The sequence below is a fragment of the Anomalospiza imberbis genome, chromosome 2 (genome assembly GCF_031753505.1).
Source record: "Anomalospiza imberbis isolate Cuckoo-Finch-1a 21T00152 chromosome 2, ASM3175350v1, whole genome shotgun sequence".
Taxonomy (NCBI): domain Eukaryota; kingdom Metazoa; phylum Chordata; class Aves; order Passeriformes; family Viduidae; genus Anomalospiza; species Anomalospiza imberbis.
In genome coordinates this window covers 50450325-50594503 of record NC_089682.1, presented here as the reverse complement: position 1 = coordinate 50594503, position 144179 = coordinate 50450325, and the positions used below count along the sequence as shown (strand labels likewise).

Genomic DNA, 144179 nt, shown 5'->3' with positions numbered 1-144179 from the left:
TTCCACTGTCTTGGTTTTAATTTTGGCTCTTCCTGTTAGATGCCTCTGCTCCCAGAGGTGGTGGCAGAAGCTCAGCCATCACTGGGCTGTAGCCCTCTAACTCCTAGTACCAAAAATGTCCTGCAGAACAAATATTTTCCTGCTCTTCTTTATAACCCATTGCAACTCCACAGTAGATGTGTTCCTCTGCCAAAGTCACTCAAGTCTATAAGAATTTCTGGGAAATGGTACCATCTGCTACTCTAAGCATGTTCTAGGAGGCCTTAACCAGTAATTAAGATTATTTTTGCAGCTGGCTCAATGCAGTGTTGTACTGTGTGTTGCAGTCACTAAACCATTTCCAAAATGTTTACCAAATTTTCCTCTGTGCAGGGCTGTTTCTTGACAGGAGTGCTCCCCTTGCCCTCATGATCTGGCTCTGTGTCTTATTGGCCTGAAGAGCAGCAGGCTGAAGTGGCTGTTCAATAAGTGCTAGGCACTGCTCAGCTTTTACTGTGCTGAATCTCTGTAAGTACTATGTGTCCACCCCCATCCCCATGCCTTTTCTTCTCCCTAAAACAATGGGGCACCACACAATGTTCATCCAGCTGGGCAGTTTGTTCTCAAAAGCCCCCTGGCATCCCTCTCACCCTAGTGTTTGGCCAGCAGCAGTGGCAACCCAAGTGCCCTGTCCACACAGCAGAGCTGGTCTCTGTCACAATGGAAACCCAGGTGGTGCCTCCTCTCAGCAGCTCCTGATGCTGGCCTGTGCTGCTGCACAGGCACACACCTCCCATGGGCCTGCAGTGGGGTCATCATGTGCTTCTCCTTAATCCACTTCCAGAGTGGATGAAACCTGGCTTCCTACAGCTCTGTGTTTAGTGGTTTGCTGTGCTGGGGCTGGGACAGGGCAGGTGCCAGCCAAGATGGCTCCTGTGCCAGAGAGGTCAAGGGTTTAGAGAATAAGTCGGGTGAGGAGTGGCTGAGAGAGCTGGGGGTGTTTAGCCTGGAGAAAGGAATGCTCGGGGGAGACCTTACTGGTCTCTGCAATCACCTGAAAGGAGGTTGTGGCCAGTTGGGGGTCAATCTCTTCTTGGCAACTAGTGGCAAGATGAGAGGACAAGCAGACCAGGAGAGGTTTGGGTTGGACATCAGGAAGAATTTCTTCATGGACAGGGTTGTCATGCATTGGAATGTGCCACCTAGGGAGGTGGTGGAGTTACCATCCTTGGAGGTGTTAAAGAAATGACTGGACATGGCCTCCACCTGGGTTTCAGAGAGGGGAGATGAGGCAACCTCATGGGTTGGCTTCCCTCTATGCTGCAGAAAGTGCCAGCATCCAACATCATGGCTACCTGAGTGTCAGGTGGATGGAGAGGGTTGAAACTCCTGGTGACCAGCTAGATACAGATACTGGCCTTGGGCAAACACAAACCTTGCTCCACCACTTCACAAAGTGCCCAGAAGCTCTTAGGTAGGCAAGCATTTGAAGTTTCCTTGCTGCCCAGCCCTCAGTATGCTTGTCAAAGTGACCATGTCACTTTTTGTATATATGGGGTGGTGCTTAGCCTGAAAGTGTTTTGATAGCAAAGTACCAGATGTTGGATGGAAAAGATGGCACGTAAAAGTCATCAGGGTGTCCCCATGCTGCTGGGAAGAGGCAGGGATGCAGAAGAGGCCAGGCTTAGAGGGAGAGGTGGTTGCTCTAGGCAGCTTGGGTTTTGCTTGTCTGTGTGTTCAGCAAGCTGTCCTTCATTCAGACAAATGCCTGAATCTGTATGTGGTTTCAAGCATTTATTTCCATGGTCATTGTGCTGTTATTTATTGATCATTATTCATACTTTTCTTGGCATTACAAAACAATTTTAACAATTTGTAAACTGTTGAACAAAAATATTTTCAAACAACTGTAGGGCTCCAAGCTGTTTCAACATCCCTGTGGCAGAACAAACTGAATGACTGACACATTCTTGGAAATCAGGACTGCCCCACAAATGAACTACAGACAGCAAAATATTTGCAAAACAGTCCCTTTCAGTCTTTTCAATAATTAATTTCAAAAGTGTGTAGTGCATTGCTTTATACAACTGAACAGAACTGTGAACTGAACTCCATTAGAACTTTTAAAGGATTTTCTTAAGGATGCCAGTGGTTTGGGAGCCTGTCATATTAATTTTAGCAAAAGAACCAGAAGGTGTATTTCATGTGTCTTGGTCACTCAACATGGGTGTCATGCAATGGGGCCTTTACCACCACACCAGCTGCAGTTTAACCATATTAGTAAAGCAACAGTACTCTGACAGCAGTACCCACACCATAGGTTCTGCAGCACCACATGAATTTTGCTGCTGGATGCAGGGAAATAGCTCAGTAAAATGCTTTCAGCAAGGAAATGAAACTTTGCCTCTTCATTTCCTTGTTTCCAGAAAATATCCACAGGGCTACTCTCACTTCTTTGTTAGGAGACAGAAAGTTTAGTTTTTGATTAAAAAAAACCCAAAACTTTTTTTGTACTCCAGGTTCACTCATCCTTTTGAGCATGTTGCTGAGGGAGACAACTCACATGCTTTAACTCAAAGTTTTTGCTGAATGACCAGGGGTGTATGCAATGTTATGTTAACAGGCTTTTCCCTGGTGTCAATGCCTCTGGAAATCCTGCCTACCACCATGTTCCAGCTACCAAAGCATCACCTGGGCTCAGAGTGCTGTCACCAGTTGTGGTCCAGCTGTGATGGGTATGAAATATGTAAATTTTATGTATCAAGAGTTACAAGTTATTTTACAGCATCATCTAATTGCAAACCTTTCCTGCCTTTTCCCTCAGGAAGGTGGCTGTCCTGGTTGTTGGGATGCATATCAAAGGCCACCTTGTCCAGCAGTCCCTCCTTAATTAATGGAACTAGGACTGGTGTGGGGTGAAACAGAACAGGACTGAACAAGGATAGTCGTTTGCTCTAAATACAATTGTTTTTCTTGTAAAATAGAAAAGGTTGAGGGAGCTGGGATCACTAGCATTGCCTATCAGATTTGATTCCTTTGATGTACACAGAATAGGACTAATCTAGTCAAGGATCAGACAAAGGGTCTTTCCCCAGAGGAACAATAACCCCATTAATTAACTCTGCTAATGCCAAGGTTGAGGGCTTATCTAATCTGTGAGATACCCAGTTCTATGAATAATTTAATTGTGGTTCTTTTCCCCTACCTCATTACCTTTTAACAGAGGATGATGACATAGGTCATAGATACTTTTGTACAGGATTGCCAGTATGCACCATTAAGTTTGTATACTGGTTGGTTTGGTGTTTTTAGATTTGAATAATTCACATATATTTTATTTTCCTCATATGAAAGCTCAAGTGGGTATTGGCAGCAGCACAGCAAGAAAAAATATTTGGGTATTACTTAGGAAAATGAATGACATTGCAAAGCTCCAGCAATTATAGCTGGAATTAAATATTTTCATTTTTCATACTTCTGTCCCCTTTTAGAAAAAACTCTGGGGTTTTTTTGTATTGTGGAAAACTGATGAATGAACTCCTCAGCATAAAACCACAAATGTTTTCCATGAAGAGGAGTAAAATCAGATGGCTTTAGGGAAAGCAGCTGGAAAAGCCTCTCAGACCAACTTTTTCCTTCCTTCCGACGAGAATCCAGGCCATAAGCCAAAAGTACTGTTTGTTCTCAGGCTAAATATAAGTCCCAAGAGGGCAAGTGCTTTTGGACCTTATAACCATACACTCCTCTTGGGTAGCCTGGAGGAGAATTTCTGCTTGGGGCTGAGGGCAGGAGATGTGCTGCTCTGGGCACTGCAGTGCCTCCATCACTGCAGGAGGAGCAGGCATGCTGGAAAGGCTCAGCCAAGCCCTGTGCTTTCCTTGCTCCTCTCAGCAGAAAGAAAGGCTTCTCAGTGTGTAGAACAAACAAGGTCCTGTGGGCTGAATTCCACTGGCTTGTTAAGAAAGAGGAAACAGGGGGGAAGTGAGGGTCTATTATAAATGTGCATTTATTAAATTTATCCCTATGTGTGCTAACTTAGTCGTTTTTCCTAGGGAAACACATGGGAAAGGGAGAGAGAGAATGCAGCATGAGGTCCTGTCTGGTGATATAATGGCAGGAGCACTGGCTGCTGGCTCTGGCACTTCCTTGGCCCCTACCTGGGGAGCTGAGAGAAGAGGACTGGTTCAGCCACGGCCACGTCTCTTTTGAGAGGGAAAGCCAGGCTGGGAAATGGAGAGTGAAAGGAGAGTGGGGCTGGCAGGGGGAGCTGTGTCTCTGGAGCCAAGGAGCTCACAGCACCACTCCCAGCAGCTCATGTGGGCATTGCCTCTGGTGCCCAACCTTGCCAGCTCTGAAGTCCCTTTTTGTCCCTGCTCTGCAATTAGTGCTCAGCATTGACACTGCTTTGGGTCCTGCTCTCCTTTCACAACAGCTGCTAATGTGGAGGGACAAGCTGAAGAAAGAGTCTATCGTAAAAGTGACCCCCAATGCCTGGGAAGAATGAGCTCTGAACTCCAATGATTTTAGAAGGTTAATTAATTACTTTATTCAACTATATTATACTATAACTATATTACACTAACAAGAACTATCGCTAACTAACTATATCACTAACTAACTAACTAACCAAAAAACCTGTGACTCTTTCCTGAGAGTCCTGACACAGCTGTTGGATCCAACTGGTCCATGAATCCAAACAACCATCACCAGAATCCAATCAAGCAATCACCTTGGGTAAACAATCTCCATACCACATTCCACATGGGCACAAACACAGGCCCAGATAAGAATTTTCTCTTCTTCTCTCTGTGCTTCTCCAGGAAAAAACTCTGAGAGGATTATGTCTCTCTGTACAGAGAATGTGAGTGCCACAAGACGCTTGGGTTTGTGGATCAGTGAGAGGATGCCATAACAACCACTGTGTCTTTTTTTTTCCTACTGAGCAACAATGATAAATTTGATTAGCAGGTGAAGGTTTTTTTCTCAATACAGTCAGGGAAGTATTGGTACATTTATACTGGCATTCTTCAGTGAATTATTTTTATAACTTTTGTTATCTATGGTCCAGAAGGATTAACTAATTAAATGGTTCCTGGGAGAAGAATGTCATATCTTCCTTTACAAGAACCATGAAAAAAGCTGGCTTCTGAAACCGGAGATGTTAATGATGTCTCCTTATAAATATGTTTTTGGGAACAGGGAGAGAGGGGAAAATCACAGAGGGAAAATAAGCATTTGTGTTAAATGATACTACTGGCTCCAACCCAACTAGCTGGAAATTGGTCATGAGGGAGTTCAGGCTTGAAATTAGTTAAACCGTTCAAAGATCAGTCTCTCAAGCAGTGTAATCAGTCTCTCTGGATCAGTCTCTCAAGCAGTGTAATGGGGGCAAGGACCTAGATAATTTTAAAAATGGAATGTAACAAATTACTGAAGTGATTGTGCAGCAGAGGAAGAAAATTCTTAATAATTAACCAGACATGTCCCAGCTGACCCTGAAATAGCATGTCCAAAGGGATTGGAAAGGAGATTGGGTCACCATTCACATTTCCCTTATTACTAAACCCATGCTTGGGTGCAACAGGGATGTAGGAGCCATGGAGGAAGCCCTTTCTTCTCCCCATGACAGATGGATAGATAGTGGCAGGATGTATGATGAAGTAAGAAACTGTCCAGTGCTCCGGTGGAGGGATGGTGCACCCTGTTTGTGTCCTCAGGTTTAACCTCTGGATTTAGAGGTGAACAGGAATTTTCCTACAAGCCTTGGGAGCAGTGCTTCCTTCCTGCATTCGGCCCATGGAGTAAGGCATGGTCCAGTTCCAAGGTCAGTGTGGAAGCTCACAGTGGTAGCCTCCTTCTACCATCAGCAGAGAGAAACATGCATTTGAGGAGGGGGGGTGTGTAACTCATCTGACCTTATATTACATGTTTACTTTAGGCTGAGACAAAGACTGCTCCACAAATGAATATCCCTTCTTGCTGGCCACACTGGGAATTGAGATGGGTAGTTACATGCCAGAGGAATCCTTTTGTCCTGAGGACAGAGTATGGCAAGGAGAAAAAAGGAGTTTTTTCTCAGAACAGCTGCTCTGATGAGTTCCCAGAGAAACAAGCATTTGTTTAAGATGGGAGGAATTAAGTTCTTCGAATCATTGGCTTCCTTGGCTGTTCAAAACTTTCATCAGCTCTCAACTCATCAGTCCCTCTCTTTGATGGATGTCAGGGAGAGCTTTACCACCAAGCTTTGTGGAAGGAGAACTGAGCTAACATGAAAGTAGTTTGTTGTGTGTGTCTGCATGTGGTTAGCACAGCAAAACAAGACTACAAGGCCTGCAGCTTTTCTGAGATATGCTCATTTACATTGAGATGTGCTATCCAATTACTACAGGGTCCTTTTATGGCACCTTCCTTTTTATATTGTGGTGGATCTTACACATGTGAACGTTTATGTGTGTGTACGTGATGTGCATGTGTAAGCCTTTACTGTGGTATGGGAAGAGGAAATGTGTTGTTTGCCCACTTAAAGAGAAGAGTCTTGGGGTTTTTTTCCTCATAGAAAGTAATCATGCTTTGTAAGCATATTTCTTGTAAGTAGGTATGCTTGAAATGTTTATACTTCACTTTCAAAAAGTAAACTACTCTGAATATAATATCAGTTATACAACACCTGCATGACTGCATTATCATATGAGCTGATGTGGAAACTATTTTTAAAATCATCCTTGCTTTCTGGTGCAATAACTTTCTTTCTGAAGTACCTGAGAGATACAAGACTCTGTTCTCACGTTGGAGAGGTTGAAAGTAACTGTAAATGGAAACAAGGAGATTATTTATATCTCAATTGCAGTACTGAGACAGAATTATGAATGACTTCAATCTGGAAGCCTCCAGAGGATATTTCACTGCCTCTTAGTTTCCTTTCTCTTCTGGAATAGCAGTAAAACTGTATTGTGAGGAAGCTGGCAGGAAATAGCCTCAGTCAACCATTAGGTTAGATGTGAATTTGTGAATCAGAGGCACAGACTGGAATTTTGCTCACTTCTGTTTGGAGATAAGGCTGTAAATGTAGAATAAACTCCTGAGTGACACTGTATTGGCCTATATGGTCAATTGTGAGTGACTGTGCTTCTGTCCAGCTGTAGATGTGTCATCTACCAGAAAGCATTTCCTTATTTTGGTATGTTTCTTCTGCTCTGTGTAATACAGCCTGCTGAGGTAGGAAGGAGTAACCTGCCTTTATAATCTATCTACATCTGTGAATGAACTCTATCCTGAAGCTGTTGAGGTGCCAGTCATTTCCCCAGAGAAATTACTCTCTTGGTAAGAGAGACAGCTGACAGCTCCATTCACAGTGTCTACATGCATTTGAACTGGATCATGGAGGGGTTCAGCCTGGAGAAGGGTGGGTGGAAGGGGAGAAAAGCAAAGTTTTCACCCCAGTTCAACTGGTATATTAAAACAAATACACAGCCTTGATTTATAGCCACAGTCACCACTGGTTACAACTGTTGTTAGCAGAAGAATTACATTCAGCCCTTACAATTTGAAGTTAGAACCAGATCCATTTCTTCATCTGATTTTTGAGTGGAAATAAGGTGGAAAACCATAGATGTCTCCAAGAAGCAGCTCTTTGGGTGAGCATGGCTGAGCCATCCCACCTGGAGCACACATCAACAACTCTCAAACTGTGTACTTTTCACCTGTCAGGAAGTTGTGGTCTCCTGTGGGAGCTTCACTTTTAGCCACCCTGGGTGGCAGTGGCACACCTTTCCCAGGCCTGATTCTTAGGATATTTTCCCCCATGACTGAGGGAGAACTGAGCACCTGTTCAGCGCTCTGTCAGAAAGGAGGGAATCGAGGTTTAAAACAGAGTGTCTGTAGAGTTTTGCAGCCTGAAGAAACAAATCCTGAACGCCTGCTGAAGTTGGATATTGCTGCTTTTCTGAAGCATGACTTTGCCTGGTGCCCTTCTACACCCATATGGAAGTTCTGCCTGGGGTGAACTTCTCATGTCAGTTTGCCTTCAAAAACCCCCTCCATCTTCCTTGAATAAGGATTCAGGATGAGAAAACATGTTCCTTTCCTCCAGAGAGATATTTTCTAAGAAATTATTCTTTTTGTTATCTCAGTCTGTCTGGCCTTTCTTGTAGTTGGCTTGGCCTGTGTTCCACCACTTTCGTTCTGACAATAAAATGCAGTTTCTAGGTTTATGTTGCTTTATGCCTTTACTGGGGTTTTACATTCTGATCTGGAAGTAAAATCACCAACATTGCAGAGAAGGTTACAATAACACGCTGGGGATTTCAGTTTGACACAGACCTATTCTAATCTCACAATGTCCACCTATAATCACATCAAATGGATTTCACTGTTTTGATTGCTTTTGAAACAACATAGCTGTTGTGTAACAATCTGGGTGTGTGTGAACTGACACTTCTTGAGCACTTGAAGCAGGGAGCAGAAAAAGAGAAGGCATCAGAAACTAGCTTGGTGAAGCCTTCTGTGGTGTAACCAGCAGAGCTGCCTGTGGAGAACAATGAGGTACACTGTGAGTGCTGGGAAGCTCAGTGAAATAATGTTCAGCGAAGTATTGTCACTGTCACTTCACGACCCATTAGCTCCTGTCCTGCTGGTTCAAGAGGGAATAAAATCCAAAGGTCTGCTCCCACCTGGGATATTTTTGGGCTGTGAGGGTGGGTGCAGGTTTGGTCCATGTGTGGGCTGCTCCTGAAGCCTGGGCCAAGGGCTGCTCCAGGAGATGGAACTGCAGTGTGCCCTCCCCTGCAAGCCCTGCACTTACAGGCTGCATTTCCCCTGAGTCAGCCTGGCTGCCTGTGTACCCTCAGTGACTTGGGGCCACTGACCAGAGAAGGGCAAATGAGAGAGCAACCACCCTCTGCTGCTCTCAGAGGGGACCTTGGTACTAATCTGGCAGAGCTGATCTGGTCAGGTTGTGACCTACTGGCTCTCCATTTCAGCTGATTCCAACTCCTGTAAAACGTGCAGCCTTCATTTTTCTTCCCACTGTTAACAGGTGAAGCAAGTTCCTATTTATAACAGTTTTCGTGGACTTCCCAAGGGTTTTCTACTTTTGTGGCAAACACAGACTGACAGTGAGTATTAAAGTTATCCTTTTTTTGCAGTGGCTTCTCACCATTTTTGGTAGAGATATTGTGCAATGCACCTTTTGGACTAAAGTACACATAGGGTGAGGTATTAATCACTGTTGTCTCTGCTATCTGACAGAATGTTTTGGGTTGGAACAGACCTTAAAGATCATCTAATTACAACCCCCTGCCATGGGCAGGGACACCTTCCACTAGAGCAGGTTGCTCAAAACCCCATCCAGCCTGGCTTTGAATATTTCCAGGAATGGTGTATCCACAACACCTCTGAGTAACCAGTTCTAGTGTCTCATTACCTACACAGAAGGTGTAGGTAATATCTAATATCTAATCTAAATCTACCCTCTTTTGGTTTGCAACCATTCACCCTTGCATGCCTCTGTAAAAGTCCCTTTCCATCTCTCTTCTAGTCCCCCTCAGGTACAGAAAGGCTGCATTAAGGTCGCTCTGCAGTCTTCTCTTCTTCAGGCTGAACAACCCCAACTTTCTCAGTCTTCCAATCCCAATTCCCAGCCTTTATGTGCCAGGTAAATGGCAATCTAGTTCAGTCAGAGAGATCTGCTTTTAAACCCAAATCCAAGTTTACCACAAATTCATCTGGAGCACGTTGGTAGCATGGGGTTAGGAGCTGACTCCATGGATTTATGTATTGGCAGGGTGGAGGAGACACACTCTGCTCCCAGCTCAGTAGCAGCTGCAGCAGTCTCTCCTACTTTTCTATCAGGCTTGACAGCTGGCCTGCAGCAAACCCTGCATGACATATGCTGAGGTAAGAGAGAGGGAAAGCTTGGATCAAAGCTGTGTTTTAATGTACTGGTAGGCTCTGATTGTATCTGGTTGTCTGACAAGTCACTTTTACACTCCTTGGGTATGTTTCAGAGGGAAAAGGGAGAGCTATGCTTTGTCACAGGCGTGTTCAGTGATAAACCTGCCAGCAGTGTGAAAGGTGGTGAGATGAAACAATGTGTTTTGTTAAGGAAAACCCACCTGGCAATGTGCCACAGACTCCTGGAGGCACCATGTTCCCAGTGCCACTGGGGAGGATTGGACCCTGCCTTCCCAAACCCACAAATGCCCTGTCTCCTGGTATGGCGCCTCTGCCAGTGCTCCCACGCTGCTCTGCGTGAGCCTTGCCCTCCAAATGTGTCACATTTGGGGCTGACATCACCACCAGCTCCCGTGAGAGGGTGAACAATGGCCACGTGCTGGCAAGTAGTAGCCGTGGTGCAGCTTGGAAACCCTGCTGTGTCAGAGCCCTAGATGACTTCAGGCACTTCCCCCCTGGCCTTCCCGCTTGCAGGGGTATAATCTCCTAAGGGAGCAGCAGTTTCCTTCAACACCTGGTAGTGACTGAAATGCATGAACTGGGGCTTTCACAGTGGGGGGAGTGGGTATTTTCCAGGTGATGGTATCACTTTTCTTCTTCCTCAGCCTAGCACTGCCATGAGGTGAGAGAGCTGTGGGCAGGTACTCGCACGTGCCCTCAGAGATCTGTGTCATTGTCCTACAGGTTTTGGTGCGTCTGCAAAACTGGGTCATCTCCCAGGTCTGTGCCTGAGCTCCAGCTCTGGAAACACCACCATGTGTTTTCACTTAGAACAGGCAGGCTGCTACAGATTCCCAGTTTGGGATAGGTGCTGGGGATGGCAACAGAGTCCAGTTCCCCTATGGTCTCCTAAATGGGACCTCCTGTTCCAGTTCAGGGGTTAGGGGGGCTGTTACAGTGGGCAGGATTGCTTTGGTTGGTTTGTTGGTTTCTGTGATACTTCCTTTTGCAAAGCTGTAGTTTCCCCCTTTGTCATGGTTCAGTGGATAGCACTTATGGTTCAACCAATAACAAAAAAATGTTATTGCACTCAGGTATAAATAACAAAGAGCATAACTAGGATATGATCAGGCCTGTGACTCTGAACAATGCAAGCTAGAGTGTTATAGATACAGCTTAGAGTGATACACAACGGAAACTAAAGACAACTAAAGGATCTGACAAAATAAATAAAGAGAAGGTCTCAGCAAGAATCTAGAGAGCATTGCTGAGTCCCAGAGTGTGCCTTTGGTTCCACATGTTTTTTTGCTTTTCTACTTTAGCTGCCAATGTGATCACCTAGTTCTGGAGGCAGAGGGAAGGAAGGGAGGAAGTCCTGTGCCCCCCTCCCTTCATAGAGTCTGAGCCACAGGAAGATGACTGCTTCCGTCTCCCATCCCCTGCAGGGAACAGTGGCAGAAGCAAGGAGGTGATTTGGGGCAGGACAGGGTGAGGAAGCAGGACAGCTGCACAACCCTGTTGTCTGGTGTTAGGACCATCTCTTGGGGGCTGGAGGTGAAGAGGGGAGGGGAGCTAACACCTGTTGGGTCCCTGCTGGGTTTTGTGGAGGGTGTGGGGTGGGGGCTGGGGTGCCCCTCCTCTTGCAAGCACAGCTGCATGACAATGCACATCTCTAGCACAGCCCTGTTCGTAAGATTTTGCAGCAGAATCTTACAAACCCCATCAGCCTATGATCTACTTGGGTGCCTGGTAGGCAAGCACTGTGGTGTCCTCATCCCAGTGCCCGTCCATGGCTGCTTTTTTTCCCCTTAAACTCTTCTCACCTGTCCTGTGGGAGGTGCATACATGTTTTGCACATCTGTTTCTCCTGGTCGCTTCAGGATTTTGTGCAATTTGTCTGCTTTGCAAAGAATTTTGAAAGATTGTGGGTGTGCAAATATCTCTTTTTGTCTCTCAACTAGAGCCTCTGTGGGCAGCAATTGTGTACAGTACAGCACAGATGCAGTCTTTAAAAAATAAACTGGCTACCTGCAGGCAAACAGTTATGCTGGCATGTAGAAAATATCACTGAGATCCTGATATACTAAAGGATCATCTGCCTTGCCCTGTTGTAAAAATATCTCCTTGTTTGTGCATGGCTGGGTGTCCTGTACCCTGGTGGTGCCTCACAGCATGTTTATTAGCACCTCTCATTCATGTGAGTGGCATTCCATCAGGAAACAGGAGCAATACTGGGAAATTAAGATAATCAGCTCACAATGGGAAATGTCACAGCACCATTAAATAATGTATAAACAGTTCACAGGCTGTAAATATTTTTCACATTGATTAATTTTAATTTGTGCTTCTGACTCATTATGCAGTAAGAATAAGATGAGAATTAGAACACAAGTCAGTAAGATCAGCATAAGGAAAATGGAAGAATGTGCAAAATTTCCTCATAATGGATCATACAAACAAGTCTCAGTCTACTATGCAGTGATTAGCATTGGCACATACAATAAATATCAGAAGGTGGTCTGTGGCATGACCATACAATTTGGCAAATCCAGGACAAACTCAGGTTAATCCACACTGCCCAGTTTTGAGGAGGGAGACCAGGAAACAGAAAATGGGAAACAAGGGACCATTAAACTTAAACCCAAATGTCATTTGGCTTTAGATAATAGTGCTGGTATCAAATGTGCAAGATGATTTACTCAGACTTTTGGTTTCACGAGATCTAGATATACCTTTAATTTTGAAGGTGTTGGTAGATTGTCAGCATACTGCTCCACCCACAGTGAAAACCACCGTTCAAATGGCTCTACCATGAAATAAAGAGAGGCTCAAGATCTGTCTGGATGACTGGTTGATCTTCACAAAAGTGATCCAGACCTCAGTGTGATGATAATGTGACATAGATATTTATAAAATAACTGTTGTTGTGCTTGTCTCTGTAGCTCCTTCTTTCTCTGATTTAGCACTCATTAAAATGTAAGCAACTATTTACTAACTCCTGTGAATTTATGCAGTGTTTGGCTTAAAATATTGTTTCTTTAAATTTACCAAACCAGTGTGAATTTATGGTCAGTACAGCAAGGATGAATGGTATTGGCTGTGTATTTCTCAGCCTCAGCCTGTGGATTTTAATCCATGAGGTGTAAAGGAAACACTGTACCACAGAGAAACTGCAAGTGGAGTTTATTCATTACAGAGTGAGGGGGTGGAGGCTGGAAAATGTGACTGAGTCATAAAATCCCAAGCTTTCCCAAAATTTGGGTGTGTTCAGAAGCAGAGTTTTCATCCCTGTGACTGTTCATGAGACAGCTAACATGGTCTCATTTAATTCTGGAGAGACGCTTGAAAAACATCAATATTTTGAACCCAGTTTCTCACAAGGCAAGATAATAAAATCTTTTTATAAACCCTGTCTTACACAGTCCCTCTCCTTGGGCATTATGCCTTTTACTACTGAGGCCCATGGAGGCAATAATTGCCCCACACCTCTCTTAGCCTAGGATTTACCAGGGTGGGATTTGTCAGGCTGGGTAATTAAGGCTGCTCTTCACTGCTGAAGTTCGCTTCCAGCTCATCCTGCACAAAACACAGCTGGTGCTCTCGCTGAATGGAAAAGTTCTGGCTGGGCATGGTCTTGTTCACGCCTGAGGACTCTCACCCTAAATCCAGCTAAGACCAGCTGGCAGTGCCAAGCTGTTCATTTCTGTGGATAAAGAAGGCACTGGCAGCACCCAGAGCAGGGCTGGGGATTGCAGGTGCTTCTGGCCCTCGGTTGCACAAAGAGCTGCTTCCCTGTGCCAGGCCAGGGACTGGGGGTAGCTGAGCCCATTGGGAGGAGGTGTGGGTGCTGGATGCCACTTCCCATCTGTGCCTGTCCAAGGAGGATGCTCAGTGCTGTTGCCTCAAAGAAGTCATTCCCGAGGAGGCTCAGCTAGAGGCTTGGAAAACACACTCCCATTTTGGCATGTTTTGTCTCTATGCTGGGACTTCTCAGCATTATGGGGAAATGAAATGAACACAAACAACACAAATGCTGAACCTTGGCTGCTGCTATCCAAAATAAACAAAACGTGGGCATAGTGATCCTACTTGGCTTTGTTCTGCATCTTCCACTCGTGGCTGGGAGGGATGAATTAACCCCACTCCTGCTAAGCTGCCCTGCCAACCCTTCCAGGCAGGAGATGGGTGCGTTGCTGCTGGCACTGCTGCTGGTGTTCCTTCCAGCCATGGGCCCAAGGAAGGGAGCTGTCCCCTGAGGTTGGGTTCCCAGTGGCATGCTGCCACTGCGCTGTGCGAGGTCCTGCTGGCACTAACTGCACCCTACGGGGCTGAGCTCTCTGTACTGTCTCTGAAGAGTGGGGAAGCTGCACACTAAATCCTGCTCTGATCCTGACAGAGATGTGCAGGGTCCTCTTCTCCCTCTGTTTTGTACTAACTGCAGGTGCTGTGGCTCCTGCATGCCCCATCTCTCCCTTCAGCCCTCCCCTGTGTCACTGGCATTGTTGTTTTGTGATAAGAAGGTGGTAACAGAGCCTATCAGTCTTTTCAGGTAGGTGTGTAACTCTCACCCTGTGTCTTTGCTGCAGTCATCCCAAGGAGTGACATCTGTCTTTGAGTGAGTTGGGTGGCAGATCCAAGCTGTCACCCTAAAACACTTCACATCTGCAGTCTTCTGGAGCAAGGACAGGGCATATTGCTGTTGGATCTCCAAAATGTTCTAAGTTTGTGTGCATCTGCTGTTGAGTTTCCTGGTCTCTGACAGTGCAGCAAGGGGAGGAGTTGCAGCTGCTCTGCCAGAGCCTCTGGGTGTCCCAAAAATCCCAGAGGTGTGCACCCGGCCTGCACAGAGTCCCTGGACTGAGATGTCCAGGCTGACCAGAACTATTGCTGATGCTCTCCCACAGCTGAGATCTCCCAGGCAGAAGTATGACTGTGTTCTGTATCCCCCCCTTTTTTGGTTTTGCCAAGGTAGCTTACTATTCTAAACAAAATGGGTTTAGGAGCTTCATCATCTATTTTTCTAAACTATCTGAGTTATTGTATTCCCACAAGTCCTGATCATGAAAAGCTGCTGATGGCAACAGCTCTGTGCATTGACAAGAAAGAGAAATGTGTTTAGGAGCCTAGAAGATTACATAAAAAAGACAGGTAACCCTCACCTCAGTACCCCAAATAACAAAGTTATAATTTAGGAAAGTGTTTATTGAAGACAGCCTGGAGGGCAAAGTCCTGGGGGAAGAGGTCCATTTTGTCAGGATTTTCACAAAAGACTGGACAAATGACTAGAGAAAGTATTAAGAATGCCAGTCTGGCATTATGTGTTGATTGATTGATTCTCATTGATTCCTTTTTAAGAAATTAATAAATAAAAAGTGTAAATAAATTATAAATACAACAGCTGTTAGATGGGCTATGTTGTCCTTCTCTGAGCTGGCTTCCAGGACAGTGAACAAGATGACCCAAGAGGGAGTTTCTATTTCTGTGCTTTTAATGGCCGTATCAGTGTTTGAGCTAAACTGAAGAAATCCATACTGGAAGAAAAACTAGACCCCTTGGCTTTTTGCCAGCCACCTCTCTGGCTGTCTGCTTCTCTGTTCCCAGAACTTCCCTGTATTTAAGGGTTTCAAGCCCAGGCAGTGTGAGGGGAATTGTGCCAGGAGCCTGGTGGTGAGGAGTCGATGAGGGGACAGAGACCTGCCCACCCAGCACACGGGGCATGACACAGCTGTCTGGCAGTGGCCAGGGAGCCCTTGGCTGCCACACCACCAGTGACTCACACTGCTGAGAGCAAAGGGCCAGCGTGGGCAGATGTCCTGCTTTGGCAAACTGCGTGGCTGAGGTTTTAAAAAAGTGAATGGGCCGTCTGTGACAAGGAATACTGGAAAATGCTTGTGCACAATGGCTTCTTCCAATGAATATTGGAGCTTTTTGGTATTGGGCAAGAATGAGCGCTCTGTAGCACCAAACCTAAGATCAGAGTGGATTTAGCTGTCCTGTCTTAGGGCTTATGCTTCTACACATATACTGATTAGCAGCAATTTTCATGCTGGCTGACTGACAGCTCCTACGCAATCAGGTTGTAGGCTTGTTATTTTTTCCAATATTCCTTTGCCCATGCCTAGGATGTCTAACCAGTAGTATGGGAGCACATCTGGACTCTGACTATAATTGCTTTCTTGCAATTGGCAATTATTATGGGCTAGAAAAACAATCTCTGTAATGATTTAGGCCTTGGTGTTTGGCAGGGTTTTTTACCATGAGGGTTGTGAGGCACTGGAACAGGTTGTCCTGAGAATGGGTGGATGCCCCACACCTGGAAACATTCCAGGGCTCTGAACAACCTGTCCAGTGGATGGTGTCCCTGCTTATTGCAGGGGAGTGGATGAGATGACACAGTGTCTTCCAAACCAAACTCTTCTGTGATTCTACATCCACTTTCTCATTCATGTCTATTTTTAGCTCTGAGCTTTATCAGTGGTGTGTATCCCACAATGCTTCCATAACCTAGTATTTCTAACACCAACACACACACACACACACACAAATTAGCAGTTGAACTTCTAAAACTGATCTGAACATACATGTTTTTACAAACTCAGGTTTCACTTGCCTTTGGTTTTGATTCTTAAAAGATACCTGCTTTGAAGCACTTCTGAGCTCTGGAAACTTAATTTTGTTTTAATGAGAGTCCAGATTGTCTTAATTGCATGATACTTGGCACTGCTAAGAAAAACAGTAACAATCATAAGACCTTTGCCAGAGGTGTACTAGAACCTGTGGGTTATTTTTTCTGTGTCTTATTCTCCAGCCCAGTTTTCAGGAGTGGCTATTACTGCTTTCCAGTTAGTGGACACGAACTTTAGTCACGAGTAACTTTGTTTTCTACATCTGATATGACACACAGTACCTGGAAATTCTGTTTATTTTTTAAGGATAACATGAAAAACTGCTTTGTCATAGCTGACTCATAGCCTCAGTATTTATCATCATGGTGATAAGCCCCATCAGTTCATTTAATGTGCGTGAGCACGTGTGTTTGTGGGTACACATCACTGCTAGCAGATTTCTCCTTCCCAACCCATGCTAATTACTCTGTCCATTAGCTCAAAGTTTGAGATTGGGAAGGCAGACATCATAATTAATCATGGACTGGAAAGCTTGTGCTGTTTGAATTATAATAGTATGTATCAAGAAACAGGCTAATTTTTGGTTATACTCCATTGGAGCTGGATTCAGTGCCCACTGGAGTCAAAGGATTGGTGTTGTTGACTCCAGCAGCACTGGATACAGATTGTGGAGGCTGGCCCATCTCCAGCTCAGACAAATGACCCCATCTTTATTGCCATGAGATTTTTCTGCAGGGCTGAGTCTTTCCAGGCTCTCTTTCCCACTATTCCAGTGTAATTCCCCTTTCCTGGTAAGTCACTAGCACTTCTTTAAAGGAACTGGGGTGAATGACATCAAGTGACCCACCTGGGCTTCGTTGGGAGGGAGAGGGAGCAGTAGGGCTGAGGAAATTGGAAGAGGCTGAGGATTGTTACATCAATGTGTTGCAGAAGGGAGAATCACCTTTGAAGAAGAGTTAAAGTAGTTTAAGGTGCCTCTTTTGGGTTATAAAAGGCCTGGAAATGTATTATCACATTTTTATTTTCTCATCTAGAGGGATGGAATAGAGGCAGAAAGATTTGATGGGACCTGCCTCCTAAGGCTGTGGCCAAGAGAGTGCTTGTATAATTCTCTTATTGGCTAAGAGAGCAGGTGGTGACAAAAACCTAACCCAAAAGGTATGATTTTTCCTTATTTCTGTGTGTGTTCTCCAGGCAGCAAATACCTTTTCTTTTGCTGATGCTATGCAAAATTTTAGTGATGCCTTATTTGTTTTTTCCTGATTTTTTGTGAATCATTTGACTCAGCTGCAGCCTCTTTAAGGCCCTTGTTTTTTTTCTAATCCACCCATGAAGAGGTAAATAATTTATATCACTGTGACTTCTAAAGGAATATTTCTTAATTAATTCAAGCTACCTCTATTATTTGCCTGTGTCCATTGAACTGGTAGTAGCTATGGACAGACATAATGGCCCTCTCTGAGCAATTATAGTTTTATTTCCTTCTGACAAAAACCAGCCCAGTTTAGTAAGTGTTTAAGCCCGGGCCTCGGTTTTGTTACAAAAGAGAGGTACTCTTAATATGCCTTACTTAGTATTTGGTGGGAGCCTAGGGAAGACAAAGCATTTTTGTAGCTGTGACTCTGGGTAGTGAGCTGGGTTAGTCAGCCTGTTAATTATGGACAGTAGCATGAATGGGATTGACCCTCAAAACCACTTTGATTTTGCAGATTTTTTAGGTCCACAGATCTGCAAATAAATCTTTCAGGTCTAGACACCACATACAGGTGTGAAATATTTTTTTGTGTGCTGCTTGGCTGCAGTTACAAGGAAGCTCTGTCCCTCTAAGTGTGAGCAGAATGGAACTGGTTTGGCTTTCCATTGCCCGGTGCCTTATTAAATGTATGTAGCCCTGGCATGTGGGACTTGCCATACATAGCTTAAGAGAACATTTTTTCAGTGCCTGTGCTTACAAAGGTGTCCATTCCTTCTCGTTTCCAAGGTACTCTTCCTCCCTTTTTCAGTGTAATCTCTCCGGTTGCTGCCTAAGGCTTTCATTATCCTAGGAATATGATCTCAGTCTGAAATCCAAACCAAGATGTAAACAAAAGAACAAGTGGCGGAGCTTTTGGTTTGGGGTTGTTTTTGTTTTGTTTTTCCTTAGCCTGTGTTGTCTGTTTCAAGAAGTCACCCTTGTGTTTAGCATCTCGTCTCAATTGCTGAGGCGTTCCATGCCTTTGAAGGGTTACCCTGCACTTGCTTGTGGTGTGCTGTTCCTAATCACCCCCGTTTGTAGCGGACACAAACTTGGCTCGCTCTCTCTGTTTGTGATCTGGAGATGGGGGCAGGAGGAGGAACCGTGGTGCGTTCTTAGCTGCCATGGCAGGTAGCAGTGCGGAGCCCTCACACGACCTGGCAGGGTGAGCCAAGGCTGTGAAAGAGGGGGAGAGCGTGTTCACCAACTACAGCTCTCCTTTAAAGCCACTCCGGCGAGTGGGGAGAATAGTCTGGCTACACTTGTGTGTCTCTGGCCAGCCGTGGGCACAGGGTGCCTCCTGCCAGCCCTGGAAGGGAGGTGTTCCCCCTGTGCCAGAGGGACATTGCTGCCAACATGGGCGCGGTGTCTGGGAGCTCCTGATTCCCTCTCGCTCCTCTTCTCCCGCCTATCCGTGGAGCCCAGCCTGGAAGCTGGTTGCACCAGCCCTGCCCGATACTGGAGTCGCTGCGGTGTGCTCGGGAGCTGCTTGGGAGCGAGGCAAGTCCGGGGCACTGAAACGCTTGTTGTTGCAACACCTCCTGCGTGCTGCGCCGGTTCCAGCTCTCGCACTCCTCCCCGCCTCGCTGACAAACACTACAGGAATGCGCCAAGCCAAAGGCGCTGGGTTTCTGTTTAAATTTTCACTTTTATTTTGGATTCTTGAATAAAATAAGCTAAAGAGATGCACAATTTTCTGGGCTTCTAAATAAGACAGTGCTGGTGTATCTTCAAAAACTAGCCACAGAATTTTAGGTCTTCCTATTTCTCCAGTTAGAAGAGAGCTCTCTTCTCAGAGAGCAGGTACTCAGCTCCTACAACTTGTGTCCTGCTAAGATACATTAAGAAGAGTAGTAAAATCATTAGCTGCTCCCAAAAGCTTGGTCTGAGTATTTAAAATACGGTGTCCAAGAGGATATGAAGGTTTGAAAGACAACTATATTGTGGCTCCTAGTGTGGTTTTCTAGGTAGCACACAAATGCAAGCAACATATGTTATGAAACTCTCTTGAAAAAGCAAGTGCAATTCATATGCTGTGCTCATGTTTCTGGTGAGATACTCCGTAATTATTTCTATGTTAGCCTGATCAGTTTCATGAATTGCTACTGGGGAGTTTCTTTCTGCTTTACAACTGGCTGGTCAGTGATTCAAAGTCAAGTGAAGGCTGGGATTTCAAAGTCTGAAAGACATTTTGCACTTGGGAATGTTTGCATCCATCGCTTCTAACTTGCATACTTGTCTTCTGTAACCTGGATTAATGTTTTTTTTCTTCAGTCAAACCATCATTGAAGTAATGATGTTAAATTAGTCATGATCCAGTAACTTACAGCATGGGATGTTTTGTCAGCACAGAACATTGTATGTTTTAGATTGTAGGGTAGAAGTCCACTCACTCTGTTTTTAATTTTTAAAAATAAATAGCACAAGTTGGGATGCTTTCAAAAACTAACAAAAATAGAGAAAACAAACATGATTATTTTCAGGGTTCTAGCTCAAGGGGGCAAAGGTCAAAGGCCTGCAATGGATTGAAGTTATTAATTAACAACTACTTATTGGATTTTTCCTAATTTATGGCTTCATGTATTATAACTCTTTCGGTAAAACATCATAAACATGCCTAGTGAGCAATCATACAGTGTGAATTGACAAAAAAAAGGCTTAGAACACCGCAGCTGCAAATTAGCAGGGCCTCTTCTTGACTGGAGCAGGTTAGAATTTACTCAACAAAGCCCTTTGTTGAAAGAATGACTTCTCAGTTGTTTTAATAAAATAGAGGAATCGCCCTGGCTGCTGGACAGGAGTTGGCTCTGCCAGGGTGTGCTGCCCATGCCTGGAGCAGGGCACAGCTGTAGTGCTGGGGGCTGAAGGACAGCCCCACAACTGGGCCAGAAATCAGCTGCATCCTTATTAGGGACACTTTGTGTGGCTCCCTCTGTGACTGTACTCCAGGTGTGGGTGAGAGCTCTGGTGCCATGGCTATGCTGAACTGACTAGGACACACTTTGGAGGTCCAAGGAATTGCTGGGCAAGGTGGAGACCCCCAAGAGGCTTGTGATGATGGACATTTGTCTGAACTTTTATTTAAACAGGCCTGTGCAATTTGAACAGAATATTAAATCTCAAAATGACTGAGAGCACCTGCTTCTCTACTAGTCAGCAGAATTTAATATTTACTCACCCTTTATAACCAGGGCATCATGAATGTTTGTATCCCCTCTAGTAGGAGGAAATGGAGAGGAAGAGAGGCAAGTCTGAAAAGTGAGTGTGGAGTTGGGAATGTGAAGACCAAAGGACTCAATGAGGCTTTTTCTCTCCCTGGCAGCTGGTGAACTTTTTTTGTGCAGGGGGGGGACCCACAGTCCCTCTTATTCTGATTTAGCCATGTTTCAATAATAAATGCAATTTCAGTGTGAGAGGCTGAAATATACCTGGAAATCAATGTTAATTAGACAGTGGCCATTTTACCTGTGGGAGGTTTGATCTTGGACCAAATCGCCAAGGGATCAGGATCCTGCCGGAGGTGGATTTCCATATCTGTCTGATTGCCTCTCTGCCTCCCATCATCATGGCTATTTGCAGTCACTAATAACCTCATAACTTGCCTGTAAGGCATTGTCTTTGCCTTATGGATTAGAAGCTGAAGTACTGTACAGACAAATGACTTGCCCAAGGTCATGCAGGAAATCTCTGTGTGAGCCAAGAACTTCAAAACCAGCATTCTGAATCATGGCTTTAACATCTCTGTACAAGCTTTAGCTTGGTTAAGGCTGAGTCCCTGCGCAGAAGGAAAGAGCAGAAAAACCCCCAAAACACAGAACACGCCAAACCCCATGTTCACACTCTTTAGTGAGAAACAGTGCCTGTAACTCAAACTTTTTTTTTATGCTCTGACCCTTCATATTTCCCCCACTGTCAGTTACTCTGAAGAGCCTTTCCCACTGTGTTTACTTGGTCATTGAGTGAGCCTTCAGGGTCACAAAGCCTTCTTGCCCACTGCCTCTTGGATTTTTCTTTGTTTTCTTTTCCTTTTGGTGGTGTTGGAGGGCAGGCAAGGGAGGGCCCTCAGAGGCAGGCAGCCAAGGGTGTGAGCAGTGCCAGGTTACATAATGGCTTTGCTGACATGGATTCTTGTAACTGCTGCCTATTCCTGCCCTGCCAGGAACAGCCCGTCAGGCGGCAAGTTTTGAAAGTCTAATCAGTCCAGACCAATAATCTGTTGACCCATACAGGGCTGCAGGAGAAACCCTGCTCAGATGTGTGTCTTTTCTGAGGGAACTTATTAATTAAATGTAATAATATTTAATTATCTTGGTAATAGGTGGCTGGGAGCTACACGAGTCTGATGAAGCACATGTGAGAGGCTAGGGAGGTTGGTGTGATCACAGTGCAGGAGGGAGGGCACAGGTTGAGCTCAGGGGGGATGCATGGGAGCTGCTCCCAGGAGTGCCTGACCCCAGGGGCAGGATGCTGGTGATGCAGGTAAGCAGTGCCTCACTCTGCTCACATCTGCTCAGCAAAAGGGTATGATTCCCTCTCACTTTTTTGTCTATTTTTTGTCTACCTCCTCTTTTGTTTATTCCAGGTCTGTTGGAGATGGTCTGCAGGGGTGGAGTGGCAGGCATTTTGAAATGCCCAAGCAGATCCTCTGTGTTGGTTCAAGCTTTTAAAGCCATCTGATCAAGCTGGATGCACCACTTTCTGATGTCCGCAGGGTCGGAAACTTTATCTTATTTTCAGTAATTGCTTTAAACATGATACTATCCTAAATTTTCTTCATTAAGCAGTCTAGCTCTTTAATTAACTGATGAAGCAAACCCGGATATGTCACTTCTGCATTTTTCCTGCCCACTTTGAGTTCATTAATTTATCCATGCCTCCTCCTTGTAACAATGTCAGAGAAGCAGCTCAAAGCCTAGTGCTCTGAAGGTAACTGTTCAAACGAACAGCTTGATGGACATTGAAGTTTGGATAGATTTTGAAGTCTTCTACCAAAAAAGACATTAAATTCTGAAAGCCAAAATATCATTATGAAAATATTTTGGAGAAAGCGAAGTTTGTTCATGAAATTTTTTAAAAATTATCATAGTTGTTGTGATTTGTAGTGGTCTATATCTGTGATAGAGTTGCAAATTATTTCCCTGACTGGGATTCTTTCACAGGCTTTAGCACTGAGCATGTCTGTGCACTTTTTCACATCATTCCTTGGTTTTAAGAAATTTATGCTTTCATGATTTTGGCCATTAAATGTGGCCACTACCATCAGGGTGATGTGAAGAGCAGGTGAATTGTTTGGAAATGCTCTTGACTCAAGCTTTGCTGGGGCACAGGCCTTTGCACAGAATCCAAAGTGGGGCTGGAAGAAACCGGAGGGCAGTGGGGAAGGTGCTCAGTGGGACTCTGCTGGGGCAGACCTCAGCTGCTGTGTCACTGGGAAGAAAGAGGAGGATTCATCTGGGCCTTTTGTGTTGACTCAGAGGAGCTTTGCATTGCTTAACTGCCTTATTTGAGGCAATACTTCACCTAGTGGCAAATGTCTCTGACGTGACACCATGATTTGAAACATCTGTTTTGCCATTGTGGGCTGCATGCATAGGGATGTTCTCCATTCCTCTTTGGTGTGAAAGGGTGTGCAAGCTTGCCAGAATCCAGCCTTCTACAGACACCAAACACAGTTGCTGAGCAGCACTTGTGGAGAGCATCGCAAATCTTAAATTTTTGCAGACTGATGTCAACCAGCTCATACCCATAAAACCAGCAAGAATAGATTGTTATTTAGAATTTCCATTTAATCAATTAGAAAAACCCTAAATATCTGTTGTAATGAAGATTTTTATATTTCTCACATAATGTGAAGGGTAAATACTTGTGACAGCAGGGATGAATTATACTCTAAACACCAGCTGAAATTTGCTTTCAATGTAGTTTGTAGAAGGAGCTCCATTCACTGGCAGAGCAAATTTCTAGGCTGCTATTTGTGATGACTCAATCCTAAACTAAAAAAATGTCAATTGGAGCAACTACACCAAGAGAAAATGTGACTACCCTACTGGGAAATTCTGTATTCAGTGCAGAACAACTTGTTTCATGACTTATTAAAATCAAAAATATTTAATGGTTTACTAATCTCATGCATAGAAGCTGGTATATATATTAGTTTAGAGAAAGTGTATTTATGGATGTGAAGGAGTAAGACTGGAAGGTCTTTGGAAGAATTTGCTGTTTGGCTCACTACATGTATGGCTGATGCATGCAGCACACTTTGGTTTCACTATGACTTAAAAAAAATTCCATCTTTGATCAAGAAGTGACCAATATCAGGGTTTTTTTTTTTGGTTTTTTTTTGTTTTTTTTTTTTTTTCTGATCAAGTCAGCACTTCCACTTCCTCCTTTGCTTTCCACAATGAGCAAATGCCATAGAATCATAGAATATCTTGGGTTAAAAAGGGGCCTTAAAGATCATCTTGTCCCAATCCCCTCTGATATAGCTAGGGACACCTTCCACTAGATCAGGTTGCTCAAAGCCTTGCCCAGCCTGGCCCTGAACACTTCCAGGGTTGGGGCATCCATAATTTCTCTGGACAACCAGTTCCAGTTATCCATAATTTCTCTGGGCAAATCAGCTCTTGGCACCTTCACAGTAAAGAATTTACCGAAACTCTGTTTTTCAATTCAAAATTGTTACTCTCCATCCTATCACTACACTACCTGATAAAGTCCTTTCCAGTCTTCTCTTTAGGCCCCCTTTCAGTCCTGGAAGGTTGCTATAAAGTCTTCCTGGAACATTCTCTTCCCTAAAAGCTAAATAACCCCAATTCTCTCATATGGGAGATATTCCAGCACTTTCATCCTCTCTGGGCCTGTCTTATGTTGGGGACCCCAGAGCTGGATGCAGCACTGCAGAGGGAGTCTCATGAGAGTGGACTAGAGGCGCAGAGCCACCTACTTCATCCTGTTGGGCACACTTTTCATGAAGCCCAGGACATGGCTGACTTTCTAGGCTGCAAGGCTGCATTTGCAGGTCGTGCCTGGATTTATGTTCACCTGGTGCTGTGCAGCTGGCTGTGTGCTGGTGGGGCTCTGGGGGATTTGCTGTTCCAACAGGCACCAACTGCCTCCTTAACAAAATGTTCACCAGTGATGGTCTGGAGACACTCCAAATTAAATATGGTAGGCTTACCTGTGACCATCCCCTTCGGAAAGAGGTCATAGTTCATGAATTACTGTGTCATATATCTAATGCAGGACAGAGCCTGCCTAGTTACAGGCCTGATGAGACTGTGTGTGCAGAGATGCCTTGGCTGGCTTTGCAGGAGCTGGTGCTGGCCCTGGAGGCTCTGCTGTTTCAGCGAGGCACTGGAGGGGCTGGTTCTACACTCTGGATGGTTTTCAGATCCCAGCCAGGCAGGAGCCACATGGATGCCTGAGACTCTCTTGGCTCAGGGGTCTCTTTTGGCTGCTCCAAACCAAGTAGACACAGAGCTGTTTCTAGAAACAAGAAATGCTTTGCACCCACATAAAATATTTACAGTGTCATCCTTCTTACTTTACCTGGACTACTCCACTTCTGCTGACTGTGAACAAGTCCTTCTGGCTGCCTCAGTCTGAGACTGTCCAGCTTGCCTGCTGCATGGCTGGTGGGTAGGAGGGTGTATGAGCAAGTGGTGTGCCTGTATGATGCTGTGGTAGTATCTGGCCCCAGGGTGTCTTGTTCTTCTTGGGGGCTCCTGGGCCAGCAACTCTGGCTACATGGCCATACCAGCAAGCACATGCTGGAGATATAAATTATAGAAACAAATTCTTTCTGAGCTTGAAATAACTATGTCATGCTTCACGGTATCCAAGTCACAGTTTGAATCTGATTGGATTTACTGCCAGTCACGAGAATTGATTCTGGCAGGAATAATCAATACTGCCTCTTAATTCTCTTGAACAATGTCAACACATTAGTGCCTAAGAGACACATTCCTTGTGTGAAAGCATGGCAATCAAACCAGTTCAGTGCTGGATGAACATACTGAGGGACTTAAATACACAGATCTGTGTGCTTGCTCAAACATGATGAGAATATGATCTGATTGTAGTTCTGGAGTGAAAACACACCCTTCTCCAGTGGCAGATGATCTTGTCAGTCCAGGTACCTCTTGGCAGAGCAGATGTACTGTGTGTGTGCTTGTGTTACCTAGCACGTGGTGGCAGGGAGAAACTGTGCTGGTACCTTGTGGCCTGGATATATCTGGAAGAGATGGAGCCCTTTTAAACCTGGAGCCTCATGTAGCCATATTGTTTAAACCTGCCTTGTCCATGTGTTTTGTGCATGTTGGTCATAAGGAGCTCACTTGAAGATCAGGATTGGAGACTCTTCTGGGCAAGTATGTCCAGCAGTGCCATGGTGAGCACACCTGAAGAGCTGCACCAGTTTGTCTGGACCCTGTCCTCTCTCCAGGAGTCGCCAGGTAAACAGGTACTGTGGTGGAAGGCAGAGCAAGGCAGGTGTACATGTTACTGCTCCCCTCGTGAGGGGGTGTTCACAGTAACTTCCTGAAAATCACCCAAGAATTTCTGTCGTGCACTTGGTCAGGGTTTTTACAATATTATGTGATCATGTGGTTTTACAGTCTTCTCTGCCTTCATGGGGAACTCCCTGTGAGTCAAGGTCTTAAACAGCAAATAACCTCTATGAACAATACAATGTTTTCCACTTCCCCCTCACTTTGTGTCCCTGACCCTCAGAGCTGCATGGGCAGTGACAGGAGCCTCAGCTCCTGGATCTGATGCAGGCTGGCCAGGGTCTGCACAAGTGGTTCAGTCAAGCCGAACGCTGCAGATGATGCAGTGTCTTCAGGTGGGCTTTGGGACAGACAAAGAGGAGACCTCTGCTCTTAGCTGTTGCTGCTGCTCTGCACTATGGGTCTGGGACCTCACTGTGCTAAGTGACTCACAAACAAATGTCCCATCTCCTGGCACGCTGTAAGCTAAAGGAATTCTGCCATGAACTCGGGAATCCAAACAGACACATCTACATTCTCTGGCTTTGCTAGCAAAGATTTGCCAAGTCACTTAAGGAAGCGAAGTAGTTTCCAGAGACCCTGCAATGCTGCTCTGGCAGATATTTTATTAGGCATCTTTGCCAGGAAACTGAAGCAATGCCATGATATGGTAAGGACACTTAACTGTCTTCCAGTATCAACATAGTGTGAACAAATAGCCAACTGACACAGAGCTGTATGAAAAGATACACATCAAATATATGCTTATGTGTAACAGATGACAGATATTTGTCATAACCTTAAACATAACATATATGTTGCTATCTGGACCAGAATAATTGTTAGAAAAACTCTTCAACAGCATTCTGAGTATTCTCCATTTCAGTGCTGTTGAAAGCCATATTATAGCCAAGATATGAATATTTTAAATGATTTAGCTTTACAGATAAGAAAAAGATCTCAGTAGTAAAATGAAATTCTTGTTATTTTCCCTGTCTCTTCTTGAAGAGTGGACCCCTTAGTACTGATCAGCATTTTGTCAGCTTATAAGTTTTATATAGCATTCAGTGAAGACTTGAAATTCTACTAGAAATTCCTTTTTTAAAGGAACAGATTGGCAAATTAAAAGGAAAACAGAGGTGCAAACCTTTATCTGCTTCAACAATTGATGATAGTAAGTGGGAACAAAAAGTCACCTGAAATTTCTTGTACGACTTAATTTGCATTTCTGGGATTTTTAGAATAACCAAATATGCATCTTGTAAGGTGTAACTGAATTCAGTTAATGCATAGAACGTGTTAGATTTTTTTTTTTGTTTTGCGACTTTCAAATTTGCTGTCTTTCTGACAGAAGCATATAACTTTTCACATTAAGATAGGATCTCTGCTCTCTTCATTGTCTGAATAAAAGGCAGAAGCTGACACTTGTGTATTATGATATTTATACTGATGCACCTTTTGATGAAAAACCATTTTCTTTCCCTACTTAACAGGCAGCTTCCTTTATGTGGTACTGAGAGCTAGACAATGAACCCCAAGTGATTGTAATACTCTCCAGACACTTCAATTATGTCACTTTTTTAGATTTCTGATGTGGAACAGGATCATCCAGCCTGCTTGAGCAGCCATCCTCCTCCTTTTCACAACATTTAAAAAGTTTTCTTGAAAGGTGAAGTTGTTTCAAATGCTCTAAATGTTGAACCAAGAATGTCTGGGTAAATCAAATAGCAGAGACGCCTTATTTATCAGGAAGTGAATGAAGTTGTGATGGATTCTTGTATCATGAACAAACTGGTTGTCTTCCCATCATCCTGGAAGTGTCCAAGTTTCATAGCATATACCTCTGGGGCAGAAGGAATTCAGCATGTGAAAGCTGAATGTGTTGAAAGTTCATTTGTGTTTTTAACTTAAAAAAAAAAATATTTGTGGAAGAGCTGTTGTGCATACTCTGATATGAAGGAATGATGAACAGTGGCCAAGAATACAAAGGTCCTTTGGCTTTGTTGCCTGGCTCTGGCATAATTGTATGCTGAGGCTCTCCAGGACAGCTCATTTATTGGAAAGTACACCTGCCTGTTGCAGAACTGTGGAAATTAGGCATGCTAGCTTGTTTTTTTTTTTTTGAGAAATGGTGGGGCTGCAGGGAAATGATGAGGCTTTGCAAAACACTGTGTAAAGTTTAAATCAATGGGTAGTCTGGCACTGTGGCACCCAGAGCCTCCAAGGACTGTGATTCAGTCCCAGCTGCAAGCTGGCACCTATGGCGTGGTGGTCAGGACATGGACATCACTCCTGTTCTCATCAGTCTGGCTGGAAGAGATGAGAGCAGCTGTGCTGGTATGCCTCACCAGTACTGCTGGGATATCTAGGGGTGGGTCCTGACACTGAGCAGTACCCAGGCTTGGCCCTCTCCTGCCTCATGTCACTTAACCCACCTCTTCCACCTCATTGTTTGCTCAACTTGTGGAGTAGACTCTGCACAAAGAGCTCTATCTGAATTCATATTGATCATCTTCTAATGTGGGCTTATCCCACTGTGTAGAAAGAATAGAGGTTTTTAATTGAAGAAGTAGAAAAGAATGTGGTGATTGCATTTTCAAAGCTATAGGAAATGTAGATGTGGTACTAGGACAAAGTGTGTTGCAACTGGTCATTGTTGGTGGCAACACTGAATGAGATCCAGGTGGGTTAAAGCTCTGGCTTTTCCACCAAAGCAGGTGCCTTTTGCCCTTGCATGGTAGGCTAACAGGCTGGAGTGCTGGAGGTTGCTGTTGGCCAGCTCTCTTTAGCATCTTCCTTCTTGAAAGCATCTCTTTTGTTAAGGCACTGGGGAATAGAATGAGGAAATGAAACAGGTAAATATATCTTTACTCATCCTCCTGTTGCTGTGAAGGGAATTTTAATGCACCTTTGAAATCTGCATTGACACAATTCCACAGAGTCTGAGGTAACAGGTATCAATTTCTGTTGTGCTAGGATGTGACTCTTGAGATCAGCATGGCTGTGAGCCATTGGAAATATTTTACTTGGTATGAGGAGAGATAAATACCAGGGTTGTATGGCAGGTCTAGCTGAAAAATTACTCCAGTTAATCTCTGCTGAGGATTTTCAAAGGGAAGTGTTTGTTCTTGTGCCAAATATCTGTACCTGATATGTCTGACCTTGAGTGTTGTGTATTTCTCCTCTAAAATGTGAGATTTGAAATGCTGCTGGTTTTTTTTTTTTTTTTTTTTTTGGTTTGGTTTTTTTTTTTTTTTTTTTTTTTTTTTTTTTTTTTTTGCCTGAGAAGAGCAGGGCTGCACTTCTACTCTGTTTCAGTGCACCACAGTAAGAAGTGAGTGAAGGCAAGCAAAGAAAGGCCCTGTTCAGGGGTGAGAGAGGGGAGACAAGTGTGGTTCTGCTTTGAGTTCAAGTTACAGCTTCCATCCCTGGAGTGGCTTTATTTGGGTAGGTCAAGGTGTGTGCAACTGGCCTGCCAATCAGTACTTCTCAAATGCATTAAAAAATGTAAGATAGAACATCTCCACCTAGAAATTATTCTTATAAAAGTGTGGACATGTACACAGAGGAATAAAAAGCTTTGTGGGGAAAGTCTCTATCTGCTGGATATCACTGTAAAAACAGAAATGCTCAGTCTCTTTAATTTTTATATAAAAAAAAAGCCTCTCTTTAACAGTGTAACAATGTCTTCAGAATCCTTTAGGTTGTGGTCTCAGAGAAGAGGGACCAAATTATTGAAACATTTAGCTTTGCTAGAAGCAGAGAGTGTGGCTCAACCAGTGGACTACTGCAGACCTTATCTCTCACTACAGCAACCTGAAAGGAGGCTGTAGCGACGTGGAGGTTTGCCTCTTCTCCCAAGTCAGCAATGATAGGATGACAGAGAATGGCCAGAATTTGCACCAGGGGATGTTTAGATTGGATATTAGGAAACATTTCTTGATGAAGAGTGTTGTCAACCACTGGAACAGGCTGCCTAGGGAAGTGGTTGAGTCATCATTCCTGGAGGTATTTAAAAGATGTGTAGATATGGCACTAAGGAACATGGTTTAGCGGTGGACTTGGCAGTGCTGGGGTAATGGTTGGACTTGATGATGTTTAAAGGTCTTTTTCAACCTAAATGATTCTATGATTCTAGTTCTATGCTCTTTCTGAAGCTCTTCAACATTTAAGGAAACATGATGAAAATGTGTGTACATCACAAAGCTGAAAGCAAGGTCTTATGGATGGGAGCGAGGATATACTTTGGATGTTCTCTCAAGACAATTTTGAACTGAGAAACAGAGGTGGGAAGGAGGATTCTGTTTTGGAGGAAAAAAAAAAATCCTTATTTTTTTATTTCCTGTAATCCAGATCAAAATTTGTAATGACCTGAATGTTCAATCAGACTTAAGCTAAAATCAAACCCAAGTAGTGAGGTGGAAATGCATCATTCTATGGGGTTTCCTTTTATGTAGAAACAGAAAGTTTGAGCTGATGCTTGGCATGCAGAGCAGAAAGCAGAAACAAGCTGTGAAGTGGGTGAAAGTCACGAGATGGCTGAGCATAGGTTTACTGAAACTCTGTAGTACTGGGAGAATAAAAAGTGGGGGGCTTCACGCTCTGCATGGGGTGATCCTGTAAAGAGTCTTGAAGAAAAAGTTGCAGCAGAATGAGATGTGAAAGGGTGGATGCATGCACGCTAAAGAAAACTTTAAAAACCGGTTAGAATGAAAAAGAAATGAATCCACATACTTTGATTAGGAATGGGATTTTCTGCCGTTTCCCAGACAATGCTGGCATCATGTGGCCACTTTACTTAGCTTCCCTAGTACTAAAATATTTCTGAAAAATCGTTGCTTTCTCAGCATCTTTCTGATTGGGATTCCTAAAAAATAAAGCTCATGAACACACAAAATTAAATGCTCATGGACTCCTGGGGATGTCCTGTGCAGGCCTAAGAGCTGGACTCAATGATCCTTCCAACTCAGAATATTCTGTGACTGCTAAACTCAGCTGCTTGCCTTGCCTGGATGTCCTGTGACACTATCTCCATTTTCTAGAAGACTTGAGGAGTCTTCAATTGGTCACTTGGGGTCTTTTATTTTCTGACCACTGTTCATGTTTTTGAAGTGATCAGTCAGCCTCTTTTAACACACAGAACAGTTTTTAGTTGCACTTGACTTTTGAATCTAAATGAGAGGAAGAAATTTCCATGTGCATGGCAGGCTGTGGTGGGAGTGTTTTTCTACTGTGAGGACGTTTGTAAGGAGGGGAACAATGTTAAAGGACAGTAGGCTTGCAGGGAGGGAAAGAAACTGAAACAGCAATACTTCCCAAACAGGAAGAATGTGGGGTACAAGAGGAGAAGTGAAGCTCGTTTTTGAAAGACCAGGAGCAGGAGAGATGATGCAGGGTCCAGGGCATTCTGACACAAGAAAAAAGAGGAAAGAGAGCTGCTGTGATGCTTTTCATGTGCTCTCTGCAAAGGAGCAACATCTTGTTTAAGGATCTCAGAGGAGTCTTCTGTGACTGCTGGGAGAGAAAAACTGTGCATGTAATTCTGAGTTGAGCTGATTAGTTTAAAAATCAGGCTACATGGGAGTGTTTTGAAGAACGGAAACCTGAGTAGAATAGCATCTAATACTACTTGGAGTAGAATCCTCTTACACTGCCCAGGTTCAAAAAACTTTGCAGAAGTGCTCCTGGAGCTCAAGTAAATAATGCTTGGGTAGAGTAGCTTTAATCAATGATACCAGCAGCTTATTAACATGCATCTCAAGAAACCTGGCAGGAATAGAATCTGTTTGGAGGAGTTCCTCTTTGAAGTTCTGTACATCCAGATAAAATGGAAAACTTGGCAAAAAAATAAACAGTTGGAAAAGTATTTCTCCCAATTGTGTTTCAGATTGTGTAAGAGACAATGCAGCAATATTAAATTTATTATATGATAGAGCAAATGAATAATTGCATACAAGTACAAATGTACGGGGTAGTGGTGCATGCTTGTATATATTTCTGTATTTATAAACACTTGTGTATATATATATATATGCACAGAGACATTCTCAGGAAGTTTTTTAAAAAAACCTCATACAGGTAAAAAAAGAAATGGAAGTGTAAAATATAAAATGACTGATAGAGCTGTTCAACCTTGTAAAACCAAGCAAGTCACAAATAAGTGCATTGTGTCTGGATGCCTGATAGCAGCAAGTGGAAAGTCAGTTACTAGGAAACATGTGCCTCACTCCAAAGTACACAGTGCTTGCTCTATAAATGCAGACATTTGTTTAAATAAATATTGACTATAATTATGGCGCTGTCTTAATGGCTTTTATGAACTTTTTACTATGTGTTTAGGTGACATGAAATCTTTAATCTGAATTGATTGAGATTTAATGTTTAATCCTCTTCAGATTTGTTGCTCTTTGTTAAGATATTTGCTTGGATTCTGACAAAACTTCATCTGGGAGTAGGATACAAAATTCCATAATTCATGATAATAGAGTTACTTGGACATCTGCCTTTCATAGTATAAAACAGATAGTTAAATGTTTTTGCATCTAGGTGACAATTCAAAGCAGATAACTAAATTTCTTCTCCTTTATCACTTGAAATATAACTGCAGTTTCCTGGGAAAGCTTTCTTTATCTAGAGTAGACCCAGGAAAATCAGACTGATTGAATTCAGTACTGCAGATCCATGAATGCAGGCTCTGCCTTTCTATGGTAGATACTTTTCTGCAGCTTCTATTCAAAAGGGAAGACACTTTTATTTCTTTGGCTATACGTGGTTAAATATAAGGAGTAATATATGCACATATCTATTCTGTGTGAGGTTTGCTAGACCATTTGTTCATAAAGACTGCTCTTTCAGCTCTTATTCTTAGAAGTTTTGATAAAAAGACAGTAAAGATGTGTGCTGTTTTATGTGCTCTTTCAGTGCAATTTTAATCAGGAGACTGTCTGCATTGTTAAAAGTTGTTGGGCTGGGTACAAATTGAACTCACCAGTATGTGGAGGTTTTACTGTCAGGAGGATGACTTACTGGAAGCTATTAAAAACATTTTCCTGAGTGTTTTGAAAGGGTGTAAATGGCTGAAAAAGGAAAATTAGAAAATAAGTGTGGCTGGGGAGAAGAGAACACGCTCTTCTGCTTAAATGTGGAGTTAGGGAAAAGGTGAGCTTTTTGGTGGATTATGCTTTCTCTAACTGTAGCTTTGCCTTCTCAGTTCTCCTGGTTTGAAGAATTAGATATTCATTCCTTAATGTTTTAGAGGCTTTTGCATAGCTCTGTGGGTGAAAGTGGGATGTGTCATTTACAATGACCTTAATAATTTTGGGCCACAGTATTTCTGATGTCTGTGTAGCTTTACCAGAGCCATAGAGAGCACCCCCTGGCATATGGAAGTGAGATGCATGTTTGCAAGGCAAACAGGCTTGCACCTCTTTCTGCCACAGAATGAAACTTCCTTTGGTTGTGAAAGAAAAATAATGAGCTGGTTGAGGGTTTTTCTAAACTGTTACTTCCCCGTTTCACTCTGGTTCCTCAGTGGAGGCAGAGCAAGTAACAGCTTAAGATGTCATCAAACATGCTAGCAAGGCATACTTTATGTTCTCCAGAATGTTGTCTATGAGTATGCCTTGCAGGAAGGACTGACATATCACATACACTGTAAAAATATGTGCCAGAAATGGACAGTATTAAAATGTTTGTTGTTGCTGATTTCAAATCTAAATCTATTTTCCAGGAAAGAAGAAAACATGCTATATATTTTAAAATGTTTTTTTTTCCTTTTCATGGGGAGGAAGGAGGATACCTTCCCAGCTAATTCAGATCATGGTTTGCTACCTAGTTTGTTAAAAATTTAAAGCCTTAGGGGGTATGCCTCCAAGTATCTTTGGTGACAGAGCTCAATAGGGAGGTTTCAGCCCTAATTTTTGAATGAGAAACATCACAAGTAGAGTACATACTGAGTAATCAGCTCAAATGCCCCACAGAAAAGTTGACTGAGCTGAAAATGATGTGAGATTCCCCCATGAACTAAACCACTCTTTCCTTAAACTTCTAAAGAGGTCAGCACCCTGGCAATGGTAGGGGACTAAAGTTGCTCTTTAAAAAAAAAAAAAAAAAAAAAAAAGCAAACCAAAAAATCCCCAAGCCCCAGAGGAATCAGGATTTGTAAGACTGCATTGCTGCAGGAATTGTGGGTTTTACTTTTTGGGGAAGAGTGGATGGAAGTGGCAGAAATTCAAGATCAAAGCATTCTTTAAGGATAACTTTGTGTCTGCATTCAGGCTGAATACCCTACTTTCCTGGGTTGTATCTGTTACTACTCAATGTGAGGACAGGCAGGGAGGAAGGTGGTGCTTAGTTAAGTTCATGAGAATTTAAAAGTCCTGATTCAATACATGTGAGGATCAGCAGGAAAGAGAACTGCACTTGACTCAGGTTGGCACTATGCTGGCAGAATGCCTGCTCAGAAGGAGACAATGAATAGTGAGATACTACCTCAGCTCTGGAATGTGGGGAAGAAAGGAGTGTTGAGGGAACTGTGGGACCTTAAGCAGCCATTTAGACAGGCTCAAGGTTTTAGATCTCATGTGGAAGGTACAGACTGGCAGAAACACGATGCCTGTCCGTTTGTTGCACTGCTCTGCAGCAGAAGAGCAAGCAGGTGTTAGGGCTTGGGCCAGCTGCTTTCTGGTAGCCCTTCTGGTTGCCTTGCTACAGGTGAGGCCTTGCCTGGCCCTCACCAGGTGGATTTGGTCTGTGGGACTGGAGGCTGATGGAAAAGCTTGCAGGGCTGCTCTGTAAAATGCAAAATATAGACCAACCTGAGGGAAAGAGTGTGGGATCTATGCCTCAGTGGTGAGGCTTGGGAATAAAAACAGGTAATTCCACAAAGGGTAGCAGGTGTCTTATGGATCCTGGCTGTGGATTGACTTAGTGCTGTTGAAAAGTAATTGGAGGGAGAGTTTAGTATCAAAAAAAAAAAAAACCAAAAAAACAAAAAAACCCACAAAAAAAACCAAACCCACCCTGGATTTTCTGGTAGAGGCATGTAGGATTTTTTCTGCTAAATACATCCTTTCTCTTTTCTCTTCTCTATCTGTGTTTCTACCTCATTCCCACCTTGTAATATATTTAATATTTTTAAACTTTTCTTTTGTGTCCTTGCCATGGCATGTGCTCTTTTGAGCAAGTCACTGTGAGCTTTGTAAGCAGTGTTCCTTGTTCCCCACACAATTGCTCTGCTGCAGTGAGGTTTGTGAAACTGAATTTTTTTGCTGCTGCTGTTCTCTTTCCTCAAATATTTATCATAAGATATATCAAGGCTGTAATGAGATTTTTAAATTTAAGAGGTGGAGTGGGTAATGGAACATGTGAGACATGGAGCTCTTTTAACATCCCTGAAAGAAATCTGGATATTTGGTGTCTCTAATGTTTTTTCCTTGGTATGCTTGAGCTGTCTGTAATTTATAATCAATTCAACCCTTCCAATATTTTTAATGAGAAAAATACCCCTAATCGATAGCAATATTTTCAATCTAGTGTATCTTACCCTGGTAATAAAAACATTCTACAATATTTTAATCTAGTATTATGGAATACTCTCATGTATTTTTTAAAATGAACATAAAGGCTGAATGCTGGAAGATGCTCCATGAAAACAAATTGTATTATTAATCAAACCAAAACACAGAATTCCTCACTAGGAATAGTGATTTTAAAATGCCCAAGACAGTCTTTATTTGAAATGTTACAGAAAATAACAGACTGAGAAACTGTGTACTTGGTGTTTAATTAACTTGACAATGTAAGTTCAGAAGCTTGTTAGATGGATCAAAATGTAACTATAGGATGTAAGAGTATGTTGGCAACATAAGTTCATTTATGTGTTGTCCAATAATAAATTTCAACATAGATTAATAAGCACCTTCTTAATTAAAGTCTTCCCTTGTTGCATGCTGAAATGGCGGATGCTAAGTGCCATTTCCATTCATTGTCTCCCATTAACTCCAGCACTTGCTCTTCCTTATGAGCATTATCTGTCACACAAAGAAACCAGGTTTTAACCATGAACCATGATTTTTCTCTTAGCACCTGTCATGGAGTTGATTTTTTTTTTTCTTTTATTCTCTTATCTAAATCCAGGCTGTATTTTAGCCTTCTGTGGCTGTGAAAAGGGTGCAGGAGATTTAAAGAACTCACTGAAAGTAGGCACCAGAATGGCCTTGTCCACTTTGTGGTTTTGCTCTGCATCCATTTCAAAAAAGCTACTTTGTCAAAAGGTCCAGCTTGTGGTCTTGCAGTAATGATGGATAGTGGATGACTGGAGAGGAATACAAGGACAGGAAAAACCTATGATGATGCACTCCTGTTATGTTGTGTCCAAATCACATTGCTGTGACTTTGTTCAAGCTGTGGATCCCCACGCTACTGAAAGCTACTTCCATAATTGTCCTCTTGGATTAGCAGATGTGCTCTCCCCTTCTGACATCACAGCAGCTCCAACTCAGCAGAGGCCCAGCTCTGCCCTGACACTGCTGTTTTGGTGATGTCCTCACCACTTTAGCACTGGCTATGTCTAGTGTGGTGGGGCCACAGGCTAAGTCAAATATATGTAGTTTCTTTGCACCTGACAAAAGAATCTTCCCTCTTTTTTAACTTTATAGCAAGTTGTGTGGGATGGATTGTAGTACAGTTCTGGCACCCCTCTAACACCAAAGTAATGTAGCATGGCCTGGCTTAGATGGGACCTTAAAGTTCATCTTGTTCCAACCCCCCTGCCATGGGCAGGGAAACCTTCCACTGGACCAGGTTTTCAAGCCCCCATCCAACCTGCCATTGAACACTTCTAGGGTTGGAGGGTCTACAGCTTCTCTGAGTAACCTGTTCCAGTGCCTCAGCACCCTCATTGCAAATAATTTCTTCCTCAACTCTAATCTAAACCTACTTGGTTTCAGTTTAAAGCCACTGTCCTATCACTGCATGCCCTTGTAAGAAGTTCCTTTCCAGGTGTCTTGTGGGTCCCCTCAGGTACTGAAAGGCTACGATGAGGTCACCTCAGAGCATGTGCTGGGCTTCATCATAGGACTAGGGGTGGCAGTTTTAAACAAAGGACGATTGATTTGGAATAGATGTAAGGAAGAAGTTTTTTAAATGAGGGTGGTAAACCACTGGAATGGGTTGCTCAGAGAGGTGGTAGATGGCATTCCTGGAAACATCAAAGGTCAGGTTGGACAGGGCTCTGAGCACCCTGATCTAGTTGAACAAGTCCCTTCTTCTTACTTCAGGTGGGTTGGATTAGATAGTCTTTAAAGGCCCTTTTCAACTCAAACTATTCTATGATACAACCCAAAAAAGCAAGGGAGGATAGTGAGCAGTAATCTTGCTCCTATTCAAGTACCATTTAATACCTGAAGCAAATGTTTAGGACCGCTTCCATGCTGCTTTATTCTAGTAGGGCCCCTCTCTAAAAGAAAGTGTCTTACCTACACTCACCTGAAGAATTCAGGTCAGGGCTGTCCCAGAATCCCTGTTCTGGGCAGTGGGCTGCCATGGGGGATGATGACAGGATACCTGTGGGGTTTGCTGGGCTAGGGGAAGGGAGGTGCCCTCAGGACACAGGGGTGGGTTGATAACAGTGAGGGCAAGCAAAGGTTTTCCTGTTGCTCAGATCTCAGCCACCTGACCCAGGTGCATATCAGTGTTATCTTGCAATATCCAGAGCTGCCTCTGCTTTGTATCTTCTACTAGTCATTAAGCCCTGTTTTTAATGGGAATGGTCCTGTCTCTGTTGGTACAAGGGTACCAAGTGAGCTGAGTGTGGCCCCTAGTGGTCTCTTAATATCAGATACTGAGATCCAGGGCTTTCTGGGCTGCTGATCTGCTGGGGCGTCGGTGCTTTGTGTAAATTAGGGTCTGCAAATCTGTGAAAGAAAACGACCACCAGAGAGCTGGGATAAAGAAGTTGCTTGCTATCATGCACCTGCTCAGGTGAAGTCCAGCAGCACTGAGGGCATCAGTACTGCACCAAAAGAGCTGCTACTATGAGATGTGCTGACTTCTCAGACTGGTGCCAGAACTGGATCTCACTGCCATAGCATTGGTACTTTTGTTAAATATACAGTAGAAGCTTTCAGTAACCTAAAAGTTACAATAGATGAGAATGTTTAGACAAGGACAAAGTAAATATTAAACCACAGAAGTTGTAATTTATTAATATTTACTTCTCTAATTTGCTGAGCTCTGTTGTAAGGTCTTTGGCCCTCTGAAGTTTCTTAGCAGCAGACATCTGGTTTGGGTGTCAGAAGATGTAGTCTCAAAATCTCCAGCCCATCTCACTTGGTCTATAGCATGTTCTACTGTCCTCTACAAGAGAACTGCAGAAGCAAAACTGCTCACTCTGAGTGTACAAGGAATTAAAGGAAGCCCTAGCCCAACAGGATGCATTCCCTGAAGGACAGATTTAAATGATGAGCAATAACCATGGTACCAATCAGCTTATTTGTTTATCTGTGGTCTTTCATTTTAATCCCAAGCAGTACAAGCAACTAGCAGATAAGGCAAATCAAGTGGCATTTCTGTTTTGCTTTTAGTTTCTGGGGGCTTTGTGCTTGGGGAATATGTTTCCCACCTTTCATAGATCCTGCAACAGATGTGTTCACACCTGTGCTTGCCCACAGCTTTGATGTCTTGACATTGAAGAAAGTTATTCCTCGTGCCTGTTAAGTACAAAACTTTCTTTGCAGTAAGAAACTTGCACAATTCTGTACTTTCTGGTCTGTGGTCCTTATTCACAAATATGAGCAAACTGTAAAATTGTGCTGGTGAAAAGTGAACCTTCCCTGGACATCCATCATGCCCCTGACTCAGATGTTATTTCCCTCTGAGGTATCTGGCCCTGCTTCAGCTATGACTCAACTGTTTGTGCCACTGTACAGCACAAATAACAGCCTGGCCTACTGAGAAAAGCTGAAACTGCCACTGATTATATATTAGTATGCTGCAGCTAGGCAGCTACTTTGTGAGAAGCTGAGTCATGACTGCAGCTGGCCCAGAAAAGTCTGAGGTCATTGGGAATCAGGCATGCTGCAACTCACACTCCTCCTTTCTCCAACCAGGGCTCTTTGTCATTTGAGTTCTTTAGCAGCTAGGGAGAGCCTTCCACACCCTGCAAGAGACAGAAACCTGGGAAACAAAAAGGAGCTTAATTCCCCTTCCATCTGCTGCAACTTAACCTGCTTGCAGTGGTCTCTGTCCTGTGATTTGTGCTGAGCACTGTAAGCATCATGAGGGTACATTTGAGTTTTCAGAAGTGTGTAACACAGAACCCATAACAGTGTTTCTAAAAACCGGCTCGAGTATCTGTCTATCAAGGCTTTCTAAGAGTGTCAGTTGACTTTTTTTCTTCATATAAAAAAGGTTTGATTTTTTTTTAATCACTTTTTTGTACTTGTCTAACAGGGACATGGATGATCTCACTGGTGAGGTTAGGCACCCTTGGAGAAAGGCGATGTGACGATGCTCTGAAAAAAGTATACCTTTTGCCTTTTTTGTTTTTTCTTCCTGTTTGAGAACACAGTAAAAGCTTCAGCTGCTTTATCTTTAGACAGAATCTGCCTCATCTCTGCTTTTTAAAGCTGTGCCAAGAAAAATAACTTCTTGAAGTTTGCCTGAAAAATACAGTAGAAACCATCTTAATGTTAATATCTGCAGACTTTTATTTTTCTTTGCAATGAGACTGGGAAATGGTGATGTCTCAGATAACCCTGAAAAGATATGGCTGGCAAAAGCTGGCTCGAGTGAAATTGCTAAACTGTATTTTAGCCACAAAAATCTTCCCTGATTCCTACAGAGCTTGTGAGGTTGACTGTGAAGAATCATGTTTTCTTCATATGTGTAAACAGCACTAGGAATAAAAAAAATGGCTGACTAAAAAGTGTCAGTAACTGGCAAACTGGAAAAACTGCCTCCCTGTCTGGCCTTCCTGGGGGAGCTGCTTTTCCTGGTGAATAGGCTGTGCTCTCACCACCTTCTGTGAGCAAATGCACGCTCAGGAGAGGCAGGGTGGAGTTCACTTTAACCTGCATATGCAGGATGACACAGATCCGTCTGGGGCTGGGAAAGGGATCTGTGCAAGGGAAAGGATAGAGAAATAGGATACAAGACAGGAAAGCAGACCTTTGAGCAGTGTTTTCTAGTCTATCTGTTCCTCACAGGCATAAACTTAATATGCAACTTATTTTATAACAAGAAGCTATAGTACCTTTGAAGTCCCTTAACTGAAGAAACTTTTGTTACATTTGCCTCTTCTCTGCTAGCTCAGATCTTGGTTGTTCTCATCTGGTATTCTAATTTCTATATGAGTGGATGCTTCAGGGAAAGGCAAGAAATAAAATGAACACCTTAAAATGTAGTACAAGTGTATAAAGTGTGGAGAGCTATGTGTGAGAAATGCTTCCTTCTCTGCAAGGGTGATCTGCCCGTTCAGTGAAGCATGAAATTTGGTTATCATCTTATTCCAAACTTTCTTATAGGCTGTGGAGCTGAAAGCATTATTAATGTAAATAAAATGATTCAGCCTTTCCTAGGTAACATAGTACTCTTTAATTTTCAGAGGCAGAGAGACCTGCAGATTGGTTCTGTGCATCCAAGCTGGCAATTGTTTTTTGCCGCACAACTTGCTTTCACAGTAGTTAAGGGATAAGGGACCCACAGAAGGTCTCATGTTCTGACCCAGTGCATATAAAACTGAATGCTTTCAGAGACAGTGTTTTTGGTGGGTTTTTTATTTCTTTTTTTTTTTTTTTTCTTTTGTTGTCGTTGTGTGCTGGTCTCTTTAAAAACAAAATCCCTTGCGTGTCTGGTCCGAAGCATCCCTTTTATCGTGGCAGATCAGATACACATGGTGTGACTGTCAGAATATTTGTCAAATGCCTCAAGCCCAGGCTAGTCTGTACCCTGGGCTGGCTCTGCTGAGTGCTGGGCGAATGAGCAGGATCAGAGCTGCAGCCGAGCCAGGCCCTGCAGATGGCAGCAGAAGAGCACTGAAGGCAAAACCCTGTCTGCTCGGTGCAGCACCATCCCTAGCTTTGCCTCAGATGGAAAACTTCAGGTATTCTCCATTGAATCCTTCTGCGAGGGTAAAAAGTGAGGGCAGTGAATTCAGATATTCAAACCATGCGCAAAGGTGTTGGAGTTCAATTCTTTGCTGACAAAAAAATAACACTTTGGAAGAAAGCGAACTGTAAAGAGACAAAAATCCTTAAACACAAAGTGCATGTTAATAATGTATTATAAGGTGATGTCCTCTCAGTGTGTCCTGTTATTGTCCTGAGTAAATACTGACAAAGGAAGCTGTTGTTTCCCATCATGGGGTTCCTAACTGTGGTTATGATGAATGCTCTTGTTCCCATTCTGAGCTCAGGGACGCCTTTGGCCATACAGACTGGGAGACACCTACTTCCAGAGTAGCTCTAACTTAATATTTAACAATTTCTCCCTTAAGGCATGAGATCAGAAGCCCTCAGACAGAAAAAGTAGTGAAGTAACATAATGAATGGCTCTTTGACTGTTGAGTATCAGGGGCTGTTGCTGCTGCAGCTGAAGGTGAATTGCAAAAGCTGTAGGACTCTCAAAATACCTTGTCCTCATTGCTGTTCTCCCGTATGTGTTACAAAGTGAGAGGCAGGCTTCAGCTCTGAATTTCCATCACTTCCAGGGTGAAGCTTATTCTAGGAAATCTTCAGCCAGCTGCTGAAGCTAGTTATGAGCCTGTTTTGCATGGCTAGCTTATGTGCCACGATCTAGCTCTGGGTGTCTGTTATGATTATTTATATTGTGGGTGAATGTAATAATTCTAGCAGGCTGAAGAGGCCATTTACTGTATATAATAATGGTTGATTTTATTTGTTGGTATGTTTTACTGTTATTAAAAGCTCTCCCAGCAATGGATCTAGTGTTCTGGTATCAATCAAAATAAGATGGCTATGAGAAAAGGTTATTGCCCATGCAACACAGCTCTTCTTCAGCAGTATTTTTATTATGTATTTTTATACACATGCAGATGGTAGTACATAACCTCTGGGAAATGAAGACAAAACAGAGTACTTGCACTCTTTTCAGAAATCATACTAATATGCCAATTTTGTCTGCAGTCATGTTTCTGGTAGTAGTTTCTTACAATAACCATAATAATTGAAAAAAAAGGGCAGTGTTCTATATAATGGGGTTTATTGGGCATATTGAGCAATAATACACAGCTCAGTGAACCTGTGTGTAGCCAAATAACTCTAAGGTGTGGATGTAGTACTTGCTGTCTTGAAAACGAGCTTAAAAAGGAGCCTGTTTTAAGCATAAAGGGTAGCAGGATGGGTGCTTTGCTTCATGTCTATCACCTTCCCTGTTGATCTCTAAAGCACCAGACAGGCAGCTGGAAGGTATATTCCCCCCCCTCTCCCCCATATATTTGCTTTAAATAACAGAAAGCTTCATCTGGCTCCTGATAGTTCACAGCACTGTCAAGTCAAAATAGTCAAGTACTTCTAGCCAAATGAAATGTGGTGAGTCTCAGTAGTGCCATTGTGTTGCTGGTTGCCTGATCCAAATTGGTTTGATATTTAAGGCTGTCACAGTACCAGTGTGTAGGAGCAAACAGAGTGGATCCCAATACAAAAGTTCACCTATGGTATGAGAAATGTAGAGTTTAATCATGTAGGTTTGGCTTGGATAGAGAGTGGACAAAAGAACTGTCTCGGAATAATACCTGTTTCTTAAAGGATGTTGCCAGATGTCCTAAAGTATTTTATGGTTGATCTTGATCTGTGTTGCTTAAAATACTTACAATTTTGAGAGAATGACATCTGTAGTGGTGACAGCACTTCTTGGCCCAAGAAATATCTGGATTCGGAATTTAGTTCTGATAAAGGATTCCAAAATTTTGTGTTAGGGTAGCAGATCAGCAGAAAGGACAGAAGGTAGGTCCCACTGTACATTAGCTGGAAGTTAGACACTTCTCTTGGAAGTTGATCTAGTCACAAGGATCCATACATCCAGAGATGCTTGGCTGTGTTTTGTGCTCAGTAGCTGTTCCAAGCACTGGACCACCCTAGGCTATGCAAGTGCAATCACACTGAAACCATTGCTTTGTCACAAAAATCTTAAGATTTTAATTCTTTGAGCTCAGCTTTTTGCCTCTGTTTAAAGTAGCCATCAGCTGGTGAGGAGAAGGAAGTGGCTGACTTGCCGTGGATTGAATGGAGTATTAAGGGAGTGACCTTTGCAAGATTGTTTTCAGAAATATTTCTGAAGTAATGTTCCCATCTTTGTTCCTCTCATTTTAGACCCTGGCCTTGAAATATGCTCCTTGAACGCTCTCAGAAGCTCAGTTAGTTTTCATGTTGCAGGTCATGGAAACTGGAGTCTGCCCATGTGGTCAGATATGATTATTCATTATTGTGGGTGAATGTAATCATTGTAGCAGTGACAGCTGTGTGCCTGTGTTGCTCATGTGCTGCCCTACTTCAACTTGAGTTACTTCTCATCCAAAATCCGTTTTCCATGTTACCTTAGCTTGGGACAACAAGCTGATATGGCACCTTGCAGAGATGTCAGTGTGCCACAGTATGTAACAATGATGATGTCTGTCCCTGTAGCCTGGCATTCAATCCAAGAACTCTGTCTTAGGTGGGATTTTGTTTGTGAGGTGTGTCTGTAAATTCAGGCACTGTTGACTGGAAAAAACAATACTGGCAATTTCTAGCAGAGTACAGAGGTTGGCACTGAGGCAAGGAGCATTGGAGTTACTTGCGATAAAGTTTTTAAAACAATGGGACTTCCCTGAGTATCCACTATTTCCAGAAGACCTTGGGGTGACTCCTTTGTTCTACCTCTCCCTGCACAGCATCTTTGTACAGGACCATTGTAGGAGTGGAGGTTACAAAAGGTGGAGAATACCTTGAAATCACGTGGGCCATCTTGTGAAGACAAAATGAACTCTCTGAGCCAGAGAAGTGTGTTTTAGATGAAGACAGCAATACAACAGGTACAGACATGAATGGAAATGAAATTCACAGCATTTACAGTGGCTTGCCACCAAAATGGGAGAACTAAGTGGGCCTGGAAAGTGTGTTCTGGAGTCTATACTGCTGAGAAGTTACAGAAGATAGTCATTGAGTGTACTGCTGCTGGATGTTAAATTTACTGGGCTCAAAAGAACTGCAGGGAGCTAGGAAATGAAAAATAGCTTGAGAAACCAGGAACGTCACGTGTGATAGAGAGAAATAGCATGGAATAGAAGGGAAGAAGAAAAATATAACTCAGCAGAACAAGTATGAGATACTTTGCTTAAGCAGGAACAATGAATTGCACAGAAGCAGGATGCAGGAGTAACTCAGTGGGTATAATTCGGGGAGGGGAGTAAATCTGGTCTCCCTTACAAAAGAAGAAGTGGGGAATGGTAATTTATCACAAGTAGCATATGCCTCAGTAGTGTTATGACACTAAGAAAAGAGGTATATATGTTACTAAAGTGTGTAGTAGACAGGACTACAGTCAATCAGATGTGCTGAGCAGATATACTGCTTCACATTGCTGTCCTGGCACTGCTGGAGTTCTGTGAGCTATTCTGTGTTGAGGGTTCAGGAAAGATGTGATCTCCTGGGGAGGCCCCAGCAGAGAGCACCATCAGAGAGCTCAGCCGTCTGGCAAACATAGCCTGTGACGGGTTGGAGCAAAGCAATGGTGTTTGGCTCAGAAAATGGCATTCCTCTGTAGAGTGTTGTAGAGAAGGGCAATGACGTATTCCCTATCTCTGTGGTGGGTACAATGAGACCTGATGGACCTGAATTGCTGCCTTCAGTTTAGGCAGTGAACCTGTGTTCACTGCCTAAACAGTGAACAGAAAGAAGAAGTACAGAGTACTTCTAGAACTTCTTCTCTGTACTAGAAGTACAGAGAAGAAGTTCTTCTCTGTAGAGTAGAGTACTTCTTCTCTGTACTAGAAGAAGTACAGAGTACTTCTAGTACAAGAACAGAGTAAGCACCTGTCAACAGTGACACCAGAAACCCACAATCTCCCTGTTATTTGGGGGCCTCTATAATTTTTTATTGGAGTGCTGTCTCCATCTTTCATAATTTTTAAGACGTGTTGGATATCCCCCCGGTTTGGAAATACACCTCCACACTGTGCAAGCCCAGCGGGGCTCGGCCGCTCTTCCTTGCCCCTCTGAGACCCTGGCAGGGTGCAGGGACCAGGGGTCGCTCCCGGGAGTGGGGCGGGCGCCAGGGGCCGCTGCCGGACCGGGAACGCGGGCCGGGAGCCGCGGCGCTGCCGATCCCCGGGGCGAGGCCGGGCCGGGCCTGGAGCGCCGGGAAGAGGCAGCGGGGCCGGTGTGAGGGTCACGGGGAGGAAACCAGGGCTGCTGCCCAACAGGGAAGCCCGGAAGAAGCTTCCCGAGGCAGGGATGTGCTGAGCTCTGTGTTGACAGGCATGTTCAGTTAGTAAGAGAAGTGTGAAAAATGCAGATTAAATGATTGGCTCTTTGCAAATATTAAATTGAATACTATATGTGTTATGGAGGGTTATTTTGTAATAGTGTATTCATGCTTTTTAAATAGTGTGTTAAATATAGTTTTAGGTTATAACAAAGTTAAAATAGAAACTATGCGATGTAAGGTATTTTTTTTACTGGCTCAAGAAAGGGATAAGATAATCAAGAAACTCTTCGCACAGAGATAACAGCAACAGGACACCTGAAGAGTTACTGCCTCCTTATCGGAAAAGACAAACATTCTTCCACCTTCTCTCTGTCTTTATGGAACCACCAGGATTAAGGGGAAGAAGTTGACAAAACCCAGAAAAGATTTGCAAGGAATTTATGCATAATGTATGAGATATATGAATATGCAACAGGCTGTTGCTTTTGACGGTTATTCCTTTAACCTTTTTTAATAACCCTTTTTGAGGGTTATTTATGTTCACAATGCATGTTTTTGGCAGCTTAGTGCCCAAAAACATCCAGACGTCCATAATTCTTTGCTTTTTATTGTCTCGTATTGTCTTAATCCTAATTGTCCAAATTTTTATTACACTAATTTTATTACTATTTCTATAACTATTTTATTACAAATAAACTTTTTAAATTAAAAAAAAAAAACAAGTGAATGGCATTTTTCACAAGAAGGTTTGCTGATTTTTCTCAGTTATTGTTCACTTTCCAAGCCTTGGAAAGCAGGAGCATGATTCCCTGGTCGAGCTTTGCAGTCCTACTATTGTTTTTCTTTGCTTGAAGATCCAAAGTTCATTATGAATGCTAGCCCCATTTTTCCAATTAGCTGTCCAGGCCTCTTGAGTATTACATAGCTGTCACTTTAGGTACTTGAGCACCTTTTCATACCTTCATGTTTTAGATTTTTTTCTGTTGTCTTTAGAATGAAATTTGAAGCATCCCTTAGGTGAATTTGAGAACTTAGTCATTGACAGAGTAAACTTGCCCTGTTTACTGGCCACTTCTGCTCTGAATTCTTAATACTGAGCACTTGAGTAGCTTAGCATGTGCCAATCTCAAATGCTATGTGACACTGTTAACTCTTATTGCTCAATATTATGAGAAGATGCAATTTTGTATAAGCCCCTTCAAGTCCTATCACCTTCTCAGGGGCTGGGAGCAAATCCTCAATATTTTATGCTGTTTTGCTTTGTTAGGTGGTAGGAAGAATGTTTGGAATGTACTCCAGGTCTCTGAGAGCAGGATTCTTCATGGTTGAAAGACCTTTTGGTTTGACTGCAAACTGGTCCCACACTGCAAAAATATCTGCAAACTGTGTCATCCCTTTTGTTCCCGGTAAATGAAAGGAAACATTTTGCTATTAATTCGCTTTCAACTATCTATACTTAATATGAATAATAACGATCTCATTAAGGGCTGACAAACCTGTCTATTTTAGAAACTTTATTTTAGCATGGGATGATTTGAATTTCCATAGATAAATTAGGTGCTAGCCTTGAGTAAGTACAAATTTGTAGATAATGAAAATCGGGATTAGTGAGAGAAGAGGTGAAAAATGGGGGTCAGATGCAAACCATCATGGGTCAGGCATGTCAGTTTTGCTCTTGGATTTTTGTGCTGTTCAAAAAAAGGTTTTTGATTCTGCTGGTTAGAACAGGTTTCTAATAGTTTGGTGAACTGAGCTACTCATTTCTAAACAGGGCCTTATCTCAGTGACAGTGAAAATTTCCTCACTTAACTAAAATTTGCAGATGAAAAGGTTTAAATATATACTGAGTGTCCTTCCAGCTTTATAAAAATGCTCCACAGACACCAAAAATAGGTGCAAGGAGTTCAATTTATTTTGTTTATATATATATATATATAAATGAACAGGGCTAATGTCTTAATTAATGTCCAGCTCTTTATTAAAAAGATCAACTGGGCAGGAGTCCTGAATGGAGCTGTAGCTTTCCCAGGAGGCCAAAAGGAAGGAGGCATGCAGGGTCTGTCACTGATGTCCAGAGCAGCAGCTGTTCCTTCTTCTTCCCTGTGGCATGACCGGTGGCCAGAGGATGAGGAGGCGTGGAGTGCAGAGTATATTGCTGGAGTCCAGAACAACAGCTGTCCCCACTCCTTCCCTGGTGTCAGCCCCAGGGGGCTCTGTCTCTTCCGTCTCCACTTGCCCCAGCCCACTCTAGTGTAATCGCTTTTAGGTGATGGTGACAGACAAAAGTTGATCACGGGTTGTGTTTCCCTCTTCCTCGGCTAGGGCATTTGTCTATCCCCCTCTACTGTGTTTAGTTCTTTATTTAGGGGTGTCTTTATTTAGGGGTGTCCCCCCAAAAATACTCCCATGATCCCAGGGGGTTTTCTTATTTCCATTTTAGTCTCAGAATGTTGGTGTGGTGGGGGGAAGGCAGATTATCTCTAGATAGTTTAGAGAAAACAAACAGAGCAATTAACTAATTAACATTTCAATATCGGTAGCCAGCAGTCATTCCAGTGTTGCCATGGGAACTAGGAAGGCCCTGCCCGCCTCTCTGGGGAACACCTGGAAACTTTGTTCATTACATTTATTTATTTATTTATTTATTTATTTATTTATTTATTTATTTATTTTTAATAGGGGGATATATTCCTTAATAATGGATAAATTCCTTAATTTGGGATTTCCTTATGGATGGTGCTTTAAGTATTAATGTCTGTTTCTTGTGCTCATTGCCTATCTTATCTTTTGGTAGCCATTTTGTATGGGTGATAAAATGGGGATTCAGCATAACAGCTTTGAAATGGAACTGTTATTCTTGGAGTAAAGTAAAGTGCTTGAGGTAACATGCAAAATTCATGCAGCTTCATTGTTCAAGGAATGAGATAATCATTAATGAGAAGTGCAGGATTTAGAAGTTGTTTCAACCTCACGCAGATTGCAGTGGTCCCCAGCTTGAGATCTTTTTGTGACCTAGTTAAGGGTAAATGCTGGAAAGTGTAAGTTTGCACACTTCTGATTTGAGCAGTGAAGAGCTTTATTTCTCACTGCTGGTGGAGCACCATTCATACAAGCCTGTACCTTATTAATGCACCATTATAATGATACTCTCAACCTATAGGTATTAAAAATTTTAAGAGATGTAATCCTTCTTATGGTTTTATTTTTGTTACATCAAAAACTACGTGACTTGTAAGTATTTCAGTGGGAATTATTTAGTACCATGCAGAAGAGAAGTCTGGTGTAGAGGACTCTCTCTTAGTTTAATCTAGGGGGTTTGGAGGAGAATCAGAGCCTAGAAAAACTATCTTGTGCTTTGAGTAACCGAACTTCTAAGCATTGCTGAAATTGAGCCTAATGTATCGCTCTCCACTGCTGGAGCAACAATAACGTAACCTGGAAGTCGCCTCTTAGCAGAGGCAGTAAAGAAAAAAGTAAAGATAGGCCGCAAAATTTCCCAGAAGATACAGTAGAGGGAGGGGTCTGATGACAAGCAACTTGCTTGTGATCTCTGGGTAGAAGTGAGGAATGCCTTCATTCCTTGGGGAGAACTATGGACTAACACAGGCTTCAGCCTTTGGGGTCAGCTGAGGTACATGGCTCTGGGACCTCGACTCTAGACCAACTTAATATTCTTTGAATTCTCTGTAATTACAGAGTCCACACACCACCAGTGACTCTTCTGGTAACAAGAGATCAGTGAATTCAAGAGCCATCTTCAATTTTAATTTTTACTGTTTCCCTTTGTGTAAGGTATCCCAGAAGTGCAGAAAGGAGTTTGTTCTAAAAGCATGGTCATGTTCCTCTGAAGACCTCAGGAATATAGCTGGAATTTGGCTGTTTGTTGAAGTTTCTTTTGTTATTTTTAGAACTAGGACATCCATCTGCTGAGATACTGAGACTTTATCCTGTATCTTGAAGGGAGTAGGGGGTGCATAAGGTTCCAACAGAGGGTTCATGAACCCCCACAGGAGTGAAAAAATGTAACTGCTCTCTTCCTTTGTTTCTGATATCCGCAATTTTTATGGCAAAAAGCTCATTTCCATTCAGTTTGAAGAGCCAAACCTTTGCTTTAGTTGTTACTTGAACCCAACCAAGCTGCTGCACCCCTGTTATTGTCCCCTCAGTCTCCCTAATAACTAAAACCCTAAAAACCAAAATGCATTTTGCCACTGTGATAACTTGCAGGTTGAAGATCATTGGAGTGGAGAGGGGGAAAAACCCCATCACCTGCAGAGCTTCTCGCAATTCATTCATTTCCTTGTAGGAGAAAGTGAAAAGCTTCCCACAAGATATAGGGAGGGTAAGGAAAACTCAATGCTCCACTCTATGTTTCCTAGAGGTATCAGTGACCTGGTTCCTACCTCCGGCAATACTTCAAGATTTAAGTGGGAATCTTCCCCTACTGTCCTTCAGTTCCCAGTCCATCAGTGTAATGTCTACTGTAGCTGCCAAGTTTCTGCCCCTCATCATTACTTGGCTGTTCAAAAGGAGGGAACTGTGAAGAATTACTGGATTGCACTTGGGATGCGAGCTGAATTCCACTCCTTCTCCAAAAATCAGGAGCAGAAGCTTCTGAGTAGTAGTTAGCATATACTGAGGGACCTGAAGCTTGTCAGAGGCCCTTGACAGGGGCATCTGGTCAGGGTACAGCAAGACAAGCAGTTGAAGGTGGGCAGGTACCGTTATCATAGTGCTGTGTTTGAAGGTAACTTGTTCCATGTCTTGCCCCCTGAGCATGAGAAAGCTGCATGGGTAGCAGGAAAGAGTGGAAGAACTGCTCTTATGGGAATGGTGATTCAAAGAGGACAGGCTTTTTAGCATGTACACCAATTTCCTCTGCTTCCCACTGATGCTTTGTATTCTGCAGAGACAGGGTTACTTCTGGATTAGCTGTGCATTTATACCCTTGTGGTGACTTCCATATTTACAGCTTTGGTGGAAAATAACTAATTATGAATAGCCATTTTATGTCATTAGAATTACTGGAAACATATGTGGATATTGGCCTTTTAAGATGTAGCTGAAATGAAGCCAGGGTACAAAACCAGTAAATTAAGACACTTATTTTTGATCACTTTTCTGGAGTTTCCATGTATTGTGCTGTTCACACCAGTGTGAGAAAATGAGAATTAGAAACTAAATATATTTCTCTGTGATGGTAAAATTTGCAATAATTTAAGCATAGCCAAAGTTTCCTGCAAATAAAGAAGAGGTTGAGTCTTATGAAATTACTTGTTTTATTTTAAAATTGCTCCTGTGGTTGTTGTAAGTACTTGGAAAGCAAGATTATGTCGCCCTGATTTCTTAGGATTTTCTAAAGCCTTCTGAGTTTACATTCTTGTAGAGAATTTTCTCACGCAACTTTCTGTACACAACCTATTGTTTTGCATTCTTTCATAGAGGCGGAGAAATCTGATAGACTGATAGTTTGTCCAGTGTCGTTGGAGAGGTGGCACGTTCACCCTCCAATCCACTGGCAGCTTTTGAGAACTACAAATGATTGGAGTCAGAAGAAATAAATTAGTCTCTTCATTGTGACCAGAGCTGTGGTGCCTCATTTTTCCTTGTGTCCTCTAATGACAAGATTAGAACATTATTAGAAACTTGTCCCTTGGGGCACATCTTTTATAGTATTACCACTGGGAAAGACATGATTGGGAGGGAAGCATTAATACTGAAACAGCAAGGTCAATAAATATTTTTGTTATACAGTACTGAATGTCCAACCTGGTGGCCTTTCACTCTCACAAAGAAATCCTTTGGTAGGCAGAGTGCCATTCATTTCCAAAGTGCCCTCTCACCTCCCTTACGTGTGCATTGGCAGTATTTTTTCCTTTCTAATTTTTCTTAAGGCATTAGGCATAAGAATCTCCAGCTGAACCTATTCAAACATGGGTGTTCTGGTGAACCTGGATGTACTTCTTGGCTTTTCAGCATTCTCTCCCTGGCCATTTATTGTCACATGGCACCTATGGAGAACTTTCTTCATCTCACTGACAGTCCATACAAATTTTCTCTGTTTTCAGCAGCAATTCAGCTGGGAAAGTCTCTAATAGGCTGTAGGATTGAAGAGGAAAGCAGGAAGAGTAGGCTGTGGGGAGGAAAGGAGGTGGTGAGACCTGTCCTTTGGTTTCTATGATTCTTTGTTAACTGGATTAGGTCTTGTAACTTTTTTTGGCTGTTGATGTATCATTAAATCTGCAGAAAAGGTGACTGGGGTTCCACAGAGCTACTGTAATTTCCTACCTGTGGATATAAGGATTGTGATCTGTCTTATCATTCCAAGTGGCTTTTCTTCTGCATCTAAGGAATAATCTGTGGGCTATGTGCTGGTTTGCAATGGACAATGTGATCCTCATTTTTTGTTTTACAGTAAAGCATTCCAGCTTTCTGAGATGAAAACCTTTCCTGACAACCTATTTTGGTTTAAATATCTTTCTACATATTGTCCTATTTTCTTTCATGAGGGTTGAAAAATCTGTTTGAAGAAATTTTTTGATTACTTTGCTTATTTAATTTACTGAACCTTCTGCCCCCAGTCTAGGTGCTGTACAGAAATAGGTATGCTCTCATCAGGTTCTTTCAGGTCTTGTATCTGTGATGGAGTGTTTTTGCCTTTTCCTTGAAACTTCCTAATACTGAGGTGATACTGAGATCAGCACCCCAGAAATGTCAAAATAGATGTAGAGTATCTGGGATATCTCTGGGTTTTTTTCCTCTCTCTCCTCAGTGAAAATGTTTTCCAGTTTTAATTATGAGCCCTGGATGTGCATATTGAGATTTGCAGCATCTGGAGCACGGTGCAATGATTTCTGCTCTGTGAGAAGCATGGAAATAAGCAGCAGCTTAAACTTGCTCCCTTCTGCATCCAGGCTGTCTCCTCAGCCCATACAAATATCTTTGTATATTCTGTCAGTGTAAGAGACATATTTTCAGACTCCCTTTGCTTTCAAGACAGAGGGAGGGATTCTCTTAGGGGAAAACCTTACATGGCTTCAGTGGTTTGACTTCATGAATTACATGAGTATTTTCTAATTGGATAAACTCAAGTGAGTCACACAGCTACATACGATAGGGGAGGGAAGATTGGCACTGAAATGTTTTGTTTATTGCTAAAACCCATGGATAATATTCTTCATAGTACAAAGTTTTCACTCCCACTTTCCCGTCCTGTCCATCACTTCATATATTGCCGAGGATAGCTCTAAATGGAACAGCTGTGCCATCTGCCTCCAAGATTATTTCAGTCCTCACTGTTTTGGGATGAATTTCATAAAGTGTATTGCACATGCAAACATTTAATTGAACAAATGGGAAGCCTCTCCAGTTAAGAAAGCTTGCAAATGACAAGTAGCGTCCAATTTCCATTCTAATGGTTACTCTGGGGCTTTGAAATATGTGTGAATTCATCTAGCAGGGGCTGGTGGTATATTGGAGACAGATGGCTTGGTTCTGCAAAGAAGAAATGTAAGTGGCTTTTACAATAAATCTTATTTTCTTTTTGGCAAAGGGTTGACACAATAAAGATGTGACTATTACTGAGAGTGCTCTTTAATAATCATACTACCTTATGTTTTCCCTCAAGAATATAGTTAACTGACTAGAAAAAATTATTCTGAATTTTTATGTTTAACTGTAACAAACAGTTTAGGAACACCATTTTCTTCCTCTAGGAACAAGACTGAAGAGTGGGCAGGTGATTAAACAAAAGGTAAACACCAGGCCTTGCAGAAACACTGCAACCTCTGGAAAGGTGTTGGACTTTGTGAGAAATGCAGCCCAACCACGCTCAATGTCCTTACCTATCTGAGGACCTTAAGACCAAGCTTAGACCTCACCTTTCCTGTAGAATCTCAGATTGTTAAGGTAGTTAGGAAGTGGGGAATCAGAAAATATTTGAAATGTTTCTCTTACAGCTATGCTGGCGACCTTTGCTTTAAGCTTCAATGTCTTCTACATCTTAATGCTCACAAAAGCTCAGCTGAAGATTTCTCAGTCATTTGGCTGAGTGGGCAGAGGCAAGAGTTGCTGAATGCAATGGAGATGAATATGCCTATGGCATGAGTAAAGGGGGAAGGTCTTCAGAATTTTGATAGTGCTTGTCTGAATTTGCATTCAATGAATGCATGGAACTAGAATGTCTGATGTAGGTTTAGCTGTTGTCCATGGCTTTGAGACACTTAGGATGCCTTAATGGAATAAAACATGAACAAGTATAAATTTGTTAGTAAACTTAACTGCACAGATCTTGTTAGCAGTAGCAGGAAGGGTGGACACCCCAGGTTTCAATAACTGAGAATGTCTGCGTGTTTGCCACGAATTTGGTCAAAGCTGCATGGTCATCACACCTTTCTTCTCCAGGTTTACTGAGATACATGTCTTCCCTGATATTTTCCCTCCAAAATAAACTATCATTTTGTTTCATCCTAGCTCAGGATTTGGATGTATGTATGGATTTTTGTGGATTCTGATTGTAAAAATATTACTTGGACAGTTTACTGAACTCTCTATTTGGAAAGTTGTGAACAACAACTGAGCTCTGGAGTTCATTTTAAATCTGTCATAAAAATAATTAAATGAGAAGAGAGAACTAAATGTGCTACCTACCCTGGGGACCAACACTTGACATTCAAAACAAAGAAGACTTGAATTAAATCCTAAAACATGCAGTAACTATTGAAAACCCCACAACAGCTACACACAACCTCCAAATAACAATTATCCAGTATAAAGTCTGGGCTTATGTGTTTGAATTTGTATACTAATGGATACTTGCATATCTCTTAAATAGTAAAAATTATTGTCAGGGCTTCTTTTATAAAAACAGACTGGATTATTGAGTCTTCAAGTGGCATTTTTTCATTGTTACTTGAGGCAAGTTTTACTAGATAGGAAGACAGACAATGAAACTTTGAGACTCCTTAACTGGGGCAGTTTTGGCAGACACCAAACTAGTGTTCATAAGCCTTCTCAGTAGTTCTTTTTCCAACTGTAATAAGCAGGTATTGACTTTGTTGTAATCAGCATCAAGATTCATTGACTGGAGAGGTAAACAGTGGTGAGAACAAAGCCAGGGTCAATACAATCCTCTGGGGGTGGTTAATCTCTGTGGGCTGAAAAGGAACTCAGTATTGGTAGTATTACATTATTCCAGTGTAAAAATTTCTTTTATATGCATACACAAAGGAAAAGAGGAAGGATAATCCAGAAATGTAATGTAGTTATTTCAATAGACTCTGTGTGTAGCATTCGGGTAATAAAAGTTGATTATTTGACTACTAATAATATTCTACATGTAATTTTTTCTTGTGGTGCAGTCTGAATTTGGATCAAAAGCAAACAAAGGCTCTGAGACAGGGTGACAAGTAGATGGCACTGCCCAAGTGTTTTTTCCACTGGGTGGGCATAACTCTGATGAGTGCTAAATATTGTCGTCTTAATGCAGCAGACTGTTGGAGTTGCTGTCATTGCTCACTGCAGAGTTACTAAGTGCTTGCTGCTTCTCAGGCTCGAGAAAAAAAGGTGGACTGACTCTTTTCTCTCAGGATAGTATGCAAGTTTCAAAATTCACATGTGTTGGAATCTTGGATGCTGAGAATTTTAAACTTTCTGTGCTGAAAGGCACAGGCTTGCAAGAGAGCACTGCATTTGACCTGAGGCTGTGGGGAAGACTTCCAAAATTGATTAATAGCACTGGGATTACAGGTGTGTAGTTGGTCAGAAGTGTGTAATATCACAGGGTGGGAAACTTAGAGTTTAGCTTTTTAGAATATAGAAATAAATATGAAGCAAAATGGAGGTTTTAGGGCAGAGGCAGAGATTTTCCTAAAATGAAATGTTGCATCCAATACTGAGAAGTGCAAAGAAAGAGTGTGCTGCTATTTATGTAGATGTATGTTAGAAACAACTGTAGCTAGATAAAAACCCATGAAATAATTGAACATTTCCATCCAGAATTAATAGAGCTGAAAACCAAGAGCTGCACAATTGTGATGAACATTATTAAACCAGGGGTTTCAAACAGTTTTGTTGAAAAGAGGAAGAGAAGGAATGATACTTCTGCAAAATATTGAAGGTTTTGTCGTTTATTTTAAATTTTTTTTCAAGAAAGGGGATTGCTTGTTTTCATGTAGCTCTTTGAAGTAGTTTCCTGATACTCTGTAGACATGGGATTATATCCTAAAATGAAGAAAAAACCCATAAAACCCTGACATGTTTTATCTACTATCATGTTAGGGTTTCTATTGTCTGACATCTCTATTTAATAGTAATAATGATAACCTCTCTTACAATTTCTACAGAAATTGGGCAATTCCTCTTTCCTGAGGTAGAATTAATTGTATTTTAGGCAAGGAAAAAATGAGCATAATAGTGATCTGCTAAAATACCCACTTTTAGAGAATTCCAACATTAAGGAGTAGGTAGATATATTATTGACAAGAAAATATTTAAATAGAAAATATTTGAAAGAATTTGATAGAAAATATTTTAAAAGCCTTATGTAAAAAACTTCCTAGGCAGGAAACTGTACCCCAAGTACTCATTGCTATGTGTGCATCTTGTGAATGCTATAAATTGTGAAATGTATGTCCTCTTAATCTGTCATGAGAGTATTGATTTGTTAAAAATTGATTTGCAGCCCATCACAGATTCATGCATCTACTTTTTGCCATGGAATTGTAACACAGTTTTATTTGAAAGATTCTTGCACAATCCAAGTTTGTATTTTTTTCTGTAATACGAATGAGACTAAGATATGTATAACCTGGTAAAAGGGAAGAAATGCTTTTTCTAAAAGCCCAATATTTCAGTGCAAACTGGTCTTTTGTCCCAGGAGCTACTTGCTGGGGATGTTGTTGCTGTTAGCACTGAATGGATGTTCAATTTCCAGGCTCACAGCAATGAAGCTAAAGAATGTTGCACCAGCATGACTGTGTGAGTCAGACACGTGGCACTGGCCTAACAAATTCATGTGCTGAGCTCAATGTTAATCAGCTTCTGCTCTGTGAATTCTTCATATTTGCTTTTAAAGTACGTCCTATCCATTTTATGTAAAGAGCAGATGTGTACTTCCAACATATGGTGCAATTAGAACTAAGTCCAGAGGACAGTAGAGTACACATTGCCCATATTTTATTAGGGCATAAATGTTTTATCTGCATACTGATAGCAGAGCAGCTCTCTCAACTTTTCTGTCTGTTGCTTTGGAATGCCTCATCTCTTTTCTTGCAAATTACAGTTAGAAGTTGGTAACAGTTTCACATTACTTCCATTTGCCAAAAACTTTGTTCTTTTAAATTTTCACCTCTTTTGTGTTCTTCTTGATACAAATTCAGCAGCTGTAGATACCTCTCTGCCTGTCTCTGTTCCCTTGTTTTAACTTTTGAAACTATGTAAGACCTTTTTTATTTTTTCCTGTGTGAAAGCCAGAAATAATTTTATTCTGTTAAGGTCTCTTGGAAGGATGGATTTCTCTCACTTCTGAGTTTTCTTAAGGGACTGGGCAGGCTAAGTGTATTGTAAGTCTTGTAAGAGCCCTGGTGTCTGAATTCATCTTTGCTGTACTTTGGTGGCAGCAGTCAGTACCAAAGTGGGTAGGATGTGTTGCCTACATTGCAGGCTGTGTTTATAGTGTGTTAAATCTAATTCTGGATCCTTTAGGCACATATACCTCCTGTTCTGCCTGCAGGCTAAAATGTTATCCAAGCCTTTATTTATTTTTTTTTTTTTTTAGGTTATCCACAAAAGAGGCTGATCAGACTTCTGCCCTTGTGAGCTTGTCTTTGTGGCTTCCTCCTGTGCCCTTCACAGTGAGAAAGGCAGTTTAAATTTGTTCTCATCCTGAGGCAACATTCACCTGGGTATGCCTCTCTTCTCCTGATCCAAGATCTTGGAATAAGAAGTCTTCATTAGGACTTGGAGGTTGGAGAAGGTTTTCACTGCAGAACTCTCTCATTGTTCAATCAAAAAAAAGTGGCAAGAAGTCAAAAAAGCTTAGTTAAAGTTGAAAAATAGTCCTTATTTCTATGGAGTTTTGATTATACCACATATCTGCTCTTCACAGATACTGAGCACTCCAAACGCTGTTGGAAAATGATGTAACTTCCGGTGCTGTATGATAAGAAAGCTTCTGAATAGTGACACTGTAAACACATGGAAACTCAGTAAAAAGATTGCTTGCAGAGTCTCACATGTGGGCATTGCCAAATGCTGAGGCTAAATGACAATAAATGGCAGCTGCATGCAGAGCTGTTTCCTTATCATAAACATATGGACAGAGTTCCCAGAGAAGAGTAGAATAGAGTTTGTCAGGGTTTGAGATGACCTTGCTGATTTCCACTTGGGAAAGTGGATCTGGTTGGGCTTCTCTGCCCCTCTTCTACTTTGTTCCCACTTGCCTCCGAGGGTTAAGCTGAGGGGACCAGAGAATTGTGTATCATGACTTGTTGCTCTCTTGGTGGGACTGTAGGAGGTCAAGGAGATAAGACTGCCTGCAAAGCTCCTTCTGCAATGCCTGTGCACTGCTCTCTGTTCTCTGTGTGCCTCAGCACTCAGCTCTTGCAAGCACTAAAGAGCTGTGACAGACTGATGAACAACCAGAAGAACAACCTGTGGGCAAAGGCTGGTAACTAAACTCCTGCCCTGGGGCTTCTGCTCATACAAGATTGGAACTGGAAGAATAATAGCAGAGACTCCAGGCTCTTGTGTGTTCCCCACACCCCAACTCATGCATTGTCTTTGAAACACTGAAAAGGGATTTCTGGGGCCTTGTCTGAAACATGATTTCCCTCCTGTCCATTACCCAGGTATTGCTATTATATGTGTATCAATTTTCATCTTTCTTTCTTTTTTGTAAACCCCCTTTTTATTATTGGGCATTTCTGCCTGTCTCATCTTATAGGTGTGTGGTGGGAACCAACTAGCCTTTTGTTTTCTTCAGATGGAAGGAATATGACACCAATGTACTTTTCTGGTGTGTTACCAAAATTAACTTATTTCCTTCTCTGCCTCTTCCCCAGCGTTAGAAGAGTGATGGGTGTGATTTGCCTTGGTTCTTTAAATCTGTGGAAGGAGGCATCAGGAAGAAGTATATAACTGCATGTTCTGCAATGGCACAAAGCTGAGAGAAAAGCTGCAAGGGTAATGTTCTGTCCTTAATCTAATAATGTTCCTTGTTCACTATTAGTAGAAAATTACTATTTCTGCATTCCTTCATATTGCTCTGTAATAAACAACAGCATAATACTGAAAATATGAAGTAATTTAGTAGGTTCAGGTTTTGTTGCAGATAATGGATAACTATGCACAGGAGTATAGTAAGACTTGAATGACAGTTTTATTTGATTACCAAGCCTGAATGCAATGTTCCATGGTACTGCTTTTCTGTAACACCCTGTCATGCTGTAGGAAGTCTGATTGCCCTCAGATGTGGTTGAGCAGTTCTCATTCTGCGGCCTCCTGTCTTGTCAAATCTGACAGACTGTGTCCCAGTAGTGCTTGAGTGGAACCTCTGGAGAAGATTTATGTGGGATAGTGAGAAGTCCTTGTGGCTCAAACCCATCATCCCCACCCAGTCCAAACTGAAACAAAGTCTCTGAGATAGTGCTAAGGAAGTTAAGGTTTGATGTAGTTTCCATTTTCAGGTGTGATGTACTGCTCAGACTCGTGCCAAATATTGAGGCATTAAAATCGGTTCTGTGGTTTCACTTTTTTTCTTCTTTATTAAATTAAAGTTTTTTTCAGGTATCCTTGCATTGTCCCTTGACTTCATTGTAATGATCAGTGAAATGGCTTCTAATGGAGTAGAAAGATGGCAAAGTACTTTGCTGTTTCTGTTAGAAAGTCACAATTGTTTAATAATAATTTCTCAGACACTGATAGGCAGATGGAATGTGTTCCTTCTCTCGTGCCCGTTTTTTCCATTCAGCCTCAAAGCAACCGTGCTACTTTGGCAGGGTGGCTTTGAGCAAAACAAGAAGACATTCGCCAGCTTTCCAGTGAAGCATTGACACTGTCCTTTAATCCTGCCCTGAAAGAAGGCATGGTCTTTTGCTTAACAGGAGGTGGCCAAATGTTGTGACATTTTGTGATGTGTGGGAGCTGGGAATGAGATTTTGTCCTTAGGCACTGAATTAGTTAACTGTTACATTTGTTTTGCAGTCAATAAAAGTCGGCCCAGGTTTACTGAACACCCTATGGATGTGGAAGGGGTTGCACTTCAGGTAGTTTGCTGTTTTCTTTGTGGAGATTGCAAATTTTAACAAAGATTGTGTTGCACATGGTTATTTTCTTGGGTTTCTTCACAATTTGCTGGTTTCAATTTTTAGATTTTTTGGTAAGAGGTTTTTTTTGGTGGTTTTTTTTTTGTTTTGTTTTGTTTGTTTTCTATTCCTACATTTACACATATTTTAAGGAGGTATAAAGTTAAATGGTTAAATGGGTTTCCAGTTTTGTTTTTGATTTTTTTTTTCCTTGTACCTCTTTGACGGAGATCCTGGGACAGGAGGAACTATTTCTCAATTCCAAGAAAAATTGCTGGAATATTCTATGCTAAAGATTGAAGATATATAAAACTACTTTGCTGGGACACCACAAGGACATAGAACTTGCTCTTTGCTAGTTCCAGAGAGAAAGATTTGAGGCTGGAGAGCTCATTTGGATATGCTCTTAACACCACTGTCAGCTCGTAAGACTGCAGTAAAAACAGCATTGCATGAGGATCACGTTTTTCAAAGTGTGCTGTAAATGGTCAAAATAGGGGCTTCTCTGTATCCCAACCAGTGGTTATAATTTATTTTGACTTTCAAAAGGCATTTGTTATACACATTCATAGAAGATGGCTGAGAATTTTGGGTAAAGTGTGAGAGGAGGGGGCCCTTTGAGAGAAGGAACAAAGGCTGAGAATAAATAGCTAATTCTCAGTGTGGAGGGAGGTTAATAGTGGGGCAGACCAGCTAAGATCTTGAAAGGAGTACTGGGAGATCAGAGAAGCTGTTTTAGAGAGTCCATCACTTACTCTTGAACATCTCATTCACCACTGAAGCTAACTTACACTTCTAAGGAAACTTCTTTTGTCTCCCTAATAAGTCTGAATGTTAAAAAGCAGCTGGAACTTCTGCAGCTAAACTGAGGCCAAGCAGATGAATACTGAGGTTTCAGGGTCCTATGAAGGCAGTATAAATACTATGTGATAAGGGCACTTGTTAGGCAGAGCTCCTGCTTTCTCTCAACGCTTTTAAAGAGAATGCAAGTTTGTAGGATTTGATTCATGTTTTATAATTCTAGAAAAGGCACTTAATAGGGAAAAACAGCTAAACTTTTTGTTTCTCTTTGAAGAAGGTGTTCCTATACTGTTCGGCCCAATAAAATCTCTTGACAGACACCAGCTGTTGTATTGTGTGTTTTACTGGTGGATTTATTTAGATCACATCAGTGTGAAATGAACAGGGCTAATGTCTTAATTAATGTTCAGCTCTTTATTAAAAAGATCAGCTGGGCAGGGGTCCCGAACAGAGCTTACCCCCATTGTTGTAGCTTTCCCAGGAGACCGAAAGGAAGGAGGCATGCAGGGTCTGTCACTGAAGTCCAGAGCAGCAGCTGTTCCTTCTTCTTCCCTGTAGCACAACCGGTGGCCTAAAGGGTGAGGAGGTATGGAGTGCAGGGTCTGTTGCTGGAGTCCAGAACAACAGCTTTCCCCACTCCTTTCCTGGTGGCATCCCCAGGGGGCTCTGTCTCTTCCGTCTCCACTTGCCCCAGCCCACTCTAGTGTAGTCGCTTTTAGGTGATGGTGACAGACAAAAGTTGATCACGGGTTGTGTTTCCCTCTTCCTCGGCTAGGGCATTTGTCTATCCCCCTCTACTGTGTTTAGTTCTTTATTTAGGGGTGTCTTTATTTAGGGGTGTCCCCCCAAAAATACTCCCATGATCCCAGGGGGTTTTCTTATTTCCATTTTAGTCTCAGAATGTTGGTGTGGTGGGGGGAAGGCAGATTATCTCTAGATAGTTTAGAGAAAACAAACAGAGCAATTAACTAATTAACATTTCAATATCGGTAGCCAGCAGTCATTCCAGTGTTGCCATGGGAACTAGGAAGGCCCTGCCCGCCTCTCTGGGGAACACCTGGAAACTTTGTTCATTGCAAATGCATTGAGCAGCCAGTGAGGGACCAGTAATATGCGGCCTGTGGATACAGAATGCAGATGAGAATTTTGCTCTAAGGAGCTGTAAATCAACATGAAAAAAGGATGAGCATCACCTTTTTTTATCCACTTCTTTGGATTTCTCTAATGCGGCTCATTTTTGCAGAATGCTGTGTTTGGATTATGCATGTGATATGTTTGAGGAGAGGAGATAAGGACTGGAATGAAGTAAAGAATAGAACCTGATTAATTTCAGGTCCCTTTAGATTATATTAATACTTATTAAGTCAAGTATTTGGCCCCAATTCACTTGGCAGGGTGAACTCTCTATACTAAGGCTATGTGCTATATATACCTCAATGTTCTTATTTGCAACGAGCTATTAATGTACTGCAGTTGAGTAAATAATACACAATAAGTGATTCATCCTGCAAATAGAATCTTGTTTTTCTCCTTTGGAAAATCCACAAGCAGCAGTACAGTCATCTTGGCACTGTTATGTGTAATGGATATAATTTGCGCCATTTTTAGCATGATATATATATAATATTAAATATTTGTTAGAATGTACCCCTTTGTATTAGAAGCCCCTCCCCCACCCTTTCAGGCAAAACCAGGTGTGTGTTGAAACCCGATTTACAAGTAAAAGGATGTGGTTCGACAGGAGATGGGCCTTATCTGAAGCACCCAGGCGCTGATCATTGCGTGAACAACCCGAGATGGATATCGGGAAAATCCCCCGAGCTGATACATGTGAATACTGTGTTCCCATAAATTTCATCAAGGGTTTCAATGACTCCAGACTTCGAATTGTTCTACCTTGTCGCCAAGAAGGAAATCGCATCAATTTATGGGACTCTGAACGAAACAAAGGACTGAAAGCCGAAATCCTGGCTTCAGGCAAAATTTTCCCTATAAAAATTGCTTGTACCAGGATGGTGGTGTGTGGGCATAGAGGAAAACCTCTGCTGAGACTGACTTCTGTGTCTCGCACCCAGCGCTGATCCTGGGCTCGGCACTGCCCTTTTCCTTGTGGCTGGCTTAATTAGACCTCTATTGCTAAAATAAATTTTTATTTTTATTTTTGATTTGGCTGGATCATTTTTCATTTATAACAGCATCAAGATCTGTTTAAGTGCAACACTTGTTTTTTGCAAATAAGCACCTTACATTATTTTTTTTAACTGTATCTGCTAGCGTGACTCAGTGGCATAAACATATTGGAAAGTGAATGCAAAAGAGGTCCATGTGGTCAAAGGAAGTCTTCTGTGTATTTTGAGACTTAAATATATATACATGTTAAAATTTTGTATGTAGTATTTACTCAGATCTTAACTCATTGCTCTTTTACTCAGGGGAGCTGCTGAAGTTATCACGTGTGTGAGCTGTTTAGTAATATGCTGCCTAAATTAAAACATGCTTTGGGAATGACTTTTTTTTTACTCTAACCTGTGTATTTTGGTCAGAAACTGTATCCAGAATGCAGCCAGTTAGAAATTGCCCTGATGATTTAATGGCCATTGGTTGCCTGAGGAGAAAGTAGGTGGAGGTGACAGAGCACTGCAGGTCTCCACTCTATTCCCTGCATTTCATCACAGCTTTTAATCAACTCTCTCTCCCCCACTTTTCTCTCAGAACATCAAACTGATTTTGGAAAAAAAAAGTGTTAAGCCAGAAAGAGAAATCCATTCTTTGTTCTTGAAAAGGGGACAGTGAGCACAGACATGATCCCCTGTGCAAGTGTAGGTAGAATTTCTCTAACACGGCCAGATTTGTCTATAGTTAATAATGTGATGGGAGCAGGTCATGGCTAAACTGTGTACAAGTCACTTCAAGCGATTAAATTGTGCCCACTGAAATAAAGTGCACAGCTTGACCAGAGGAGGCAGGATATGGCCCTGAGTGATGGAGGAGCTGGTATTACATGTGAGAATGTCAGGCAGAAAGCCACTGGAGTGTTAAGTGTTAATTTTTTTCCAGCTGGATTTAATGAGTTAAGTCCTGTGTCTAGGACCTTCGTAATGGACTCCTTTTCCTCCTTTGGGTGTTGGGTGTATAAGGTGGATGTGTAATAGGTACAAACAGTACTCACACAGAGATAAAGACAGAAAGCTTTTATTTATTTGGATCTATCCTTAAGCAATGGATGAAAGCATCCATAAACATGGAGAGCAAAATTAGGATATTCAACAAATACTATCCTTTCAATTAAGCAACAGGCTGAGTTTGAGCTTAATTGTTAAATTGCCTTATGACACCGGCTTCAAGTCACCTTCTGTTACTTTCCTTTGGTTCTGTTGTGTGTAGATGCAGTATCTTATGCTAGAATGGCTGAGGAGTCTGCTAAGACCATCTGACCTGTATTATAGAGAGTTGACACACATCAGAATACTAAATTGTGTCTTTGGTGCCAGTAATCTACACAACCCAAGAGGCTGTGACTGCATTAAATTGGTATGATTTTTGACAGAAGAGACCTTGTTTGCATAAATCCCTTGAATACCGATGGGAGTGTGATTACAGCTTTAACAAAGGGAGAGGTTGAATACAAATTTGGGAGGGCCAGAGTGTTTAATATCTCTTATTGTTTTCATCAGAATTCTAAATCTTATTCATGCTGCTGACTCTGATCTTTATATCAATGCACAAAAAGAGAAGAACAGAGGAGCAGAAAGACTCTTCTCTTTTAACTGAAACACTGATTTTGTTATCGCGTTACCAATGAGGGTCCATTTGGCATATTATTCAAGCACAGAGATCAGTGCTAGCCTTTTGTAAGAGCCCTTAAATGTTTGGAATATGTTTGCCCTTGAGGTAGATAACCTTCTGCAAAAAAGTTAGATTCAAAAGAGGAGATAAAGAAGGCGGGATTTTGCTTTGCACATTGATGCTTGCTGGCAGCGCAGTTCTGCCTTAAACTTAAAGCTACCTGCTTTCTTTTGTAGCCTTCTATAATTAATAGCTGGGCTCTGTTTTCTATGTCAAGTTTTATTTATGAAACAATTTGGCAATTAGCCACTGGCTGAGGCAACAAAGTGTATTTGTTTGGGATTAAATGTGGTGATCGGGATGTGTCTTGCTATTTGGTTTCTTTTGAGATCAAAAATACCAGGCATGTGGGCTTTTTAATCAAATAAGTGAAACAGGCTGCTTATTATACTTAGAATGCCCATTCAGTTTTATTTTCTACGTCCCTTAACGCCTCTTGTTGCTTCAGGAGTTGTGGGGTGCCTTCCAGACAGACCTGGGCAAACCTGAGAAGTGGGCCCACAAGAGCCTCAGGAGGTTCAACAAGACCAAGAGCCAGGTGCTACATCTGGGTTGGGGCAGTCTCAGACATGAGCACAGACTGGTAGGGGAATTGAGAGCAGCCCTGGGGAGAAGGACTAGGGTCTTTTCATGGATAAAATTCTGGACATGAGCCAACACTGTGTGCTCACAGCCTAGAAAGTGAACCACATCCTGGGCAGTATCAAAGGTAGCGTGGCCAGCAGGTGTAGGAAGGTGATGCTCCCCTCTACTCTGTCACTGTGAGAACCTCACCTGGAGAACTGCGTCCAACTCTGGGGTCCTCAGCACAAGAAAGATTGGAGTGAGCCCAGAGGAGGGCTGGATTGTCAGAGGAGTGGATCATCTCTCCTGTGAAGAGAGACAGAGTTGGGATTGCTCAATCTGGAGAAGAGGTGGTTCCAAGGAAATATCATTGTGGCCTTCTGGTACCTAGAGGGGGCTTCATAAAAAAGAGGGAGAGCAACTTTTTACATGTGCATATAGTCAGAAGACAAGGAGAAATGGTTTTAAATTAAAAGAGGAGACATTTAGACTAGATGTTAGAAAGAAGTTCTTTAATCTGATGATCATGAGGCACTGGCAGAAGTTGCCCAAAGAACTCTTCCAGGTACCATATAGGTACAGGATTTAGATGCCCTTTTCTAGTTCTGATCATTGTTTGCTTAAAGTTGTTTAAGAACTGTCCTGACCACCTGGAATGTTCCATATGCAAAATTATTCTCCATATAGGCAAGGGAATGGTATACTTAATCATGAGTACATAAACCTACTGGCATAGATTTTTCCCATGCACTTCCACAAATGAACTGGGTCAATTTCTGTCTTTTTTCTCCTGCTTATCTTCCTTCTCCACCTTTCCAAGCTAGAAGAGCTGCCAACAAAGGACAGTTCTTCTTAAAGGAATAAGATCTGAGTAATTAAAATAACCTTTCTAAGGATTGCCACGGGTCATTAAATAGCACTGTAGAGAAAACCGAAATATAAATAGCATTATTGGTTTCTGCTTTTATCAATACATACTGCCTCAGAAGTGAGCACTTTACTTTAGGTCATCAGTTTTGACAGTCCCAAAGAAACAGTTGTTAAACCAATGCTCCTAATCAATAATGCAGGGTTTCTAGGTATACATCTTTATTTTAGTTACCTTTTTTTGTGCCAAGTGTATGGACTGCCATAGGTAGCAGCTCATATACTGCAAAGGAGATACAAATACTATTGATCTTATCCAGTTCCTCTAGTGAATGTACTGCTCTGTACTTCCATATTTTCTCCAGCACCATAAATGCTACCAGGGGATCATAAGCACAGGAACAGGAATACTTGGAATGCCAATTGCCAGTCTAACAGCAGAGTGCAGTTGTGTTATGTTGTCCACTGTTTTTTTTTGTCACAGCACTGACAAAGATGGATACTTTAGCAGTGCTCCTGTGGGCTCCAGCTGATGCAGAGGTGCCTAAATGAGTATGGGCAGTGTTAAGGACTGGAGTGTGGGTGTGTGTGATCCATGTGTGTAGGAGTGACAGAAGGCCATAGGAGTGGGGGGAGCTGAAGAGAAAAGCTCTGCATTTACCTGCCTTGCCAGTTCCTTAGTACCAAAATCCTGTTGTCCTTGGATGCCCTTGCAGATGTGGAAGAATCTGGTCTGCAGCACTGTGCTGTGACCACTCTTTGTGGTTGCACAGCTTACATGACAGCAGTTTGACACAGCAGCAGTTGCCCCCACTGGTTGCAGGAAGATGACAGATTAGTGTCCAAATATTTCACGGTATTAGCCCAAGACTACTGTAAGAGTTATTCTGTGTGATAATTCAAATCAGATTAATCTTTGAAACTATTCTTGTTCTTCTTTTTTGCTTTCCAAATAGAATGATGTTTATAACTAAGGAAGCGTTGGTGCCCTCTGTTATATTTAAAAAAAGAAGTTAAAAAGATTACGAATATTGAAGTACTCAATGTGTTGCTGCTCAGTTAGTGTTGTCTTTTCTCAGATTACTTCAGAATTAAGATGGTGCTGTTTCTAAATTACTTTCAACTTTACTGGAGTTAGTGAAACTGGAGTTTTAGACATATTTAAACTGAATATCAGCTATTTGCAAATTCCTAGTTTTGACTTTCTTGCTATACAGTGACATAGCTAAAATGGAAATATCTGGAGTTCATTCTGATTCCTAGTAGACCAGTTATGCCCCTAACATGCTGTCACCTATTTCATATCTTGGCTCTTATCTGGGGCTCTCTAAGCAATTAATCAGGAACCACTTAAAGGAAGTCAGTGAAAACTTGCCACACTCCTTTATCATATGTTGGCTTGAGTAGCACTCATTTGTGAAGGGAATTCTCCTCTTCTTCACATTTGATTTGCTTTCATAGGATTAGAGCCATGAATATCATGTGAAGCCTAGATCCTAACACAAAGAAATGAAGGCCCCATGGCCAGGATTCATTCCTCTCTCATCTTCTTCCATCTTCATAGTTTGCAACATAACACCTTCCACACACCCGATTAGTACTCAGATTTTGAAAGCTGAATCTTGCAGATTTCCAGGTCTATACTCAACAAAAACAAAACAAACAAAAAATATATATTTAAAAAAATCAAACCAAATTAAGCATCTTGATATTCTAAAGCACTGCTTCTGGAAGACAAAAGCAGCCAAGTGATGGGCATAAATATTTACCTTGCTAGGGAGACTAGTGTTGTCTGTAGGCAGAATGTAATTAGTGATTAATGAATTTTTCTTGTGTGCAGAGACTGGGACTGCCTGAATATATGGAGGTTAATCATGGGAGATATTGAAATAAATAAAAAAAATAGTGTACAATCATCACCACTGTTTCAGAAAATGAATGGGACAAATGATGTGCTAGATTTTTTCAAATTCTAGGTTGTTGATTATTACATTCAATGGCATACTTGTTTCACCTTGTTCTGCATTTTATGGAGCAGTACTTTTAATAGGGAATAAGTATATAGTAAACATTCTGTAACTTGAATTTGTCTAGCGCAGCTGCTCTTTACTTTTCTCGGCCCTGGTCAGCTCCCGAACGCCCGGCTTGGGCGTCTCAGCTTTTCGTTGGGGCCGGGGCTCGACGCAGTTTCCGGGCACTTTTGCTGCCGTGCTCCGGGGTGGGCTGTTGGCCACGCTTTGCCGTCGGTGCGAGGGAAGAAACAAAGAGGCAGAGAATTCATCCAAATCCATCTGCGTGGCGGCTGGATGCTTTATTGGCTGTGAGAGCTGCGGTGGAAAAGCTGCAGCCGCTCCCAGCTTCGCACAGACGCAAATGGCCTCAAGCATGCCGAGGAGTGGGATGAAATAGGGAAGGGACAGGGCGGACAGGGAGCCCTCCCGCCCAATGGGTACAGACATCGCGGTGATGACGTGTACTACAGCGACCAATGGGAACACGGCAGGGGCGGACACGAGACTTTGGGGTGAGTGAGACTGCGAGAACGGGGAGACGGGCACGGAAACCACAGGAGTAGGGGAAAACCCGGGGGATGCACGAGGGTACAGAGAACTGGAAAACTAACAAAGAAAAAACCCATAATTTGAACCCAAAACTAGGATGCAACAGTCTAGTTTTGATTTGAAATGTTGCTTGTATAAGCCCCTGTTGATAGGTGTGAAAGCAGATATTTATTTTCCATTTGTTTGATGAATGGACTTGAGGAATGTGCTTCAGGCCAAAACTTGACCATCATGTCCAAGCCAAGTGTGAAGCATGAATATGGCTTGAAAATCAGCAGTGGAGAGAAAACATGACTGGGGGTTTGCCTTGCAGGGTCCCTGCTGCATTCCTGTTTCTCACTTATTTGCTTTTTGTTTTCCATGTGAGAGCTTGCAGAGGAGCCCATCTTGCCAACTTCTTGACAGGGCTTTTGCCTGGTCCCTCTGTGGACTGAAGATATGCATCTGGCCCAATTCCCATTAGCTAATGGGAAAAAAGAAATGCTGTCTGTGGGTCTCAGCCCTGATAATTCAGGTTCTGAGTGCCTGTCTGAACTCAATAGTTACCTTCCCAGTTCTGGATCTCTGGGACTAGGATCTTCCCACGGAAGCAATCATCTGCTTTGGCTCATACTCAACTTGCACTGAATTGCATGAGACCAGCAGGGAGAGTGGGAAAGCTGTGAAAACCTACTTACGCAGGAGGTAGTATTTCCTTCTTCCTTTCCTTGTGGAAGGAAATATTGTCCTCTCTTTGCAAGCATCTTGAAAAGCCTTGGGAAAGACCTTGCAAATGTTGGCTTTGTCTTCTGTGATGAGGAGCAGGAAAAAGGAGGGGAAGGAAGCTGTCCTTTGCTCTGACTGTTGGAGGGGAAACACAGCTTATAAATAATGAAACACTGGGCACTTACATGAGGTGTGACATAAACACCTTTCTCTGCCTATCTTGCAGGTGAACAGCATTGTGGATTTTTGTTTTACTTCTAAGGAAAAATGGGGGGAAAGAGGTGCCAAGACTATAGAACAGCCTTCACACCTTGTGGCAAATAGCTATGGCTATAGGCACTTCAGGTTTCAAAAAGGCTGTGTCATTTCTTGCTGACATGTGGCACAGCTATCATTTCTCTGCTTGGGCAGGGCTGCCTCATCAATCAGTGCCTGTGCTGCTTGCCCAGGCTAGGAAAAAGATATTGTAATAATGACAATTGTAATAGCAATCAAAATAAAAGGACTGCTAGAGGAGCATGATGGGCCCTCCTGTTGAGAATGCATTGTAAACATATTGACAAATGGAAATGTACTTCAGTCCATTTAGTGCTCTGTTTCCTTGAATACATTTTGATGATATAGGACTGCCATGTATTGTGTGGAGTGGAGAGTTGCTTCATGTTTTGTTCCATTTATGTGTGCTGTAATTATGAAGTGGAAATGGAATTTCAAGTTGTCTCTCACCTGGGGCATGAATCTTCTGCTCAGTGCAGCTGAATGCATACAAGCTTGTTTTCACAGCACCAACAAACAACTACATTAAAAGAGTGTTAAGGCTGTGAAATAAGTGTGAAGAGTAAGAGATGAGGAGTGAATCTCCAGCCCAGTGATGTGGGCTTTAAAGGAATATCAGGCTACTGAACCACACTTGTCTGCTGCTCAGCAGAAATTTAATACTTGGGGGTATGTTTCTGTACTTATTTCATTACTTGAATTAACATTACATTCCCTGGTATTTAAAGTCCTGTGTCAGCTGATACTGGTGGGCTGGTGCTTCTCTGGATATTTTATGCATTCTTATTCTTGAAAAAAACAGAAAGCAAATACCCTTATGAAATGACAAGGGTGTGTCAGGAGTGGCTGCCATGCATAAGAAACACTTGTAAATTTATTCATGTGAGTTTGTACTTGATGTTTATTTACATTGTATAGTTATATACAGCTAATCAATTTATGTAATTGGCTATTGTCAACCATATATTTGCATGTAAAGAAATACCTGCTCTTTATCGACCACAGTTTAGGTTTTTTTCATTAGATTCTATTGTGAAAGGAACCTGAATATGAACAACTTGGCCTTCAAAATAACTGCTTGGTGATTTTTATCCAAGAAATTTAAATTTAAAGTAACCTTTAAAGTACCTTTCTAGTTAATGCAACTCTCAGAATTTTGTCTGGAGTTATTGCTGTTCACTGCACATGTGGTATTGTGTGTACAACTCCAGTGGTATTTGGAAGATCCTGATTTAAGAAAATTGAATTAAGTATCTGCCTTCTCTTGTGAGGCTACTAGTGCAAATTGCTGTATTTCTATCATATGGAAGTCTTTCAAGTACAGTTTCACAAATGGAAAAATAGTATAGCATTGTAAATTAGGCATATTTTGACAACTGCTTTTGGGTTTACAGAATTAATTTTGAGGCTTGGCAGGGCTTTTCTTTGCATTTTGAATGTTTATTCTTTTCATGTATTCTGCCTGCTTGAGAGCATAGTTGTTCCTAGAAGTTAGTGGAATTTAAACAAGAGCAAATGCAGTAAGATTTTTCTAGTTAATTTTCCCAATTCTACTTCTAGATAAAGTGTATCAAAATTCAGGATATTTGTTAATAATATTTGTTAAGTTATCCTAGCTTCAAATATCTTGGTATTTCATAATGAATATTTTAATCAGGGTTTTTCATCTTGCATTTTTAGTCTCTAGGAATATGAATTTTGCTTTCCTTTTGTAATTATTTCCTTTTTTGTGTGTATGTCTGGACTCTTATCTCTTCCATAGAACAGAAGCACTTAATAGCTGGTGCCTGAAAAAGATTTGGAATAAGTGAGTGCTGCTAGATCCAGCAGACAATGTTCTATTGCTGTAAAGACCAATCAGTTTTATGATCGCTTTGTCAGCTGTTGAAAATATGATGCTGTGGTTTGCAGAGTTAATTTAAATAAGGCTACACAATAAATTCTCCTAAATTGCTTCGGAATTAGGCAGAATTCTCAGATTCTAGGGGCAGAAGCAAAAACTGTGGGGAGACATTCCTGCTTAAGTCTCTCCCTTTCACAAAGGAAAGCTGTTCCATACAGAAGTCGTACTTCTTTCTGAAGTCTAAGCTTTGTTAGACTAACTTTTGCCTGAAATAAATAAAAATCTCTCCTTTACATAGCATGTCTCCATCTTGATTGATGCCAACTGATTTTATTTATTTTGCTTTTTGGGGGGGCAGTGTCATGTTCAGTCCCTTCAAAACAGAGTGATTTCCTCTGATCAAATCGGTTGTGTTCTACCATTTGTAACTTTGGCCACACTCAGCTTCTCTGCTGGTTTGAAAGTTAAAACCAGAGACATAATTAACCACTAATGAGGTGTGACTAAGAGTTGTGTGTCTTACCCCACTAATAATGTATGACTAAGCATTGCATGTTTGTTAGTGTTCATCTAATTACAAATTTTCAGATTTATGCTGTTCTGAGACTGAATTGCAGCCTAGAGAGGAGACATACAGATGTTTCTGATTGTGATGGAGATACTAGTAACTGAATTCATGCTATGCAGCATGATACAGAGGACTCAGAACTTTGCTTTTGACATTTATAAAATATGATGATGGTCATTTTTCTGCCTGCTATTACCTTGATGGTTCCACACTTTGGTACATTGCCGGGTTTGGAACAATACCAGTTTTCATATGAGATATTTTTGCTGGTGGTGTTTTCCCTCTGCTCTTCCTTTGCTTCATTCTCTCTGCTCTTGCTTTGCTTCAGCAAGAACACTTGACTTGGTACAATGTCCCTGTTTAACCGGGTCCTGTGAGTGCATTTCCAGGGCCCTGGTATAGGTACTTTGCAGCTGAAAATAAGTGGATGATGGAGTATTCATCTGGAGGCTGGTAACTGGGGTAATTAGTCAGCATAACAAGGAGTCCATGATATTGATGTGTTTATATCCTAGTCTATATAAGACAAGTAAGAATATTTCTGATTATTCAATAATTTCACTTAAGAAATTAAAATACATTAAGAGTAGCTGATTACTAAGATGGACTTTTGGATTATTGATAAAACCAAACACTATTCACAGTCTCAGAGGTGCATCTTTATCTATTTTATTGATGAGAGAAATAAGCATCTTAAATTTGGGAGCAGGCCAGCAGCTGTGCTGGCTCAGTCCATGGGATGATGGGCTCCTGCATCTCCCATGCATGACCAGCCAGCCGTGCAACAGGGCCATGTGAGGCCTGCTGCCTTTCAGGGAGGCATGGGTGGTAGCTGCAGTGAAAGGCAGCAGGAAACCAGGCTCATTTCCTTAGATGTTAATGAAAAGGAAGGTCCATATCTGTGGCTGATGGGTGGAAAACCACCCTCTTCCACCTGTGACGGCCCAGCTCCACCTCTGTGGCTGGGTGAGCATGGTGGCATCACTGCCTGGCTCACAGGAGAGTCTGGGAGAGAGCTCTGTGTAGTCCTGCCTGTGGCTCCCAGAGGGGCCTTGGATCTGGTTCCTTTTTTGTTTTGTCCAGGTCCACTGATGAATCCCATGACCCAGGTCTGCCTCTTGTCCCCAGACCCTGGGACCTGGTGCTGAGGGCCACCAGGGCTGCTGGCTTCCTTGCCCTGACGAGCAGCTGGCCCTTTGCTGCTGCCTGACACTATGTGACTCGGGTGCCCAAAAATACCGTGTGTCTTTGGCAATGCTTTCCTGAGGAATCAGGTCCTGGAAACCAGTGTTTGATTTGCCTGTTTGTTTATCTAAGGTGTTAGCTCTACAGGGGAAATAATGTTAGTATTTCTAGTAGCTTGTGACAGGAAATATCTTCTTGATATCTTGCTTGCAGGGCATAATGAAAAAATGCTGTGATGGCCCAAGACCTTTAGTAGTATAATAACTGTGGTTTTCTGCACAGTGGGGTCTTAAACGTGGTAAATATGCCATTTCTTTTGACAGACATGAAGCTCTTGAAAAAGCTGGGTTTTCAACTACTGAATGCTTCATTACAAACCAGTAATGTTCTGGTGGTAAGAAAGATTTTTAGTGAGATGTTAATGAAATATAATGAATGTGGATACCAGCCAGGCCAGCCAGAAAGGTATTTGCAACAGTTCTACGTGCAAAACAACATGAAGCATATACAATGCTTTCCTTTGTGACCAGAGGAGAGAAGGTGACAGCCACCAAGCAAGAGCTTGGCTGTAGAGGTGGTGGAAACAGTGGTTTGTCTTGGGGTCATCATGCCTCAAGACTGTTTCAGAGGTGCTGGAGCAAGGCTGGGAATGGCTTGGATTTGTTCTGCTGTATGAAAGCATGGAGAAATGATGATCCTGAAAAATGTTTCAACTAGTGGAAACTTCTTTTTGTTTTTTATGACATTTTTAAAATTAGGGAGGAATTGTACACAATTTTTTTAATATTACCCACATTAATGCAACATCTAACCCTTCAGTGAAGTGGAGAAGAGTGGAGAAGAGAAGAACGGCTACGTTAATATGTTGCAGTAAAATGGGAAACTAAATTGACGGAGGTCAGTGGTACAAGCTTTTGTGTATCAGGGAAGTGTAGAAACCACGTGAGTTCTGCAAACAGCTCAACTTGATTCCCTTCGGGATGTTCTTCAGAGTTTGTGGATTCCTTTGTGTTTTGTTCTCGTGTGGAAGAAGGGAGATGCTTGTGGCAGTGACCAAAGCTAATATGCTAAATGGAAAGTCTTGGGAAAGGTGAATTTGAGGAAAGTAGGCACAATCTTGTTTAACTGCCTATACCGCATTACCTTCCTGCTTCCCTCTTTTCAGAGTACTGGATTGTGTTGCTAGCTTGTCTGTACCGGTGCTGCTTGTAGATTACATACTTTTTTTTTTTTTTTTTGGCCATCTGTGCTTGTTTCCAAACACTTATCCTTCTGTCCTGATCTACACGAGACATATAGGCACTTCAGCTTACTGTGCTCCTACTTAGTGTTTAAAAGGACTTAGTCTGGATCTAAGATGAGGTAATTTTTCTCCCAGATAAATAACTTAAAGGTACAGGTAATGAAATAATCATGTAAATATAAAGACACCCTAATTTAGTAGAGCCACTAAATCTACTTCATCAACTATTTACTAGTATATTAAGAATGCACATGAATAAAAATAGGCTGACGTCTCAGCTAAGTCTCTGCCCATATTTTTCCTAATACAAGTATTTAGATAGAAAACTTAAGTGGCCTGAAGTGTTAGGATGGCTGATAACCTTTTTCTTAAGGCCATGGGAAAATTGTTTGACCTAATTGTTACTCCTATAGGTGTATTGTAGCTCCCATACTTCTTCATAAATTTACCATGCTAACTTAAGTCAATAAATGAACTCAGATGAAACTTATTAAAATCTAACTCTGTCCACATCATTAATTGCATGACATTTTATATCCTAGAACAAGCATCTCTACTGTAAAAGAACCTGCCCACAAGGTCAGCTGTCCTTGCAAAGTTATGGATTATAAATCTGGCCCAAGTATTTATGCTGATAGTCATTTTTGTTCTTCTCTTGCTCACAGTTCATACTATTTTTTTAATAATGGCATTGTGGAACTTATTTTAGCCCAATATGAGCATTTGAGTTATTTACAAGCTGAGAGCCCTTGTCTGGTACTATTAATGTAGATTTTTGAAATAAAGTAATGAAATGCTTACAGTTTACTGCGTGCATAGAAACAATGTGAGTATAAGTAGAAGTAAATGAATTCTGGAAGTAATTACTTTCAAACATTGGTATGCACACCCAGTGTATTGATCTGTGTTAATGTGATTATCTCTAGGCAGTGTCTAAGTACTGCAGCTCCCTTCCATGGAATCTCTAAGTTTTCCTCATTGTGCAAGTAGATGAGGCTGCTCTTGTCATTACACTCTGTGTCTTGTTCCAGAGGTGGGGGCTCTGCCTCATTGTCTGGTTGCTTGCTGACTATTCATGTTCTGCTCGTACTCCTCTAGCATGTGAAAGTGCAGTTTTAGCTGGCTGTGTCAGTGTTGCCTGTTTCTTTGTTCACTTGTTGCTGCCTTCTTCTGCACTGACTTGTGTCTGTGCTCTTTGCAAGATCCTTTGTGGCTTTAGATGTTACAGTTCCTTCCTCATTCATTACTGATAATGTTGCCTTCTCCCCATAATCAGTGATGTGTCCTGCTTAAAACTTAAAATATTATCTTCCTTGTTTTGCTTCCTCTCATGCCAGGTAAGAAATCCTAGCAAGTATCTCTAAATGCACCTGTTCTCCTTTCTATTAAGGCTCTGTTATGTTAAGGCCTGAACACAGCTTGGCTGGACTGCTCATGGTCTAAACCATTTCTCTTCCATTCCCAGAAAAGATGCTTCAATGTGACAGGAAAGAGCATGGACAGGCTGGGAGCAGGGGCTGGGTTTATGGCCAGGGATGGGATTTATCTGGCCTGTTTTCCCTGCTGCTCCAAGACAAGGGCCCAAGGACCACAGCTCCTCATGCTGCTGCATGGGGTCTCATGGCTCTACTGGCTGTCCTGTCTGTAAGCCACATGCTCTCGTGTACTGCAAATATAATTACTAAGCTTTTGGGACAGATGCTATCATCTGGGTGTTTAGGCAGACTCTGACACAAATGTAGGATTATTACAGTAGAAACAGTGTATAATCGTCAATGGATTTTATAGAGAGTGCTTTATCTAGTTAAAGTTCTTTAAACAGAGCTTTAGCTGAAAGAAAATAGAAATACAAAGCTGAAAGAGAATTGAAAATGTTATTTATTTAAGAAAAATGAATTTTAGTGTGGGCTTTTTTTAACTAATGCATTATGTTGTATGTTCTTTCCATATATTATTTTTATTTCCACTTATAATGTGGATTAAACTAGACAGTTTAATCTCTCCAAAAACTCTCCAAAGCACAATTGTTTTCCCAAATGTATTTGTCTTGCAAGTAGCAGGCTTTCATCTTAAGAGAGCAGCTTCTTGCATAGAATAATGAAAAGCTATAGCAGTTACTTTTGTTTGGAAGTAAAGCTTCCAAAAATTTCCAGAAAATGATGTGGACTGTGCAGAAAAAGTATAAAAACAGTAGGCTTTTTTTATGATCTCCCTTCCCATGTGCTAGCTTAAGCTATAAGATACAAGTAGAGTTGTGGTCTGTGGCTATACTGCTTTAAAACAGATACAAGATCACATCCTGATGCATCTGTTCAAATATTTTTATAATCATTAGTGGTTACCGTTGTAGATTATTTAAATAAGAGTTTTAAACTGCTTTAATTAAATTCCATTTTTTACTATTGATAATATTGCCATGAGCTTACATCTATTTTGACATCACAAATTGTGACTCTCTGTCTCTTAAGTGATTGTCTATGAGGTTGTACATGGGTCCTGTTGAGGGAAAAATAATTTTTTATGTATAAAAAGATTTATTACATATGTGGAATATGTGTGTTTGTGTTAGGCAGATTCTTAAAGTGTGATCTTCATTTTCTGCAGCTCTGTGACCTGATATGATCTTTCTAGTTTTCTCCAGTATTTCTTTTAAGATAATCATAGGTCTGCAGCTCTTCTTTGCTACAAGGATGCTCTTGAAGCTGTGATTTGTATTTTATTCAGGAATAGCGTTGCTAAAGTTCTTGCTTCTTCTCTGGTTTGTGACCCATTGTTATTCATATGTTCTTTTCTCTGTTCTAATTTTAAAACTGTCTGTGTTCCAATTTAGCTGAAATGTTCAATGTATTCCTTTTTATGTTACTTAAAAGTTTTTGTATTTCTTAGTGGCTTGATTTCAGAAAGAGATCTGATGGAGCCAGCTGGTTGAGAAATGGATTTCTCCATTTCACAAGAGAACTTCCCTACAAAAGTGATTTATTTATTTCTCCAGCACCCTGATTTGAAATGGGAATGAAATTCCAAATGTTCAAATGTGGAATTCAGTTTCTGAAAAAAAATATTTCATCAGCTAAAAAACATCCAAACCCAAACTCTGATGCTGTTTTAATAATTTACTTAACATTTTACTTGAGATATTTTCAACGACCAACATGCTAATGTTTTGGTCCCTTTAATCTCATTTTGTTTTCACTGCTTAAAAAAGTGTAGAGGAAAAGAATAAGTACCTCTACAAACAATAAAGTACAGGAGACTCTCAGCCACAGTGTGAGAATACATAGAAAAAGAAATAAAACATCTGTTGAACATTGCTTTACATACAAAGCCATGTTTTGGTAAGAATTCTTGTCCTTGTGTAGCTGGTAACAAACCTGAGCGTCTGTGCCCGTCCCTGTGTCCTTTCAGCCATTGCTGCTTGGCATTCAAAAGCCTGACAACACCTGTGCACTTTGTGTAGGCACAACACAGTGTGTTCTATCCATGTAAATGTGCTGGGTATTTACCTGATTCGTGGATAGTTTTTTAAAAATGCTTGGGGTTCCCTGCTGCTGTAGCCTGGTTCCCATGGGTAGAGCTGTTTGCTTGAAATGTGCTGAAGTTGAACACTGTCTCATCTTGCAGGATAAACTTTCAAACCATGTTTGGTGTGGTTAGTGTGGGTCCTAGAGCTGAGCAAAACGGGGAGGGCTGTCTCTCACAGCAATATTGCTTTATCATAGAAAGATAAAAGTCTCCTTTTACACCCCCCACATATCTTTCTTGGCTGTAGCCATGCAGTGTGTCCTCAGTACAGCAAGCTTTTTGTGCTGCCACACATAACTGTGGGCTGTAAATTCCTCTGATCTGTTACTGCTGCATTTAGCAGTAACAGTACTTTTAAATCAAATGACTTTTGAGTGGTTATCTTGATTAAAGCACTTGGATGAATAAATAATTCAGTGGACTTAATAGTAAGGAAAGAAATAGATCATGTAGAGCTGTAATTCTTGAGAAAATATATTTTCCTCAACTTTTGATTTTATGTATTCTTTTAAAATATATTTAATCACAATGTTTTTTGGTTTTTTAAATTTTTTGCAGTGTGTTTTTAGTGTACTAAAATATACTTTGATCTGTTGCTATGGTATTTGATAGGCAATTCTGATATTTAGCCTACAGTATCTTTCCATAATGTGCAGACTAATGAAGATTTGCAAGCATTCATTTCTTCTATGTTTTCTCTAGAAAATGTGTATGAAATTTAGAGCTTAAACTATGTAGCTCTTTGTGCTGGTTTTACATGGAGGAAGATGAAAATTAAGATGTGTAATGCTGAACCACCAGTATATTTTAATTTTCAGTCCTGAGAAGTTGTCTTGCAGACCCTTGTACAACAGCAAAGAAGGGACAAAATCACAGGCTGGGTAGGTTGGAAAGGGCCACAGTGGATCCATCTGGTCCAACCGTTCTGCTCAAGCAGGGTCATCCCAGAGCACATGGCACAGGGTTGTGTCCAGACAGGTCTGGAATTTGTCCAGTGTGGGAGACTCCACAACATCTCTCGACAACCTGTTCAGTGCTTGGTCACCTGCACAGTAAAGAAGTTCAGAGTATTTCAAAGAAGAGCAGTACAAAGTGGGGATTAATTTTATCAATTCAGATGGATCTGCTAAAGTCTGGTGATGGCATGTTCAGCTAGTGAACAAAAGCAGGAAGCATCAGCTTTGAGTTCTCTCAATGAATAATGTGGGGTATATTGTTTCTTGCCTTGGGAGATAAACTGTACTATTGAAAATATGTTCAAGCAATCAAAGAGAGGGGAACAGGTTCCTTCCCTCCCCACCCCCCACAGAAATATCGGATATTATTTGACTGACTACTAGGGTAAGGGACATAATCCTCATTCTCCACTGAAATGAACAACTTAGGCAATGTCTAACTTGTTTAGAGATGTGATAGAATGAAAAAAATAAAGGATACATCCAAAATTTGGAGCACTCCTCCCCCTTATAATTCTGTGCCTTTTGCTAGAACAAAAACAATTTTGAAGTACTAGTGAACTTTGGAGTACAACACCATATTTAAACAGAAAACAACAACTCAGCAACCTATTCACTTTTCCCCAAATATACCATTTTTTAAATTACTCTACTCTCTAGCAGAAGATAAATAGCTGCTGAAGATAAATAGCATTTTTTAATTGAATTTTGCCCTGACAAACAAATAATTCCCTTGGAATCCAACCAGGTCCTGGGATTAAGATAAATCTTTACAAGAGAAAATTGTGCTTGCTACACAATAAAGAGGTGATGTAATAGACAATTAATACCCAGTCAGTCTAAATTGCTGACAAGAGCAGGGTACAATCAAATAAAATGAAAGCACTAGAGGGTGAAACAAGTGAGAGGAGTTAACATGGAATTTTGTACATATAGGTCTTACTCTAAATACAAATTATAGAGGAATTAAAAGACCATAATGTGTGGAGGAGTCAGATGACAAGACTGTTCCCTCTGATTCCAGCCTTTCTCCTGAAAAAATCCAGTGAGTGTTTTTAGCATAGGGCATTTTTGGATTGATGATGTATGGGTGGGAGAGGAAAACAAGCCTGACTCATGGTAGAAAGAATGTAGATATGTATATGGATTTTGTGTGTTGCCATAAAAGAAGAAATCAAATGTCAACTTGAATGAAAAGACCGTGTTTTTACTTCTATTATCCCTCTTGTGATGTTATTTGTAAAAAGGTTCGGTGGTCATGATAGAAAGCTGCCTCTGCAGTAGCTCATCTCTGTTAATTCAGGAATCTGGCTGCTTGACTAAGATGTTGAAGACTTAGGGTTAATTCCTCTCTAGTCTGAGAGTGTTATTTCAATTTTTTTTCTCAGCACAGTGCTTTAGGCACTGATCTAGAACATATGCTGAACCAGATTATTTTCTCATTTGCTGTAATTGACATTAGAGTCTTCATTTAACTGTTTCAGTATGAGCTGGGGACAAAACTTGTTGCCACTAACCCAGGTGTAAATTTCATGCCTTGACCTAATGGAGTGGTCCCCAAGGTGGAGCTGGAGGAGGGACATTCAATCTGTTCTCCTGTGCACTGGGTAAATGCCCTAATAGCTCTGGGGATGGAGTAGGATGAGAATACAGTCTTGGTAAAACCACAGTGATGGCAGGACAGCTGATTTTATCATCAATTTATTATGATTAGCTCTTTGCCATATCTGTGAAGATGCCCAAGACTGGAAGCAAATATTTATTCAACAGGGCATAAAAATACTTTAATTCTCACCTTTGATAATGACCATGAAATATCCATCTTGACTGGATCCAAAGTCATGTCCTTTTTAGCTGATGCAAGCACTAAGCTGGGAACTCTCTTTGCACAAGGAGAGCTGTTCTGGCACAGGTCCCTGCTTGGTGGGAGCCTGGGGCAGAAAGGTGTTCTTGTACTGGGTGCTCGTAAATGATCTGAAGACGAGTGAAAATCGATGCACCCTTGGCAAATTTGGGAGCTCATTATCTCTTTGTGAAACTAATTTTCCAGACTACTGATTAGGCTTATAAAAGCACAGTTTTAATATGCCTCCTGCCCTGTTTTTAATTCCCTGGCTGACAGTAATGAAAATCCTGACCAACTCTCAGGACAATTTATACTCTTCTTTTATCTTGATGGCATATTGATCCTGCTGAATGTTCCTTCTGCAAAATCATGAACATGCATCTTAAATGCAGTTCATAGGGGTTGTGTAGTAAGCTTTTTTTCTTCCTAGGGGTGGTTTGCTGCTTTTGTATTCTGAGAGCAGGTGCAACCTAGGAGGAATGGGTCAAGGCTCTTCTGTGAAAAAGTCTTTCTGATCTCTTTCACTCTTTTTTACTCCTTTATTAGAATTTTCTGACATTTAATGGTCTTATTGTTTTGAAGTTTTAATCTTGCATTAAATGATAAAAAATTGTCCTAGTAACTACAACAGTGACTGTATTTGGCTGGGAAAAATCTTACAGAAAATGGTCTTAGAACTCTGACCATGACTTGACTAAACATGGGAAACACTGCATTTATTCCACTAATACTGCACTTGCTTGTTTTTTTTTTTTCCTTGAAAATAAGTAGCCTAAATCCCCCCTGCCTTCAAAAATAAGAGACTTCCAAAAGAACCTTCTAGTGTAATGTAAATTAGTCTCTAAAGCGGAAAACCCCAGTTATGCCAAAGGAGATGTGAGGAACCATTTGGCATGGGGAGCTTTACTGGTGTATTAAGTACATTAAACTCTCATCCTTTCTTACTTGGTGATTGCTTTCCTTCTTGGAGAAGCCCCAGGCTGGGGGTGCATACATAGTCTGCAGCAGTGCTTGGTCAGACGGCCCCTTTGCCCAGTTCTCTTTGGGCTCTCACTGAGCTGGAGCAGAAGCTGGGACTATCTGCATGTCATTTTTCACCATTGTGAGCAGGGCCTGACTTTCTGAAAAGGAAATAAAGGTCTCAGGATTTGTCCCAGGAATAATGACAACTTCAGGCATATTTCTTTGTAATGCAAGCTAAAGTACCTGTATTTTTCCAACAAATAATTATTGCCTCATTCACCCTACACTCTGGAGGCGAACAGGCTTGCAATCATATGAATGAGGTAATCTTTCAGCAACTTAACACTAAACTTGAGAACAGATGAAATAAGGAAACCACTTAGAGGAAAATGACCTCTCTGTGATAGCCCTTTCTCAGAAATAGAAGATTTGCTGTTCAGCACCATCAAGTGTGTAGGGAACCAGCTGAATAGGAGAATCTGTCCACTCCTCTAAGTACTTAATGGGACACTTATTTCCCTTTTCTAAAGAAAGGCTGGTGACATCTGCATTTAGTTGAAGAAGCTAATGGCAGAGGGAGACGGAAAAAGGCTAAGCTGTAAAGCAAGAGGACCAGGTGAATAGTCCTTTCAGGTCAAAAACACCCTTTCTTTCTCATCTGAGGGATGAGGGGGCCTCTGTAGATGAAAAAATGCTTTAACTACTGAAAAATTAAGAATAATCTGGGACAGGAATAAAGATTGTGGGTTTGGATGGGAGGTGGAAATGTGTTCATAAAGGAGGGTGCCTCAGTAGTTACATACAAGTGTGTAGTATTTAGGATTCATCCAATGCTACCAAAGAGTGTGCATATTTGAAAATTGTAGCCTTAAAAACAAACTTGCATCTTTTGTGTGAAAAGTGTAACTCTCTATGACTGGAGATAAGATAGCAAATCGTAACATGGTGGTTTTTATTTTTTTTTGTTAATTTGGGACAAAATAAAAATTTTCTGTATAATCCAAAAGGAAGTTGAATTCCAGATTTATTTTCACACTGAGCTGTCAAGTCTGAAATTGTCAACATGAAAACTCATTTTCAAGACAGCCACAGGTGAGCTAAGGTAATCTGTGGTGTAGATGTATATCAGATGTAGGTTCTGCCAGTAAGGGCTTAAAAAATCTAAAAATAAAAAGCAGAGTTGTGAAATAAAAAGTAATTTTCAATGAAGAAATGAGCTGGTTTTAATGCTGTTCTAAAGCATAGGGAGTATATACTTGTTACCACTGAGCAGGCAGGTTTACATAAATCCAGAGAAGCTGAAGGAGTCTTATGTGTGTTTTTTATTCCAATTCCCAATTTATAACCACAGCCATTTCTAATTCACATTTACCTCTGCTAATACTGAAACATGCTGATCTTTTGATGTATATTGTTGTGTGCTGGTAAAACTAACAGGGATTTGTCTATCCCAGTTTTGTGGTCTGTACCCAAATGGAACTGATGCCAGGGTTATTTGCAATCTGTTCAGGTCACATTTTTGCCTTTGGTAAAACTTCACCTAAACTGGATTTGGGTTCTGTGGTGTTTCAGTGCAGGTATACTTTCATGATTATTTTTCCCACTTGTACTCCCTGTTCTGCTAACAGTTTGCATTGGAGAGATTTAAATTACAATTGCTATGGCAAGATAGAAAGTGATCTAGATGTTTTTGAGGTTGAATACTATTCAGTTAAAACTGGTGTGCACTTTCTCTAGATGCCAATAATGTAAACAGCCATGACAATTTTTAAGCCATATGTTTGTATGAATATATTTGATTACAACTAGGGAGGAATCTCTCATGCAGTATTGATTTTTTGCATTTTTTTTTTCCTTGTGGTTACAGCACACATTGATTTGGTACAGTAAGAATTATATAAGTTGTTAGTTCAGTTTAGCTGGGGTTTGAATTAAATCTGATCTTTTAGAAGATAAACTTGGGTGTTAATGTGCATTGCTTATGTCAAGGGGCTCAATATGGACTTAATACTGAGAAATGCTTAGAAAAGCAAGTATGTGTGGGAGGGTTTATATGCAGATGAATACAGCTATGAGAAACACAAAGCAACTGTAGAAGGAGTGGGGGGCTGTTTGGAGGCTTCCAAAATTTCACTGTCAGAAGAACTGAATGTGGATGATGATGATGTCTTGGGAGGAAATCCATGAGAATACTCTCAAATATAAACCTATACACAGATATATGTCCCAAAAATATGCCAAACTTTGTCAGGTTATTTTATCAGAATGATTTGCTTTTTTGTGTTTTGACAGCTGAGGTTGTTCTTTTAACTATCCTTTTTCTTTCAGACGTATTTTAAAATTTTGATGTTGACATATATTCTACAAAAAGCATATGACTAGAAAAAATTACTTACCTAATTTTGCCTAAAACTTCCTCTGTTCCCAAACAGTGGAGATGTGCTTTGGCTGAATCGTTCCATTAGAAGGACATTTAAGCTGTAGAACTCATTTCATGGATGCTCCAGCAATCAGTGTGCACCTTCAGAGCTCGTTTCCAAAAAATCCACAATCCCACTTCACAGAGCAAAGCATTTCACTTTTAAACTGAGAGTGGGAATTTCATATGACTTATGACATTGAAGAATATTTTGTTTTCAAATAGCCTCTGTGCTTCAAGCTATCAATCTAGCTGAGGTTTGTAGAATTTCATATTAACAGTGAAGTTCTGATGTGGTCTGTGTTTGGTAGAAGCAAGCTTAAGATAATTCCACAGCTATGTATTACAGGATAATAGTCATAAAACCCAGGATTTTTTTTATTCTGGTTAATAATAAATGATGATCTTATCTATTTTATTTTTATTAAGATAACTGCAAATCTGGCAAAATATGTAGTTACATTGTGGGCAAAACAGCAGTAGAATTTGGCTTACACGTGGACTGGTTAAAAATCTTTGGACATAACCTTTTATTTGAAATTTGTTCTTCTCTATTGAGTTTTTCTATTCTCTTGCAGTTTCTCTGTCTCCTCACTGGTATTTAGATATGGGTAGCAAGGTGTGGAGGCTATCTAAGTTCTGGAGAAGAGGGAAAAAGAAATGTTTTTCTTTTGTGTTATACCTTTCTATATGAAAAGAGAAAGTTCTTTAGAAGCTAATTCATAAAATTAGTAATCAGTGTCGAAATCTCCTTGAAAATTAGAAGAATCAGCTTGTCTGATTTCAAATAATACATAAAATATGAGTGACATGGGCAGAGGGATTTGTGGAATGGAGACAGATTTTTAATTTGGAAATGAGCAAGACATCCCCTAATGAGGTACATTTGGAAAGCTTATTGTGATCTATTCATAGAAGTGTAGTCTTATATTTGTTCTGGCCACAATAACTGTTGAAATGATACTGAACACTTTCAAAACCATTGAATATTATACAGGGTGAAAATAGTTTTCCTTATGAATACACTCTTAGAGCATCAAATATTTGGGGGCACATTCTCTCAAGGGTTAATGGTGAAATAGTCAGGTTTGTTGGGTTTTTTCCCTTGTCAAAGAATTCAGGGAATTTTTTTTTAATGTAAAGAATAGAGGAATAGCACATTATATAGCAGGGGAATTACTGAATTCTCCACAGAGAACTTGAAAAAGAGACTTGGATTTTTGAGTGCGTGTGGTATGTCCTTCAGGTCACTTATAGGTACAGTGTTACAGCAGTGAAGGGCTTATTTTTACTAAGAACAGGGATTTGTTGATTGATAACTTCCTGTAAACAAGAGTAGTTAATTAAACATGAAAGATGTTGGGCTGTTTTTCACCCTGCCTACAGGATTTTAATAGATTGAGGAGAAACCAGCTGCCCTTCCAGGTGGCAAAAGCTGTTTGGGGTTGGGAACATCTAGGTAATCCATTTCCCTGGGAAGGTTAAGGTGAGAGGTGCTTGTCAGCAGTGACTTTCACAGGGGAGCATGCTGTGACCCGCTGGGATGAAGGCGATGCAGATGCAGCCGCTCTGGGCTGTGCTGCCCAGCCGGCTTTTAACTACTTCTGCTCACACACGTGGGCAGGTGGAAGTGTGCTCACCACACCCAAGCTGCTCCTACAGCTTTTGGGGAGAGCTGTGTCTCCCAGAAGGGCACAGCCACAGTTCCTCTGTGGACAGCTGCTAGTGGGCAGCTCCTTGAGTAAATCTCACATAATAAGGACCTGTCCCGCAGTCTTGTGCTTTGTCTCCTTTATTTGTTGAAGAACAGTCTGCAGCAAGGGAAAGGTGGGATGATACCTGTCAGGATTTCATTGTGTACATACTCCTTCAGAGGGAGGAAACCCAGATGTTGCAGAAGCTGTGATTGCTGTCAATGGAAACAGAAATTGCACTGTGATTTATGCTGATTTGATGCTTTCAGTAATCTCATCTGAAGACCAAAAGGCAAGGGATGGCTTTTGTTATTGGATGTCTTAAATGATAAAACAACATAAATAGAGATTCTCATTTTGGAAACCTACTCAAGGTTAGACTTTTCTTTAAATGCACTTGTTTTTGAAACTGATAGAGAAATTTTAGTTTGGGTTTGTAACGACGCTTCAGTGTTAAGAGGAAAATTTGCTTTCCTCTGTCACTGCCCTGACACTGGAGAATGATGAGGAGGAGGTGAGTCAGTGCATCATGTTGGTGCTGGTTCTGCCATGTCTGCTCTGTGGGGCCTGCCTGGGATGTCATCAATGTACACAGTGTGCTCTGCAGCACTTTGATGTTTAAGAGGAGCTAGCCAAAGTGAAGGAATGGCAGAGGCAGGGCTTTTGTCTTCTTAAAAACTGCCCCACACCCCAACAAATCCAGGCACCTCAGAGATGTCTCTATGATGCAAAAGCCTACAAACTACTGTTTTCCCTGGCCAGAGGTGTAACAAAAGCTTCCAGACATAGATGATTATGATATAAACTGAAGGGAGGGGGCAGAAGGAGGAAAAAGTCTAATGCCAGAAATGGGAGTTAAACACCCCCCCTCAAATCCCAGAAATAGAGGAGTAGATATTGTGAAGCAGGCTTAGTTTCTAGCAGCTTGATCTTTGCCTTTGTGTGCACTTGGCTTTGTGTGCATTGACGTCCTGTTGGTAATTATCATTCTGTTGTCACCTGTATTCATGATGACACCCCTATATCACATTTTCATCACAGCGTGAAATGTCACTCTTTTTGCTTTTGTTTTGTTTAGTAGTATGAGTTTAGCCCAGAGCTGAAAAAAAACCCAAAAGACACTTCTCACAACACACAATGGTACATTGATAAACTTGCAGTTTAGTTACTGATCCTATCTCAATTTTCTTCCATCTCTCTCCTTCCTCCCACCCCTCTTTTTAAGCAGACAAGGTTTTCCCTCAACAAGCTGATGACAGAATAATTTCTCCAGGTTGATTGTTTGCCCCACATGGTCCTCTGAATTTCTTCATACAGGTGGAGAGAAGCAGATCAAAAGCCTGCAAGAAAAAAACAGGCAGAGGATTGAAAAAAGCCACCATAAAGAACCTACTCAGGTTTCATTCTGATGATGAACAGGCTTGTAAAGTATTCTGAGACCTGTCAAATTTTCCCATCTGAAATCCAGACCTATTTTAAAAGGAATTTTCATAATGAGTGTCTCTTTTCCTCCATCCACAGGCTCAGAGTATTTTCTGAAAAAGTTCTTCCAGACAGAGGAGTTGAACAGTTGATCACATGCAGGAGCACGGGATAGATGGAGTACAGCTGACTCAACAACTACAGGGGATTTGGGTAAGTGCCCACCATGTTAGCCAACTAGAACTTACTAAAATATTGTTTAATATCACAGTATTGATTACTTTTAAAAGGAAGTTCTTGCTTTATCACCCGTCAGACAAATTTAACCTCACTAGGAAATCTCAGTGGTAGTTTGTTGGGGAAGTTTGCAGGGAATGGCTGCATACTTCATGAAGGTGTTAGCATCCAACTGGGATTGACTTTTGCAAGTTAGCTTTTACCTAAGAGTACACTGACCAGACCTGTGCTATTAATGTTAGGGGAGGAAGGTTATAAGCCCTGTGCAATGTGGAGGCTATCAGTGTATGTCAAACCCACTCATGCTGCTTTCAGGAGGGAAACAATTGCTTGAAGGAGGCAATGTTATCCAACTTGTGGTGTCAGCCAGCCTGTTCCCACAGTCATTGCATTGATGGAGGAAAATTTTGATAAGCAGGACTTCTTATCTGGCTCCACTGCAGTTGAATGACGAGAGTTTGTTGATTAGAAATTACATTGCTTCTGGTCACAAAGCTGGCTGGACATGGTAATTGCACCACCTTTGTTTATTTTTAAAGTAATGATAACAGCGATATATTCTTCAGTGAAGATCGCGGGGATTTGAAATCAAGTCTTTGGTTAAGCTGATGAACTGATACTGTCCAAATTGACATAGTTACTATAATTGCCTTGTGTAATGTGGGGGAAAACCTTAAGAGCTGCAGAAGAGAGGAATGCTGACCCTGCTTGCATATTCTTGATCAAAGAATGGTTTTACCAGTGCATGATGATTTGTTTTCTTTCAACTAGATCTTCAGCAGTACACCTCGGGCTTGTTTTACAGATTGGCTCAAAAATTACTTCAAATCTTGCTTTAACTCCCAAATGGCTACAACACGGACTCAAAATATGATGAAAGAAATAGCCATAAGTGAATCTCTTCTATTTCACAATATAAATAGTTTTTCTTTTTTAAATATAAATTTGGGAACAGAATCTCTTTGATTTCATAGTTTATGAAATCTGTGGTATTACATACTTTCTTTGACCAAGATATTGGCAGCATTATTTATTGCTAATTTGTTTAACTTCTGAGGATTAGATAAGGTTGTACTCTACTGCAGCGTTATTCTACATCCTTACTGCTTAGTAGTTGTTTCTAAAAGCGAGGAAATTGAAGTAATCATGATGGCATAATCTCTTGGTGCTTTTTGTCAGGGAAGTCTTATTTTACTGGTAACTTTTCAAGCTGCAAACAGATGGCTGCACTATAATCTACTTGCTAGTGACATCAAGCATTATTTTACTAAGATTTCTATTTATATTGCTCTCTTCAAAAGCATAAAAGTGTAATTAAGTAGAATGACAGTCATTTAGATGTTTATCTGCCCATGTGATTGCAGGGCTCTGGGGTCAGGCAATAGGATTAAGAGCATCTCATCACTAGATCAGTGTGTTTGAATCCAGACCATGGTTAGAGGTGACTGACGGCCAGTAGAATGTGATGACAATTCAGGGGCCTCTATCAGATGATTTGACAGTCTCCGTAAATTTGCTAGCTGGTGGAACCCCTATAATGATCAGTGAGTGGTCTGAGAAGGAAATCTGTAGACTGAATGTGCATGTGTGGAGAATGTATTTAAGCTTAGGAACAGTCTCTTAGTTCCAGGTTTTAGGGACAGTCTTTGTACACTACCTGTGCAGGGGACGTGACACAGCTTTTACTTTTGTGTTTCAGTCCAAGACGATCCTGGACTTGCCTTAGTCTCAGTGATTGTCAAATTGCAGTGTCTCCACTGAAAGTGAAAGAGAAACACGATGTAGACCAGCTGCAATAGAGCTAAATGGTCCCATTTTTTCTTCCCTGTGGGATTAATTAGACAGTATCTTAAATACTGTAGTTCTGTTCATTACAGACACTTCTATATGTGCTTGCCATTCTGTAAATGAATGTGGCACAGCTGGTGTTTATCTGATGGCTCTTGTTTTGTAATCAGCTTGTTTGTAGTATTTTGTGGCTGAAGCAAGATAAAGAAAATCCAACATGATTTTTATTTTGGTTTTATGATGTGAGGCAGAAATGCAGTGACCTCAATAGGGAATCTATCAATATTTTCAGTTGGTTTATGTTCTTGGTGTTTCAGTTGAATCCATGGAGGTTGTACTAAAGAGTTTAACTATAAACCACAAAATTAAAGAAAAGCAGAGCACAACAAGACAAATTATGTGGATTTTATTGATTAAAAGCACATCTTGATTTGTCAGGAACATCCAAATTTGAGCTAAAAATGATCTTTTTAGACTAGTCACTGCAATAGTCTCCAAATCTTATACTGAATTGCCTTTCTTTTTTTCTCAGGCATCTTGCTGATGTCAAAGTTTTTCTGATGCAGTAGACAATATGAAGAGTGTGAAAGTGAGAGGATAATCTGTTCAAAATTGTTTAATTCAGGTCCAAGGCCTTGACAAGAAATTGTTTCCTTAAGACCAGTTTTCCTCACAAATCTGCTTTCACTGGCAACATTCTGTGCTTTGTATCTGCATGAATGTCCTGTGGGAAACACTGGTTAGTTCATGCAGGTTGGAAGAACAGAATAGAAATGAATCTTTGCTGTGAGGCTCAGGAGATGTAATTTTCTGCATTTCTACATGTAGAACTTAAAACTCATTTGGGTTTTCACACTTTGAGGTATCTGTGAACCATGGATTTGAAAACATAATTTCAAACAGAGACTTAAATTTTTTAGCTTAACTCTCAGATACATAATTATGTACATTTATTGCATGATATCATTAGCATGATTTGAAAAATGCTAGCATTTTCTTAGGTTGTTAAAATAAATGTCTGGCAGAGAGATATAAATATACTCTTGTGGCTGCTTTTGTGGGACTGCAAAACAAGTACCCTGGCAATATTTAAACTAAAATTCAACTGTTCCATAATGAAGCAGAGCTATGGTGAAAGTAATATGGCACAGTGTAGGAGGAAGATATCACATTAGAAGAATATTATTTCACTAGTGGATACAGGAAATGCTAGAATGAATCTTTTATTTAGCACAGAATACTAGGTAAACACTACTCCATGTCCTCAACACTTGCAAGTGAATAATTTAAATAGGCCTAGTAAGTCAAGGTCTGTGGCTTGTTCAACAAATAGTCGTTTAGATTTATTTATAATTTCATAATTGTATTCTCCCAGTAGTCTGTCTCCTTGGAAGAGGGTATGATGCTGCTTTGAATAAATCTCCTGAAAATATTTCATAAAGATGTAGTATTCACTTGATCACTGTTCTCTTCTTACATTGTAAATATACAGTTAACTTAGTTCCTTTTCAGACTACATAAAAAAAAAAAAAGTCAGTGCATCCAAGGATTGGTTATAAAAATAAAGTCATACATGTATACTGAGGTATAATGTTTAAAAGTTTATTAGGAATGTTTTGAAGTGTTGGAGGGTAGGTTTTTTTCTTAAGAGCTTATTGGCAGTATGGTACACTAATTAAATTTCCCTAGTCATTAGGCAGGTGGAAAAACTGTCTCAGCTGGATTTTTGCCTATCTGAGGGTCTGAGATAAAGCTCCAGATGGATCTGTGCTAGTGCCTCTCTCTAAACACACCTAGTTTTATAGATTCAAGAGCTGTAAGGCTTCTGTTATTTACACAACATACACATTTATTTCTCACTACATTCATAATATTCACAAAAAGTACTGAGCTGTGAATTCAGGAAGCAGATGTAGGTTTTCACCCTTTTGGTGTCCAGAAGGGTTTAGAATTATTATTTCATTTCAATTCATAAGCACACTATATATTGCTTCCATATAAGCATAAAATGATCTTGAATATGAGTTGCCCATTGTAGTGTGCTGGTGAAAATATGAGGTTTTTTAAATTAAAGTCTAATGATTTTGATGTGGCTTCCTTTTGTGGAAACTTAACATCTCTTTCTCAGACCCTTTGGCTTTTTTGTTCTGTGAAAGAGATTATTGTAAAAAGACTTGAAAATAACACAAAATTCTTTTAATTTACACTACAATTTTTTAAACTTTTGGACCAGAGCAAAAGCTCTATTTTTCAAAAACTGCAAAAATTTCTTCAGTCTCATTTTCCTTGGACAGTACAGGCACCTCCTTGATTCACGAAGCATCTTGGCTTTTGAGATTTTAGCTATGATTTAGAATTGGTCAGGGAAAGCTCCTGTTTGGTTCTGCTAGTATTTTGATTAAGGGGGTGTTCCGAGCTTTGACCCAATATTTAATTACAAATCTAATATATTATGGAGCTAATTCAGGATTCTTTCTTATAAATCTCAAGAATTGAGGACAAAAATATGACTAGAAAATACGTACAGGTCATTCTGAGGCCAGATAATTGATGCTGAAGGCAAGTCTTTGCCCGACTAATGTGTGTTTTAAAATCATGGTCTTTCTCATTCAGTCTACAACTGCTTTGTTCTGAGTAGCTACAAGAGAGATTAGTTTACTTATTTAAAACAAAAATATTTTCACATTTTCCATGTTTGAACAATCAGCTGGTTTTGTACATCCTAAGATGCACTGATTTCTGATGTTCTTAGTTTTATTATTTCCTCATATATGTCAAATTATTACGTGTGCTGTGAGCACTTAAATACTGTAATTTTGGGAATATACAGGCTGTTCATAGGTTTAGTAGGAAACTTGAACTTCAAGGCTCATGTGTGTGCCTCTGTGTGTTTGCATTTGTCATGTACATATATGTGTGGGCATGTCTGTATATATTTATTTTTTCCATTTTGCAGGTTTTTTTAGGTGTCAGAAATGTGATGGCACTATGGATTCTGAAATCACAGAACACTCTAAAAAAGATACACATGTTTCAAAGTCTCAGAACCAAAGATTATCCACAAACATAGAGAAATATTGTAGTTGAAATATGTCTCAAAGTTCTTTGCACCTCAGTTACCCTTTTTTCTATTAAAAAACTTTTAAAAAAGGCAATTATCACCTTTTGATAGGCTTATATTTAAAACAGTTACTGTAAAGATCTAAATCCTGTTTTATCTGCATCATGAGACCCAAGGATGTAAAGTGGAAGGTGATAGTGAAAATGATCTGGATAATCTATTTCAATAGGATGTTCAACTTAAAAGAAAAAGTTCAACTGAAGGACTTGAGGTAGTGAGGTATTCTGGTTTTGTTCACTGGGTTACTTTTAAGTGATGGAGAAAAAGTCTTGTGTGTGTTTAGAAGCACAGTGGTTCTGGAGGACCTGACAGTGGCACCATAAATGCTCTTCACAACTACTCACATCTTGGGTGAACATGCAGAAGCAGGTGTGGCAGAAAGATGAATGCAAGCCAGAAGGACAAGGAACTATTTTGTCACAAGATGGACTTATTGAATTATATAATGATAATTTGAAAATATTTTTGTGAGCAGAAGTAATGTTCTTATGCCATTACTTGTAGATACCTGATGTACATTGTTAGACAACATTTAGGCAGTTACTAGGTATACTAGACATGTATGAAAACACTTATAAATGTGCCACCAGCTTATTATGAGCTCATCACATCTATAATTTTCTTTCATAAATTTATGTTATTACTATTAATTATTCTTTTTGAAAGTTGTATCGAGTCAGAAGGAATGATGCTCACCATATTCTCCTGAACTGCCATACCCTGTGAATTAAAAATAGAGAATAAGCAGTGGACTATAGGAAGTTCTTATAAAATACAGGAAGACTATTTGAAATAATAATGTACTTAGAAACTACAACTGGCTCAAAAATGCAATTCAATAAAAATGTAGGGCTGAATCAGTGAATGCTGTTGACAATGGAAAATTTAAGGTCTTTTTAGAGAGGATGCAAGAGAAGAGAAATTAATATCAGGTCATGACAGAGGAAAGGAGAGGGAATTTAAATCAAACTACAGCTTCTCAGTGGAATTAAATTCCTAAATTGACTGCAAAAGTGTGTGATATTTAAATCATAAACATTACTTGGGAATTCTCTGCAGGTTTTCTGATATGGTGAAGTTTATCAAAGGAGGGATGAGGGCTTTGTAAAGTGATAGCAATTAAAGAGAGGACTGCCTGTGCAACTCTGACCTCTGTACTCCTCAGTGATGTGCAGCACAGAACAGTAGGGCCTGGGTCTTGGTGCATCAGTGAAACATGGTATGGGTTTGTTGTTTAAGAGTTTAATGAACAGAAAGGGTTAGATTTCCCTTGCAGTATGTGTTGGCATCTTTTTAATCCTGGATATCTTCTTAACAGCCAAATATGTTTGTTGTAGATCAAAGAAGCCTTTCTTTTTTTTCTTTTTCTTTTTTTTTTTTTTTTTTTTTTTTTTTTTTTTTTTATTTAAATCATCAGGAGCTGCATTCCTCAGAAAAGGCATACTAAGAATTGCATACTAAATGAGGAAAAAAAGGCAGATATCTTCCTCATGAATTTCACTCCAGGATTATAAATCATCCCATTCCTGACACTTGCATGCTGTCTTATGGTTTTGTACATAGACTTTTAGTTTCATATTTATATGCCAGAAATAATATCATGTTCCTATTACTATTTTGATAAAACTTTTATGCTTCTATAATTGTATTAAATGGTCAGCCATATTGGTATGGTACAAAACCTTTGGTTAGGATGCCTTATACATTTTGGGGGGCTGAGGTTCAGAAATTTCTGCTGAGCAATAGCTTGCTAGGAGCCTTTAAGACCAGACTGGAAAAGCAAGAATGGCTGCCTTAATTGTGTCTGGGGTGGGCATATCAGTGATGTTGGCCTCTCAGGATGCTTTCTAGTCCTGCAGTTCTCTTGAAAAATGAAAATCAATGCATATTCCTAGCTTATTTAACCAAAAGCAGCAGGAGTCAGCTCAATTGGTGATGTGGATCTGCATGTTGATTCATATGCAGATAAGTCAATTGCCAAAAAGCAAGTAGGACATTATTGGTTGTGTTAAAATCTGAATTGTTCTGAATACAGCTAGAGAAATAATGCTATAAATACTTAATGTCTTAATTCAGATTTGTTCCTTAGCAATCATCTATCCTTCCTCCAAAATGCAGCAGTTTAAGTTATGTTTAATAATTAAAATTTTAGAATTTATTATGAAGTTCTGCTTTTCATCTAAAATAATAATTACAGCTTTATCAGTGGCATCTTTCATTTAACTCTTTTCAAACAGTTTTTTTTTTACTAGCAGAAAACTAATGTGGATGTTAGAAAATTCAACTCAGATTTAGATCTTGGTAAATTGCCCTTGATGTATCCCATTGTAATGGACATCAGAAACCAGCCCATATACAAGAGAACAGTAGTAGCCACTTTATTGATATAACTGCTATATGTACAAGCAGAGGTAAGGCTCCAGAACACTGAAGAAATGCCAACTTTCTGAAAGAAAAGATGTTTCTTTCAAAATAACTTAGGCATTTTCATAGTAAATAAACAAGCAAAACACTGCTGTGCTTCTTCATCTGAGAGTGATGGACAGGGTGAAGAGATCCTGAAAATACAGAGGTTTCATAGCAACCCAGTTGGAAATTTTATTCTCTTTCTTATGTTTCCACAATTCTTCATCAACATTAGCTGCAAGTGCTGTCAATCTCCACAGGAATCTAATGGAAAAAGTGTTAGGAGTCAAAGACTGCTTTTGTTTGGAATTTAGTATCCACCTGAAACAAAAAGGAGGCTGCATTGTTGCTGTAACTCACTCATTGAGAAAGTTGTGAAGAACTAGGTGGGAGAGCTGCTTTTGGATGTGATAATAGCAAAAGTTACACCTGATTTCCCAAATGTGCATGCTTAGCTGGTAGCTGGTGTTTGCAATTCTGTGTTTTATTCCATGTACTTCTGAGCAGAATTACACAGGAAACATTGGCTGTACACTTGGACATAGCTTTGACTTTTCAGAATTTGGGTCAGTGTTTTCTTGGAGTTGATCTGTTCATTGACAAAGCATGTGGGAGTGTCCTCTAAGGGTCTTGCTTTCAACACGGAACATTAAATGAGCATGGTTTGAAAATTAGTGAAAGCCTTTGCATTACTGAGGAGAAGTAGCTCAGACTGCTGTGTAGCCTTGAAAGATCCAGTAAAAAGCAAAGGTTTGTCTCAAATGTTCTCTCCATGTGCTGTGGCCAGCTCTTCTCAGCAATGCAGGACAGTCCCTTGTCATGCCAGATATGGCTGTATCTAGGTGTGCAACATCTCTGGAGTTTACACATGTTCCTTATCCACTTGGAGAGAGGTGATCTGTAGTCTTAGAGGAAGCAATTTCCTAAGTCTTAGAATTGCTGAGTTCCTGTCTAGGCAAATGGAGAGCATTGCCACATTTGGGGTCTACATCAGCAGCTATATTCTCTAGAATGACAAAATCTTACATATATAAAAACCCAAACAAACAAAATAAACCAAACAAAAAATTAGTGCACTTGGATCCACTGACAAAAATCTCAGTATTTTGGGATGCTTTTGACAGACGTGTATAAAAAGCTGGGGCTTTTAAGGTTGTGGTAAATACCACAGGTATTACACCTTGGAGCTTTCCTTGCAAAAAGAATCATTACTGAGAACATTAGAAATTCTTGTGCTCTGATTGCCTGATACAATCCAAGTAGATGCAAGTATCTGTACCAGCTCTTCGCGTAAGCTCAATTTGATTGCATTTGTGCTGCAAAGAACAAATGTTTGGCAAATAGATATGAACCAATTTTTATTCTAGGATTTTGAGCGTGAGAATTGCTGAGCTAACCATTTATTTCCATGGTTTTCCATTATTTGAACAATAGTTTTATCTTAGCCAAGACGTCTTTCTTAAGGAATTTTACACTGAAATATCAAGAAATATTTGGAATATAAATATTCAAGCAATTCTAAGTATATTATCAGTATATTTTAAGATTGTTTTTTTCCCTTTTCTATTATCCTTGAGTGCCTTTTATTTTGCCACAAGTTATGATTGAAAGTTGTAGAAGTTAATAGAAATCACACATTACTCAAGAGCAGAGAAATGGGCCCTGCTGTCTGTGACCTCTTTCCCACAAGCTTGTGAGCTTTATCTCCAGCTCCTTTGCAGGAGACCATTGCCTCCCGAGCGATAGAATGTTTGCAGTGAGCATCTTTAATGTAATGAACAGATGTGTGTAATAACCACTTAATGTTTTGCTAGGTTTTGCAATGGAACAAGTATGGTTGCTGCTCCTGCTGATGATTAAAGTGCTCCCAGTGACTGCTCAGTTCAATGGATACAACTGTGATGCTAACCTCCATAGCAGGTTTCCTGGTAAGTATTTAATAGATTTTTTTCTAATGGCTTCTTTATTGTCTTGGTTCAAAGCAGTGCTTATTTTTAAATACAGAGCTTTAAATCTGTCTAAGGCCTGGGGGTAGGACTCAACATTAATTAAGTGTTAACTGTTTTTGTGACAATGAACTTGCCTAATGCTGCACTTTACTTTCTTCTTAATTGCACAATGGGTCAAATTCAGCCTGGTAGCAAGGCAAACAATTCCCCTCACACCAGTGGGGCTTGGCCTGCTTTTGCCAGTGCTCTAAACTGTCCAAGACATTCACCAGAGCTCATATTGTTGTAAGTGTTCTCTATAGATTTAACACTCTCCCACTTCTAAATGGGTTTTCTTTCATGTTTAGATTTTATAGTTTTCTTTTCCTGGGTGAGAGAATATAATTATATCCTTTTAGTAAAATAAAGACATATGTATCTATTTTAAGTAAAGTTACCTTGATGGCAAAATTTTAGTGCCTCACTTCACCATTAAGTCCTTGCTTAGGGACAGGTGAAGCAATGAGTTTTGTCTATGCATGATGTATTTTCCTTCCTCTAAGAAAATGGGAATGAAGTAATTTTGGGGACATTGGATGTTTAGATCTGTTAATACAATGAGAAATAGAAATGAAATGTCAGTCTTGGTGGCATGGTATCAGGGTTTACTCAGGCAAAGGATCCTTTTAGTTTTTATTATATTGCTGATCCTTCCTGCTTCAGTTGTATCATGGGCAGAATAATAATAATAAAAAGAAGGCTGTGAATACTGTCGCTCTCACATCTTGCTTTTCTGAGATAGCAATTGAATTAAATAGTTAAGTAATGAACACTCAGTGTAGTATTACACTGTAATACCTCTCTTGTTGTTGCTTTCTGAATAATAAAAGTTTAGATTTTTTTTCAGGAAGGGTCAGCTCTTTTATTAAATTTTAGTCAGCAGAAGGCAGAAATTCTTTTTATTGATTCCAGTGTTACTATCACACTGCCAGGTGTTTTATTGACATAAGGACCAGCAGTGGGTTTGATTCTTTTCCACTTAATCAATATGAACATGAAGAAGAGAGAAATAAGACATGCAAAGAAGATCAAATATATTGTCTCCGTTCCTGAGAAAATCGCAGTTTAGCTGAGTATTTTGAAAGTTACTTTTTAATATATCTATATATTCCCATTCTATTAATAATATATATATATTCCACTTCTAGCATCAAATTTTGAAGGCTTGCCCCTGAATTGTGCGTGAATTTTGTCCACCTGCTTCAGAGCTAGCTTTTGAGTTTCTTATGAAATTGTGGTTTATTTGGTCCTCATTTGAGGCTTCTTGAGATATTTGCAACAGATAGAGGGATGTTTATGTTCCTCTTTCAGTGTTTTAAAATTTTTCTCTGATCATTTTTTGTACCTGCTCTGTGCCAATGTTTGTTTGCAATGTGATACCAGCAAATTATTACATCTCTTATTGAGGGTATTTAGGGGCCTCTTGCAGTTCTGCCTCATAAAAATGAGTCATATCAGATTCCATGTCTGCCAAATCTCATTGACTTGGGAGAAAATATGTTTAGGTTACAGGCAAACAGATTTTTTTTTTTTAAGTAAATTCTAATCACCCCTCACTGGCCATATGAGCTGAGAGCAGAGTCCTGCTTTTTCTTGTTTGTCATCTAAGGCAGCAAAGATTCAAAGGCTGGGATTCAATAATCACTCTTACTGTTGATTTTGAGAGCTAGGAAAGAAAAAGAATTCTGTCTGTTGTTGTGCATCTGAGATGGAGGTAAAAGCCAGGAAGCCCTTTTACCCCAAATTTAACAGGTGTTATTTTCAATATGCAGAAGGGTCTGCTATTTAATGGGCTGGGGCTACTGGAGCTAAGAGGCTGCTGAAGATGGAGAGAGAGCCTCTGCAGGCAGAAGGGGCTCACTCTTTCTGTGCTGACTTCCCCAGCTCCTGGCTCAGGCTGTGGTTTTGGGGATGCTGCCTCTGGGCCCTTGGGGTTCAAATGTAAGGGGAGAGTTGAGAGAGAGGACAAAAAGGGGAACATTTTAAAACCGGTATCTTCCAGGCTGAGATACTACTCACAGAACCTGTTTTGGACAAATTTTTTTCCTGCTCCTTATTTGTTCCACACAAGGAGTCTTAATTGTTGTCAGCTGGAATTCCAAGCATGATGTGCAGATACTGGAGAAGCCATTGGGTGCTGAACTTATCTCCTCTTTTTCTTTAAATGTTGATAAGAAACAGAAGTTTTTTTCAACAAAGAGGACAAATGAAGCCTTCCTAGAAGAGTCATGGAGCTCATCCATTTTTCATTTGTTTGTGCTTTTATCATTCATCACTTAAGTGACTTCTTGCACAGGAATACTGCTGCATAAATAGGATGACAATCAAACAGAACTTTTGTTTCTGCAGTTTACGGGTTTATTTTAGAGTGCAGGTATGCAATAGTCATCAGGAATGAAGGAAAAATAGCCCCATTTTTGGTACACAGAAAATGCAGTGATTTTTTTGTACCAAAGCTAGATGTGTTCTAGAGAATATATAATTAGGTTAGATCTTGCCATCATTCTGCCAGCTTACATATGGAAAAAAACTTTAGTTCTGCATTGCAGTAAAGCATTGTTTTTAGAAGGCTTCTGGGGCATAGATCCATAGCAATCTGTCTCCAGTTGGGACATGCAGTTTTGATTCAGGGGGTTCTTGTCTTGAGTTCATGTTGAGAACTTTGTAGGGACTGAGGAAATGTTGCAGCTTTTTCACATACACTGCATTTTAATTCAATATCAAAGCAGGGATTTCATCAAAGAGGAGGTTCGTGAGGAGAAACTGGTTTTGGACTACACAGGTATTTTCATTCCTCTTCTGATGTAATGACTTTTATCAATGGTGTTCTGTGGAAACTCTTCTCTTCTGAGGGTTTTTGGCTGCCTGCCCTGGGGTGAGTTGTCAACTTGTGGAGGGGTAACAGAGCAGAAGTGGGCAGTGGAGCTCCCAGCATTTGCCCCCATGAGTCTGCCCATAATTCAAGATGGTCTCTGTTTCTGTAGGATCTGTGTACCTCTTGGACTTTACTATCTTGCTTGAGAGACATCCATGAGCACTTCTGGCTGTAGATAGCTTGTGTGATTTGAGTCAGAAAGAAACCAAGTGGTTTGCCTGTATGGAAACTCTGTGACAGAGAGGCCATTATATTTAAGGCTTCATCAGTTGGGTCCCAAAACCTTCAAACCATCGCTCCTCTGACTCAGAAAACAAGAAGCTTTTAATGCAGGAATGCAAATACTTTCTTGTTTGTTTGTTTCTTTTAACTTATATAGGAATAATATTTACCTTCCCAAATTGTCAAGAAATGAGCTAGATATTTAACATCTAAGAGGGCATTAGATCTGTTTGGGACTGGCTGCAGATAAATTTCTGAACAAAAAAGGTTTTATTTCCAGAATGGATTAATTTGACAGCAATACTTCCTCATGAAGTAGTGGGCAGAAAAGCTTGAGTCTAGAAAGGTTGTTTATCCTCCTGTATCACACACACAAGGGTCTTATTTCCCATAGTGTCAAATTATAATTTTCCAAGTAGTAGTGGTAGCTTAATTGGTAAAGTTATTATTCTGCTTTTTGAAAAGGCTTGAAGTGTGTTATGAAATTAACTGAGCTACTTTGTTACATCCTGCAATTTGTTATGATCTGATTGTGCATCAGTCCGAGGAAACATAAATGCACACTTTGCCATTCCCCGTTTTGTGCTGGCCCCTCTACCTTGGTACACTCATTAAATGGATGGTAATAGTCCTTCTGCAGTGGAAATGAAGGCATGCTGCTTCCTGGTCTTTGTGCATTACATTAGTGAAATTATGATTGTGTACAAACCAGGAGAATTTTATGCCAAATCACTTCACCTCCTGTCTTGCCTTCAGTGCCTTTCTGCCCAAATTTGCATCCAGTGAGTAACATTTATCATGGCATTAGCTCAGGACTGAGTTTGGCCTGTTATTTTCTGCACTTGATTGTTTTGACTTGAATGGCACCATTAAAGCTGTCTAAATTAAACTGCTTGTGCTCCTTTACCATGAGGGAAGAACTAGTTCATTGTAATGGAAATTTCATTTCCTCTCTGCTGTGACTACTCAGTGAAACAATTCGTTTTAGCAGGCTTAATGGTACAGTATTGACTGAAGTTGTTCTACAATTTTTAATAGACCTTAATCTTTAAGCAGATGTAATAAATTAGTTCTATAAAGGAGTAATGTCTGTGTTTAAATCAATGCAGTATGTATTTTTGTAAAGCACTAGGGGGAAACACCAGAACAGCCCCCCAACCATCTACAGGCAAAGAAGACCTTAAAGAAGAGCAATGTTAGAGCTTTAAAGCAAAACAATCTGTTGCTTGTGCCTGTATCTGAACCTGATGTTTTTTCATTCAGAACATAAAAATCTTCAGAACTTTTGAATAAAAATGTCAAATTTGCAAAGACAGGTTTTTTTTGCTGTTCAAAAACTGATCAGTTTTAACAGCTGCTTCTTTCTAGGTCTTTTGTGTTGTCATAATGCACAGAATGAAAGATTGTAAGATGCTTTGTGGTATTGATCATAGTCTTTCAAGGGCCAACTGATTTTTCATTAAAGCTCAAGTTGGTGGTTCTTAAAAAAAAGCCCCAAAGCCAAAACCCAGGGAAAACCAGCTTTGGAGAGATCATAATAAATTACTCTAATATGCTGTTGATTGTATTTCAAAGTCTGCACTGCGTGAGACTGATCTCATGCACAGTGGACTCCAGACAACTCAGAAAAATGTAGCCAGTTTCTATGCCATAATGGGTTGGGAGGCAGAGCTTGGCCTTCTCTATTTCTCAAAATTGTGGGAAATTTCTGTTCCAGAGGGGGCTGCTTAATCAGACTCCAAATATTTAACCACTTGCTGTTTTCTACTCTGTTGCAGTGTTTCATTTTATGAATGTGCTACTAAAAGATTTGCTGTGGGATTAATGTATTTCTTGCTTGGTTACACTATGTTACTATATTAATTCTTGGTTTTTTCTTCAGCGAAATGGTAGAGTCAAATCTGTTCTTCAGACTAATGCAATTCCTACCTTTATATTCTAATATTTTCCTGAAACTGAAATCTAAAAATTTATTTGATTGAAAGTCACAAGGCTACACTAACTGCTACAAGAGGTGTATAATGATTGCTTCAAATCTTCTTACAATGTCTTTCCCTGTATTTTTCTTGCAGCTGAGCGAGATATCAATGTTTTCTGTGGAGTACAGACAATTACTATGAAGATAAATTTTTGCACAGTTCTTTTTTCTGGTTATTCTGAGACAGATCTGGCACTGAATGGGAAACATGGGGATGCCCACTGCAGGGGCTTCATCAATAACAACACCTTTCCAGCAGTGGTCATTTTCATCATCAATCTGAGTACTTTGGAATCTTGTGGAAACACTTTAGTGGTAAGACCGAGTCAAAGCAAAATTATAGCTATGTATACATAGGATCAAGTGAATGCCTGTGACAGCTTTGTATCTTTCATAGATAATATTAACTTTGTCTTATCCAGTTGGAAACATATTGCATACATCAAAGAAAACCAGAGGAAGCTGGTAATTTATAATCTTGATTACTATTGAGAAAATATGGCGGGACACACATTTGTCCTCTGATAGAAAGTATAATTTTTATTTAAGTATTTTTTCAGTGGAAGAATGAGATTTTTCCAAGATGTTTCTAAAACCCTTGCTGACCATGCCTTAGATTTTGCAGAGGTGGAGAGTTTGACAGTTCATGTCTATCACATTGAGTGATATCAAAGTACCTATGAATAACTTAAAAAAACAAGTTTAAAAGTGTATTATTTTCAAGGGTTTTATTCTCTCCAGAATTCTTATTTGTACTTGATCCCTGTCAGTTTTTATAACAAACCCCCTGTTTTTTTGCTAATAATTTTGCTGAAATGTTTGCTATGCTCTGTGGCCTCTTTGCCTTAGGCTGAGTTTTTTTTTTTTAAATTTCAACAAACAACCCGTTCAGCCAATTCAAGACTCTCTTTTCCAGCTGTAGCACCTCTATGACTTGCAGTAGAAGAATTTTCCAGGAAGCAACTTCTTCCTGTTCCTGTGTAGCTGGTCAGCTTGTTAAATCTCTGAACTTGCTATTTGATCATAATTGTAAGAGCTTGATGTTTAAAAACAAAACAAAAAGACCCCCCAGTCTGATAAGCCCAAATAATTGGAGCTTTCCATGAAGTCCCCCACCAGGCTGCACTGAATACAAAGACAAAACAGCTGCTAAAAACATAACAAAAAATATTCCCCCATCCTCTCTGTTTATTCATGCTGTGCCCCCAAATGAAGACAAAAATGGAGCAGGGAGCATTTCTTATCATGTTTCCCACACTGGAGTTTTACAGTCCCCTGCATTTCTTGGCAGTGTTTCACATCAAAGACCTTCAAGCTAATTTTCAATAGAAGTAAAGGAAAGACAACAGTTCAGGCAGAACTTGTGTAAAACCCATGTCTTTCTGTAATACAGCAGACTCAGCTTTTTACTTTATGGGGTGTAGGGTGGTGAGGAAGTTAAAAAAGCTTTAGTTGCCTGTACTAATTTAGCCTGTACTGTTTAGGCAAAAACTCAGATTCTGGAATATTCTATTTTCAACATTTTTATGCTATTTAGAAAATTATTAAGTACGCTATGGGCAAAATACATGCCTGCTTCTGTCTTTTAGGTGTGTTTTTGGTAGACAAAGAAATCAAAATTCCTGCTGTGTGTCCTGTGCTACTTACTGCAAAATGTTACAACTCATGTTCACCTTGGGATGATTCTTCCATAATGAAAGGTTTTTTTTAAGAAACCATGTGTTTTAAAGCTACTGAGAACATCTGTTTTGCTAATACAGTTGTATAAAAGAAATGCTGCAGTAGAAGTCCAGTGCCATGTTAATTTGCTCTGTTGTGTCTGTGCCTACTGAGAAAGGAATTTGTGCTGCTCTCAGTTGTTTTCAAACACCCCCCTTATTCAGATCAGTAGCTACAGATGGAGTGGGGCTGGGCTAATACCAGCAGGGAAGTGTCCCTCAGTTTTCCTGGGGACTGTGTGTTCTTGCAGGCTTTGCACACTGAGCTGAGCAATACAGAATAGCACATGCCCATGGATGCAATTCAGGTTGCATTGGCATTAATTTTGTATTACTTTTCAGCTCTGTAATTTCTGACATTTTATAGTTTATATTTAAGATTTAGAAATATATAATATAAACAAAGCCACACTCAAAGTTCAACTATTTGGCTTGTGGCTGCTTATAAAGTACTTTATTTTTGATGTGTCTATATTGAAGCTCAACAATGAGAGAATATTGTTTCTGTGAACAAAATTGTTTGTGTATTGGCCTTTTTATTGGATATAGAAGCTCATAGTAAGGTAATACTTTTTAACTGTAATAGAAAAGTTGCTTTAGTTTTTCCCAATAAGTTGCATGAATTCATTGGGAATGTAGAGGAAAAAATACCTACCAAAATTATACTTCCAAGATTCATAGTTCTTTTTAAATGTTGCTCAAGTCTGTTCTAAGAACAGGGATACAACTTGTGAATTTTAAAGGCATGATTCCAGGGAGGTGAAAAACAGAAGACAGGGAAGATGTTATTAAACTAAATAATTTTTGAAAGTTTTAGTGAAGATATTTCAGGGTAAATTATGGGCTAAACCATCAGTGTCCTTAAGTTCTTTTGTTCCACAGTTAACTTCTGCTAATAGTAATTTTCTCTCTTCCTCAATAGGTATCCTCAGCTCGAGGTATCAATGCTTATGGAAATACCTCAGTGATACAGATAGGTAATGTTTCAGGCTACATTGATACACCAGACCCACCAACGATTATCAGCTATTTGCCTGGGCTCCTGTACAAATTTAGCTGTAGCTACCCACTGGAGTACTTGGTTAACAATACCCAGCTTGCTTCGTAAGTGTGCTTTTTCATTTCTACGTGTTTCATCCCCATGCTTGTGTAAGCATGTATATGTGCATGCCATAAGAGCATTGTCCATGTAGCAATTTTTGGCTGTTTAAGAGTAAGGGGAAAGGAAAAAGCACCAAAAGAAGAAGTGTTGCAAGGAAAAAGAAAATTCTTTAGCATTATTATGTGAGATAATATAATTCATTAAGACCTGTTATTATGAAGAGGCCCTTAGCTAATGTAAAACTTCCCTTAAAATTCAGGTGTTCTTCTCAAAAATTATTGCAGAAAAAAAATCTTCATGAAATAGTATGTAAGCTTGTAAGTATAGAATGCAAGAGAAAATATTTCCATGAGTAAACCTTGTGCATCATGTGAAGTGAGTTCCTTTTTGTTACTTTGCCTCTCTGCTAATTATTTTTCTGATTCGCGTTTCAAGTAGCATCCATTATTTTCTACATAGTTAAGACTGTCAGTATTTCCACTATAAATTCTTATTTCTGAAGTTTATAACCCAAATGCATAAATTAACTCCTTGTGATATGACTCATTGAGTTTTTTAATGATAGCGTCCACTGAAGTATGCAAAAACAAAAATAAGGTATCTTTCTTCATGATGGTTTTTGGTTTCTGGTTCTGTTGTAGGTCATCAGCTGCTATTTCTGTAAGAGAGAACAATGGTACATTTATCAGCACTTTGAATTTGTTGCTTTATAATGTAAGTATAAAATACAGTATGACCTGGACTAAATTAATCCCTGTGCTATGTGGATACAAACAGTTTTAGCAGATGAAAGTATAGATTCCTCTTCATAATTTGCTGTTTCCTTCCCACTCCTCCCATGAGCCAAGTCTTTCTTCCAGGCATCTTTCATCTCTGAATTCCTTTTTCCTTTTTGTTGGCATGTACCTGCTGTCTTGTGTTTATATGGCTGGTTTTTGAGGACAGACACAGGCTTGTTGTCCTGTATTTATACAGTTCCTCAATTTACAGCTCTGGCTTTCAGCTGGTAGTGCCATGTGACTAATCAATTGTAGCCATAACAATCATACTCCAGAGTGCATATTTTGTTTGCATTTATAATGTTTCTGTGTGTGTGAATAGGTGCTTTGTGTTTAAACAGAGAGTACTCTGTAGAATTCTGTAAAATTATTCCAGACCTATTCCCACAGCAATGAACTGTAGCACTTTGGCTGGGGTATTTTTAATGTTCAAGCCTCATCAGAGTGTTTTGATCATCTGTGATTGTTGTGAAGGATGCATCAGTTCCAAATCTATAGCCTGATGCATATATTGCCTTACAGTGTGGACTTTAAAGATTTTAAGGGTTAATAATTATAACAGTTTTCATCCAATGCTTCCTCCTTATATTTTAGATAATTTGAATATGCATTATTGTAAAAGATTTTACCATGTAAATGAGTTGGTGATACTGAAACATGAAAAATGCAAGGACCTCTACTTAACATTAATCCCTGAAATTATATTTTTGTGTTGATTAAAATTTTTACTCATACATTTTAAATACCTTATTTAAATATCAGTTTTTCAATCTATCAAACATCATTTTTGTAAATTATGAATCCGATTTTTTTTGCATTATTATTCATGCCATTGTGTTGTTGAGTTATAATTCATGCAACTGATTTAAAAGCCAATGCTTTATGCTTTGAACATAATGAGCTATAAATATTGCAACAGGACATTTTTCAATGGCATTCTTTAAAAAATCATGTTTGTTTGAAAGAGCAGAGCTCCAAATAAAAACCTATAATCTGTTAAAATTATGATTATAGTTCTCTCATTTTTAAATAAACCTGTGATCAAAAAGACAGGGCAGAATGAAAATAGGTAAATTTCTAATCTAGCCAAGTATTGACCATTCCATGTTGACTGCCTTTCAGGGCCCAGTTCAGCAAACAGTCAGGAATAAATGCTGTTGATGCTCATATCGAGCACATTTTTTCCTCAGATATCCCCAAAAGCCAAAAAGTGCTTTCATCTTGCCCACCCTTGTAAGCTTGCAAGTTGACCATGACCAGTGGTGTCTTTTCATCCTGGCAACATTCACATTACTTGCCCTAGTGAGTTGCACTGTCATGAATAATGCTGCCAAGGGTGGCAGATTCCAGTGGTGGATATGCCCTTCTGCTTCACTTCCCAGGGCTGGATAAATACATGCGCAGCTTGTGCACTGTCTACATTTCTCCCTGTTGGGAGTGCCTCTGGACACCTGCTGTTTTGTGTGTTTTGTTTTACTTGATCCCTGGTAGCAGTCCTGGTTTTGGGAGGAGCCTCAAGGCTCATGTCCACCCTTGCTATTAGTTGAGAGCATGTGTACAGATTTGTTTCTTGACTGAAAGCTGTCTTCTTCAAATTTAGCTGTAGTGTTATTTCTTAAAGCTGACTCTTCATCTTCTAAGCTTACCTCTGTGTTCTGACACAAAGTGTTGTTTAGATTTACTTTGTGATGCTAGTACATGTCATTGTTAGGAAAGATAAGAGCTGTTATGGTAGACTCAGAGTTTAATAGCAAAATGTTTAATGGACTTTCACAGAGCCTGAGTGGCTATGTGCTTTTATGCTTTCTTGCAAATGTCTCTCTAAATGAATAAAAACTACTCTTAAAGAATAAAAGAGCAACTATGTAGTGTAATAGTGAGGGTCTTGCACTTCTTAATCAGTTGCAAAATGTGGCAGAGCTAAGTGTTATAGAAATGTATAATTAATTTGAAAGAAGGCAAACCTACCTGAAGGCCTCTGTTACTGCATAGATTAGATATTGGGTATGCTGTTTGTTTTGGCATTTGAAGAAAATCACTTGGTCTCTGGTGTAAACCTTGTTGCTGTCAGCTGCTGCTTGCCATGGTCTTGCTTGCCACAAAGAACCTGATTGAAATCCTATCTACCATTTTTTTTCACATGTATTGAGTGTTTTGAACTTTCACAAGAGGTCTCAACATACTGAGTCACTGTGCTATCTGCATCAGCACTGTGTTTTAAATAGGGGACTTTACCAGATTATGCATTTTGACATTCTCAATTAAAATCTGTCACACAGATGTTTCATTGTTTTGTTGCTAAAGTGACGTTAATGATTTAGATTTTGAGCAAAAAGCCCCAGTAAAACAGCTATATTTAAGTAGTAGGGGAATATACATGGGGAATTCCCAACTTTTATGTTGAATACAGCTTTCTTGAAACAGGTCTTTTGAAATAATAGATTTAAAATGAAAATGTTTCTTACTTCTAGTTTTCAACTACTCAGCTTCCACAGAAACTACACTTTGCATAACAGAATGTCTTTGTTCTCCCAGACTATAGCTTAAAATATATAACATCTCATAGATGGCACTGCTATATCCACTAATTCAAATAACCTTAGCAACCTTTCTGGGAAAGAGTGCAGTGTGACAACCCAGTAAAGCTCCTCTGTTAGAAAACCAGAGTAGCTCCTTTGTGTGCTTGTAAGCTCTGGGAGACTTACTGAAGTGTCAATGAATGATATGCTTTCCTTAATCACTGATCCAACCACCTTATTAAATAATATATTCTCCTAAATTGTTGCATGGGCCAAAGCCAGTCTTTACAGACATATTTGTAGGCAATTTTTCTGGCATTGTTTCTTGCTTCTTCCCTTACAGAGGACAAAGTAAACAATCGTTCTACACAGAAAGGTCAGAAAAATTGCTGAGAGCTCAGTCTGGATGCAGATGTGTTGTTAGAGTGGAATTGCTGTTACAATTGAGGCAATATTTCTTTTACAGGATTCAACCTACAGCCAGCAACTCCTTATTCCAAGTACAGGTTTACCTTTGAAAACCAAAATATATGCAGCTGTAAGAGCAACGAACCTTGATGGCAGGTACCATAGAGGGTGTTATTTCTTGTCTTGCTTGCTTTTCAGCTCTTGTTACTTATCTGATTTAGAGGCACCTGTCTTTCCTCATAGCTTTTTGTATTTCAAAATAATGGTTGGTGTTCAATAGTCACTGCTCTCAGCTGGAGGATGTCAGGTCCTTGGCAGTGAATGCATATTTTGCTGCAGTTCTCATTATGAAAGTTTTCCTGAATTATACTTTAATTCCTAGATTACTTTTATTTAAGAAAATGCTTCTGTTGAACCAAGCGAGAAAATCCAGGGCTTTTAAAAGCGGGCTGTTATTGATTTCTAGTCCTATGTGGCCATGATTTTTGAGAGGAGGTGTGCAGTGTGTGTTGGTGTGGTGGTTGACTTACATGAAACCAAATGATTTGATTTATAAAGTTCTGCTGCTATGTTGTGCTGTTTAATCTTCTAAGCAGTTGAAGAAACAGGATGACTGGCATGTGACCTGTTTAATACAGTAACTCAGTTTCACTGTAACAGCATGCACTACCTGTTTGTATGCTTTTTTGTACTGTCCTTTCATCTCACCTCACTCACACCGTCCCATGCTTGCATTGCCAGTTCCCCTTATCTATCCCATTACTCCCTGTGCAGGTGGAATGTTTTGATGGACTACTGTTACACCACACCATCTGGCAATCCTAGTGATGATCTTCGATATGATCTTTTCTTCAGGTAGGTCCTGTGCAAACCCAGTATTTTGCTGTTCCTTCTTTAAAAAAAAAATATAAATCTCTTCAATAGTGATGTCTTAAACTGCCTGGAAAGTTTAAGCATTTAAGTAGGCAGGACCAAGGGCTAGGCTTACAGGTAAAATGTCAGAGCTTCTTTTTGTGTGAACATAAACATAGAAGCAAGTGCCAAGTCATAAGAATTATGAAGGTAGAAAAGCATATCCAAAGTAGTTCTACTAGCGATAACATAAACACTTAAAGTGTTATAAATAAAGGCTAAACTGGCCTTTATTTTACCAAAGGTGAATGTGGTGAATGACAGTGATATAAAACATCAGAGACTTCAGTCCAGGAAAGTAGTTAAGCAAATGATTACATATAAATAGCTGTTCTTACTTCTACTCTCAGTAATAACATTTATTTGAATTGGAACTTTAGAAAACATATTGACAGTGTCTCAGATTAAATTTTATCTGTGACACCTAATGGAGAGGTATTGTCTTCATTTGTAGTTACCTGTCTATACTGGTTAGCATACCTGACTGCTTTGTGCTTCAGGTCTCAAGTTTCCTTGACTACTGGAATTAAATGGTACCTTGGTTTTGCTGTGGTGCTGCAAAACAAAGCAGTGTTTTTGTAGGAATGTGTTTCAGGACAGGAACCTGCAGCCTAACAAGCAGATTGTGTCTGCAGATATTTGCACTGTGTTCTTTTCCAAGGAACTAAAGTGTTGATCTTGCTGCTTAAGCTATCATATTCCCAGCTAAGAGCTTCAAAATACTAACAGAGCTGCTCATCCCAGTTTCACTCTTCTCTACAAAAACTAGCTGTGACAAGGACCCGCAGACAACGATAATTGAAAACGGCAAGAGTCAAATGGGCCGGTTTTCCTTTGAGGTGTTTCGCTTTGTGAAGCACAAGAACCAGAAGATGTCCACGGTCTTCCTTCACTGTGTGACAAAGCTGTGCAGAGCAGATGACTGTCCCTTTCTTGTGCCAGTAAGTTGTAATTATCTGGATATAAAATAGGCATCCTGGAGTTCTGCATACAAGGGTTATGGAAGTTTGGATGGCACAGAATGAAAGCGACTTGTAGAGACTTAAGTAAGAATGTTTTTTGTGTCTGAAAGAATGTGAAACTACTGATGAAGAATATGGAAATGAATACTGACATCTGGAGATAAAATAATACTAGTCCTGCAAAACCCAGGTTATTGAATATATGAGAAATTACCTCTTTGCCTTGTGGTCCTTAATTTTTAAAAGTAACAACTCTGAGATGGCTTTCGGGTTGATGTTCTTAGTATAGTAGTAAGGTATCCATCATCACAGTGGATGAAGAGAAATATCTTAGAATATAGTTTATGGAAAAGTTAAAGCTATAGAAAGTGCTGTTATACTGACAAGGAAAATTTGTGGAAGTTTCTCACAGTGAAAAAAAATATCATGCCCCTTAGAGTATATCATCTCCTCTGTAACATGAAAACTACTCTTGTGCTGAAGTTCATGATGTTATGTCTATTTAAAATTAACTAATTTTAGGAGTATCAGGAACAACAAATAAATTTTGGTAATGGAAACATTTAAATAAACATATAAACACAACGTTCTGTGCTGTCTTCAGAACACTGCATTGCTTCCTACTGAATGACTTCCTCTATAGAATTTTAAAGTGCGGTCAGTTCAGTATACTCCTGAAATTTCGTATGTTATTTTATATTTTTATGTTACGCATTTATGTAATTCGTTTTGCATTCAATTCATGTTCTGAGGTTTTTGAAGTTCTTTCACAAGAAGTTGAAACTAAGGAAGTGCTCTTGTTTGGAGCACGCTTGAGCACCATAGATTAAGGTAGATGGTAGATTACAAATGTTAAAGGCAGATTCCAGATGATAGTGTTGGGGGTTGTTTTAGTGTGCCATTGCTATTTAGAACTCCATGGAAGATGTGCAAACTCTCACTCGAGAAGCTTGCTAGAATAGGGATTGTCAAGTAAAACAGATTTGTTGGGGAAAACTGTCTGTAAATATGGCTTTGGGATATTAACTACTGAAAATTTAATATACTATAAGATGGATCTTGTACACAACAGCAATGTGGTTTTGTAAACAAAGTGAGGCAAAATAAAATGGGAAGCCAGGAATTTATAAGGTGCACTTCTAGGCAATATTACAGATGTTTTTATTGTAAAGTGATTTAATGCATACTAAGAAATAAAATCAAAGCTGTAGTATTTCTTACCAAAGAGTTCATGTTACATCAAGAAGCACAAAAAGACCACAGTTCTGTTCCACTCTGAGTCTGTGATTGTTTTGATTGACCACTCAGATCTGCAGTAACAGAGAAAGAAGAGACACTGGTAGAAGGACGACTTGGCACCCTCAGAGCACATCTGGCAATGCTGTAATCTCTGCTGGCCCCATCATTACAAGGAGTGGTAGGAATAAAAATCTTTCTCTATGGACTGCAGGAATTTCAGAAACCTGGAGAAATGTTTTGCAGTTTAATGTAAATTTGCAGTGACTTTATGCTAAGTATTTTTTTTGCTACTGCTAAATATTTTTATGACATTTTTTACTGCTCTGTTTCGTAGAAATTTTGGGCTAGTATTTTTGTTTGGCTCTCACATGCTTCCTCCTCCAATAAAATCACTGTGGGATACTTTTACACATATAAGGCTATTATAAAAGTCCAGGCTCAATGGGTTGACTTCTTTTTTTGTCAGATTTCACTGGAGATAATAGAATTTAAGATACTGTGTTCAGTGTTGCAATTTAATTTGGATGGATAGTGAATATTCACTTTCACTTTCTATTCACCATTTCTCCAGCTTCCCTCTGGGTTTTTATCTACATGTTCCTTAAAATTAATGCTTACTATTCTTAGATTCAGCTATAAGAAAGAAATGGGACAAAGCCATTGTAAATTTTAAACAGTGGGCCAAAATCCAATGCTTTAATTTGAGGGTGAAATTCCATGACTTTCATTTTTATTGCCAATTGTTTTAGGGATAAAAAAAGGCAGCTCTAAATGTAACCTGCAGTCTCTGAAAAAAAATATTTGACTGCTGTTTAAGTTTTACAAATTATATTTAACAGTAGTTGCAGTTAACTGATTTCAGCAGTCTTAGATTTAGGATGCTGAAAGTAGGACTGAACCTGGTCTAGGAAATATAATTTAAAACTTGAGAATAAAATCCTTCTTTAAATGCAAAGTAGTTGTACCTGTATACAAAGAGAGCAACTGACCCTCCAGAACTGGGAACCACCTAACAAGAGACCATGTCTAGAACAAATAGGCTCTGTTATGAGCGGCCTATCTGCAATGAAAATGAGCCTTTTTTTTTTTTTTTGCATTATACACGGTCCCATTTGAGTTGCTGCCTTCTGATTAGCCAAGAAAAAGTGAGAAGAACTAACTTCAAAGTTGCATACATGAGTACATATGGGAAAGGAATGACAGATTTGCTCAGCCAAACAAGCATGCTGGAGTAATGCTGCCTTAGGCAAGGAATGGAAACTAGGTACAACTTCTTATACAAGCAGCCCTGGTAGGTAATATAGCTCATGATTCAAATGCTGTGGATGATATTTTTATAATTTAAAAAAAAAAAAAAATCCTGACCAATTAGCTTTCAATATTGCATAGCTTCAAGCAAAGAGATGTGATGGATGTTTAATGGCACCAAAGAAAGTATAAACAATTTTATAATTTCATGACAACTGTTGAGGTTGTTTAAATGAAATAATGAATAAGGCTGAAAAAGGAAAAGAATTTTTTAAGTGTACTCTAAAGATGGGTGGGTAAAGCTTTTTTGGTTTCTCCATCTTCATAGCGTGCTTTTGGACTCATGCTGACAGAAGGATGTTTAATGGGAAGTACTTGAAAAAAAATGGGATTCAATTCTAAACTCTGCCACAGATTTCATGATTGGCATTGGGCAAGTCCCTCAATCTCACTTGCTTTTCCCTTTTTCTTCTGGATCAGAAAGAGGGAATTAGTCCTGCTGTCAATTTCCCTTGTGAAAATAAACTCATAAGAACCAGGAGGTTTATGAATATTATAAAAGATCACGTGAGAACTTGACCAAAACTATCTGGCTGATGAATAATTTTGGATAAATTTGGAAAATTTTGGATATTTAAAAAAAAATTTGGTTACATTTTGGATGAGGAATACCAGGGTGTAGCTCTGGCTTGCACTGATGTGATGGTGCATGGAAGTGCTCTACACTGTTTTCAAGGCCAAGTCTGGTCTAGCTTTAGCACAAATACAGATTTTTCCAGACCCAATCAAACCTGCTGCACCTGACTCACCATGGTCCATATGCCAGTAGTAGGACTGCGCAGATGTGCCCTTCCCTCATTTAGGGTGGAGCTGCAGCAGTCCCAGGGCTGACCTGTGCACATCAGCACCTGCAGAGGCTCCTCAAGGTAGCCAGGTCCCCCCATGACCTGTCACCAGCTGTTCTGGCAGTGGAGCTGCTGATTCAGCTGCCTTCGTAGGAGCTGAATACTGCTACTGCAAAAGAGTGATGGTCCTTCTCCTGTGTGTTTCTGAATTCATATTTCTAACATTTGGCTCTTTTCAGAGAAATGTTATTCTTTTTTGGTAATCCAAAATAAGTCATTACAAAAGATGTACACAGAAGAAAATGCTTTAGTCTCTGTATGGAAACAAAGCGGGTACCTACTTGTGAAGTTGAAATTATGTAGCTTTTGATGGATGTCTCATTTAAGCCTAGGAGACAGCTGCTCAAAGCAAATGTATATGTGAACTGTGCTCACAGACTGCACAAAAAACCCCCAAAAGAGTGAAAAGAAATGTAATTCTGAAATGGACACTGGTAAATAAGTAAAAACTGAAGACAAAATACAAATGTTACACTGAATATAAAGCCACTATATAACTGCTAAGAGGAAAATGAGCATGGTGAAAAGAGCTTTTTTGTAATAATTTATGATTGCTAACATGTTTTTTCTTGTAAAACTCAAGTTTTTCCTATAGAGCTATTTTATAATATGTTTAAATGAAGGGGCTTACATTTAACATCGTGCTTATGCTTGTGTTGTTACTGAAGGAGGCAACAGAACTGGCCACCTTTTTAATTAAGAGATTCCTGATTTAAGGTGGTGGTTTGTTTTTCCACAATACATTAAAAGTTTTTAATTAATATTTTAATATATACTTATATTAAAAATGAAGCAATGACATGCAATTAATGTTATTGTCCATATTTTAACAGAGATGCTAAAATCTGCTAGTCAATGGTGGCAAGTAGACCTGATGTATTTTTAAAATAAAGCTGCAACTATTGGCTTTTGTGTTGCAAGAGGGGAGGAGGTAGAGGTATTTTAAAAAATATGACACATGCCTTTTTTTTTTTTTTTTAATATAGATGAGATGCCAACCAACAATTCACAGCTTGGTAAGTTATTCAGTTAAGTTAACTGGTAAGTTAATTCCAAGAAGCATCAGAGAGGGTTTATGAGGGAAGCAGAATTGAGGATGAACCATTTTGATTAATATCTATGCACTGGGATTTTTTTCTTTTTTTCTTTTTATTTATTTTTGTTGCTTAAATGAGTCAGTACCAACATGCACTGACAAGAAAGCAATTGGTGAGTATGGAATTCTCAGTTTAATTTGTGCATCCAGTGCCATCTACATTGAAACTTTTAATTCCTGTGATGAAATTGAAATGAAGATCTAATGCTACAGCATATGAGGGTGAAGGGTACGTTATAGCCACCAGATGCAAAACCAGACTTAAGCAGAAAAATTTGCCCATGCCACACAGGAGTAAAGCAGGAAAGTTGTTATTATGGTGCAGTTTAGCTTGGTTCACATCTCAAAGCCAGAAGGTCAGAGCTTCAGCTCGTGTTCTCCTAGCGTTTAACCTCACAAAGAGCCTGTGAAGAAACTTGGATAGAACTTGTGCCCTGCTAGGGCAGTGAAGGAAATAGGCTGCAGGGGTGATTAAGTTTGCAGGGGTGATTAAGCCTTTAAGTTTTAGGGTGATTTTCCTTTGGGCAGTTGGAACACTTGTTTCAGCCTGTTACTGTTCTCTGCTGGTAACAAGGAGTGGCTTATGATCAGGTGGTACATTAGGCCATTCCACCTTATATTTCTTCATAACAGGACTGAGTAGAACAATTAATCCATCCTGTCCTCTGAACTCTAACACTATTTGTTCCTTTCTTTACTCAATTTAGCACATATAAAAGCAGCTGCTGTTCTTGTCTGTCATGGAGAGTTCTCCCTGTAATTAATTGCGCCCTGGTGTGCTCCTATCCATGGATATAATTAAAACAATAAAAAGCAAACTCTTTATTGGCTACACACTGTTTGCTGTGTTGAAGGCTGCTATCTTTCCTTCCCATCCAACAAAAGAAGCAGCCTCTCCATCCCAGAGCAAAAGCCTTTCCTTTGCCTGTTGCTCTCTCTGTAGAGAGCAGAGAGGTAGAGTGAGGTGGGGTTACTGCTGTAGCAGTCAGAAAGCAGCACAGCATTGGGAAGGGGAGGGTAACCAGATCAACATTTCCTGCTGATTTCCTTTCAGTTTGGGTGAGGAGAATGGGATTAATGCTGTTGAGGACAGGTGGCTGCTTCTGGGAGGAGAAGTCTGGTTTCTCACATGTAGACTGTATTGTCATTTCAACTCACTCTCCACCACTGCTAATGGCAAATGCTCATTGGTACTCAAATGCTTTTTTCCCCTCCTGCTGGAAAACACAGTACTGGTGGTGGATGTATGTGGCCCATTATCTCAGAACTGGTCCAGGAACAGCTTGCTGAACTGCAATAAGTATTAAATATGTCACCTTTTCTACCTAAGAATTGATAAACATATTAAGAAGCCCTTTCTGAGGGTGTAAAACAAGTCTCCCGATTGTTCAATATCTGGGGCCAGACATGTCTCCTGATTTATATAGATTTTGAATTGAAATGTAGATAATGATAGTGGGGAAGAAATCCTTTCATTACCTTGATTAGGCCACAAATCCTTATACATTTACCTTGATAGTCCTTGGATAGTAATAGTCTTGCCTTGAGTAACACAGGTCAAGGTTGGTCACTGGTAGATGAGGGATAATGCCTTAGAAGGCACATGTCTTTATTCCCCAGCATGATTGATATTGAAAAAGTTAATGAGTGTTTTCAAAATATACTTAGATAAACTTTATCCAAGTAGATAGGTGCTCATTCATACAGTTATAGTTCCTTCATTGCCATTATACAGTATATTGGGTATTAGGGGAAGGCAGAAGTGTTTGGCACACGTGACAGATAAAAACAGATCTCCCATGAGAATTTTTCTTCTCCTTGCAGCTCACCCAAATGGACCTCCTTTCCAGATGAACCCAGTCACCAGTGCACTGATTTCAGGCATTGTTGTCCTAGGAATTTCAAGCATTTTCTTTTTTGTCTGTTCTCTAACCCTTCTGCACAGAAACTGGCCCAACAGTTTGGTCCTGAGTGGTATCCGGAACCCAGTTTTCAACTGAAAGTGATGATTTGTTTGCACTTTTTGTTTGGGGTTGCCTTTCTCATCTGTGAAGTATGATTCCATTCAAAGGTAATATTAAGGCAACACTTCAGTGGTATCCAGCTTCTATTCCAGCTGGTCTATTTGTAGATTTGCTAGATGACATTGTGTAGGCAAGCAGCAGTGATGTTGGTAACAAGCCTAGAAAATGTTGAGAATCTCAATTGTGTTTGCGATCAGACTGCATGACATTTGCCCATGAATGTGCTGACAATAGAGCTCACACCTTCATCTGCTCAGTAAGGTCTAAAAGCTGAAGAGGCTACAGATGAGAACCTTTCCAAGTATGCCACTTTAATACAAAGGCTGACATATTCAGAAGAATTCACAAGTTCATAAACACCTAGTAAGATAAGGATAACTTCTCTTTTGTCATTACATTTTTCACAAAAACAACTGTGTCTCAGGAGGAATTTGTTTTCAGCTGTCTTGGCTAAAAAGAACCTAAGAGAAGCTTGGAACAAGTGACTTTTACTTATTTGTAATTTGGAAGTATTTTCTTAAATACATCTTCCATTGACTTGTGGAGGTATCACGTATCAAGTATTGCCCAAACTCTTCTCACAGAAAATTATTTTTGGAGCACGATTTGGCAACTGAGTAAAACTCTCACTAATCTACTAATTGTTAAGGGCAAGTTTTGCCCTGTGAGTTTTTCAGTTCTCAGATAAAGCTTTTATTTCCACATGAAAAGTCATCAGTAAAGTCATCAATCAGTACTTTTTTTATTTAGAAGATTTTCTGCATGAGTTAGACTTGTTCACTGCATAGATGAGGGGAAGAAGGCAACTAAAAAGATAACAGGCTACAAGAAGTACTGTACTGTTGCCTCTAGTTAATATGATGAACATCAGACTTACCTGAAGTGAGTGTGAGTGGTAGGTGCCCTCAAACAGGAGCACAAGGCAGTGGCTTAGCTGTGTAGAGTAGACAAAAATGCTGGTACTAGAGAGGCCACCATAGGCACAACATATTAAGCTGGACTGGATAGACAGTTGTGATTTTGGTCACACATACAGCAGTTAAATTTCATTTTTCATGTACTGTACATATTTGCCTAGAAACACCTCATTGATATTTGTCATCATCTTGTGTTAACTGTGTCTGTGTCTTCACTGATGTGACAGAACTGGCTAATGATCAGGGCTTTTTGGCTCTCAAGGCTAAAAAAAAATACAGTCTTGTTCTCAGTTTTCTCTGATCCTGCAAATGCTGTATAAAGGCCTGTTGTTTGCAAATTCCACTGTGCTGTAGGGCGGTATCCCTAACAACCAATATTGTGCCTGTTTTCTTCCAGTCTTAATACCTCAGAAACATTTTTGCACTTCAGGGGTTAGGTCTGATAACATGTAAAACACAATTGTCTAATAAAATTATTTTAAACATTTCAGAGTGGATGCTTTGTCTGTGCTGTTTTCCTCCCGCCATCCAGTTGTTACTTTTGTACACACTTCCAGGGACCTCATTCTACAAAGAGGAAAACTGGACCTGCGTTTTTAAGTTGGTTTGGTAAGAGCTTTTAATATACAGGATAAATTAATATAATTTTAGATTTACTGACCTTTAAAGGAGTGTGGTAAGCACTGGAGATTTATATTCCAGCCTGGGGATAAATAAATTCAGATAATCTGTTTTAATTTACTAATAAAGACAACCACAAAAATCCCATTATTGTAATTACTACTTAGTAAGGAACAGATTTAGCCGAAAGTTTCCAGTGATGGAGATAGCCATTATCATCCTTAGAAAGTTGTTTCAGCAGTTAATTGCTATCTTCAATACTTTTTAAAATGCTTACTAATGTGAATATGCCCATCTTAACTTACCAGCCATTAAAAAATGTCAGACTTATGTCTACTAGAGCCAGGGAGAGACCCTTTTTCTAACACAAATCCCATACAGTTTGGCTAAGACCACAGAAAAAGAAAGTGAATGGTGTTGGAAGCAAAAAAAAAATGCTGATATAATATTATACTTGTCCTGTTTGATTCCTCTGTGTTTCTGGAAGACAGTTTGTTGCTTTTCTATAAGGAAATGCATTTCATACTAATTAATAAAGTCTTGTTGACCACATCTTTTGAGGCTCAGGTAACCTATTACAAAAATCGAGTTGCTACTCAATAATGTAATATGCAGAATGTTATTCTTCTATTTGTTAAAATTTCTGGAGTGGTTTGTTTTTGTGAAGAGCCAGGTAAGATATTTGTGTAACTTTTCCTTATATGGAAATTGCTAGGTACTAAAGGGTGATCTCCCTCTAGCTAAATTAGTGACAGAGTTCCAACTGCCATCTGTAGGAGTCATTACTGAACTTGCTTTGGATTGTGAATGTATTTGTCTCTATCATTCATTAAAAAGATAAATATGTGTTCCTCCTTGGCAAAGAAACATGGAGAGTCACAGGTGGAACATGATGCCTAAACCAAGGCTTATCCATTTACCGATCTGATGTGGGAATGATTTATGAGTTGCAGAGGAGCTGAGAACTTGAGCCAGGCTGGCAAAATATTTCTAGGAAGGTGACGACTGACTGAATTTGTATAAACATCCCCATCCTGGTTTGTTTGAAAGATGTATACAGGTATTAAGGAACACGTGGTATCCATAATTTGTGACCTCACAAGTTTCAAGAACAGGTCAGGCAGAAGTTGAGTGGATGTACATGAAGGTTACACCCTACCTTTTGAAAGGCAGGATGACAGGTGAGAGGGAATGGGGAATAGATTGAAAACATAAATTACCTGTAGTGGGCTCTTAAAAGATCAAATTTCAAATGCACTGAAGCATTGAAACGAAGACAATTTGTATGAAGGAGCTTTGACCTGATACAAAATGGGAGTTTTGCAGGTGTTAAGTGAAACAGAATTGCTAAAAGAATACTGTGTCTGATAATGCGAGAACTTTCTTTAGGGCTGCCTGTTATGTGTGTTTTAATGCTTTTCTTGCACAGAGGTCAGGTTTCTGCAGGTAAGCATAGTGTACTGAAATATTTCCAGGTCTGTGACCCAGATTGTGGATCAGACTGAAAAGAAACAGAAATTTTAAGCTCAGTTCTAAATCCAATAGAATTTAATAAACCTACAAAAGGGTGAAAACACTTCCAGGCTTCCCCCTTAGAAGAGATAAAAGGCATATCCTACTGGAGCTGGGTATACCAGTGCTTGGGATAAATTCAGTTGATGTTTGACAAACAGGCCTTGGCCAAGGAATCTGGAAGTAAATCACGTTTTCTACTTCGTTGAGCAGACAGTATTTCTTACTCTCAATATCTCTTAGGCTCCACAAAGGTGCCAGAAGAAGCAGACATGCCCTGATTAAGCTACTCATCTCTTCATCAGGAGGAGGCATATGTAGGAGTATTGTGGTAGACTAGGAAATGTTCCAAGTGTTGCAAATTGGTCCTTCCTCAGGTTACTCCCAGGTTTTATTTCAATGCCACTTCGATCTTCCACCATGCCTTTCAGGAAGAAGGAGGTAGGATGGATGTGGAAGAGACATCAGAGAATAGCTTTGCACAGACTGGACCCATGGTTGCAGTGCTGTCATGGCTCTTTGCCATAATGTCTCTTTTGAAATGTTTTATTAATTTTTCTGTTATTAGTTAACTAACTCTTTCCTTGTCTTTAAAAGAGTATGTTTGTATAATTACTAAGCACACCCTTGAGATAAGAGAAATAGAAAATAAACAGTGGAAAAGTTGTTTAAGTGACTTATTTTGTGAAGAAGGTAAACTAACCATGTTTGGTAAACCGAGGAACGTGCTGGCCAGACAGATTTCAAATGCTGCTATTGCACTTGTGACCTCTGCTTTTGGACTTCAGGGTGTAGCATGAAAAGTACTTTATGCTAAAGCATGATCTGCTCCTGTCTTTGCAACCAAAAAGTACCATTCAGCCATAGCTGAAATGTTTGCTGCAATCCCCTGTGAAACGGGGAAATCTTCACTCTTTTGAACTCATAAGATGGTGGTGGTTATAGACATTCACTATCCTCATCTGAATAGGCATAAAACACTCTGTTTACATCCTGAACTACTTGTATATAGACTCTAGGTCTCTGAAGTGTGTTTATCGAGCTTGCTTGTTTTTTTTTGCATTAAAAAAAAAAAAAAGCTTTGTTTCAGCATTATTTCAACCCCTTTTTCTGGACCTCTGGACCGAAGATTGAATCAAGAAAGGCCTGGTGTTCCTGCCAGAAGTCTGCTATATTTCTCATCAGGAGAGAGAGGCTGAATGACATCCATTACAGACACTCTTCTAAGTGGGTAAAGAAGAATCTGATCTTGTGACAGTTTTCTCCTCAGTGTTGTAATCCCTTGTCTCTTGATTCAAGCCGAGCTTGAATCAAGCTCTATTCAGGCAATTTTATTACTTTTATCAGGTAGTAATATCTCTCTGCTCAGCAGCTGTTTTGAGGGACAGGCCTCATTTTAGTGTGGTTTTTTAAACTGATTTTGAAATTCTTTTGTTTTTACTTTATGAGGAGGAATTAGTGAACTGGATCAGTCAGTACAATCACAAGCTACTTTATATAGCAGATATTCCTGATTTGTGTTTTCCCCTCTCCAGATTCTAATAGATAAAAATAATGATCCTGTTAATGCAATTGCTAATTGCAAATGACTGTTAGGGCAAAGATTCACTGTAGAGTTGGTACTGGATGACTCAGAGGAGCATGCATGCACAGCAAGTGTGTAGTCTGCACAGGCTTGCATCCATTCTGGAGCCAGTGACAGGTCAGGAGGTAAGTAGAGTGGGTGCTGTCTCACTTCAGAGCCAAACCCTGCTTCTGGATGTTAGGGGCTGCACAACTGAGTCAATGCCATGTGATGGAGTGATGCCTTGGGGCTTCGCTCCCTCACCCCAAAACACTGAGCACTGGGTTACATATTGCCAGCACAGCACTGCAATTAGTATGGGCAGAACCATGAGATGGGTGGCCAGGACAGGTGATCCCAGTCAGCCTCCTCACCGTGTCCTGGTGCTTCCCAGGCTGCAGGTCCAACTCTGGGAGAGCTCTGCATGTGTGCTGTAACTTGGCAAAGTGTGAGCAGAGCTGTGGCAGTGCTTATTCTGCTTGTTTGTGCTGCTGCTCCTGCAAAATGCAGAGCAGCTTGTTCTGCTGAACGTGAGCTCCATGCAGACTTGCTCTGCTGGGAACACTGATTAAATACAGAAACAGAAGTATGTGAATTAGTGGGAAATCACTGCGTAAGCCCTTTTGTGGATAATTGTGTTTGTTTTCACAAATGAAGGCAGGGCAAGGAGATGGGGAGGTGTCAGGACTGTGGCCTCAGGTGCAAGGGCAGCAGCACCTGCAGAATGGGCTGCCGAGATGTCAGGCCACAAGGAAGAGAAGCAGCTTTATTCCATGTGTATGTGGCAGGAATTTTTTAATGTTTATGGTGTCTGTGGGGCAAGCAAATATCTATGGTTGGCCAGGTACACTCCAGGGCAGTTACTGCATAATATAGGCTCTGTGGTATAAACTAGGAAGGACTGAGTCATCCTGGGGAAATCTGCTTTGATACTGAGCTTACATCAAGATCATAGGTGTTCAGATTGAAGCCTTAAGCTCTGAACTGCTTTTTTCTTGTACAGATCACTTCTACAGCAGCAATATGTGTTTTGCTTCAGTGGCATTTAAGTGCTCTCAATTCTGTCAGCTTTTTTATCAGTGCTTGCAGAACACTGCACAGGTACAGTGTTCAGATAGGAACCTCTTGCTGGGAGCCACTGTTAAATTAATTTCACTTAATACAGGTGTTTCTGGTCTGTCAAGCCCAAAACGTCAGTGTGATTTGTGCCTTCACTTCTAATGTGAAACTTAGACATGCTTTGAGTATGGTCCTGTTTCAATTGCTACCCTGATTTTAATCCTTAGAGTGGAAATTGCCAATAGCTTATGATGGTGCTTTGTATTTTCTTAGCATTTTTCTAATCTTCAAATTCTTTAAGCCTATTAGATTGTTCATTCCCTCAGCAGGTGTTCTAGCCACTGACTATCTTGTTGGCCCTCCACCAGACTTCCAGTTTACTGATGTTTTCCTTCTAATGTGGGGATTAGAAAACGACATAGGTTATCTAGTTTGTGCAAAAAGTGATGAGTACTGGGGGGAAATTACTTCCCTGAATCTCCTGGCCACATTCATGTTCATACAGCCCTGGACACTGCTGACCTACCTTGCTGCCAGGACCCACTGCAGGCTCCTGTGCAGCCCTCTGCCCACCAAGATCCCTCACTGCTTTTCAGCAGGGCTGCTCCCAACCAGTCAGTCCCCAGCCTGTGTCACTGCAGGGGTTACTCCCAAACAGATACAGGACTTTGCAGTTGTACTTGTTGATTTTCATAACACCCCTGTCAGCCCATTTCTCCAGTGTGGTGAGGTCCCTCTAAATGGCAGCCCTGCTTTCAAAAGTATTGGGTGGTGATCCTAATTTGTGGCATCTGAAAATTTGACTACAGTCTGCTCTGTCACCTTCTCCAGATCATTGATAAAGGTATTAAAGAGGACAATCTCGAGTAGACTTCCACAGTACTCCATTTGTTGCTGGTATCCAGGCAGACAGCGACTACTACCTGCTGAACTAAATCATTCCTCCAGTTATCCAGCTGAAAGAGGTTGTCACTGTCAGTTCAAGGTTTGTGTTCTGCTGATCTTGTGTGATAGGGACAATGAAAATGCTGCACAGCAGAGGTTGTTATATTGTTTATTTTTAATCAGGAAATTACATTGGAAATCCAATCCTGACAGAAAGCTAATGGTACAAAGTAAAGCACTAAGGAGCTATGCTCAGGCATGGTGTATTTTCTTGGAAAGGCATTTATTTTTCTTGGAGCCTTGCTTTGCCTCCTAGGTACAGGGTGAAGAGTGAACCAGGGTAGTTTCAAGCAATGTTTGAAAAGGAGTTTGCTGCTGAGTGGAGCCCTATCACCTTTACTAAAGAAGTTAAATTTCCAGTGAATAAGACAGGAAAATGGTCTAAAAGCCAATGGTTGTATGGTGAAACCAGTTGATTCTGGTTTGCCCAGTTGGACAGAGCTTCTGGGTCAGTCTCTTGCTGGATATGGCTGGAATGACAGTTTAAATTGAAGTTATGTTCTGTACCTTAATTCTTAACCAGGTCTCCACATCCAATGTACTCGAGCCAAAGCCTTAATCCTTGGCATCATTCCTGGTGCAGTTTTCCTCCACTGTGTGTACTCTGACCCTGCCTGCTGCTTTACGGCTTCTTGGGGCTGTAACCCCTGTGCTTTCCCAAGACCATAGTTTCTGCTGCTCCCTGACTGGGTGGGTGCCTGCCCTCTCTCATGCCTGGCCCCAGCCTACCTTGGCTGCAATTCTGCTTCTGCCCACCCAGCTTAGCCCTAAGCTGTGACCATGTGGGAGCCATGTAAGCATTATCCTCATTGTGTTTCTGGTTCTGAGTGTTAGTGTCCCTCCTACAGGTGGTTAAGCCAAACTCTTCTTAGGTGACTGTTGCCTTTTCAATTTCCATTTACTTGGGACAGGGCACAGGAGACCTCTGGTTATAGTAATAAAAGCATACAGTGCCTAACAATCTAGAAAATTAGTTCTTGTTTTGGTAAATGTCAAACTTACTGTTCCTCTGGGTAAGTCTTAAGGAAATAAATTTTGATGCTCAATATATTGAGCATGGTCTGCTGCTGTTGTCATACTGGAAAGAAGATCTAATAGTTTTAAGAGGAAGGAAAACATGTCAAGCCACAGTGACACATTTTACTAATATTTTTTCACTTGCCTCATAATTAAAAAATAAATTGAAATTTATCTGCTTCAGTAGCATTTTTGGTCTATTCCATTTTGGACTGGAGTTGTGCAAAAAAAAGTCACTGATACATTCTGATTTACATGAATTTGCATACAGCATGAACGCCTTCTTGAGATAATAAAATAAAGCCGGAAGACACCTGTGTTCTCAGAAGGCATACCTCTTAAGTTCTTGCTTAGCTCTTTGTCCTTACAATTCATGCAGGTTTGCTCTGATGATACAGAGGCTATTTGCCATTCTCATTATTTTATATGTTTTGCCATGGAAGAAGGCTGGAGAGAGATCTATATCCTGCTTCTTGTTTCTATTTCTCTGACTGGGTTAATTCTGCTTCCAGGTGTGTTGGAACCACATTTTAAGGTAGGTATGGAGATCACTTGTAGTTGGCTGCCTGCAGGTAGAATTTTGCTGCTGTTTTGCTGTCTGGAAAGAGCTTCCCTCTGTGAGGAATACCTCTGTAATGATTACCAGGCTGTGAATATACAATAGAATAGCTAATGGTATCTGTATGTGGTTCCATCTGGTAAAAACAGTTTGGCCTCTCACAGAGTTGCCTTACAAACAGTTCCTGTTTGACTTACTGAAAGAAACACTGAAATGGGTACGCTAGGAAGAGCATTGCCAGCAGCTTGAGGGAGGTCATCCTGCCCCTTTAGTCAGCCCTAGTGAGGCACATCTGGAGTTCTGTGTCCAGTTCTGAGCTCCTCAGGACAGGGGACACATGGAGCTCCTGGGGCAGGTCCAGTGGAGGGCAACGAAAATGAATAATGGACTGGAGCATCTCTCTTATGAGGAAAATCTGAGGCAGCTGGGCCTTTCCAGACTTGAGAGGAGATTGCTGAGAGGGGATCCTGCCAGTAGCAACAAGTATCTGAAGGAAGGGTGCCAGGAGGACGGATCCAGGCTCTTCTTGGTGATGCCAAGAAATGGGACCAGAGGCAATGGGCAGAAACTGATGCACAGAAGTTCCATCTGAACATGAGGAGGAATTTCTTTACTGTGCAGTGACTGAGCATTGGAAAAGACTGGCCAGAGAGGTTGTGGAGTCTTCCTCATTGGAAATGTTCCAGACCCATGTGGACACAATCCTGTGCCATGTGCTCTGGTATGACTCTACTTGAGCAGGGAGGTTGGACCAGATGATGCACTGTGGTCTCTTCTGACCTTACCCAGTCTGATTCTGTTACATGGGTGTATTTTATAGAAATGTAAATTTTGTGGTGTAAGCTGCATGCTTCCTTTTCCTAATTTTTTTTTCATCTGTACATGGTTTCTTTTCCTTCGAAATTTTGGTTTCCTATCTCAGACTCTCTGAAAACTTTCCTTTTTTAATAGTCATTCTAGGCTATAGAGAATGCTTTACCTGCCTTTAATTGTAACTGGGTGACTTGGCTGGGCAGGGTTTCTTCCAGTGAAATATAAATGTGGGATAGTAATGAACAAAGAACACATGAACTGCGAAGGTTGTGAGGAGAGCTTATAAAACAAGTTATTTGTTACTATATTATTAATTTAGTTATCTGAAGAGCTATGCCACTGTAAAATTGAGAAAATGGATAGATATGTCTGTGAGATACAACAGATCTCTTGACATCATGTGTTCTGTTTGACCAACCTGATCTCCTATAACAAAATGACCTGCTGATGAGGGAAAGGCTGTGGGTGTTGTCTGTCAAGACTTCAGTAAGGCATTTGGCACTGTCTCCCACAGAGCTCTCATGGAGGAACTGGCTGTTCATGGCTTGGATGGGAATGCTCTTTATCGAGTAAAAAACTGGCTGGATGTTGAGGCCCAGAGAGTGGGGGTGAATGAAACTAAATCCAGTTGGCAGCTGTGATTCTGCGGTGGCAAGGAGCTGTTTGGACATGGTGGTATTGTGCAGGTTTAGTTGATATCCAAACAAGAAGAATGGGAACATAAGTCAGCTGGGACTTGTTCATTTCCTCAACAACAGGATCTGACTTCTGGTGATGTTCTCAGTCCCATTCTGTTGGGACAAGCCTGTACAGTCCTCACTTGAAGGATCATTCATTGATGCTGTAGCATCTATCTTGAGCAAGTGATGGGAGAAAGCTGAGGTACAAATTTGTGGTTTGTGAACTGTTATGGTAATAGGCAAACTTCATCTGCTCTTAGGGCTGGGTAAGACAGCTGATGTGGGGCTGCTACCAGAAGATAAATACCAAAAGACAAGTAAAACACAAATCCATGGCCAGCTTAGGATGTAACTTCCTCCTGGAGCACTGGAAGGACAACTGCTGGCTTTTTGGAGCATCTTTGTCACAGCATATCCCGATGTTTAACAATGTGAGTTGGAGAATGATGGAAAAGTGGGAAGGAGGCAGAATTAAGAGGAAGAAGCAAGAGTGAAAAGAACTTTTGCAGGTGAAAACTGAAAATGTGTCAAGCCTCAATCAATTCCTTGAATCCAGACCAGAGTTGTTTTAGGGACATATTGCAGCACCTTCCCTGTATGGACACATCAGTTAGATGGAGTATAGCTCCAGACAGCTATAACCTTTGAAGGTTATTTTACTGACCAAGGATTAAGGAGTCACACTGGTAAGTTAGCAAAGAGTGTGATAGATGTAGAGATATGATCATTTTTTTTTTCTGAACTAGCACATTTCCAAGTCAGTCAAGCCAACATGAGGCACTGATGAGCAGCTGCTTTCAGTTTATGGTAATGTTAGTAAATTTATTGAGGAGTCAATGGGAATCATTCAGGTTAGTACACATAATGCTCTGGTGTCTGTGATGTCCATGTAAGATCAGTAAGTGGCCAGAGAAGCACTGCTGAGAGCATCAGCTTCTTGGAGTAGAGTTGGGAAAAATACTTTTGCAGTTGTCACACTTTATATTTACTAGTAAAGAAAAGGCACAGAGTGATAATAAAGATCAACATTTGAAAAGACAAATATATTGTATTTACCAGGAATTTATGTATCTGTATATAATGAGCTGAAATTCTTGACCTTATCTCTTGCCCTCTTTTGAAAGATGGGAAGCTTCTGTCCTGTGGCTTCTGATGACAGCTCAATACCTCTTTCTTGTTGCTACTGGTTCATGCCACGAATGGTGGCAGAAATCAGAGCCCTGCAGCTCATATAATCGATCTTGATATTTTGTATCTGGTCAATCATTACAGTACTGTACAAGGCTATTTCACATCACCCATATGAGCTCTGAGAAAATGACTTTGTGCTGAGGAACAATATCATGTTTTGCTTTTATAGTGCTCTATGTTGTACTGCAATATGAGAAGATTGTTTTTTCTTATTATCTGGTGCCATTATTTGCTTTTTCCATGGGCAAAGGCCATACAGATGCCCTTTGCATGTGTAATAAATTCCTTGTCAGCAAGAAGGAATAAGCTGGGTTTTTCAGGAGCATTGACTGAGCAATTAAAAAGCCAGCTGAAAATGCAAATAGGTTTTTATTCTCTTATATGAAAAACTTTTATTCTCTGTAGAAATTTGTGCTGGTTTTGCACAAAAAGAGATGAACTTAAGAAGCAGTTTGCAGTTTTGGAGAGTACAGCAGTGTTTTGAATAAAAATCCTTATGTGTCTGTAGCAAGATAGTCCTCATGTTAAGGTCTGTCCTTCAAAAATCAGCCCTGGAGTAAGCTGCTTTCAAGGTGGGGATCCCCTGGCTCTGGGGAAAGGCAGGAAAGCCCCTGCTGCAGCCAAAGCTGTTGAGAATAATTGTCAAACACCAGTAAGTGACAAGAAAAGAAAAAAAAAAAAAACCTTTTTCTTCAGTGGCCTCCTAGTCAGAATGATCAGGGTTTGGATCCCCTTTGTCTGCAGGCAGGAGGAGCAGTAAATGAATGGTACACCACAGAGAAGGTTTGTGTGGTACTGAGGCTATTCCAGGGCAGTGAGGCCCAAGCAGTGCTCTGCACTCTCATCTGCATGGATGGATTTAAAGGCTGTAATTTCAGACTTCATGGTATCCCTATTGGCCAAGGCAAAGTCCTGTGTTTGTTCCACAGTGAAGCAGGTGGATCTTCCTAGCATCCCTCTTATGGAACTTAGGCCTGGCCATAGATTTTCAGGTAAGACATCCTACCTGAGTGTAAGTGGGGTGCAGCACCATCATTAGCTAGGTGCTGTTTCAAGGTTGCTGCTGTGCCATAGGTTAAAACCAAAACTGCTGAAAGCATAGTAGATCAGGGGCTTTTTGACCATTCTGTTTCAGACTGAATTCCTGTAAATACCTTTTGCCTCTGCTTTTCTCTGATTTATTTTCTTGGAGCTCAGGGTGTGTGAAGGTATCAAAAGAGTTAAAGAAATTTCTTGCATTTTAAAAAGGCAGCACTTCTGTATCCATTAAAAAGTTCAGTTAACTGTTTATAGAACAGGTTTAAGCAGTCTTGATTGCCACTGGCCTGATTTTTCAAATTATTTACTAAGCATCCAAGATCCCTCAAATTCAGAGGAAATGGAAGATAGTTCATTACCAAGCAATGAAAACATGAAAAAGGAAGAAGAGCTTTCCCTGTTATCCTCTCTCATATTTAATGATTTCAGGCCAACTAGATTGCCTTTGGTGTCTTTAACCTGCAAGTCTGTAGTGTGTTGTAGAGCACCTCCAGAACGAGCGGAAACTTAAAGCAGAACAGTGATGTAGTATCAGCTGATAAAGAAAAGTGTTACTGCCCTGACAGACAGCATCAACTCACAGAAAGCTGAGTACCCTCTATCAGGTACGGTTGTAGCAAAGAGAATCTTCCTGGGACCCATCACTGCACTACACAGAGTAAGTAACTGCTAGACCCTGAGCTCCTCAGATCATGAACAGAGAGCCCCAGGAACTTTGGGTCTCTGGTTTGGTTTGGTTTCTGATGTTAGTCTGCCCTAGCTAGAAAGGCAGTGGATGACACACACACGAGCCTATTGCATTTCGCATTTTTCTCGTATTCTTGGTGTCCTGTGTGAGAATGGCAGGAGGGAAATAATGTGCAAAGACCTGTTAATATCATCAGATGTTCTCTATAAAACAGGCACCAACCTCCCTCTCCACACTAGAGAAGACAGGAGTATTTTTTATTTGTGAAATGGTGGGGGGTAGGGTAAAGGAGAATAAAAGGCCTCAGCATGATAACAATCTATGCCTAGGAATAAACATAGAAAGTATTGTACAATGAAAAAGAAAAAAGCACCTTAGGGATAGGTTACTCAAGCCAACAAAACTCCCTCAACATTAAATGATGTATGAGAAACTCAGAAGTGTAATTGGAAGACAGATGTCTTGCCAGTTACACTCCCTTGACTTCTTACAACTATTTCTGTCAGCAAATACTGCAAAGTCAGTACCATTTCATGAGTTGCTCTTGCTGTTGTAGGAAATTGCTTCTCTCTGTTTTTTTTTTTTTTTTTTTTGTCTTTGCTGAAGATTTGCCTTTTATTAGCCAAGATCCAGCAGTGACTGATTCTCAGAAGAGTGACATTTGAATAGTTGAAGCTGCAGTGACCTACTTCTTGTAACAGTTTGATAAGAAGATCCACAATGGGTCATGCCTCTAAACAGCTGTATCTTGCAAAAACATTTGCTTTGTGGGAATTTTAATCTCATCTCTGCCCCTTTGTATCTAACTAAACATGTGAAAATATAAAGATTTTCCAATGAGTGAGTTTGCAAAACTGAGTTTGTAATGAGTTAAATGGTGCAGAAAGTGAGCCCTGAGTGATATTTCAAAGTATGAGAAATGCTGTAAAGGTACAGCAAGTTAACTCCTCCTTGGATCAGGGTGTAGGGGTGGTGGCAGTGTGTGTGTCTGTGGCTTGGCTTGCTGGTTTTGCTCACATTGCTTGCTTACCTCCATCTTCTGCCTCTGATTTGGAAAAGATCCTTAGCTGCTTGCACTGCTCTCTACATTCCCCCCTCCATCTTCACACCTTTCTCCCCACTCCCTAATTTTCTTCCTTTATTTCTCTCATAATCATTATGCCTTCCCTGCTTCTTCAAAGCCAGAGCAAAGATGAATCTATAAACCTCTAGTGATAGTTTAAAATCAGTTTCTTGATTTTTAGATTAAAACTGGTTTCTAGCACTTGCTTCTCTTAAACGCGACAAAGCAGAGAAATAACGTATTAAATAGTCTATAGAGAAATCAAAAATGGAAGAGATAAGTATATAATACCTTGACTCTCCAACTTAATTATTTTCCTTTTTTTTATCAAATAATTCTTAATAGATCTTCTTAGAGTTAACTTTTTTAGTTGGTTAATATTGAAGTTGTTTACATCAATAACTTACTGCTATGTAAAGTAACAAATTTGCAAAAGGTTCAGGACAATGATCTTCTGGCTGTTTTTCAAATCAATAGGAATAAATGAGGCATTTCCATTGAAATTACATTTCACTCAGGAATAATTTCATGAAAATAGGCTGCTACAATTAGAAATAACTTAGACTAGTGATGATCCATTCCACAAAATCTTTCCCCAAAAGAGAATGGACAAAAATGTCTCTCCCCAGTAAAAATGCATTCTCAAAAAAGCTCTTTCTCTTTGTGCTTGTTCATTTGAATAGAGAAAAAAATCAATTTGATGTTAAAGCTTTTCTTTTTATAAAAAAAGTCCCCCCTCAACACAATCAAGTTAACTAATTGCAAAGCTATTTTTCTGCCAAGAGGCCGCATCATTAAACTGGGAATTAGACAAATGAGATCCTAATGCGTTTTAATAAAAACAATATATTTCTCCCTTCACTCTAAACCCCTGTAGTCTTGCATATATTTTGTACTTATGCCACTGGCTACATGGAGCTCAGTTATAATTGCTCACCTTATAACTCCTTCTGACACTTATACCTAGAGCAGATTGCATTACAAGGATGTAGATGTATTCTGACTGCATGGAATATTTTTCAGTTACTCTAGAAATGTTTTCAGGAGAAATTAAGGTAGTTTTGAATGGCTTTTCAACCACTGAAAATGTGAATCTGCTATGCATTTTATGCATATTATGCACATCTTGCTATTCTGCATTTTTCCATTAAAAATGTGCATTTTGGAAAGAAATGGCAATATGTAGGAATAGCATTTATCTATGCAACAGTTCTGTTCCTTGGGCATACTGAGACATACTTATATTCTTTTGTGAGTAAAACTAAATGTTGTGACTTTTATTTCTTTTCCTTGCAGCTAATGTTCCAGAAAACTCCCCCATTAATGTGGAGCCAGATTCTTGTCTCATCCCTGTACTGTTGTTTTAAGCCATTTCACTGAATTCAGCATTCAGGACCCTTCCTGCAGTAGCCCAGGACTGCTTGCTTGCCTTTGGGCCCTGAGCTGGGTTTGATGCCTACCAGTGGAAGGCTGTGAAAGACAGGGAAACTGGGTGAAAGGGGGGTTCTCTCATCTTGCAAGTCATGTTTAATTTGTGAATCATGTTTTGACATGAATGCCTTGTACATAAATCTTATAAAATAGTTTTCCCATCTGCATGAGAGGTGCTAAGCTATGCTTCCTAACTCTATGAACCCATGTTCATCATCTCTTTCACCTGTTTGAAATTTCCTTCCATTTGTCTTCTGTTGCTTAAGCAAATCAGTTGTTTGATATCCCTGTTGGATTTTTGGCTTCCTTGTTTCATATGGTTTGTTTTTTCTTTTTTTCCCCTAATATGCAAAGCTCCTGTAAACTCCTTGGGATTTGTTTCCTTCTGTAACTTTACTAGTGTTTCACACAGGAAACTGGGAGATTTCAAGTAGCAAACAAGTTCACATGTTGGCAGAGTAATCACAGAATCATCAAGGTTGGAAGAGATTGTCACAATCACCTAGTCTAACATGGGTCTTCAACATGTTAGATAAATGCTAGATATTTCTTTTAATTCCTCTGTGTGTAGTTCTTTTCCAGTGGGAGAAAGGATTTAAAAAGCTGTTTCTGAGTGTGAAGTGAGCAAACATTCTGCAGGTGAAGCATTGGCATTGTTCTTTCCCATTTCTAGTTCATGGTTTTCACCTTCAGAGTTCTTTAAACACTAGATCAAACACACTGCAGTTCCTGGTCCTGTACCATTCCCTGCTGTGCCCACTGCAGGCAGTCCTCCAGAGGAATCCATCAGCTCCTGGCTGTCAGAGCATTTCTCCAGGCTATGGTGAGGTGCATGGGTGTGGCCTGGTGTTCCTCTCCTCAGCAGTCTTGCTCTTTTCTGGTTGTTGCCCTGAAGGAAAATATTCAGATGGTGCCTTCCAAAAAATGCTTCTCCTCTCCAGCCAGGAGCACCCAGCTAAAGAAACCTGGTCTGTGTGTGGAGGATGGTGCTCCTCATTACAAGTATGGCCAGAGTTTGGGCCATAAAGGTGAGCAAAGTGTGCCAGTGGAGAGCATGTTGAGTGTATGGATGTATGGATGGGTCCTGCTGTCTGGCTTGGTCATGAGGAGGAGGATGATGAATGTGGTGCTGCTCTTTTAAATGCTTGTCTGAGCTTTCAATTTTAAATTTTTTTATTTTATTCTCTATGGTGAGAAAAGCAGACTGAGCAGAACTGGAAGGAAAAACAAAACCCCAACGTAGTCCTTGTGGTCCTTCCAATGGTACTCATGGATTTGAGCTCATCTAGATGACTGGTAGGGAAGGGAATGTATGGAGCTCAGCAAAGAGAAGTATTTGCCTTTAGGCATTTGAAGACAAACCCCGAGGATAAAATATGTGCCCAAACCACTGCCTGTCAGTGTGATGAAGACTCTGAGCAGAGCCAGCACAGCGCCCAGGCATCCTGCACACGTGCAGGCAAAAAGCAAATGCCAACTTTAAACCTTCCCCCGAATTTGCCCCATTCATAGGGGTGGTGACATTCAAAACCAACCACAGACTTCAGGTGATGTTGCTGGGGAGCTGCTCACTCTTTTCTTACTCACCTAGACAACAAGTGCTGCAGAATTGATTGCATCACTGCTAAAAAATAGGCGAGGCTTCATGTGTACCAATGTCCTACTAGATGCCGTTGGGCAGGCAGACTTACTCTTCCTTGTTCTTTGTAGTTTCTGTGATTTTTCAGAATCTTTGTTACCTTACTCTCCAAAGCTGCTGAGCTGTATAAAATACAAAAACATGCTCTGCACAATGAATTGTAGAAATCTCGTCTCTACTTACACCAAGTTGGAGGTGAAGCTCATGACTTGCTTTGTCTGTCATGCTTCATCTGTCACAATAGGAACAAAAAAATATTTCATGATTTTGATTAAAGCCAAATATAAGCATGGAAATTGCACACTAATTACCATCAATGTCAAGTAATTTTAACCTACGCAGTAATTATATTTGTTTATTATGCATGTTTGTTGCAGTCTTCTGGCCAGTGCTTATGATCAATACCCATTAAGGAAGAGGATACAGAAAATTCAGGATCTGACCTGCAAAGCCCAGTCAGAAATACCACAGTTAAGTTCAGACTGAGAAATATAACATGGTAGTATTGTGAGTTTTGTCCTCCTGTCCTAGGTTCTCAGATACAAAACTCTCTTGAGTGTCTGAAAGGCCTTTTATTTTGTGAAATAGTATAAGTCCATAAAATTGGTATAGTTCTTTGGATAGTGTTGTAATTCATATTTCACTTGCTGTCCTCTGGTGCAGCTCTGAACATGAGTCTCACTGTTCATTCCTAGTCTTTACCTATGTACAGTCTTGCCAGCTCTGTGTTGCTGTATGTCCATTGATTCTTTTTCCTGTAAAAAAAGTTTCATTTTCTGGAGTTGCATGGTTGGATGAGATTCTCAGGCTTTCTTTAGAAAGTTCCTGATCTCTTTTAGTAGTGGAGAGGATTTTGAAAATATGTTCTCTAAGAGCTCAAAGGATAAAAGATTGAATGTCAGAGGTATTATTTTTAAATTTTATGCCTTCTGACATCTGATGTGGCTTTTCATGGCTTGAAGAAGGCATGACACCCTTAAAGCACCTGACACAGTTCCCTTATGATGAAAATGCAATAATTTTGCTGCTTTAGCTAAAAGGCTTGGCACTTAGGCACCTGAATCTGCATTTTTAATATGAAATGGGTGTATGCTGCTTTTGTGGAACCAAAGAAGCCTGTGTCGGTGTGAAAGAGTTTCCCTCTGCATTCTGCTGGTTGCTTTGCATTAGCTGCACTGGCTCTGGGAAATGGTACCTTCACATAGGAGAAGGTGACTTCTGTTCTACTTAAGACCTCACATAGCTGTAATAGCTATGGTGAGGTGTATTCATTTAATTGTTAGTATGGTGAATCTTGATTATATTTTTCTCATTTCAGTAACCCAGCAATTTCTCTCCCTGTTGTCTCTCAGGGAGACTGTCTAGGAAAATGTTCCAGAACAGATGAAATTCTGACCTTCAGTCATCAAACTGAAGAGCAGCTTTTGTGGCATCTGACTGGTGTGAGCAGAAGCAATTCTGGGTCCTGCATGAGCCTTTGGGAGAAGGCTTGGTTTGGGAAGAGGTCTTTGTGGGCTTTTCTGTTTAGCCACGTGTGTAATGGGGTCAACAGTAGTTCCCAGCAGTTTGATATGTGTTTCAAACTCTCTTCAATGAGATGGATCTTCTGGGACCAGAGTCCAGTTTCTTTAAAAAGATTTTATGTGCCCAGTAGTTCACAGCCCGAGTTGCTTTAATCTATGACGTTCTGAAAAGTTTTACCAGCATCCCCTCAGACTTAAGACTCTGAGCCCTTACTGAAAGTAAATTCCTGCTTATTCTGTTGACAGCTGGCTAAAATTCCCTTTCAAGGTGGTAGAAAGGGAGATTGTCCAGAAACCATTTTGGCAGAGGGGTATAACAAATAAGTTCTGTTTAAGGACTTCTCACTGGGACACAATTGCACAACAAAGCATCTAAACAGTTTCCAGAGCACAGTGTTATACTGCAGCCTTGGAGGCCAGGCAAAGCCCCCCCTGGGCACTGTGCAGCTCCTGAAGTAGGTGTGCACTCCAGTTCCTTTGAAATTCTGATTTTCATCTCTGTAAATCCCTTGGCAATACTTGTAACAAAATGCCTGTGTCAGAGAAATTTATTACTACTACTGACATGATAATATAAGGGGAAATCAGACATTGCTTAGAAATTTGAATTTCTGTTATAAAACTGCCTCTGTCAGAGCTGTGCATTACACAGTAACTGCGTTTTCTCATTTAAAGTAGTACGTCATCTTCAGCTCTTCTGCTGGCTTTCAGCTCTTCCCCCCCACCCCGTTAATAATTGGCAAATGATGGGATGTGATTACATGGCCATTTACAGTACTTATTAGCATTTCATTTATAACATTATCATATAAAACTGACTTAATTGCCCTCTGGGTGTAAACATTTAAATTTTGTACATGGCAGCTCCATTGACTTCTCTGCCACTGAGGAATACAGTATATTACTTCTCAGAAAAGAAAACACAAATTTGTCACGGATGGTTACATCCACTGTATGTGGAGAAGAAAGGGCTTAAAAGATGCTATGGCTCCTTGGGAGTATACACAAGGATAACAACATAATTTGCATTTAGGCATTTGCATGTATGGTACAGTAATTTGGCATGGCTCCTTTGGTTTTTATCTCAAAGGAGGGAAGGATTGTCATTTTTCCAGTTAGTATCCTAAAAATCACATACCCTAATGCTGAAAAAAGCCTCTGCAAAAGCATCCATAGCTTTGTCACTGTAGAATTGTTCTCAATAGAGTACTTATTGGTGCTTTGTCAAATCTGCATTTAAATATACCAATTGATAGTTTCGCCTTATTTTCTGTTGAAGAGTATTCCATAAGCTAAGCAGAGGTCTGTCTGGGGACTTTTTCCTTGGTTCTTGGTCTGAAATTTCATTGCATTTCTCCTTCTGTTCTTACCTGGTCCATCGCCTTGCATGCTCATTCAGCCAAGCTGGACATATTTTTAGCCATGCATCTCCTTGCAAGGGACTTCTGAACCACTTCAGGGAGCTGTTGTTTCTCACCTCATCATGCTTTTTAAATGCCCAGTGCCAATCTCTTCCATAACACTCTGCCCTTGACTCCAAATGTTATTGGCTATTTTCTTCTGAGCTCTCTTTGGATGACAGCTCACTTAAAGCAGCCATCAATGTGCCAGATGCTTCTGTGCCGGGGCTGCCAGCCTGATCCAGAAAGCGCTGAAGCCAGAGGAAAACCTCTGTTGATTTTGGATCGGTACCATAATGAGGAACTAGAGAATAAGATAATGGCCCATAACTTAAAGCACTGAAATGTGGGCCTGCATCACAGACCAAAGATTGAGTAGCTGAAGGGTAAAGGTCTTCCACAGCTGTAACCAAGTGGCTACAGCAATTAGCTAATAAACAAAACAAAACAAAACAAAAAAAAAAAAAAAAAAAAAAAAAAGGCCAGAGTAATTTTTGTGGATGGAGGAGGCTGTAGGTGTTTTGGCAGGCTGGGCAGAGCTCAAGTTGGCAGTGGTGGGCTAGGAGCACTGCAGCTGGCAGTACTCCCTCTGGGGTCAGAGGAGAGCTGTGAGGGCTGCAGAGTAGGATGGGGAGCCATGGAGCTCCCTGAGGACTGGGATGTTTGGTCACAGACTGACACAGTGTGACAACAGTTTGCTTGTGTTGGAGTGTAATGGGAGCAAAGGAAAAGAGGTCTGCAGTGCTGGCAGGATCCCAGCAGCTTTGGGAGGATTGTGACTGTGGTGAGGGGGTCAGTGATGAGGGTTGTCTCTGCTCCTGAAGCCAGACAGTCTCCACTCCTGCCCTGAGTCTGGGGAGGCAACAGCTGTGTCTGGAAAGGCAGGTGATGGGGCCAGGCCAGTGGTGGTAGCATTCCTGAAAAACAAGGGGTTTTGCTTCTGTGGTGTTGGGGACAAGAGTCAGTCCTGTGAACCTCTCTTTCAGCAAAAGGCTGTGCAGATGAGAGATGGGAAGAGACTGCCTGCAGGACAGAATCATGAGTGTCCTGCCTTTTTCCTCCCCACTATGCTGCTATTTCAGGCAGTGCTATCTTGTCTGGCATTCAGAGGAGGGGGGCTGACATCTTTCTCAGGACTTTCTGGTCCATCTCTCCTTCTGGATGTGCTTCTGCTTGTGCCACATAGTCCTATGCCTTTTTTCTTGTTTGTGCCTCACTTATTTCCAGCATCTTCCTCTTTGGGCATGATCCTACTGGCTTCTTCCATTGCCAGAAAGCCACCCTCATTCTGTCCCGTCCCAAAAGTGCTGCTGCACATCCTTTTGCTCTTATCTCTCCAGTGGCCAGACCAGCGCTGGAGTAGTGGCTTCATACACTAAAGCCAGGATGGGGAAGATGAAGAGCAAGGTAATTTAAACCTGAATAAGGAGCTTCTTGGAACTCACTCCAGTCACGTAAGTTGGGGGCAGTGTCTGAAGCTGCTCTGTGCTGCTTTCCTACAACCCCCCTGGGCTGGACTGAGGGCAGCAGGAGTTCCCCTGCTTTACAGCCCTATCCATACAGTGCCTTTCAGGTGACAGCCTGACAAGCTCTTCCTCATCCCACTACCCAGCACTGGAACAGAGCCTGTTGTGCATGGGAGTGGTCTCTGATTCAGGAGATGCTGCTGGGATATCCCACTGCTCTCCCTAAGATGTTGTTTACTGTTACCTGGAACACAGAGGGCCTCTCTGCCTGAGGTGAGACAACACACGAGTGATATCAGTGTTGTTTTTCCTCTTCCTCTGCAGTGTTTTCAGTCTCATCTGGGCTTTTTGAAGAAACCAGATGAGTTTTTGATCTTTTATCAAAGACTAGCAATGCATATTTCCATGGCAGACTGAGCTAGCTGGCTGATATCCTTTGCGTCAGCAAGACTGTTATTTCAGATTTTCTTCTCCTTCTAGCTTTTGCCCAAAAGAGCTTGATTCATTTCAGTGTCTCTCTTACTGACCTTGCAGGTTAACTTTTTTGAATGTCCATGAGAATAGAGGACCTCTAGGAATAAACCAAAAATATTGTCATACCTGAACATGCACAAAGAGGATGTGAAGCACATTGTATTAAATGGTCTTCCATGCAGGAATGGGGAGAACAATTATTTAAGATAAGAAAGGAAAATAAATATGAAAAAGAAGAAATGTGAAATGAAAGAGGAAGGAGAAAAGAAAAAGAGACTGCCCACCTTGCCCGGAAAAAAAAAAAAAAAAAAGACAATTGTGACAAATGCAGTGGCCATGTTTCCATGGCTAATTCCTAAGGATGCACTGCCACCTGCCAGCCCTTGAGCAAAACGCATGGAAAGAAAAATGAATTTCATTCCAATTTGTGCTGTTCGTTGAGTGCCTAAATTGCTATGTGGCTGATATATCCATTCTAGAAAGGAAACTGCAATCCAGGATTTACACACGGATTTGTACCCTTGCAGTACACATGATGCAAAGAGGCAGAATGCATTTGCAAGGTGGAGCAACCTGAGCCCAGCCCAGGCTGGCTGTGATTGTGAATCAGGGTTGAGGGATATGCAGCCAAGGCCCCTCTGGCCCTTTCCTCAGCTGTAGGTATGAAACATTGTGAGGGGAAGGCGTGAGGGTGCTGAGGAGTTGATTTATGCTCTTAGAAGTGATTAAATCTGCTGCGTATTACATGATTGTGAAATGGGAGCAAAAGGGGTGCATTGCTGAAAATTGAAGGCGACAAATAATTGAAGGAAAAGAAATATTGATTTAGGGTGGGTGCCCAGGAGTAATGGGATGAAATTTCAAAGGGAAGCATGAGTGTTGTGTATTAGGAAATGTTTCCACATACTGAGATCTATCAAGCTGTGAATATCTCAGGGGAAGCTTCTTCACCCCAGGCACTTTAAACTAGAATAGAATAAATTGTATGAAATTATTATAGAGTGAAGTCTTATAGTGGTAAGGGGATGAAATAGACAATCAAATAGGTTTTTATTTCCCCTCTGAGCTGGCTCTCCATTGTCTTTCATTATGCAGCACAAGTTGTTCAAGCTTGCTTATCCAGCAGAACACTACTACTGCTATGCACACAGATGTGTCGTACAACACCCGGTAAAGGATGCATGGAGTACAGCTTTGCCTTGAACCTGCTGCAAGGCAATGTAAATTGCATTTCTGATCTCTCAGCCTCAGTCCTGGCTCAGATTTAGCTTTTCTTTAGCACTCTGCAGGGTCCATTACTGTGAAGAAACTCATACATGTTCAATATATTTCTCAGATAAAAATATTTGTGTAATTTGAAGCAGTACATCACTTTAAGACCAGATTGAGTCAAAACCAATTTAGAAAGGACAATCCAGTTACCTCCTCCTATAGTGACACTGTCTTCTCTTGGTAAGGTTGTGTCAGATGTAAAAATTCAGAAACGCCTCTGGAAATTAAACAAACCTTCCATTTTCCTTTTAAACTTTGAATGTTCTTTGGGTTGGGATTGAAATAAAAGTAGCTGTTTTGTGTTCATGACTGAATGTACATTCTTAAAAGACACCTTGTGAGAAAACGCAAACAACTAAAGAAGTGGTTACTTGTGAGAGTTTGTCTTTTTGCATACAAAGGTGAAAATTAGTGAAAATTATGGAAATACACAGTTGGAAAAACATGTTGAGAGCAGAATCAATCATGATTTTTGTCACCTTGTTAAGTGAGTTCACTCCAAAAATATTGGCTACCAAGAATTTTTTCTTGTGTGTATTTATTCTGAAATACAATTTTAAAAGAATCTCCCTAACTTTTGTCATAAAAGCATCAGACCAGTTGACTGTGGCCTTACAAGCTTCATGCATTAGCTGCCATCCTAACACTGTGAGTTTAACTTTCCTCTTCCTTTGTGAAACTGACTGTATTTTTTTCCTTTTTCTTTGCTCTGGGAATCATTTTAAAACAAGTTTCACTTATAGATATGAAAAGAAGTCTTGGTTTAAGGATGCAAATACCATATGGTTAAAACTAGGCATATACTGAGCCCTATTTACCTTAAATAAATATTAAGAACATGTGCTTGTCTCTAAAAAGCAGTGCTTCTCTGTCACTGAGCTTTGGGAACTGAGTTTATGGATTTATTCTTGGGAAATGTGAAGTTTAATCTGTAATAAATGTAAGAAGAAAAATAGTTGCTATTATCTACAGAGTGATGGCCAAAGCTACTTCACTCTGAAGACCAAAGCTGGCTGACTGTGTGTGTAGCACTTGAACTGCTGCTTTATCTCTGGTGACAACAGCATAGTATTCAGAGCCTCAGCTCTTGGTCCTTTGGCTGAACCAGAGGTTGTCATGTGATGTTATTTTCCACCAGAAGGTCTCTTGAGTCTGGTTTTTCTCAAACACAGCTTGGAGATTGCACATGCGATGTGGAGTCCCAGCTACAGACAGATTAAAAGCCAGCTGTGAAAGTCAGAAGAGCACCAGTCCCTAGCGTTCAGTGTGTGGAAGGTCACACTTCTCCCTGCAGTTCAGACATGATCAGTGATCAAACCAGAGGGCAGCTGTGGAGTATAACAATGCCAGTATAGTCCTCTGAACCACTGGGTCACCAAGCACAGTGTCATGGCAGAACACATAAAAATTTAAGCTGGGCCTAAGCAGTAATTCCTTGTTTTATAAGCTGATTTGACATTGGGGCAGCTGGGAAGTGAGATGGTCCTTGCTGCAAAACCAATGACTATCAGCCTTCTTTCAGGACAGGGGAACTGGGTGATGACTGCTTTGGCAGAGAAAGGCAAAGTTAGTGCCTTGTGGACAAGGGATAAAGGTGCTGGAAAGTGTGTGGGAAGGAGCAGTTAGGTGAAAAGCAAAGCAGCTGTAGGGGTTGGTTGACATACTAGAAGAAAGAAGAAATCATATGGACTGTATTGTGTTCATTGTTTTGCTTTCTGGATGGAGTATGCTGTGAGTGGGGACACAGGGATAATTGAATGATTGATTACAGAGTATTAGGACATCTTCTGGCTTGGTTATGCCAGTGACAATTTACGCAGGAGGTTCTTTGATTTGTATTCTCTGCAGGAGAGGAATAAAAATGAATACTCACCTCATTAATCCCTTTTAAAATTATGTGTGGATGGGCTAAACAAACTTCTGTGGTTCTATTTCCTAATAAACAAGGAAATCATTACAAAAAGTTTATCAGCTTTACTTTGGTTAATCACCTCTATTGTTTCACTTCTGTTGTGTAGTCTGCAAGAATAAATTAAACTAAATGAGCCTTTATGAAAATCCTTTTTAACAACATTTTTGTTTAGAGTTTACCTACCAGCTCTGTAAAACTCTACATTTCCAGGTTTCCAGATGGATCTTATAACATCTATTGTGCTTGCCTAAATGTAGAGTAAAAAGGAAACCCTAGTTCTCTTAGATCTACCCTCTGGGACTAATTATACTCATTTGACTAGAGTAGCAGTTAGATCTGAATTATAGTCATGAATAAGTTAGATCTTAATTAAAGTCATGCTTGGGTACAAAAGGCAATGTCATACATGCCAAGAAGCTGTTTTGTAATATGCAGAAATTAGTGCTAATAATAATTTGTGTATGAGATTTGGATTCCAATTTGTTCTTCATATTGCTCTCTCTGGCACTTTACCCATTTAATAGTGCATCCTGCTCCTGTTTCCATGTTTGAGTACTCAAAGTAATAGAAGGTAAAATATTGCTAAGCCAAAAAATAAAATTACTCACTCGATTCACATCAATATTTAAGGAGCTTTGTAATTGTCAAGGCCTTACCAGGTGTTTGACAGTGTCTTGCTTCTATTTGGAATATGTTGAAAAATTAACAATATTATGGTGCACTGTAACATCTTGCTTCTGAAGACTTTCAGAGTTTCCCAGGAGGACAGCTTAATCTCATTTTTTCCCTGTTCTGATCTGTTCTCATCTCTCATAAAATTGCCAATAACACATAGATTAATCTGTAGGAGGGTAGGTTTAGATTAGAAATCAGAAAAAAATTCTTTATTGTAAGTGGGTGAAGCACTGAGAGAACTTGCACAGAGTAGCTGTGGATGCCCCATCCCTGGAAGTGTTCCAGGCCAGGTTGGATGGGGCTTTGAGAAAAGAAGGGGAAGGGTCCTTGTCATGGCAAGGGGTTGGAACTAGATGAGCTTCGAGGTCTCTTTTAACACAAACTGTTCTGTGGTGTCTGTAAATAGCACACTTCAAAACACAGCTGCATTTGGGCACCCATCAACCCTTGCTTTGCTTTGGATGATGGTTAAAGCTTCTAAGGGGAATATCTACTCCACATGGGAGATAAAGACAACTCAAAAGCATGGGGAACTTGTGTAAGGCCAGTTAACTACACTGGGCTCAAAGATCAACATGGGAATGCCACCTAGACCAAAGGATGCCTATGTGGATAACCAAAACACTCCAGTGAAACAATAGCTGTGGCTGGTAAGTGACTGTGTCTTTATGATATGTTCCTCTTGCTGATCTAGGTCGTCTAAAGAGAATTGTCACCTTCTTAGTATGAGCAGGTAGCCTGAGCCACAGCAGAGTGTGAAAGCTTGGCAGACTTCTTTCCTATGGCATGTTTTCTGCCAAATGCTATATCTGAATATGTTAGGTGACAAAGGATCTTCTACATTTTTGTGACCATTCTGTCATATGTTTTTATTTCTGAAGAAAACTTTGAGAAAGTCGAAGTACTTTCTTTTGATATTCTCTAAGGAATATGTTGTTTCTTGAAAGAAGATGCTATCTTTTAATCCCAAGCAGCTTCATTTTTGACCCTTTGATATATTTATTTAGAAAAATAAGGAGGAGTTGAAGTGATAAAAAACTTAAAATAGAATAAGCTTTTTTGACACCATCCTGAGAGAATTATTATTGCCTTGTGATAATTTTTTCCCCATTAGATGCACTATATATACACACACATATGTATCTGTATATCTATAAATATACATATATATATATGTTGAGAACAATTCAGGCAAACATGATACTCTTGTGTTTGTTTCACTGCTCTGGTGATTTCTGGCTCTGGCTTTCCACTGGATAGCACCAAAAAGCCTGGGTTTGGCTCTCTCAGTGTCCAGTGGGTGTGGATCTCTGGAGATCATCCTGGAAGATGGATCTGGTGCATAAAATTGCACTTGGATATAGGTCAGATCATTGTGCATATTTAATTCAGTAGCCATGGCATCACTGCTAACACTGTGCCTGTGGACACTGCAATTCTCTCTGTGTACTGCTCACTCCACTTGTAATGGTCATTTGAAACTACTCAACAGCCAAAATACTCAGGAAAAGGATGTCTAAGGCAATCTGGTTTAGGAGTTGTTTGCACTACAGGTATATAATGACACACAAATAGGGAAAATCTGGATGGGTTTGAATTGCAGCAAGGGAAATTTAGGCTAAACATTATGACAAGGTTTCCAGCAGTTCAGCACTGGAATTGTCTATTCGTAGACCTTATCACATTCTGCTACATAAAGATTTTAGAAAAAAATAAACAAAGAATGCTTTTGGCTAACTTGGTCTGTACTTGGCTAGAAGATAGATTGGAGGGTTTCCTGAGGTCTTGATGCTTAGTTAAATTGTTCAAGGAAATTACCCACAAGATATCAAGGCTAGCTCTTTACAGAGGCTTGCATTTAAGATGTAAAATATCTTAAGGAAATAGTAGAAATTTTAGGACTTGATCAAATGGATTGTAATGAAAAATTAAAGTATATAAAGTAAAGAAATACTTAAAGGTATAATT

General features: G+C 40.4%; 1 protein-coding gene across 9 annotated transcripts; it reads left to right on the top strand.

Moving 5' to 3' along the window:
* The first annotated feature begins 28698 nt into the window (after positions 1–28698).
* Positions 28699–116827, top strand: ZPLD1 (zona pellucida like domain containing 1). Of its 9 annotated transcripts, none has more exons than XM_068180863.1 (13): positions 28699–29071; positions 87325–87438; positions 94627–94782; positions 96592–96705; positions 101935–102155; positions 104481–104662; positions 105302–105374; positions 108425–108522; positions 109141–109221; positions 110048–110219; positions 111549–111657; positions 114619–114648; positions 116553–116827. In XM_068180863.1, exons 4-13 carry the CDS (start codon positions 96600–96602, stop codon positions 116726–116728), a joined length of 1248 nt encoding a protein of 415 aa, XP_068036964.1. In that variant the 5' UTR covers positions 28699–29071; positions 87325–87438; positions 94627–94782; positions 96592–96599; the 3' UTR covers positions 116729–116827. The 9 variants fall into 9 exon arrangements, with proteins under 9 accessions (XP_068036964.1, XP_068036963.1, XP_068036965.1 ...); XM_068180862.1 differs by having other exon boundaries at positions 94624–94782; XM_068180865.1 differs by lacking the exon at positions 94627–94782 and adding an exon at positions 87077–87200 and having other exon boundaries at positions 28701–29071.
* Positions 116828–144179: the final 27352 nt, after the last annotated feature.

What these genes read in the sequence shown, in the direction of transcription:
- ZPLD1 (XM_068180871.1), top strand. Translation starts at nt 96,600, where the DNA reads ATGGAACAAGTATGGTTGCTGCTCCTGCTGATGATTAAAGTGCTCCCA. An exon ending in AACAATACCCAGCTTGCTTC is followed by an intron (nt 104,663 to 105,301) that starts GTAAGTGTGCTT and finishes GTTCTGTTGTAG; the next exon opens with GTCATCAGCTGCTATTTCTG. An exon ending in CGATATGATCTTTTCTTCAG is followed by an intron (nt 109,222 to 110,047) that starts GTAGGTCCTGTG and finishes TACAAAAACTAG; the next exon opens with CTGTGACAAGGACCCGCAGA.